The 144,179-nt window shown below is 44.6% G+C and overlaps 1 non-coding gene across 1 annotated transcript; it reads left to right on the top strand.

Annotated features, from left to right (window-relative positions):
- The first annotated feature begins 120,617 nt into the window (after positions 1–120,617).
- Trnas-cga (transfer RNA serine (anticodon CGA)) lies at positions 120,618–120,692 on the top strand. The gene has a single exon. It is a non-coding gene; the product is annotated as a tRNA-Ser (tRNA).
- The last annotated feature ends 23,487 nt before the right edge of the window (positions 120,693–144,179 follow it).

Genomic DNA, 144,179 nt, shown 5'->3' with positions numbered 1-144,179 from the left:
ATTCTACAAATTCAAGATTTCGCAAGTCCATTATTTGAATATTACACCCATCAAAAAAAGTTTTGCCTCAGCCCGGTTCCCAGAACTCCTGAAGATAGACGTTGACTGTGGATATGGTATCACAGCCACAGTGTCTTTAACTGCTCAGAGATGTCACTATACCAGCCCAAAGATGTAAACAACCATGCATGAGCATCGCCTATTAGACGGAGGGGGTCCGACAGCCGACCAGTTCCAGTCATTCCACCAGGAAGGAGGTACACGGCTCGTGTTGTTTGTAGTTCAACCATGCCTAGACGATCAATACCGTGATTCGATCGCGTCGGCATTGTTACTTTGTGCCAGGAACGGCTCTCAACAACGGAAGTGTCCAGGCGTATAGGAGTCAACCAAAGGGATGTTGTTCGGACGTGGAGAAGATACAGAGAGACAGGAACTGTCGATGACATGCCTCGCCCAAGGGCTACTGCTGCGGTGGGTGACCGCTACCTACGGAATGTGGCTCGGAGGAACCCTGACAGCAACGCCACCATGTTGAATAATGCTTTTCGTGCAGCCACAGGACGTCGTGTTACGACTCAAACTGTGCGTAATAGGCTCCATGATGCCCAGCTCCACTCCCGACGTCCATAGCGAGGTCTATCTTTGCTGCCATGAGACAATGCAGCGCGGTACAGATGGGCACAACAACATGCCGAATGGACCGCTGAGGTTTGGCACCACGTTGTCTTCACCGATGAGTGTCGCATATACCTTCAACAAGACAATCGTCGGAGACGTGTTTGGAGGCAACCCGATCAGGCTGAACGCCTTAGACACACTGTCCAGCAAGTGTAGCAAGGTGGAGGTTCCCTGCTGTTTTGTGATGGCATTACGCAGGGCCGATGTACGCCGCTGGTGGTAATGGAAGGCTGTACGATATGTGAATACCATGCTCCGACCGATAGTGCAACCATATCGGTAGCATATTGGCGAGGCATTCTTCTTCAAGGACGACAATTCGCGCCCCCATGGTGCACATCTTGTGAATGACTTCCTTCAGGATAACGACCCTATCGAACATGCCTCGGATAGATCGAAAAGGGCTGTTTATGGACGACATGGCCCACCAGGCACTCTCAGTTATCTACGCCTAATCGCTGTTGTGGAGTTCGACAATCTGGACCAACAGTGCCTTGATGAACTTGTGGATAGTATGCCACGACAAATACAGGTATCTACCAATCCAAGAAGACGTGCTACTGGGTATTAGAGGTACCAGTCTGTACAGCAATCTGAACCATCACCTCTGAAGGTCTCGCTGTATGATGGTACAACAGGCAATGTGTGGATTTTATGAACAATAAAAAGAGCGGAAGTGATGTTTATGTTGATCTCTATCCCAATTTTCCGTACAGGTTATGGAACTCTCGGAACCGAGGTCATGCAAAACTTCCCTTGATGTTTGTACATATCTGTGTGTTATCAGGATTTATCTCCTTTACGTAGTGGATGGTATCGATCCTAACCTCCATTTGAGTGGCAGCAGTTACATGCATCTGTCATAACATCTCCACCAATCGACGCTTAAAACCATAGAATTTGCTCTTATTAATGGTGTGAAAGTAATAATTCGTAAACAGTTTTTTCGTAAATAAAGCGATATTTCGCTAATAACTTCCATTTGCCCTCAAAAGTAAATTTCATTAAGTAAGGTAAATTAGCTTAAAAGATATGTACATTGAATTATGTAAAGCAAGTGTATTCAAATAGCTTTCATTTTTAATCATTTATTATAAAATCCGTTTTTTGAAAGTCTTTTAATAAAACTTTTTAACCGTATATGTTTACTGTCACAATGGCGAAAGTGAATTGCCGGAAAATCGTCTGGAATGAAAATCAGTTTGAGGAATACGGCGTCATTTTCATATGAAGAGTTGCAATACTATGTTAAAGACTTCGGGAGATGCAGTTATTGTCACTGCCGATAAACAATATTTGCAAAAGAGAGGCTTATCTTGAAATTTCAAATTTATTTGACGGTGTTAATCCAGAGATTGGAAAATCACTCAGCCGGCCGCTGTGGCCGAGCGGATCTAGGCGCTTCAGTCCGTAACCGCGCTGCTGCTACGGTCGCAGGTTCGAATCCTGCCTCAGGCATGGATGTGTGTGATGTCCTTAGGTTAGTTAGGTTTAAGTAGTTATAAGTCTAGGGGACTAATGACCTTAGATGTTAAGTCCCATAGTGCTTGGAGCCATTTGATTTTTGAAAAAAAAAAAAAAAAACAGACAAGAGGGACGTTCACACATGGGTGTGACTGATACATCGCTCTTCTCTTGGTCTCGTCATACACTGCCTAGTTTGCATCTTAATGCTTCTTTTAAGAGGCTACTTGCACGCGTAATCGCCAGAAGAAGCCATTCTGACCAAAGCAATATCTGTACCAACCCCGTTATTTCCATTGTGTGCACCGGGCCTTTTTAAGGGTCAGTTTATCCGAAAGAGAGAGCTGCAGTAGAAACAGTGTAGATATAGATGTTACAGCTACTAGTATAACAAAACACTGCAGCCTTAACAAACCTAGGGATATTCTTCTATGAAGGCACCAAAAACTTTATCAATGACGAAGTTGAACGTGTAGTGTTCATTGAGTAAAGTGACAATGTAGATTAAGTTTCAGCAGTCTTCTTGTGTATATCAGGCTATCACATGGAAATAATTAACACAGAACAGATGTATCTTGACAGATAAAAGTTAATATTATATTATAATAGTACCACTAAAAGGAAAGGGAGCCGGTCGATGTGGCCGAGCGGTTCTAGGCGCTTCAGTCTGGAACCGCGCAACCGCTACGGTCGCAGGTTCGAATCCTGCCTCGGACATGGATATGTGTGATGTCCTTAGGTTAGTTAGGTTTAAGTAGTTCTAAGTTCTAGTGGACTGATGACCTCAGATGTTAAGTCCCATAGTGCTCAGAGCCATTTGAGCCAGGAGAAGGGGGTGGCTATACAGGGCAGTCAGAAACAGTCTGAAAAACTTCTAAGGGTTTTGCAGGGTAGGTTGGTCTTAGAAATAGTTGTTAAGAAATAATCAATACGTAGTGCCGTTTCCGAGTTAATTAACACTGAAGTCGACTAATCAGGCTGTCGCGCGCGCATTCAAGGGTCCCGCCAGACAGGGTGTTCGCTAAACATTGTCTTCGTTTGGTTTCCTAAAACCGAAGTAGAGAGCGATACAAAAATTGTACATAGGTCGATAGTAAGGGGCGAACCTGAGGCAGACGCTGAGGAGTCTCGTGCGCTTTCATCTGCGCTATGAGAGCCACTGACACTATTTTTATCTGGCAGACCACTTGCATTCACGTGCTCAACGGCCTGATTGCCTAACTTCAGTGCTAATTAAGAACGAAATGGCGCAACGTTTCTTCTCAGCGCAAACCACCCTGTAACACTATTTCGAGCTTTTTAGATTGTTTCTGACCTCCCTGTAAGTACAACAAAAAGTTAAACCTCAAGTCCTTCAGGTAGCCGAAAGCTTTCTGAACAGCTTTCTTTGTCAGAGTTATGGATTAGGGAACGTACAAGTTTGTAGTAGTGAAATTTTAGAGACCACCGGTGGGAAGTAACTTAAGCTTCACAAGGTTTTTAGAAACATAATTAATCAGATCATGCAGACTTAATTGGAAAATCGTTGTTTCTGGGGAAGGTAACTTTGATTTTCTGTTAGATAATACTGACCGCGGGAATCTAGGGTTGTTGATGTCCTGCTTTGGATATTTTCCTCAGTAAAATACTGTGCGAGGATTAATGGACATAGACCAACAGCTGTTGACTGTACAACAAATGGTCAGTGGTTTACTGAGCACAATAGTGAAATGTGCACAATAAAACTCACTGACCAGTTAGATACAGATCATAGAAGAAGAGCATTGTTTCGACGAATTGTAAACGATGACTCGAGCACAGTTTTTGGAGAGGAATTACTGGAATGACGCTGGAAGAATTTTATAAAACACACAGTGTTGATGGAACATTTAATTCCTTCGTAAACATATTTCTGCAGCAATTTGAGCCCTCTTTTTCCCTAAAACAAACAGAGGGTAAATTGAATAGAAGGAAGAATAACGGGTAGAGAATGGTTCTGAGCACTATGGGACTTAACATCTGTGGTCATCAGTCCCCTAGAACTTACAACTACTTAAACCTAACGAACCTAAGGACATCACACACATCCATGCCCGAGGCAGGATTCGAACCTGCGACTGTAGCGGTGGCGCGGTTCCAGACTGTAGCGCCTAGATAATGGGTAGAGAACCCCTGAGATTGAAGTACGTTATGCTAGGAGAGAGATGTAGACGTCATTGTGAGTCATTATATCTAGCTCTTTATATCAATAAGATAAGAGGTTTAACCAATATCAAGAAAGAAGTTTTGGTAGCATTATAGCTTTGTGAACCTGCACGCTACTCAGCATTTAAATAAAAAAGCCAAGAAGCCGACCTTTCTCCGTTCCCAGTCCGTCCCGAGGAGGGAAAATTGAAACTGACTCTATAAGTTTGTGATACAACTCGAAGTTTATTAATCGTTTCTCTTACATAGCGTAAAGTTGGCGGGGCCACGATTTGTTGGGGTTCGAGCGGGCGAAAAGCAAAACACAGAGAAAGAGAGCACGGCCCCGAGGTAAGGGAGACAATGGTGGAGAGAAAAAGACGACGGAGAAAAATTGCAGGTGCTCCGGGGAGCCGAACGCTGCTGCTCTTGAAGCTCATTTCAAGTTGGTAATTGTCTTTGCTCTCGGCCGGCGAGGGCGGGAGATGGGAAGTTGCGGCGGCCAGCCGGCCGGCTTCGCTTTGCCTCTCGCTCGTCCGCGAGAGCAGCCGGCGGCTCCTTCGGCGAGCGCGCCGGGAAGAAAGCGAGGACGGCGCTGTGCGGGCCGCTTGTTGACACGCCGGCTCTGACGTCAGGGCGCCGGCGAGAGCCGCGCGCAGCAAACTTTGAAGCATCCTCGAGTCCTCGGCGAGGGCGCGCCGGCGCCGGCGCGCGGTGCTGCGCTGCGCAGAGGCCGCGATATTGAAGACGCGCAACACGCGGCGACATTGTCCGCCGGCCGCTCTCCGGCCTCAATATAGCGGCGCTGATTAACTCGGCTGCGCCACTCGTATGAGGGCCCGAGAGGGCGACACGCGCGCAAAGGGCCGCCTGACCAAAGGAGTGCCGGGTCAGCAGGAGAGAGAACCAAAAGGGCCTCCGTTCACGGCAAAATAGAGCTCTGTTTCACCACGAGACAGTAGCTGCCTTCTAATCAGAAGTGATACCTACTTTTCTAATGGAGTGAAATGTTGAAGTCGGCCGCTGTGGCCGAACGATTCTAGGCGCTTCAGTCTGGAACCGAGTGACCGCTATGGTCCCTGGTTAAAAATGGCTCTGAGCACTATGGGACTTAACATCGATGGTCATCAGTCCCCTAGAACTTAGAACTACTTAAACCTAACTAACCTAAGGACAGCACACAACACCCAGCCATCACGAGGCAGAGAAAATCCCTGACCCCGCCGGGAATCGAACCCGGGAACCCGGGCGTGGGAAGCGAGAACGCTACCGCACGACCACGAGATGCGGGCTATGGTCCCTGGTTCGAATCCTGCCTCGGGCATGGGTGTGTGTGATGTCCTTACGTTAGTTAGGTTTCAGTAGTTCTAATTTCTAAGGGACTAATGACATCAGATGTTAAAACCCATAGCGCTCAGAGCCATTTGAACCATTTGAAATGTTGAACTCTTAATCGTCTTCGCATCCATCTGTAGTTCATTTGACAACACAATGTAGTTTCCCAAATCCACAACTTCGGTGCATAACCTCCAGTTGTAGTCTGTTGTTGTGCAGGGTTGCAAGTCCCCAATTCCATTACATGACTGCGTGGTGAAAATTAATGCCTTCCAATGATTTATTCTGTTCTCAATATCGACAGATGTACAAGGGGCGCTCAGTAAGTAATGCGACATCTTATTTTTCTCAAAGCAGGTTGGTTTTATCCATGATTTCAATACATCATATGATTCCTCGCTCTTTTGGCTACACATTATCCTATTTTTGAACGTAGTATCCGTTGAATGCGACGGCCTCTTGCCATCCTTCCGGGATGGTCCGTATAGCCTCATGCTACGACTCGACTTCGGAGCCAAAGTCATGCTACATCGACAACCTCCTCACATTCAAGCACTGCATCCCACAGAGTGATCCTTCATTGGGCCGAACCGATGGAAGTCTGAAGGTGCGAGTTCTTCAGTACACAAAGGGTAGAACACTACTCTTCAGAGTTGAGTAGTGCACTATGATGAAGGACATCAGACAGAATAACCACATCAGAGTTCCGGCCTTGAACGTTTTCTTTGGAGGAGAAATGGCGTGGCTCCACGCTTGGATTGCAATTCTTTTTCAGGTTCGAAGTGATGAACCCATTTTTTATCTCCTGTGACGATATTCGACAAAAAGTCGTCACGATCAGCCTCTAACGCCGAAAGCAATTCCGCAAAGCGGCTGGGAACCCAGCGGGCACACGCCTTTGAGTGCCTCAAATGGTGGACGAGTGTATCAGCTCTATCAACAGAGACTTCTAGTACAGCAGCGAGCTGTTTCATTTTGATCTTGCTATGATGACAGACGCCTCGACCAAGGACTCACGGTGCTTTTGTTCACTGCCTGATTTGCAGGGGTCTATGAATATCTCCGATGCTCTGGTTTTCCGCGTAAAGAAACTCGTTGACACATTTCTGCATGTAGAGTTTGAAGGCTACGTATAGCGTCGCCACCTTTTGGAACTTCATGAAACTAGGCGCTGAAACTGGAATATTCCACAACGTCCCACAACAAATTCCGAATTTTTTCAAGCGAAATCTGCCGAGAAAAAAATATGTTGCATTACTTATGAACGACCCTCGTATAACATATGAAACTCATTACTCAGTCGATTTTCTCTCTTCTTTAAACCCAAGTTCCAACCCTCTGCCACTAGAGGCCTCCCAATTATAGAGTATAACATGGCGATGTGTAAAGTAATTCGCCGGCCGGTGTGGCAGAACAGTGCTCAGAGCCATTTGAACCATATTTGTAAAGTAATTATTCGATGTGCGAGAAACAGAGTGTACTAATCGAATTTGTAACCGCAGAAAACGTCTCACGAATTAGAAGAGTTCGCCTACACGTGGAGCACCCCTTCCTTTAGCACAACAATGAACATCACACACGAGCTCTGTGACATCTTCAGAGTCCGATATGTATGGTTCACTGCCGTCGATCATCCTCGGTACAGACCCGATTTAGCACTATCAGATTTTCGTCAGTTTTCAAAACTTAAACAATACGTGCGAGAATTTTACTTTCCTAGTAATAAACGGTGCAAGCAGAGGTGAGGCTGTGGTTCCATCAACAGAGTCAAACAATATACGTGACGATATCAACAAACTGGTATATTGTTGGGATAAATTCAGTCGTCGTCAGGGTGGCTACGTAGACATGAAGAATAAATCTGCAGAATATTAATAACGTTTCTTTTACCTAAGTAGCTTTAAGAGTTTTCACGTAAGAAATTTCGGTGGCATTACTTTTCACAACGACCTCACACATTATGCATGATCTGGGCTTCTCATGATCCTAACATCTCTCAAGGAGTGTGACATGTCCTTTACCACTCAGATTATTTGGTATACATAGGGTGGTTCTAGATGAACTCTCGCTACTTGAGAGGGCCCGCATGGAAAACGAGTGATCGTAAGACAATGTAATTTTGTACAAATATTTGTGAGGATATGCGGAGCAGAAACAATAAACAAAGCATTGAAAGAAACACTTTTCTATTTCCACATGGAAGGGTAACATTTGTTAAATGCGTATCGTGTGCACGTGACAGGTTACAAACGTTGCTCATTGTGACGACCATCTGCATCCGCGACAGCCTGGAACTGCAGCAGAGACTGCTCTACTGTTACCTGGAACATCTCGTGCGGGGTGTTGGCTACCTCCATAGCTTTACACATCTTCATCCTCCACTGTGTGTTAGTGTCCCGATGAGAAAACCTGTTCTTCAGTTAACAGTCGGAAACCACAAGGGCTCAAATCGGATGATCTTAGAGGCCGCGCAGTTTGAAATGATCGACCAATGATTCGGTTATCTCCTAATGTGCTGTGGAGCAACCGAGAGACCTCACGAGCAATTTGAGGTGGAGCTCCACCGTCTGACAAAACAGTTGACTCCCAAAGCACCTCTCTCCCGTAGAGCAGGGATCACCTGTTGGCGAAGGAGATGACAGTAACGTGTGCCGTCCACGCTGCATGTCCTTGCTTCTTGGCGTCCTTGGTCCTCCCTGCTTCACCGTATCTACAGGGTGGTCCACTGATCGTGACCGGGCCAAATATCTCACTAAATAAGCGTCAAACGAAAAAAATACAAAGAACGAAACTTGTCTAGCTTGAAGGGGGAAACCAGATGGCGTTATGGTTGGTCGACTAGATAGCGCTGCCATAGGTCAAACGGATATCAACTGATATTTTTAAAAAATTGGAACCCCCATTTTTTATTACATATTCGTGTAGCGCGTAAAGAAATCTACATCTACATCTATACTCCGCGAGCCACCTTACGGTGTGTGGCGGAGGGTACTTATTGTACCACTATCTGATCCCCCCTTCCCTGTTCCATTCACGAATTGTGCGTGGGAAGAACGACTGCTTGTAAGTCTCCGTATTTGCTCTAATTTCTCGGATCTTTTCGTTGTGATCATTACGCGAGATATATGTGGGCGGTAGTAATATGTTGCCCATCTCTTCCCGGAATGTGCTCTCTCGTAATTTCGATAATAAACCTCTCCGTATTGCGTAACGCCTTTCTTGAAGTGTCCGCCACTGGTGCTTGTTCAGCATCTCCGTAACGCTCTCGCGCTGACTAAATGTCCCCATGACGAATCGCGCTGCTTTTCGCTGGATCATGTCTATCTCTTCTATTAATCCAACCTGGTAAGGGTCCCATACTGATGAGCAATACTCAAGAATCGGACGAACAAGCGTTTTGTAAGCTACTTCTTTCGTCGATGAGTCACATTTTCTTAGAATTCTTCCTATGAATCTCAACCTGGCGCCTGCTTTTCCCACTATTTGTTTTATGTGATCATTCCACTTCAGATCGCTCCGGATAGTAACTCCTAAGTATTTTACGGTCGTTACCGCTTCCAATGATTTACCACCTATGGCATAATCGTACTGGAATGGATTTCTGCCCCTATGTATGCGCATTATATTACATTTATCTAAGTTTAGGGAAAGCTGCCAGCTGTCGCACCATTCATTAATCCTCTGCAGGTCTTCCTGGAGTACGTACGAGTCTTCTGATGTTGCTACTTTCTTGTAGACAACCGTGTCATCTGCAAATAGCCTCACGGAGCTACCGATGTTGTCAACTAAGTCATTTATGTATATTGTAAACAATAAAGGTCCTATCACGCTTCCTTGCGGTACTCCCGAAATTACCTCTACATCTGCAGATTTTGAACCGTTAAGAATGACATGTTGTGTTCTTTCTTCTAGGAAATCCTGAATCCAATCACAAACCTGGTCCGATATTCCGTAAGCTCGTATTTTTTTCACTAAACGTAAGTGCGGAACCGTATCAAATGCCTTCCTGAAGTCCAGGAATACGGCATCAATCTGCTCGCCAGTGTCTACGGCACTGTGAATTTCTTGGACAAATAGGGCGAGCTGAGTTTCACATGATCTCTGTTTGCGGAATCCATGTTGGTTATGATGAAGGAGATTTGTATTATCTAAGAACGTCATAATACGAGAACATAAAACATGTTCCATTATTCTACAACAGATTGACGTAAGCGAAATAGGCCTATAATTATTCGCATCTGATTTATGACCCTTCTTGAAAATGGGAACGACCTGCGCTTTCTTCCAGTCGCTAGGTACTTTACGTTCTTCCAGAGATCTACGATAAATTGCTGATAGAAAGGAGGCAAGTTCTTTAGCATAATCACTGTAGAATCTTACGGGTATCTCGTCTGGTCCGGATGCTTTTCCGCTACTAAGTGATAGCAGTTGTTTTTCAATTCCGATATCGTTTATTTCAATATTTTCCATTTTGGCGTCCGTGCGACGGCTGAAGTCAGGGACCGTGTTACGATTTTCCGCAGTGAAACAGTTTCGGAACACTGAATTCAGTATTTCTGCCTTTCTTCGGTCGTCCTCTGTTTCGGTGCCATCGTGGTCAACGAGTGACTGAATAGGGGATTTAGATCCGCTTACCGATTTTACATATGACCAAAACTTTTTAGGTTTCTTGTTTAGATTGTTTGCCAATGTTTTATGTTCGAATTCGTTGAATGCTTCTCTCATTGCTCTCTTTACGCTCTTTTTCGCTTCGTTCAGCTTTTCCTTATCAGCTATGATTCGACTACTCTTAAACCTATGATGAAGCTTTCTTTGTTTCCGTAGTACCTTTCGTACATGATTGTTATACCACGGTGGATCTTTCCCCTCGCTTTGGACCTTAGTCGGTACGAACTTATCTAAGGCGTACTGGACGATGTTTCTGAATTTTTTCCATTTTTGTTCCACATCCTCTTCCTCAGAAATGAACGTTTGATGGTGGTCACTCAGATATTCTGCGATTTGTGCCCTATCACTCTTGTTAAGCAAATATATTTTCCTTCCTTTCTTGGCATTTCTTATTACACTTGTAGTCATTGATGCAACCACTGACTTATGATCACTGATACCCTCTTCTACATTCACGGAGTCGAAAAGTTCCGGTCTATTTGTTGCTATGAGGTCTAAAACGTTAGCTTCACGAGTTGGTTCTCTAACTATCTGCTCGAAGTAATTCTCGGACAAGGCAGTCAGGATAATGTCACAAGAGTCTCTGTCCCTGGCTCCAGTTCTGATTGTGTGACTATCTCATTCTATACCTGGTAGATTGAAGTCTCCCCCTATTACAATAGTATGATCACGAAACTTCTTCACGACGTTCTGCAGGTTCTCTCTGAGGCGCTCAACTACTACGGTTGCTGATGCAGGTGGTCTATAGAAGCATCCGACTATCATATCTGACCCACCTTTGATACTTAACTTAACCCAGATTATTTCACATTCGCATTCGCTAATAACTTCACTGGATATTATTGAATTCTTTACTGCTATAAATACTCCTCCACCATTGGCGTTTATCCTATCCTTGCGGTATATATTCCATTCTGTGTCTAGGATTTCGTTACTGTTCACTTCCGGTTTTAACCAACTTTCCGTTCCTAATACTATATGCGCACTATTTCCTTCAATAAGCGATACTAATTCAGGAACCTTGCCCTGGATACTCCTGCAGTTTACCAATATTACGTTAACTTTTCCTGTTTTTGGTCTCTGAGGACGGACGTTCTTTATCAACGATGCTGATGTTCTCTCTGGTAAGCCGTCAGGTATTTTATCGTTTCGCCCAAGGGGGGGGGGGGGGGTCCCTCTAACCTAAAAAACCCCCGTGTGCACGCCACACGTACTCTGCTACCCTAGTAGCTGCTTCCGGTGTGTAGTGCACGCCTGACCTGTCTAGGGGGGCCCTACAGTTCTCCACCCAATAACGGAGGTCGATGAATTTGCAACCATTATAGTCGCAGAGTCGTCTGAGCCTCTGGTTTAGACCCTCCACACGGCTCCAAACCAGAGGACCGCGATCGACTCTGGGCACTATGCTGCAGATATTAAGCTCAGCTTGCACTCCGCGTGCGATGCTGGTTGTCTTCACCAAATCGGCGAGCCGCCGGAAGGAACCAAGGATGGCCTCAGAACCCAAGCGGCAGGCGTCATTCGTTCCGACATGTGCTACTATCTGCAGCCGGTCACACCCAGTGCGTTCAATAGCTGCCGGAAGGGCCTCCTCCACATTACGGACGAGACCCCCCGGCAAGCACACCGAGTGCACACTGGCATTCTTCCCCGACCTACCCGCCATTTTCCTGAGGGGCTCCATAACCCGCCTAACGTTGGAGCTCCCTATAACTAATAGGCCCGCCCTCTGTGACTGTCGGGACCTTGCCGGAGAATCGGCCACTGGCCCAACAGGCGAGGCATCCTGTGGTGGCTCGGAAACGATGTCATCACCACTAGGAAGCACCCCGTACCTGTTGGAAAGGGGTAATGCAGCTGCCACGCGGCCAGATCCCACCTTCGCCTTTCGGCCAGGCACGCGCGAGCCCACCACTGTCCGCCATTCACCCTGGAGTGATGGCTGACCGGTAAGATGCTCACTACCGGAAGACGCAGCGACATCAGGGGTTCCATGTGATTTCAAGGCCACCGAAGTAGGCATAGGTCTCACCACAGTTGCCCCAACGCCACTACGAGCCGACGCCTGCGCCTCGAGCTCGATGAGCCTAACAGACAAAGCCTCCACCTGCCCCCGAAGAGTGGCCAATTCTCCTTGCGTCCGCTCACAACAACCACAGTCCCTACACATGACTATGTTTACCCTACTCTATACGGTGACAAATTCCCAAGATAATCTTCTGATGAGCTACTCTGATAATCAAGAAACACTCACTGAAATACGAGACGCGAAAACTACGCTAGGTTTTCCCAGAAAAACTATTTAAAAGCTAAGCGCAGCAAATAAGTACAAAATAAATTTCTCTCCTAACGATCAAGAACTGTTAGTTTCTATGCAGAGCAGATAGACACAAATAGAATCCCTTCCTTAGTGGAAGGTCGTAAACAAAATGCAAAATAAACGCTTTATACAAACAGTACTCGCTGCTGCTGGTGCTCTCGCTCTGGCTGTCACAAGACAACTGCTGATTCAAGTGACTAGTGGCTAACGGCCGCGAAACAAACAAAAGACGGTTTTAGGGCGCTTTCTGTTCTAAACGATCAAGAAAACACTAAGAAATCTAACACGAAAACTACGTAAAGTTTTATCAAGAACTGTTAGTTACTATGCAGAGCAGATAAACACTAATAGAATCCCTTCCTTAGTGGAAGGTCGTAAACAAAATGCAAAATAAACGCTTTATACAAACAGTACTCGCTGCTGCTGGTGCTCTCGCTCTGGCTGTCACAAGACAACAAATACGTAAAGAAATATGAATGTTTTAGTTGGACCCCATTTTTCGCTTTGTGATAGATTGCGGTGTAATAGTCACAAACATATGGCTCACAACTTTAGACGAACAGTTGGTAACAGGTAGGTTTTTTAAATTAAAATTCAGAACGTAGGTACGTTTGAACATTTTATTTCGGTTGTTCCAAAGTGATACATGTACCTTTGCGAATTTATCATTTATGAGAACGCATGCTGTTACAGCATGATTACCTGTAAATACCACATTAATGCAATAAATGCTCAAAAGGATGTCCGTCAACCTCAGTGCATTTGGCAATACGTGTAACGACATTTCTCTCAACAGCGAGTAGTACGTCTTTCGTAACGTTCGCACATGCATTGACAATGCGCTGACGCATGTTGTCAGGCGTTGTCGGTGGATCACGATAGCAAATATCCTTAAACTTTCCCCACAAAAAGAAATCCGGGGACGTCAGATCCGGTGAACGTGCGGGCCATGGTATTATGGTGCTTCGACGACCAATCCACCTGTCATGAAATATGCTATTCAATACCGCTTCAACCGTACGCGAGCTATGTGCCGGACATCCATCATATTGGAAGTACATCACCATTCTGTCATGCAGTGAAACATCTTGTAGTAACATCGGTAGAACATTACGTAGGAAATCACCATACATTACACCATTTGGATAGCCATCGATAAAATGGGGGCCAATTATCCTTCCTCCCATAATGCCGCACCATACATTAACCCGCCAAGGTCGCTGATGTTCCACTTGTCGCAGCCATCGTGGATTTTCCGTTGCCCAATGGTGCCTATTATGACGGTTTACGTTACCGCTGTTGGTGAATGACGCTTCGTCGCTAAATAGAACGCATGCAAAAAATCTGTCATCGTCCCGTAATTTCACTTGTGCCCAGGGGCAAAACTGTTCACGACGTTCAAAGTCGTCACCATGCAATTCCTGGTGCACAGAAATATGGTACTAGTGGTTGACGTTCCACATGTGGCTGAACACTTCCTGTTTCCTTAAATAACGTAACTATCCGGCGAACGGTTCGGACACTTGGATGATGTCGTCCAGGATACCGAGCAGCATACATAGTACACGTTCCGTTGAGCATTTTGATGACAATAGCCATACATCAACACGAATCGACCTTTTCCGGAATTGGTAAACGGTCCATTTCAACACGGGTAATGTATCACGAAGCAAATACCGTCCGCACTGGCGGAATGTTACGTGATACCACGTACTTATACGTTTGTGACCGTTACAGCTCCATCCATCACAAAGCGAAAAAAGTGGTCCAACCAGAACATTCTTATATCTTTACGTACTACACGAATATGTAATAAAAATGGGGGTTCCTATTTAAAAACCGTAGTTGATATCCGTTTGACCTATGGCAGCGCCATCTAGTAGTCCAACCATAGAACCATCTGGTTTCCCCCTAGAAGCTAGACGAGTTTCCTTCCTTGTAGTTTTTTCGTTTGCTGCTTATTTCGCGAGATATTTGGCCCGGTCACTATCAATGGACCACTCTGTATACCTGTACCTAACACCGAGTCATGACAGTAACACTACGAATAACGCAAATCCTGCAGGCCACGGCCTGAACATCATTCCTATAAAGTTGGCTACCTATACGGTAAGTAATTTCCCGTCTACACTCACTCAAGTAACAAAAGTTTAATTATAATCACCTAGTACAATGCACACATACGACGTCGTGAAGACATGGCGAAAAAAGTACTGCACCATTGAAAGCTTAATAATAAAGTGATAACCATATTCCTGTTTGCAGATGATCAGATAATCTTAGCAGACTCGCAACATGAGGTGCAGAGAGCAATTTAGTCTTCCCACTAGGTAGCAAACGATTATAATATGACAGTGTGTAAGGAGCATTTAAGAACAAAAATAATTCTTGATGACAAACTGCAAGAATTATATACTTATATGAAGGGCTTATACAGGGTGTTACAAAAAGGTACGGCCAAACTTTCAGGAAACATTCCTCAAACACAAAGAAAGAAGATATGTTATGTGGACATGTGTCCGGAAACGCTTACTTTCCATTTTAGAGCTCATTTTATTACTTCTCTTCAAATCACATTAATCATGGAATGGAAACACACAGCAACAGAACGTACCAGCGTGACTTCAAACACTTTGTTACAGGAAATGTTCAAAATGTCCTCCGTTAGCGAGGATACATGCAATCACCCTCCGTCGCATGTAATCCCCTGATGCGCTGATGCAGCCCTGGAGAATGGCGTATTGTATCACAGCCGTCCACAATACGAGCACGAAGAGTCTCTACATTTGGTACCGGGGTTGCGTAGACAAGAGCTTTCAAATGCCCCCATAAATTAAAGTCAAGACGGTTGAGGTCAGGAGAGCGTGGAGGACATGGAATTGGTCCGCCTCTACCAATCCATCGGTCACCGAATCTGTTGTTGAGAAGCGTACGAACACTTCGACTGAAATGTGCGGGAGCTCCATCGTGCATGAACCACATGTTGTGTCGTACTTGTAAAGGCACATCTTCTAGCAGCACAGGTAGAGTATCCCGTATGAAATCATGGCGGTGAATCGAGGAAGTACAGTACATACTGACGAAACTAAAATGAGCTCTAACATGGAAATTAAGCGTTTCCGGACACATGTCCACATATCTTTTCTTTATTTGTGTGTGAGAAACGTTTCCTGAAAGTTTGGCCGTACCTTTTTGTAACACCCTGTATATTACATACAATCTTCAAGAATACGAACTGCAAAATTTTTAACAGTTGATTTTATAAATGGCAGTCTCCTCAAAAAAGTTAGGGATATGACACTACCAAAATAGTATGATATGATGACAGTCACAGTTCACATGTGTGGGTCAGAGACTTCGACACCAACCGCTAGTCAACGGAGGAGCACTGAAGCAGCAGAGATGATACTCTTGAGACTACTATCTGGTTACAAGCTCAATGACTGGATGAAGAATAATGAAATCAGGAGTGAACTGGTCATCAAAATCATACTTCAGAAAATAGAGGAGTACAGAAAGGAATGGCGTGGCACATTTAAAGAATCTGATGAGCTAATAACTGAAGCGCTATACAAATATTCAGCTGAAGGGAAAAGGGATATTGGCCTTGCTAGGAAGAAACGCAAAAGTCAGCCGCAGTCTTCTAGAAACTGGAACAGGCAATGCCTAAATCAGAACTAGATAGGACGACAGTGGTGGTCTCAACCTTATAAATAACAAACGAAAATTTCGAAAATATTTATTTTTTATTGTTTTGTAAAAACAATAAAGCGACTAGAATGCTACGAAAGATTGCGTTCCCTAAGTGTTCCCAATTTCACCTTAGGCAAAAACAGTACAGCACCCTCTTGGAAGCATATACACATTATAGTCTCTCTGTCTTCTTGCTTCACCTCTGCCAAGGCTGTCCTCCCCACCGCTGATACTGCTCAAGAGGACTCACTCAGCTCAGGCTGCCGCGTTTCATTTAGTGGCTAGCAACGTCACTCCCACTGCGTCAGATAAACGCTACGCCAGAATTATGACGTGTCTTGTGAACCAAATTAAACATCACGTAAACTGAAGTTACATTGGTGACTAAACATACAGATAATTTAGTGCACACAAGTGACACTATGACTCCCTCAAAAATTGCCGGTTCTGATCGCAGGCAAAACATCTTTATATCAAATTGATTAAAATGAGTGGAAAGGCTAAAAACGCAAGGAAAAAATAAAAATCGTTAGTGAAATATCAAAATAAAAGTCAAACGGAGTATTACCGTAATGCATAGCAAACGGTCCAGTTCGATCAGACGATTACGAAACTGAAATCGGATTTTGTGTAGGCAAAGTACGAGGTGCATTCAAGTTCTAAGGCCTCCGTTTTTTTTTCTAATTAACTACTCACCCGAAATCGTTGAAACTGGCGTTACTTCTCGACGTAATCGCCCTGCAGACGTACACATTTTCACAACGCTGACGCCATGATTCCATGGCAGCGGCGAAGGCTTCTTTAGGAGTCTGTTTTGACCACTGGAAAATCGCTGAGGCAACAGCAGCACGGCTGGTGAATGTGCGGCCACGGAGAGGGTCTTTCGTTGTTGGAAAAAGCCAAAAGTCACTAGGAGCCAGGTCAGGTGAGTAGGGAGCATGAGGAATCACTTTAAAGTTGTTATCACGAAGAAACTGTTGCGTAACGTTAGCTCGATGTGCGGGTGCGTTGTCTTGGTGAAACAGCACACGCGCAGCCCTTCCCGGACGTATTTGTTGCAGTGCAGGAAGGAATTTATTCTTCAAAACATTTTCGTAGGATGCACCGGTTACCGTAGTGCCCTTTGGAACGCAATAGGTAAGGATTACGCCCTCGTTGTCCCAGAACATGGACACCATCATTTTTTCAGCACTGGCGGTTACCCGAAATTTTTTTGGTGGCGGTGAATCTGTGTGCTTCCATTGAGCTGACTGGCGCTTTGTTTCTGGATTGAAAAATGGCATCCACGTCTCATCCATTGTCACAACCGACGAAAAGGAAGTCCCATTGATGCTGTCGTTGCGCGTCAACATTGCTTGGCAACATGCCACACGGGCAGCCATGTGGTCGTCCGTCAGCATTCGTGGCACCCACCTGGATGACACTTTTCGCATTTTCAGGTCGTCATTCGGGATTGTGTGCACAGAACCCACAGAAATGCCAGCTCTGGAGGCGATCTGTTCAACAGTCATTCGGCGATCCCCCAAAACAATTCTCTCCACTTTCTTGATCATGTCGTCAGACCGGCTTGTGCGAGCCTGAGGTTGTTTCGGTTTGTTGTCACACGATGTTCTGCCTTCATTAAACTGTCGCACCCACGAACGCGCTTTCGACACATCCATAACTCCATCACCACATGTCTCCTTCAACTGTCGATGAATTTCAATTGGTTTCACACCACGCAAATTCAGAAAACGAATGATTGCACGCTGTTCAAGTAAGGAAAACGTCGCCATTTTAAGTATTTAAAACAGTTCTCATTCTCGCCGCTGGCGGTAAAATTCCATCTGCCGTACGGTGCTGCCATCTCTGGGACGTATTGACATTGAACGCGGCTTCATTTTAAAACAATGCGCATGTTTCTATCTCTTTCCAATCCGGAGAAAAAAAATCGGAGGCCTTAGAACTTGAATGCACCTCGTATTACGAAAGTTACAGATATTTCAGTTAAATACATTACTACTTAACTGAAATATCTGTAACTTTCGTAATACTGTCTTGTAAGTAAAATAAGTTGTCAGAATCGAGTATTCTGATACGCTGCTTAGACTGAAATACACTGCCGGACAAAAATATAACGCCCTCAAGGACAAGTTCACGTTATTGACAACTGAGGTTGTAACACCATTATCGATTGTAAGTAGGTTATACTATGTAACTAAATGTGTGACTATGAAGTGGCTGTTCTTTACTAATGAAGGTCATTGATTTGTGAGAAGAGAGTCAAAGTTTGTAATATATGTATTGTAAAAGCTAAAGGGTGTTTAAAAATAGTGAAATTTCATAATATATGCCTGTTCACAAAACAGAATTTATATATTGGAAGCTGGTTCATGCTTAGGGAATTTGTATTCAAATGGCTCTAAGTACTACGGGGCTTAACATCTGAGGTCATCAGTCCCCTAGACTTACAACTATTAAACCTAACTAATCTAAGGACATCACACACTTCCATGCCCGAGGCAGGATTCGAACCTGCGACCGTAGCAGCAGCGCGATTCCCGACTGAAGCGCCTAGAACCGTTCGTCCACAGCATCCGGCGGAATTTGTATTGCAAAGTATAAAACCTGTAGGGAACCCCCTCCTCTACGGAAGTGGCCTGACGCACAGTAAAATGTGGTTTTGACGTTGGATCTGGGCGGCTACTTGGTGGGAACGCTAGACAGTCAGTGGCTAGCAGTTGTACGGTAAACATCAAGGGTGCCATGTGAGGCATTTGGAAGCAGTTTTATATGGAAATTTGCCTCAGATGTGGTTTCGGCTGTTGCATGGTGCTCTTGGTATTATGGAATGGCTCTACAACGAGAAAAATCCGTCGCCAAGAAGAAATTGTAAAGAGCACTCAACATGAAGAGTGTGAGACGAGTTAGTAGCCACGTTGCTTGCCACCACTATTGTGCCACTGCTCCACCAACTTGAGACACACAGTTATGCATTATAGCATAGATCATTAAATTTGTGTGAGTGTGTTTTCAATAATAGTTCAAGTGCTATAAATCTGTGTTTGAACCCTGACGTTATCCTAATCATGAACCTATGCAGGATATCATTCCAAGTGTGCAGAAATCCGAGTATCAAGTTTCTAAATAAATAATGATTATGTTTTGGGTTCAATGTGCAAAGGTTCAGTACCAAAAGGTGAAATGTTTCTATCTAAAATACCTGCTTCTCAGGGGATGAAAAAGGCACAGAAATTGAACTTACATGAAACGTAATTTAACATTGATTATTAACATGAACTATTTTGTGGGGCTAATTGAGCTTTGTGTTTGAGTAATTTCCTTTAAGGGAGGAAAATATAAACTATTCGAAGTGAGATTAGGAATCAATATTAGTGAACTGCACTTTGGTTCTGAAATAATCTCAGAGTTTGCCTGGAGAGACAGTGATAGTTTTTGTGTTCTCACCATATTCTTCTCTTATAAGAAAGATAATTGGGATTTTCGTTGCTAATAAAAGATATCTGTGGCATTGCTAAAAATGAGAGTATAAGAAGTGTTTATATAGTATTATTCAATTGCATTTGTGGTATGTATATGTTAGTTGAGTCAGAACTCTTTTCATGCCCAACTTTAGTCCAATGTGTCCTGTAGAAACATCTCAGTGTTGAGTTGATTAATGGTTGCAATAGTAAATATTATTATTATTATGAGTGAAATACCATTTATCTTCCTATGATAACTGATTTGTGGAAATGGTAACTACTGCTATCCATAATGTAATTCGTCCTGTAGTCGTATGTAGTATCCAGTGCACTATTCAAAAAGAGTATTAATGAAAGTCACTTTTGTAAATCATTTCAATTTCCTTGAAAATAATGTTTCAATTTAATATGCCTAATTAGGCTGGCGACCGTTTATTGTTTCATTCACGTGAACTTCACTACTTTCATTATCTCCAAAACAAAGTCTGTTTAGTTTTTCTATTAATTTCCATAAGTACGAAATTACTGTCAAACACCCTCTGTCCATTAGGTAAACACACGGTCAAACAACTAAAATTCCTCCCAGAGCGTAACGCTAGTTTCTGTGAGCGTTATACTTGGCGCAAACTTGCAAAATAGTGTTATAGGGTGACAGGTGGTTCATTATTTTAGGAGTATATCGTAACAAATTCAGACGAAATGAAATACACACGCCACAGTAAATGGTGTCCCGACAGCCGCATCAATACACAGTGTATGCCCCGCCCCCTCCTCCGGCGACAACGCAGACGGGGCTTATCACAGGCAAACAATAAAAAGGTGCCTACTGCGTTCCAGCGATGGATTGTCCCTAGCATCTTACGCCTTTCTTTTGCAAATTCGGAAGTAGTTCTTGCAGGTCCTGGAGAACGAGTAAGTTACCGATTCATGATGTCCCATACGTGTTCTGTTGGAAAGGGATGTGGTGATCTTGCTGGCCAGGGCAGTTGTTGTGCCTTACGAAGAGCACGTTGCGGTGTAGAGGTCATATGTGAACGAGCACTGTCCTACTGGAAAAGCATATCTCTTCCCCATCAAATGATAGTAGCGCTGGGATAACATCCTGTGTCTTGTAGCGATGACTGGTCTCTTTACTGTCCAGACACACCAAATGTAGCTGCCAGTTGTAACTGACTACCACCCGCGCCTTGAAGACTGGGATGGGATCTGTGTGTCTTGGACGAATACATCCTGCCACAGGCTGCTCACCAGGTCTACTCCATACACGTGTACGTCCATCATTCGCATGCAGGCAAGACTTACTGCAAGACAATAGAGGGCCATTCCATTCTACAGTAATCTCTTTCATGAGACAGAGCAGCTATGCTTGGCGATGTCGTGGGGTCACTGGTAGTCTGACCTGAGGCACACGTGTTGGTAATCCTGCTGCAAACATCAAGTTCCTAATGGCCCCTGACGCAACAGCAAGTGCAACATGTGCATGTACTTCGTTCCAGGATGATGTTCTGCCGACCACCGTTACTCGCACAAAGCATCGCTCATGACGTGCCTCTGTACTAGCCGGACGTTCAGATTACTTGGTCTACAGGTATGTGAATGTTCCGCAGACCACTGATAAAAGCCGAGAGATACGATCGACACGTTGTTACCAACATGTGCAGCATTCCATCGATACGTCCAGCAAGCTTCCCACAGACCTACAATGCGACCCCGTCCAAACGGCTGAAGTTGTTCGACAGGGGTACGTACACGTCGGTGGGGCATGGTTGTGAACTAGACTGTTGCAAACATTGTTCACCAGTGAGCTGCTGCCTGCAGAGTCAAAACAGACCTCCTGGATGCGCCTGATCGCCGATGACAGAGACAAATGCATCAACAGTATGCACGTGTTATACTCTGGTGCCACCGAACGCAGTGTTCGAAGGTGTTGCGCCTTTTTCTGGCAATGTACATCAACTGTTTCAAAAGGCCTTTCTAAGCAAGTATCAACATCAAGATCAGCAATTGTCTTGTGACCACTATTGTAGCTTCGTTCATGGGCCCTCCTTTGAGTGGTTTCCGTCGCATATCAGTATATAATGATGAGATCCTCTGTTGGTATGTGTTATGAACTGTTAAAGAAAGGAAAGTCACTTCAAAGGTGCTAAATGGCTCTGAGCACTATGGGACTCAACATCTTAGGTCATAAGTCCCCTAGAACTTAGAACTACTTAAACCTAACTAACCTAAGGACATCACACACACCCATGCCCGAGGCAGGATTCGAACCTGCGACCGAAGGTGCTAAAAAAAGAAGGTAAAGGTACTGCCTATTTTTCTGACACGGTGTAGATAACGAATATTTTCAATTTGGCTAAGGTCAGATTTACTACCGACAAAAATAGAAATTAAATCCAGGCCAAAATGGTCGACGACCTGCTAATCGCACTGCGTGTGAAGACGCAGGCTCGACTTTCAAAAGGTAGAGAACAGACGATAGGACGGTTATGGCTCTCGATCGTTAAATGGCCAAAAATGCGTTTAGTACATACACTTAAAACAGGGAAGTGATATACAGGCCATTTCATAAGAGTCGAGCACCTTTCGAAATAAATTGGTTAATAAACGTTTGCGTAAAGGTTACAGGTAACGCACTTACGTCTGCGTCGTGCCTCAGCCAAGAGAGGAAAAACGAAACAAATTAATTCTACAATATGTAAATAAATTATGTATTTGCAAAAGAAACATTAGTATTATGTACTACTTTTACAGAGATCAACTTTTAAGAAGTCTTTGCATTATACACTGAGGTGAGAAAAGTCGTGAGATAGCACCTAGTAACGTGTCGGACCTCCTTCTCCACGGTGTGGTGCAGCAGCTCGACGTGGCGTCGATTCAGCAGATTGTTGGAAATCCCTTGTAGAAATTTTGAGCCATGCTGCATCTGTAGCTGCCTATAATTGCGTAAGTATCGTCAGTGTAGGATTTTGGGCACGAACTGCTCTCTCTCTATTATGTCCCATATAATGTTCGATCGGATTCATGTCGGACGATGTGGATGGTCAAATGATTCGCCCAAATTGTCGAGACTCCAGTTCAAACCAGTCGCGAACAACTGTGGCACGGTGATATGGCGCCATATTATCCATAAAATTCCATCGGTGAATGCCTGCAGATGGTCTCCTAATAACCATTACCAGTCAATGACAGGTTCACTTAGATCGGAAGACTCAGTCTGTTCCATGTAAACACAGCACAAGCCATTATGGAGCCAGTGCCAGATTGCACAGTGTCTTGTTGACAACGTGGGTCCACGGCTTCGTGGGATCTGAGCCACACTCGAGCCCTAGGATCAGATCTTACCAGCTGAAATCGGTACTGACCAGTCGTCTAGGGTCCAACCGATATGGTCAAAAATGCGAGAGAGGCGCTGCAGGCGATGTCGTGCTGTTAGCAAAAGCACTCGCGTCGGTCATCTGCTGCCATAGATCATTAATGTCCAAGTCCGCTACATTCTTCTAACGCCTACGTTCACCGTACGTCCCACATTGATTTCTGCGGTTATTTCACGCAGAGTAGCTTTCCTGTTAGCACTGGCAACTCTGCACAAATGATCCTGCTCTCGGTCATTAAGTAAAGGCCATCGGCCACTGCGTTGTTCGTGGTGAGAGATAATGCCTGACATCTGGTATTCTCTGCACGCTCTAGACACTGTGGATCTCGGAACACTGGATTCCATTACGATTTACGTAATGAAATATCCCATGCGTCTAGCCTGCAACTGTCGTTCCGCGTTCAAAGTCTGTTGACTCCTGTCTTATGGCCGTAATCGCGTAGTAAATTTGTTCACGTGAATCACCAGAGTACAAATGACAACGCCGTCAGCGCCATGTCCTTTTACACCTTGTGTACACGATACTAACTGTACATGCGCATGTTGCCATCCCATGACTTCTGTGACCTCAGTGTGTGTCTGTAATTCTTCGTAGAGTATCTTACTGTGGAAAATAATCAAAACCTGGAAGCGACAATCGTATGTGCCCTCGGGCAGTATTATCTAACAGTCAACGTCAAATCTTCCACAAATAATGAATTTTCATTTAAGTCCGCGTATCTTTACGAAGCTTAAGCTAATTCCCTCCAGTGACCTACCTCTCAAATAGTTATTGAAAAAGTGTTCGTTGACCGGAAGGATTTTTTTGATTTATTTATACAGGCTGGTCAGAAAGAGTCTGAAAAGGTTTTAAGTGTATTTTAGGGTAGGGTGTACTGGGTAATAATTGCGAACAAAAAGACAGAATAACTCACGCCGTTTCCCAGTTAGTTAATTACGACTGAAGTCAGCCAATGAGGCGGTAGCGCGTGCGCACTCAAGCGGCACGCCAGATGCAGTTATTGTCATCTGTTCTCACGGCGTTGACGACAGCACACGAGACTGATCCATTTTGGCTCGGGTTTGGTCCTTGCTGCCGCCCCATTTCCAGTTTTTTATATCGCTCTGAACTTGGGTTTTGGAAACCAAACGAAGAACACGTTTGGCGGCACCATCTCTGGCGGACCGCTTGAATTTGCGCGAGAAACGGCCTGATAGGCTAACTTCAGTGCTGATTAAATCGGAAACGGCGCTGCGTAATGTATCTTTTCTTAACAGTAATTTGTTAGAACGATCTACCCCACTCCTCTTTCCTTATTTTGGTTCTACAGTAGTGTGATATTGGCTTGTATCTTTCAAGATTATTCTGTTCTACAACGTTTTTCAGTAGTTTCCATGTGATTCATATACATAACAAGTCCGCTGAAATTTCATCTACAGTGTTGCTTTCCTCAACTGACATGAGAAGTGTTTTGACGTTGGCTATAAATGTATTTACGTCACTTTGTCCAAGCTGAAGCGATTTGTTGTACTAGGAGCCGCATCACTTGTAACTGCATTCATTCTGCAGCCTTGTTTTCCCAATGTATTGATCCTTAAGAACGTCTAGTGAACACACTACAGGTCATTGGGATAGAATTGATACTGATTTGGTCAGATTAGGTGCTTCTGGCAATTACGCATGCTTGTAGCCTCTTAAAAGAAGCTTTCAGATGCAAACCAAACAAACTGCATATGTTGCGATCGATTGAAAACCGATTCATCAGTCACACCCGCGTATGAACGACTCTCTTCTCTGAGTGATTATACAAGCTCTGCATTAATGCTTTCCACAGAATGCTTTATCCAATGCTTATCATGTCGCTCAAAGTGTGACACGATCTTCACACTAGAGAGAAGAACTTTCTCAACAAGATACCAGATCCATCCTCAGTTGTATAACGGAGATTACGGTCAAAATTCTTACCTACCACCCCTATTACTGTTACATTATCTTCTATTCTAACGCTACGGTCGGAGGTTCGAATCCTGCCTCGGGCATGGATGTGTGTGATGTCCTTAGGTTAGTTAGGTTTAAGTAGTTCTAAGTTCTAGGGGACTGATGACGTCAGATGTTAAGTCCCATAGTGCTCAGAGCCATTTGAACCATTTTCTTTTCTAATACAGGGTGATTCAAAAAGAATACCACAACTTTAGGAATTTAAAACTCTGCAACGACAAAAGGCAGAGCTAAGCACTATCTGTCGGCGAATTAAGGGAGATATAAAGTTTCATTTAGTTGTACATTTGTTCGCTTGAGGCGCTGTTGACTAGGCGTCAGCGTCAGTTGATGCTAAGATGGCGACAGATGTTTAGTGATGAAGCAACTTTCCACACTAACGGGAAAGTCAACCGTCACAATGTCTGTATATGGGGCACTGAGAATCCGCGGGAAACAACTCAGTATGAACGTGACTCGCCTAAGGTGAACGTTTTCTGTGCCATTTCAGCCAATAAAGTTTTTGGACCCTTTTTCTTAGAAGGTGCTACTGTAACTGGACTACAGTATCTGGAGATGTTAGAGAATTGGCTGTTCCCTCAGCTCGAACAAGAAGCACAACAATTCATATTTCAGCAGGATGGAGCGCCACCACATTGGCACTTATCTGTCCGTAACTACCTGAACGTCAACTACCCGAGGCGATGGATCGGCCGCCAGGCAGCCCGCGACAGAGCACTTCATCACTGGCCTCCAAGAAGCCCTGATCTTACCCCCTGCGATTTTTTCTTATGGGGGTATGTTAAGGATATGGTGTTTCGGCCACTTCTCCCAGCCACCATTGATGATTTGAAACGAGAAATAACAGCAGCTATCCAAACTGTTACGCCTGATATGCTACAGAGAGTGTGGAACGAGTTGGAGTATCGGGTTGATATTGCTCGAGTGTCTGGAGGGGGCCATATTGAACATCTCTGAACTTGTTTTTGAGTGAAAAAAAACCTTTTTAAATACTCTTTGTAATGATGTATAACAGAAGGTTATATTATGTTTCTTTCATTAAATACACATTTTTAATGTTGTGGTATTCTTTTTGAATCACCCTGTATTTTTTCCAATCATAGGTGACGTCACTCAGCTCTGTATTTAGCTTAAAAATACTAGTAAACTCGTAGCGACTTTCGAAAGAGTTCAGAACCAGTTTTGACATATCCCTCCCTCGTAATGACTTCCGAAAGACTTCTGAACCAGTTCTGACATACCTCTCACATGACTACTACCTGAAAATAAGCCTTTTTTGTCTTCTTGAGACTTACCTTCCTACACTTTGCTTGCATCTTATGCCTTGAACAGTCAGATCGCTTCGAAACATTTTGGGATAAGATGTCTGTACATCGAGCTGACAAAAGTGATGGGGTTCCTCCTAACATCGTGGCGGACTTCCTTTTGTCCGGAGTAGTGCAGCGACTCGACAAGGCATGGCTTCAACAAGTAGCTGAAGTCCCATGCGAAAATATTCAGCCAGTCTGCCTCTAAGCCGTCCATAATTGCGAAAGCGTTGCCGGTACAGGATTTTGGGCACGCAATGGCCTCTCGATTGTGTCCCATTATTGTTCGATGGAATTCATGTTGAGCGATCTACATGACCAAATCATTTGGTCGAACTGCTCACAATGTTCTGCTAACCAATCACGGGCAACTGTGACCCACTGACGTGGCGCACTGTCGTCCATAATATTCCATTCTTGTTTGGGCACATGAAGTCCACGAATGGCTGAAATGGTTTTCAAATAGCCGAACATTACCATTTCCAATCAATAATCGGTTTGGTTTAACCAGAAGACCCAGTCCATTCCATGTAATCACAGCCCACACAATTACATACACACCACCGGCTTGCAACGTGCCTTGCTGACAACTTGGTTCCATGGCTTCAAGGGGTTTGCTCCACGCTCCAACCGTACCATAAGCTCTTATCAACTGAAATGGCGACTCATTTGACCTGGCCACGGTTTTTCAGCCGTCTAGTCAACCGACATGATCACGAGCCCAGAAGTAGAACTGAAGCGATGACACGCCTTTAGCAAAATCATTCACTTTCGTCGTCTGCTGCCATAGGCTATTAACGCCATTTATACGTTCATCTTACGTCACACTTTGATTTCTATGGTTATTTAATGCCGTGTTGTTTGTCTGTTATGACGGACAACTCTAAGCAAACGCCGCTGCTCTCGGTCGTTAAGTGACGCCCATCGTCCACTGCGTCGTCTATAGTGAGAAGTAAAGGGGTAATTCCTTAATTTTGCTGTTCCTAGCACACTCTTGACACGGTCGATCTCGGAATATTGAATTCTCTAACGATTTCCGAGATGGCATGTGTCACGTGTCAGCTGCAACTACCATTCTGCCTTTAAAACATATTACACTACTAGCCATTAAAATTGCTACACCACGAACATGACGTGTAACAGACTCGAAATGTAACCGACAGGAAGAAGATGCTGTGATATGCAAATGATTAGCCTTTCAGAGCATTCACACAGGGTTAGCGCCGGTGGCGACACCTACAACGTCCTGACATGAGGAAAGTTTTCAACCGATTTCTCATACACAAACAGCAGTTGACCGGAGTTGCCTGGTGAAACGTTGTTGTGATGCCTCGTGTAAGGAGGAGAAATGCGTACCATCACGTTTCCGACTTTGATAAAGGTCAGATCGTAGCCTATCGCGATTGCGGTTTATCGTATCGCGACATTGCTGCTCGCGTTGGTCGAGCTCCAATGACTGATAACAGAATATGGAATCGGTGGGTTGAGGAGGGTAACACGGAACGCCGTGCTGGATCCCAACGGCCTCGTATCACTAGCAGTCGAGATGACAGGCCTCTTATCCGCATGGCTGTAACGGATCGTGCAGCCACGTCTCGATCCCTGAGTCAACAGATGGGGATGTTTGCAAGACAACAACCATCTGCACGAACAGTTCGACGACGTTTGCAGTAGCATGGAATATCAGCTCGGGGACCATAGCTGCGGTTACCCTTGAAGCTGCATCACAGACAGGAGCGCCTGTGATGGTGTACTCAACGACGAACCTGGGTGCACGAATGTCAAAACGTATTTTTTTCGGATGAATCCAGGTTCTGTTTACAGCATCAAGATGGTCGCATGCGTGTTTGGCGACATCGCGGTGAACGCACATTGGAAGCGTGTATTCGTCATCGCCATACTGGCGTATCACCCGGCGTGATGGTATGGGGAGCCATTGGTTACACGTCTCAGTCACCTGTTGTTCGCATTGACGGCACTTTGAATAGTGGACGTTACATTTCAGATGTGTTACGACCCGTGGTTCTACCCTTCATTCGATCGCTGCCAAATCCTACATTTCAGCAGGATAATGCACGACCGCATGCTGCAGGTCCTGTACCGTCCTTTCTGGATACAGAAAATGTTCGACTGCTGCCCTGGCCAGTACATTCTCCAGATCTCTCACCAATTGTAAACGTCTGGTCAATGGTGAGCGAGCAACTGGCTCGTCACAATACGCCAGTCACTACTCTTGATGAACTGTGGTTACGTGTTGAAGCAGCATGGGCAGCTGTACCTGTACACGCCATCCAAGCTCTGTTTGATTCAATGCCCAGGCGTATCATGGGCGTTATTACGGCCAGAGGTGGTTGTTCTGGGTACTGATTTCTCAGGATCTATGCACCCAAATTGCGGGAAAATGTAATCACATGTCCGTTCTAGTGTAATATATTTGTCCAATGAATACCTGTTTATCATCTGCATTTCTTCTTTGTGTAGCAATTTTCATGGCCAGTAGTACAATTCCCTTCGACAGACATAATCATGTCGGAAAAGTTTCTATATTAATCAGCTGAGTTCAAATGACAGCTACGCCGACGCACTGCTCTTTTCTACCTTGTGTACGCAATACTACCGCCATTTGTATATTTGCATATCGGTGTCCACTGACATTAGGTTATTATCCGTTGATGGTCACACGCAGAATTCAGTGCGGCAAAGTCTGAGGGACATTGTATTAGACTATACAGACACGGAGCAATACAGACGTTGTCAACCTGTATTTCATGCCACAGCAAGGCGAAACGACGAGGCTAAGAAAATCTACCCTGCGCGGTTCACAGGAATGTAAGCGAGCGTGTGACGTAACCGCTGCGACACATGAATGTGTGGGTCTAGGATGCGTGCACGGTGGGCCAAAGTGGTAAAGGTGATCGCTCCTGTTTAGCGGCAAATTGTATTTCGAGTCCCGGTTCGGTACAGATTTTCATCTATCACTAAATCACTTGTACAGCTCGTGTATTTCCGATTCATGATTTGCGAATACATTTCGTTAACACAAAAAATTCTTTCTACATTTCTCCTAAACCGTTTGGAACAATCAACTGACCATCCGTTTAGTGACTACCAAGCAGGATTCTGATAAGGCCGATGGTTTGCTGCACAGAAATGGATTCTGAAAACTATTTTAAGGATCCGTCGATATACCATCACAACTGACCCTCTACGCATTTTAGGAAATCGTATAATCTCTCGACAGAAATACTACATTTTCCACTCTATAATAGCTCAGAATGGACGAGAAGTCCAAAGAATTAACCTACCAGTCTCTAATGAATAAACACAAAGAAGTTTAGTTCCTTACTTAAATCTGAGCGTTTTGAGATACGTGCAGCAGTTAGAACTGGTGCTGCTTTAGTTGTGGTAGAACAGGATAACAAACATCTGTAATTATCGCTTTGAGAAAAGAAGAAATTTAATGTGCTACAGACAAACTACGCAAGACAACTGCAAAGATGGCTTCTAGAAATCTGACGAGCGAAATCATTTACATAGAAATATGCACCAAAAGAGTAGGTATGTTCTACTGAAAGTGGAATATTGGAAGAAACCATCTTCATTTACTTCCCATTCTCATTCCACAACATCGTCTTCTAGTTTTCCCCCCTTATACAGTGTCATTCAGCTGCACCTATCGCTAGGTTTTATGCAACCCACAATGCCTTCCAAAACTACACGTGAGATTTTCATATTCTCTCTCTCGCTATGCACAAACTATCAGCCCTATAGAAAAAATGAGCGAGGCCTTTCCGAAGGAAATTTATTTTCGTTAAATTTTGTACTGGGATACGCAATCTCTGGAGGCCACAGTTTTCGAGTTATTCCAGAAAAACGCATTTGAAGGTCACTTTTGTATCTTTTTTGAATAATTCGAAAACCACGGCCTCTAGCGACAACGTATCTCAGTACAAAATTTCAATGCATTAAATTTCTCACAAAAAGTCCTAATTCCTTTCTTCTGTAGGACTAATAGTTCGCGCTTAGCGAGCGAGAGAATATTAAAATCTTGCGGGTGGTTTTTGGAGGGGTTGTGTGCTGAATAAGACCTACAGGTATGAGCAGCTGACTCACCCTGTTTATTCCTTGCACCTTTCAGCCTTCCCTTCATCTGAGCTCTTCATACAGAAATCGCTGCTCGGCGTAAACTTGCCATTAACAAACAGTGTACAGACAAAAGTTTTCATGCGTCAGAAGACATTCCATCCTGCGCGCAAGGCCTTCCACAGATATCCGCACCTTTCGGAGAAGGTAACCATGAGATGCAGCCATCCGTCTTCCGAGGAGAGCCGATAGTGCTCGTCCACCGCTGATCGATGAAACAACAATAATGACAGATTGTGTGGTCCGAGGCTCGCGGCCCTGATTGATGGCGTCCGAGCAGAGACGGCCGCTGACGGCCGATCCCAAAGCCGCGGAATAATGAGGCCGAGATTAATGGCACCCCAGGCGGCGATTCCGACGTTCGCGGGGGATTCGCCGCTACGTCATAAAGCGGACGCCGCCGGCGCGTTACTGCGGAGGAGTGGGCGGAAGAGCGAGGTCTCACAGGGACGCCGGTAGGGGAGTGCCTACCGGCTCTCTTAGACCATCAGTTACCGCCGGGTCTCTGCCGCTCGCTGTGAGCAACACTCAGCGATTACAAGCCAGTGGACGATATCATGAGGCTGTAAGCACATTCTCACATGACAGTCACATATCACTGAGCGATATTCGTTCTTCCACTCATTCCTTGGCTATTTTTAAGGCCAGTTCACTCAGAAAGGTCTCACGTTATATTGTTAAGAAACGAACGGGCTCAGATGTTAGTCCGTTGGTCTGGCTTGAGCACCAGAGGTCAGTCACAGAGACCCCAGAGAAGGTACACTCATGCTCATAATTTAAAGATAATTTCAGAATGTGGTGCTACGCAACGTGGCACTACACAGAACTGGCGCTAATGGCATAGGCACATCGGGAACATTCACGACCCAGATCTGTCCATCCACGGTATTGGTGATAAGTTAAGAAAACCGTCCCAAAACACATGTGCTACAAAGCGAAACTGTTTCCTGCGCATGTACTCCGTCATCAGTATGGGATATGATCACCATGCACACGTGCACAGGTCGCACGACGGGTTGGCATACTATGGATCAGGTGGTCGGGCAGCTGCTGTGGTATAGTCTCCCATTCTTGCACCAGTGCCTGTCGGAGCTCTTGAAGTGTCGGAGGGGTTTGAAGACGTACAGCGATACGTCGACCGAGAGCATCCCAGACGTGCTCGATGGGGTCTGGAGAACAGGCGGACCACTCCATTTGCCTGATATCTTCTGTTTCAAGGTACTCCTCCACGATGGCAGCTCGGTGGTGCCGGGCGTTATCATCCATCAGGAGGAAGGTGGAACCCACTGAACCTCTGAAAAGTCGGACATACTGGTGCAAAATGACATCCCGATGCACCTGACCTGTTACAATTCCTCTGTCAAAGAAATGCAGGGGTGTACGTGCTGCAATCATAATCTCACCCCACACCATCAAACCACGACCTCCATACAGGTCTTTTCAAGGATATTAAGGGGTTGGTATCCGGTTCCTGGTTCACACCAGATGAAAACCCGGCGAGAATCATTGTTCAGACTATACCTGAACTCGTCCGTGAACATAACCTTCGACCACTGTTCCAATGACCATGTACTGCGTTCTTGACACCAGGCTTTACGGGCTCTCCTGTGACCAGGGGTCAGTGGAATGCACCTTGCAAATCTCCGGGCGAATAAACCATGTCTGTTCAGTCGTCTGTAGACTGTGTGTCTGGAGACAACTGTTCCAGCGGCTGCGGTAAGGTCCCGAGTGAGGCTACCTGCAGTACTCCGTGACCGTCTGCGGGCACTAACGGTGAGATATCGGTCTTCTTGTGGTGTTGTACACTGTGGACGTCCCCTACTTGTAGCACCTGGATACGTTTCCTGTCTACTGGAATCGTTGCCATAATCGTGAGATCACACTTTGTGACACACGGAGGGCCCGTGCTACGACCTGCTATGTTTGACCAGTCTCCAGTCGTCCTTGTATTCTACCCCTCATAAAGCCATCAGTAAGTGTTCTTTGAGCCATTTTCAACAAAAAATGGTTCAAATGGCTCTGAGCACTATGGGACTCAACATCTTAGGTCATAAGTCCCCTAGAACTTAGAACTACTTAAACCTAACTAACCTAAGGACATCACACACACCCATGCCCGAGGCAGGATTCGAACCTGCCACCGTAGCAGTCCCGCGGTTCCGGACTGCAGCCCCAGAACCGCACGGCCACCACGGCCGGCCATTTTCAACAGACAGTCACCGTTTACACGTCAGAAAACGTCTGCACACTTACTCGCTGCACCGTACTCTGGCGTGCACTAATACACGTCTGCGTATGTGGACTGCTGCCATCGCCACCGTGCGATGACCGCAGGTCAAATGCACCGCAGGGCATACCCCGAAGTGATTTAAACCCGCAAACCGCCCACCATACCATTGTTTCACCATGTATCAGCATTCTCCTTAATTTATGAGCATGAGTGTAGTTGAGTCCCCCGGGCACTGCTGTTCACATAAGCAGTTTCAGTAGGCTACTGGTCCACGCTACTGCCGCTAACCCACTACCAATCTCTAAAGTATAACTGTGCGTGACGAACTCACTTTGCTGGTTGCAGATCTAAGAGCGACCCGCCACGGTGCTGTTGGGCTCCGTGAAAAGTTCGTTGTACTACCCTCCAGAACCTGTTACCCAATCAATTGGATCTTGCCCGCTACTGTGCTTGGCTGCGAATGGCTCCACCAATAAGTGCAACATGGCTAACAGCCCATACCAATGTCTTCCATATTAAGATACACTCTGTAAGCCAATAATGGGAAATATCTGCACGGTTCCTTTGTATTCACATAAATAAAGCGATATGTTTGCTGGTCACTGTGGCAATGGGTGGGTGTCACCCTTTCCACAGAGTTTTTCAAAAGTGGGAAGTTTGGGTTAGAGAATATAATTTTGGGCAGCTGCCTTCCTGCGGTCTAGAGAGAGACTTGTGGTTCTGGTGCAGATTGGTGCGCACGTTTCCCGAATTTTGAGTAAGTGTCACTTGTCGTGTTAGCGCTATCCACTTTTTAAGCAGCTAACAATTGCTATGAAACTTGAATTGCCTAATTAATTGTATTGTTTTGTGGTTCTTTGATTCGTTTACTTTTGATATGCAAGCTGCACAGTTTAGGGAAGCTTGTGGTGTTTTCCAGGCAGTCTTCCATATGGACGGGGTATCTCTTCAGAGTGTTGGCAGGGTATTTGTGATTAAATTGAGCTTAAGGCGACTTCGTGGACGCTGGGATGGAGCAATTTTTCTAGTGAACAATACTAGAATTTAAGGTCATTTGTTGGAAACTACTCTCTGTCATTTTGATGGGGCAGCTGTCGAGTGAGTTCTTTATACAAATAAATGATTTATTAAACTCATACTTGATCTGACTCTCAGAACTAAACTGCAAACAGCGAGGTCTTCGGTCCCATCGGATTAGGAATTAGGAAAGGTAAATCTTGGAAGACTGGAGTGTACTCGGCAGAGTCCTCAAGAATATTTGGAAGATAGAGCAACGTGGAGCAAAGGAGAACGCTGAAATAAACCGAACGAGCTGGTGCAGTGTTTAGCACCGTGGAGTCGCATTCGAAAGGACGACGGTTCAAACACGCGTCCGGTCATCCTGATTTAGGTTTACCGTGACTTCCCTAAATCGCTTCAGGCAAATGACAGGATGGTTCCTTTGAAAAGTCACCGCTGAGTCCCTTTCCCGTCCTTCCCTAAACCGATGGGACTCTTTGGTCCACTTGTAACGCCGGAAATGCATATCCTCCTATTTCCATCTATTGTGCCACAAATTTTTTCTTTATTTTGTTACCTGAAGATATGACATTTCTGTGCCGTTATATATTGTAATTGTTTTACAATTTGTATATATATATATTTATGCATTTATCTCGATGTACAATTGGTTTGTTTTGTAAATATTATTTGTATTTTTACGCTGGGCCTTGCCTAGGGAAAACTATGCTATGGAATGATTACATCGACAGGTCGTGTGGAGAACCAAAGTGTTTAGGATCTTTGGTAGTGTTAACTCTGCCGCGTGGAGCGCGGGCAGAGCAGAGTCTGGCTGGAGTCTGGTGGTGGAGAAGTGTGTTGAGTGACGCTCCCGCGATTTGTCGCGCTTTCAGGGTTTGGCAGCATGTAATTGCGCTCGACTTGCTATGATAGTTTCTGGCACGGTGTCGCGGACGGGAAACATTAGCTGGCACACATCAAGAGCCCGTTTCGCCTGGTGACCGTGTCGAGAAGAAGACGCGCCAACATCCGGCTTCTGCAACAGCTACGGCCGACAATAAGTGATTGTCGCCACCTCCTCGATCGACGACTGCAAACCTTCAATCAACCAACAAGGAAGACTGAAAGCCTGTAAAGTTTTAGAACTGTATGGCGGACCTCAGCTTTTCAAACTGTTCCATTTGCATCACTAAAATACAGCAACTTAGCATGAACCGTTGTTGCTTATTGTCCCAACTGCATTACCAAGCAGGGTCCCTTCCTGTTCCGAAATGAACCCGAGTGTCGTTGAAATTGAAACGCCAGCATTAAACTAATATCATTACATTTCACTGCTTTAATTTCAAAGTTCAGTTAAAGTATTCATAGCTGGCTACAAACCCAAACGTGCCGATGACCATAGCTTGAAGTTACTCGATTCGCGGGCTGTCTAACATGTATCACTCACAACTTGTAACATGGCATAAGACCAGTGATCCTAGAAGGATCCTAAATAATAGAGATTCTCGGCGAGTATTACGCCTTTTAAATAAGATGAATTGGTCCAGTTTCTGACAGCAGGTCTATCTCATCCAGTTTACAAGCGAATATTACGAAGGGAGCTACATTAGGTGGGCATGTGCAGTCGGAAACCTCGCATAAGGCCACTGCTCACTGCGGTACATGAAGACAAACGTCTTCATTGGGCTAAACAATACAGAAAGTGGGTATCGACTGTCTGGAGGCATGTAGCCTAGTCCGACCAGTCGCAGTTTTAGCTACTCTCAAATGACTCGTGACGGCCCTATGAGGCATTTAACCCTCTGTATGTGAAGGGTTCAGGCAGTTGGTGTTTCCATAAGGTTTTGAAAGGACTTTTCGTCCTGTGTCTTGGGTCGAGGAAGTTTATTTCAGCGATTGGTAGGTTGATTTGGGGGAGTGTGTAACCTCGCCATCACTTATCGACCTTAATGACAGTGAAAAATTAGACCGCGTGCCTAGTTTTCCCCAGGCCAGCCTCAGCGTAAAAATACAAATAATATTTACAAAACAAACCAATTATGCATCGACATATATATATATATATATATATATATATATATATATATATATATATATATATATATAGTACAACAGATGGAAATCGGAGGATATGCATTTCCGGCGTTACAAGCTTTATGTCATACACTTTGAAAATGACAAGTATTTAACTTACATGACGTTAACGATTTCTATATAATGTTCACGGTGAACACTAGTTCTTTTTAGACTGCATTCGAAGCGGTTCTGATTGTAGCCTGAACATCATAAATAAATTGGTACCAGTAACTCGCATACCTTTACCTGGACTTCGTGTCCTCACCGACAAATTTTTCTATCAGAAATTAATGAAAATCTAATAGAAATCGCCAGTCTGGAAAATATCATATAAGATAGAACGTAATACAACAGCAGTACATAAATACGAAAGTGTTGAGACGTCGTCCTGGCAACATATGTGATGGACTCTACACCCGAACAGATTCTGTGAACAGATGAGTCGCTGTCTAAACTAGCCTGCAAATCTCTTAGCAAAAAATGCAATATATTCATTTCAAGCACTCAGTCCTAGGATCACTCACAAGGAGAAACGACAACATCACTCAGGTTGAACACTTTCAGTAAGTTATTCGTGTCATGTTTACGGCAATACTAACAGTGACAGAGCTACTAACAAAATCTGCGTAGAAACATTTCGTAATACTGTATGAATTCATCCGGAGTACCTACAACTGAAAGCCCGTTAAACCAAAGCCTCACATCGCCACTACAAGAGTTTCCCTCCCAGGAACACTATACGCTGCAGAGATATCATGGTTAAGTATCTATGTCAATGCGATCGAAAAAATGGATTGATATGGATTGCGGAAAGTGTTCTGCCTCAATATCCCGGACCGAAAGTGCATACAAAAGAACTAGGAAAAACACTATTTTCTCGTCGAAACATTTAGTTCCATTGCGCAGCAAAGATGTCTAAAATTTTACGTACATACTGCTCTGCGAATGACTCACCAACTAACCAAGAACGCCAAAACCACCTCACGGAAGACTCTGTTGAGCTTTTGGCAAGCTGCAAACTCTGTATACAGGCAGAAGACCAACTTTCATAATTTCTCGTCCAAACAACTCTCTCTCCTGTGAGACTGCTACAGCTGTCGCCGCATCCCACATCTTATCGCCGTCGTTTCTCTCTTCCCATGCTTCACCGTCTTCTAATTCTCTTTTTCTCTTGGCCTCCTTTACCTAATCTAACCAGACAGCCTTCGCTCTTCGCATCTCCTTCTTCCTGAGGACGGTACACGAGGTCCTCTTTCGCCATCTGTTATCATATTGTATGTCGGTACTTGGCGAGCTGCCGTTCTTCTGTCTGTGTTGCTTTCTTGAGTCCGAGTCATTTCCCTAATAGTACTTGTTACGTGGTCTCTCTGAGATTATCTAGACAATTTTCTGATATAGTGAATTTCGGAAACGATCAGTTTGTTTTTATTTTTTCCAACAAGCTCGATGCAGTCACATCCTTAGGTCGCCATGGGCCCTATAGTGCTTTTTCAGAACACCTTCTTTACTTTCCAAGTTATCTCAGAAGACCGTAACAGAAGGTTTTGCATATGGATTGCTGCTTTCCCATAGGCTACTCGTTGCTGTTTCTCAAAATTACTCTTTTCTCCTTCCGACAGGATGCTACGCGATCAACGAGAACTAAGACAGAAGTAAGAGTAAAGATGCTATAGCGTAAGTGCGATTGGCTGCAGTACGTATTGGGAGATGAAGAAGCTTGCACAGGATAGAGTAGCATGGAGAGCTCCATCAAACCAGTCTCAGGACTGAAGACCACAACAACAACAAGTGCGATAGATCGAATTATCGTAGTAAAGTAACTGATTCGCTGCGTGTATCCAAACAGCTTCGGTGAGACATGTCTCTCGTTCACCTATAGTCCGAAGAGCTAGCCAAGATATTCCTGTCATCCTACGTCATGTTCGTATGAAGATGCACGACTCTTAGGACGTGACATATTAGTGTGTTAATGGAACGAGACGAAAAGCAGACGCGTTTCTACATGCTCGCAGTGAACATGGTAGCGCCTCACGAGTTCACCTACCGAATAACGTGGCGTGGTGGTTAGCACACTGGAGTCGTATTCGGAAGCACGACGATTCAAATCCGCATCCAGCCAACCATATGTAGGCTTTCCTTTCCTTCCCTAAATCGCTCTGGGAAAATGCCGGGACGATCTGAAATGGAACGGCCGATTTCCTTCCCCATCTTTGACGGAACCAATCCGACTTGTGACGCGTCACTATTGACGTCGTTGCCGATAGCACGCTAAACGCTGACCTTGCAATTTTTTCGAATTAACCGAGCTTTAAACAAACAATGATAAACAATGCAAGACACATGGGCCACAGCGTGTCGCATATTACACCAGAATTGGCGTTTTAATAGTGAACAATGTCTAGAATGGATGCTTGTTCACTGAAAGGAAATACTTGTAGACGCAAGACATCCACAACTTTTCGTGAATGGACGTCGCGTCGTCAGACGCATACAGAGCAACGACGGTGGACTATGGGGCATGAGTAACCCGTATCTGCCGGGACTGTAGGGAGATTAATATGCCGGATAGACTTCTGCAGCCGATGACCGAGTCGTGTTCCTTTTCCTTCCCATGATTCTTGACCACTTAGTACAGTATGCACGTTGTTTGTATTCAGTAACACCCAAAGAGTTCTATCTAGCTCTCGCAGTGTCCACAATCTTTACAGTACCGGTTTCGCTGTGATCAGTGTCGTACTGAATTCTTCCCCATGAATACACCAAAATTTAGTTGGAAACATAGTATACGGCAGTAATATTGACACGCAGTTTTCAACGTTAACTACTTTCATCCTTCCTAACCAGAACTCTCTTTCGTAAATGGCTCCTTGTCGCCATATTTTTATCTCTATTACCATTTAACATTTTTCTTCTCATCACGTATCCCCTACTTACCTCATTCTCTGCTTCAATCACATATTTCATATTCACTCCTATTCCACATAACGCCATTCCTCTGATTCTGAACCACTCGAAGTTTATACTCCCCCCACTCGTCTCAGACGACTTAATGAGATTAAAAATGTAAGCGCTTACGAATGCATAACTCTTCATGGTCAACACTAAAATGTCCAACGAACGTCCGTACGGCTACCAAACAACTTGGATCCAGGTAGATATGGTATATATACACTTTAAACCTTCGCTTTTGGCACAACCTCCGTTCTAAAACAATCGAATCTGTAGCCAGAATCGGAGTTGCAGTTTCAATCGCAAGCTCCCAATTTTCGGAATCAGAAGTGAGTTTCTGCTGCATCCCCAGAACACAAAAGCGGAGGCTACAGGCTAGTTGGAAGTTGACTGCTGTCAAGATTTAGCTCCTGCCGGTACAGGCAGAGCAACGAGATGGCTCTGAACTGCTCCGCAGAGAGGGGCACGGAGATAAGTTGAGAAGTTCCCGGAAGCTCAGCCGCTGCAGACCTGGAACGTACTTTCGCCGGCTCGGGCACGTTCCCCGGGGTGGTGCAGCTGTCATTACTGTTAAACATGCCGCCCGGCCGTTTCTTCCGTTTATTTAACTGCGCCCCCGGCAAGGGGTTAGGCCCGCAGTGCACCACCCCCGGCTCCGACGTTTTAATTTTTAAGCCCGGCGCGAGTCTCAACAGGTCCCCAGCGGGCCGAGATGTTCGCGAATTCCTCCCTGCCCCTCCACCTGGCCGCCCGCTCCTTCCTTCTTCGGTAACGCTGCCTTCCGCCTCCTGTCGTCTCCAGAGGCCTGTATTCCAGCTGCGCCTGCACCAGGCACTGGATTTTGCGCCCTAATTAGCTAACGCTGTCTCTCGACGATCCGCCACGAAAAACACGCTAAAAGTAATTGGCGTCACCAGGGGACGAGCGTGAACGTATAGCTGCAGGATGGGCTGATATTCTGTTACACTGCCTGCGTCTGCCAACAAAAATAAAGATGTTTTCACATAAAAAAAAGCTACACGGGAGGGGTACCAGCACCCTCCTCGTGAATGTGAATCACGATACATCATTTTGATTGGTTTCTGGATCATTTCCCTTTCTCTCAACGGAAAGACATCTTCAGACGTGAAACTATCTTCGGGCGTGTACCAAGGGAGTATTAAACGAGGGCTACTCTTATTTTTTTTACCTATGATTGCTCGCTAAATTAAACCACGGTGTAAAATCAAGTGAAGCTTTGCACACATCCGATGCACGTTCTCTAGTATGCCCGTCTATTGCATCAGGTCGCATTTTTCCATTCTGCAACTGTCATTCGTTTCCTTCTTCATGACAGTTCTCGGCTGCATACTGCTGGAGCAACGTAGGTGCCCCTCCAACTTTATTTGATGGGAAGTGTTTGATCTCCCGCCACACAGGCCAGACTTGGTTCCCCCAGATTTTCATCTCTTCGCTCATATGAACAGCTGGCTATTAGGATAGAATTTTGGCACAAACAACAAGGTCCGGACCAGCATACGGAACTGGCTGAAAACTGTGACGAGCGTACTGGAAAGTTTGTACTACGCTACGGCAAATGTCTGGGTCGGAGTGGCGACTATGTAGAGAAGTAGCAAGGTGTAGCTAAATGTTGCAAATTCACTGTTCCCTTCACCGTTCGCTTGACGAAACATCCGTACCCAAAGACTGGAAAGTTGAACAGGTCACACCAACATTCATCGTTAACGTCGATATGCAGCAGGATTTTACAACATATATTATGTTTGAACATAATGAATTACCTCGAAGAAAACGGTGTATTGACACACAGTCAACATGGGTTTAGAAAGCATCGTTCCTGTGAAACACAACTAGCTCTTTATTCACATGAAGTGCTGAGTGCTATTGACAATGGATTTCAGATTCTATATTTCTGGATTTCCAGAAGGCTTTTGACACTGTACCACAGAAGTGGCTCGTAGTGAAATTGCGTGCTTATGGAATATTGTCTCAGTTATGTGACTGGATCTGTTATTTGCTGTCAGAAAGGTCACAGTTGGTAGTAATTAACGGAAAGTCATCGAGTAAAACAGAAGTGGTTTCTGGCGTTCCTCAAGGTAGTGTTATAGGTCCTTTGCTGTTCCTTATCGATATAAACGATTTGGGAGACAACCTGAGCAGCCGTATTCGGTTGTTTGCAGATGATGCTATCGTTTATCGACTAATAAAGTCATCAGAAGATCAAAATAAACTGCAAAACGATTTAGAAGAAGTATCGCAATGGTGCGAAAAGTGACAGTTGACCTAAAATAACGAAAATTGTGAGATCATCCACATGATTGCTAAAAGGAACGCGTTAAACTTCGGTTACACGATAAATCAGTGTAATCTAAAAGCCGTAAATTCAACTAAATACCTAGGTATTACAATTACGAATAATTTAAATTGGAAGTAACACACGCAAAATGTTGCGGGGAAGGCTAACCAAAGACTGCGTTTTAGTGGCAGGACACTTAGAAAATGTAACAGACCCACTAAGGAGACTGCCTACACTACGCTTGTCCGTGCACTTTTAGAATACTGTTGTGCGGTGTGGGATCCTTATCAGATAGGACTGACTGAGTACATCGAAAAAGTTCAAAGAAGGGCAGCACGTTTTGTACCATCGCGAAATATGGGAGAGAGTGTCACAGAAATGATACAGGGTTTGGGATGGACATCATTAAAAGAAAGGCGTTTTTCGTTGCGACGGAATCTTCTCACGAAATTCCAATCACCAACTTAAGTTAACCTATTTTCTAGAAAGTAATTTATTACATTCTAGAAGATAGGTTAACTTACCTATCTTCTAGAAAGTAATTTATTACAGTCTAGAAGATAGGTTAACTCCCATCAAAAAACTTCGTCATCAACATCGTTTGGTTGCAGATGACAAGCTACCCGTAGTAATTAACACAAAAGTGATCCAGAAAGTTCATGCACACCAAATGTAAAGGTATTTACAAAAAGAAATGATGTGTTGTCTGAAGTAAAATGCACATAATTTTATAATCATTTAACAAAATGTTCATATTACAGAATAAATAAAAAAAACGTAAACCGACTAAATAGCACAATGGTGCCGAAACATGTTAGGGTACTGAGAGAAACGGTGTTTTGAATATCTGGCGGACCTCACATACAAAAATAATTTCTTATGTATGTCCGTGATACTCTCCTGCTAACTGAGTAAATCTGAGACGAATCTCGTAGTGGTCTTTAAATTTTTTTATTGTTCTCCGTTAATCCAACAAAGTAAAGGTATCGGACTCACAAACACTGCTCAATAATTGGCAGAACGTAGGTACCGTAACCGACCTCTTTCGTACGTGAGCTACACTTCCAGAGGATACGTGCGCTAGTTATGAGCCAAACATTTGCCTTCTCCAGCGTCATATTTATGCACCAGTTCCAGACAGAAACTCTTAGATATTTGAAGGTTGTGACTGATTATAGTCACTGATCTGTGGCAGCTAGTGCAAGAAATCTACGATCTTTTCGTCTGCGTAAGTGCTTTACATCATTTTTACTTGTGTTTATTAGAGTCAGCTGTCATTCTTTTCACTAGTAGCTGGTCGTCTGCAAATCTCTTTGCATTTCGTTACAACTTTCTGACTACGCCACCTCCCTGTACACAACTGCCTCGTCCCAAACGTGGTCAGCCAGATCATTTGTACTAAGACTGTTGATATATTTAAAAATATCGGCAATCCGATGTATCGATATTTAAAAACTGTCGTCGTACAGCTTCGATTATCGATAGAAAGTATCGATGTATGGATTTACAGAAGGAAAAATATCGACGTACTGGTGTATAAAAAATATCGGATGAACTGTGTAAATATACTGCCGGGTTTCGAGCTGTATATTTAAGTACTTATTTATTATTAGACATTCTGTACATCAACAAGCTTGCAGCCTACCTATCTGCCTTAAAGAAAGAGCTGAAAGGGAAGGATGCACGGTCGGGGGTGGCTATAAACACTTTGGTAGCAATGGTAACTGCATGTAAGTGGCTCAAGAAAGGGTGTCCGGTAGGTTCTTCATTCAGTTTCGTTACATATCGAATTTGTCTGGAACACTTCATTTAGAGTTCCCTGCTTTTTCATTTCTGCCAGCGCCAGCGACCTGGCAGAGGTAGTGTCAAAATTACTTGGTAAAGTTAACCGTTGCAGTTTTTGTTGGTAACGCCGAGCGTTGATTACGTCAACATTTCTTCTCACAGGTCTCCACCCAACGCAAAGACAAATGTTGCCATTTAGATACTGGTTCATCATTTTCAGCAACTGTTTTTGAACAATGCTGATGTGAAGAAATAGCACTCTAGCTGGGTTAATTTTTTTATTTTGAATTTTTTTAAAACTCAACTGGTGTCCTATATCTTTACTTTGGAAATCTTACTCCATACACACCGTCGTACTCCAGTGCGATGGAACTGCTTCTTAGTGCCATCTGTACTTGCTTCACACAGTTAACGAGAAAGACTAGACGTAATGAAAGCTCAAGCTATTTTTCACACAGTGAAAGTAAAATTACGCTCTACTACAATTTCGAAAGGATATTTTCCAATATTTATCAAAAATTGCGAAAAAAATTAACATGGCATAAAAATATTGACCCTCGATGATGCCATTTCGATATAAAGATATCGATATTAGTGATGAAACAACGCAACTACATATCGATAATTTTTGAAGTAAATATCGAAAATTCAATATTTGTTCAACAGACCTAAATTGTACGTATCGTAAAGAGTAGTAGCTTATCATTTTTTTTGTTATTTTTTTTTGTTTTTGGTCATCAGTCCACTGACTGGTTTGATGCGGCCCGCCACGAATTCCTTTCCTGTGCTAACCTCTTCATCTCAGAGTAGCACTTGCAACCTACGTCCTCAATTATTTGCTTGACGTATTCCAATCTCTGTCTTCCTCTACAGTTTTTGCCCTCTACAGCTCCATCTAGTACCATGGAAGTCATCCCCTCATGTCTTAGCAGATGTCCTATCATCCTGTCCCTTCTCCTTATCAGTGTTTTCCACATATTCCTTTCCTCTCCGATTCTGCGTAGAACCTCCTCATTCTTTACCTTATCAGTCCACATAATTTTCAACATTCGTCTATAGCACCACATCTCAAATGCTTCGATTCTCTTCTGTTCCGGTTTTCCCACAGTCCATGTTTCACTACCATACAATTCTGTACTCCAGACGTGCATCCTCAGAAATTTCTTCCTCAAATTAAGGCCGGTATTTGATATTAGTAGACTTCTCTTGGCCAGAAATGCATTATTTGCCATAGCGAGTCTGCTTTCGATGTCCTGCTCGATCCGTCCGTCATTGGTTATTTTACTGCCTAGGTAGCAGAATTCTTTAACTTCATTGACTTCGTGACCATCAATCCTGATGTTAAGTTTCTCGCTGTCCTCATTTCTACTACTTCTCATTACCTTCGTCTTTCTTCGATTTACTCTCAAACCATACTGTGTACTCAGTAGACTGTTCATTCCGTTCAGCAGATCATTTAATTCTTCTTCACTTTCACTCAGGATAGCAATGTCATCAGCGAATCGTATCATTGATATCCTTTCACCTTGTATTTTAATTCCACTCCTGAACCTTTCTTTTATTTCCATCATTGCTTCCTCGATGTACAGATTGAAGAGTAGGGGCGAAAGGCTACAGCCTTGTCTTACACCCTTCTTAATACGAGCACTTCGTTCTTGATCGTCCACTCTTATTATTCCCTCTTGGTTGTTGTACATATTGTATATGACCCGTCTCTCCCTATAGCTTACCCCTACTTTTTTCAGAATGTCGAACAGCTTGCACTATTTTCTGTTGGTTCAAAATGGCTCTGAGCACTATGGGACTCAACTGCTGAGGTCATTAGTCCCCTAGAACTTAGAACTAGTTAAACCTAACTAACCTAAGGACATCACAAACATCCATGCCCGAGGCAGGATTCGAACCTGCGACCGTAGCGGTCTTGCGGTTCCAGACTGCAGCGCCTTTAACCGCACGGCCACTTCGGCCGGCATTTTATGTTGTCGAACGCTTTTTCCAGGTCGACAAATCTTATGAAAGTGTCTTGAATTTTCTTTAGCCTTGCTTCCATTATTAGCCGTAACGTCAGAATTGCCTCTCTCGTCCCTTTACTTTTCCTAAATCCAAACTGATCGTCACCTAGCGCATTCTCAATTTTCTTTTTCATTCTTCTGTATATTATTCTTGTAAGCAGCTTCGATGCATGAGCTGTTAAGCTGATTGTGCGATAATTCTCGCACTTGTCAGCTCTTGCCGTCTTCGGAATTGTGTGGATGATGCTTTTCCGAAAGTCAGATGGTATGTCGCCAGACTCATATATTCTACACACCAACGTGAATAGTCGTTTTGTTGCCACTTCCCCCAATGATTTTAGAAATTCTGATGGAATGTTATCTATCCCTTCTGCCTTATTTGACTGTAAGTCCACCAAAGCACTTTTAAATTCCGATTCTCATCCTGGATCCCCTATCTCTTCTAAATGGACTCCTGTTTCTTCTTCTATCACATCAGACAAATCTTCACCCTCATAGAGGCTTTCAGTGTATTCTTTCCACCTATCTGCTCTCTCCTCTGCATTTAACAGTGGAATTCCCGTTGCACTCTTAATGTTACGACCGTTGCTTTTAATGTCACCAAAGGTTGTTTTGACTTTCCTGTATGCTGAGTCTGTCCTTCCGACAATCATATCTTTTTCGATGTCTTCACCTTTTTCCTGCAGCCATTTCGTCTTAGCTTCCCTGCACTTCCTATTTATTTCATTCCTCAGCGACTTGTATTTCTGTATTCCTGATTTTCCCGGAACATGTTTGTACTTCCTCCTTTCATCAATCAATTGAAGTATTTCTTCTGTTACCCATGGTTTCTTCGCAGCTACCTTCTTTGTACCTATGTTTTCCTTCCCAACTTCTGTGATGGTCCTTTTTATCATACTACTATTATAAATATATACTTCTGACTTTGCCCTCACGCTCATGCATATGAGAGAACATTGGACTCGCTGTAGACTTTCTGTATCGGAAAGAACTTCGTTGATCATTAGGGATGGTTACTTATCGACTTCATGTATGCTACACACTTTGAAACAGAAACACGACAATTGCGAGTAGGACTCGCTCTCTGATGGTTCTGTAAAAACTTATTTCGTATGTGGGTAGTTCATACAGAGGCTTTGATGAGGGCGTTTGCGAACATCAGAATATGCGACATAAATGGCCGTGACTTTTGACTGCATTGACTTGGAAACTTGCACTTTTTACACCGCCAGGAGATCGTAGACCTTAGTACCAGACATAAATTTGAACTGTTTATCTCGACGCGTTCCTGAGAAAAGGGGTCTTAACAGACGACCGTATAGTTTGATTGAACTGAATTAGAAGCAAATTTTTTTTACAGCGCCAGGCGACAGTAGACCCTAGTATTTGACATAAATTTCAACTTGATATCGTCTTAACACACGGACAACAAACTGATTCTGTAACGATTCCGGTTTTACCGATTGGTGTACAGTACCCTAAAAACTAAGAACATATGTTTTTACTGTGCGGGATCCTCAGCTTAGTTGATACATCTTGATAACTTTCTTTAAAAAATTTTGGTAAAATCTTCTACAGAACTTTTCGAAACAACATTAACTGTTGGTAATCATTTATTCCAAGGCTATACACTCTAAACCAGAAAAAGAGGGACTGAAATACTGACATAGATAGTTTACCATTGAGGCACTGGAATAGTGCTGTCTCCCAACGTTCACATGGCACTTATCATTAGCACTGCCGTTTAAAATGGCTGGTGAATAATTCTGAAGGTGAAAATGCAACATTAGTGATTGGAGGCCGTGTAAGTAAAAGCTGCAAGTCGCGTTTGTAGACTTGAGAAAGGACATAGCATAAGAAAGTCGCGAAGGTATCGGGAAACTAACTTATGGTAAAGTAAGGGAATGATGGTACACCAGTGTTGCAAAACCCGTGAAAACAGCACAGTGCCACATGTAGTGAGCACGGCTACGCCTGCAGAAGGAAGGTCGTAGCACAGAGTGAAGGTGTAGACAGGACAAGTACTGAAGGAAGCTGACATTGGGCAGTGCGCTGCGATGGGGCAAGTGAGAAGTAGCGGAAATGTCGATGTCCTATCATCCTGTCCCTTCTTCTTGTCAGTGTTTTCTATTCCTTTCCTCGCCGATTCTGCGGAGAACTACATCTCAAATGCATCGATTCTCTTCAGTTACGTATATCCTACTCTCCTATTTTTCGTAGAATTTCTAACATCTTGCTCCATTTTAGACCGTCGAGTGCTTTTCTAGGTCAAGAAATACTGTGAACCCGTCTTGATTATTTTTCAGTCTTGCTTCCACTATAAACAGCAACGATAGAACTGCCTATATGGTAGTTTTACCTTCCCTGAACCGCACCATACAGCATCCAATGACGCCTTTGGCTGAGGAGAAAAGCTTGTTTCCAACACGTACTGGAAAATAGGCGACTCCATGGGATACTTCTTTAAACGGACAACCTAAAGACCGTCTCATATCTGCTGGCTGGACGTAGCACCCTTCCGCCGGAATACAAGAAACGGACTCTGACGTTCCTAATCGCTAAGAGCACGACCCCACTACGCGACACTAGATGATATGTGACAAGATGCCCAAGAAGGTTTCCGTTATTACGTTAGAAATAGTGCTACTCATTTGCTTGTTACGTGCAGCTGGCGTTTTTAGTGTCATTTTCTGAAGATTTTTTGTTTTCTGTTCAGGCTTGACTGATTTTGTTTTCTTATAGGGTGATTAGAGACCAAGCCTGTTCCTTGTCTAGTCATTTACCTTAGCTTCTCCGTTCAGCCGTTGTCCTGTTTCTGCTCATCTTGGAAACCCGTGAAGTCGTTAACCAGTGATCTTTGGTTGGTTAGAGATGTGTTGCTGATTCATTACAATGCTCTTGCGGTCCTTCCCCACTTCCTTGAACCATCTATTGGAGACATCAGTTCCATTGTTGAGGACATCTTTGTCTGTCGGGCTGCATCCATCCAGAACACTTGTCTCTAGAACTATAGTCGTCGTCTTCTTATTGACTTCATTCGCCGTTCATTGTCCCTTTATAGATCTTGTATTTCTTCCAGTCTCTATGTCGTCTGTTCTCACAGGACCAATTTTTATCTGGAGCAACTTATGCTCAAATTTCTGCGATTCTTTCGGGACAGTCTTTCTTTATACTCTTAAGCAGCCATACATTGAACCCATGGTATAGGGGTAGCGTCTCTGATTACTACTCAAAACGTCTTCGGTTCCGGGTTCGAACACGCCACCTCTTAACTTCTGATTAATAATCTGCATTCGCTGCCGAAGACTTACGGCATATGAAGTCACCCTCATTCTATGAACGACCTTGTGAGAGGGGGCGGAGGAGAGGACAGAGGTTTAGGGGATTCTCTTGTCATAGGGGTGGGAAACTGCCCTTAAAGGCGGAAGAATCAGGAATGATCAACGGCATGAGGATGCAGAAGGCAATGGAAAGCACTGCATTAAAGACACATATCGTGTATCAACAGGACATGTGGCCTGTAATTGAAAAAGTGTCATCATGATCTCTCCATTGGCCAAATTTGGAAATTTGCGGTAACGAATACGGGACCAAACTGCTGACGTCATCTGTCCGTAGGCTTATTCACTACTTAATCTAATTTAAACTAGCTTACGCTAATGACAACACACACACCCATGCCACAGGGAGGAAACGAACCTCCAACGGGGGGAGCAGTGCGAACCGTGACAAGGCGCCTCAGACTGCACGGCTACCCCACACGCCCATTGAAAAATTGGCAAAAGATACTCCCATTCGAATGTCCGGAAAGATAAAGCTCTAAGAGTCGAGGTGTGGAATTTCAGAAGCTTGAACGTAGTAGGGGAGCTAGAAAATCTGGAAAGGGAAATACAAAGACTCAACCTAGATACAGCAGGGGTCAGCGAGGTGGAATGGAAAGAAGATAGTCAGATGAGTATAGGGTAATATCAACAGCAGAAAATGATATAACGGGAGTAGGAGTAGTTATAAATAGGAAGGTAGGCAACACAGTGTTTTACTGTTAACAATTCAGTGACAGCGTTGTTCTTATAAGAATCGACAGCAGACCAACATCCACAAAAGGAGTCCAGATATACAGGCCGACGTCGCAAGCTGAAGAAGGCGACACAGAGAAAGTGTTTTTTTTGTTTGTTTTTTGTTTTTGGTCATCAGTCTACTGACTGGTTTGATGCGGCCCGCCACGAATTCCTTTCCTGTGCTAACCTCTTCATCTCAGAGTACGAGAAAGTGTATGAGGGTATTAAAAGGTTAATTCAATACGTAAAGGCAGATGAAAATCTAATAGTTATGGGGGATTGGGACGCAGATATAGGGTGAGCAATAGAAGAATAGGTTACAAGAGAATATGGTCTTAGAACAAGGAATGAGAGAGGATAGAGGCTAATTGAGTTCTGTAATAAATTTCAGATAATAAGAGCGAATACTCAGTTCAAGAATGACAAGAGGAGGAGGTACACTGGGAATAGGCCGGATGATATGGGAAGATTTCAGTTAGATTACATCGTGGTTAGGAAGAGATTCCGAAATCAGATACTGGATTGTAAGGCGTACCTTGGAGCAGATACAGACTCAGACCACAATGTAGTACTGATGAAGAGTAAACTGAAGTTTAAAAGATTAGTCAGGAAGAATCAGTACTCAAAGAAGTGTGATACGGAAGTAGTAAGGAATGACAATACGCTTGAAGTTCTCTAAGGCTTTAGATACAGCAATAAGGAATAGCTCAATAGGCAGTACAGTTGAAGAGGAATGGAAATCTCTGAAGATAGTAATCACGGAAGTTGGGGAGAAAAACATAGGTACAAAGAAGGTAACTGCGAAGAAAAAATGATGGATGACAGAAAAGCTAAAGACACAAGAGAGGCAATTCTGACGTTGTGGTTGGAAACAGCAGGACTAAAGGAAAATCAAGACACGTTCATAGTATTTGTCGACCTGGGAAAAGAGTTCGACAATGTAAAACGGTGCAAGATGTTCGAAATTCTGAGAGAAATAGGGGTAAGCAGAAGGGGGAGACGGGTAATATGCAATATGTACAAGGGCGAAGAGGGGATAATAAGAATGGACGGCCAAGAATGAAGTGCTCGGATTAAATTGGGTGTAAGTCAAGGAAAATTTTAGAAGTTTGTGGTAAGATATTACGGGACCAAACTGCTGAGGACATCGGTCCCTAAGCTTACACACTACTTAATCTAATTTAAACTAACTTACGCTAAGGACGACACACACTTCCATGCCCTAGGGGAGACTCGAACCACCAACGGTGGAGCCGCGCGAACCGTGACAGGACGACTGAGACTGCACGGCTACCCGGAAAGGTAAAGACAAGGAAGTAGTCTTTCACCCCTGTTGTTCGTTCTGTACATCGAAGAAGCAACGATGGTAATAAAACTTCAGGAGTAGAATAGCGATTCAAGGCGAAAGGATATGAATGATACGATTCGCTGAGGACATTTCTATCCTGAGCGGAAGTGAAGAAGAATTACGTGATCTGTTGAACTAAATGAACAGTGTAATGAGTACAGAATATGGACTGAGAGTAAATCGGAGAAAGACGAAAGTGGTGAGAAGTAGCAGAGATGAAAACAGCGAGAACCCTGATGTTAACATCACGATTGACGGTCACGAAGCAGATGAAGTTAAGGAATTCTGCTACCTAGGCAGCAAAATAATCAATTGGAGAGGAACGAAATATATGGAAAACAGTGACAAGGAAAAGGGACAGGATGATAGGACGTATGTTAAGACATCAGGGAATGACTACCATGGTACTAGAGGGAGCTGTAGAGGGCAAAAGCTAAAGAGAAAGACAGAGATTGGAATATATCTAGCAAATAGTTGAGGTGGTAAGTTGCAAGTGCTGCGTGGAGATGAAGATGTTGACACAGGAGAGGAATTTTCTGCGGGCCACATCAAAGTGGGAAGACTGATGACTCAAAAAAAAAAAAAAAGCGTTCATTGCATACAGGCATTCGGTTTTGATGACTGTGTGTATCTAAGTGCTTCGATTTATCTTTCATTGCGACTGTCTTTCCCTTCCAATGGACGTCTTACGACAAAGAGCGGCCAACTTCTCTCTCCTACTGTCGTTTGTTTATTTTTGGCTAGATTTTTTTCTGCTTTTCACCAAGGTATCTAAAATAACAAACTTTTTTGTTTTACCGTACTCTGCTGTTAAGTGATGAGGCGCTACTAACATTGTTTTAATTCCGATGGTAATTTGTCTTCATATAATGTTCCCTTTAAAAAAATGGAAAAGTGACCAGATTGTTATAAATTCACAATGTGGCATCTTCTCTGATTTTTCGAGATACGTATCTGGGACGATGAGTGTGTTGTATCACACACACACGTTCCTCCGAAACACAACTAGGTTCCCTCGGATCAGATAATCAGCCCCTCAGGTGTCGTCCCATTTATGGACACTAGCCGTAACTGTGAAGCCCAAAATCTGGTATTTCTCACGTATGCGTCGCGTGACGTCCATCCGCTTCGAGTATCGGAGTGGTACCGTTACCAGTTACCATACTTCCTCTTTAAGGCAACCATCCTCTGACAGCAGTCCAGAATCATTACTCGGTGCATTTAAGTTTGGTCGTATGCCAGCATAGAATGCCAATTGACACACACACACACACTCCAATATTTTAAAGCAGAATCCTGTTTCTCATAGTCATCAGCTCAAAAGGTAAATCTGTTATGTTTTGGGTATAACGTATTCAGGTCGATTATTTCACAATCTTCCCCAAAAATGAGAGGCAGCAACTTCACAACAGATTTGGAAAGAATGTATACCCATAAATATTGAAATGTCCATTTCCGTCCACTGAAATTTCGTATATCTTTTTGCTTTCAAGACGTATGAATTAGCTACAATTTTCATTGGGAATGGACAACTGTAATTGGTAAGGGTGCTCGCGTTTCTGAGAGATTGCAGAAGGTAAGGCAAGGGCTGACAGCTGGGAGCCACCGTGACGTGGTGATGGATGCCCTGACAGATTTAGAACCGCAGACTGCAGCCGTTTCGCCAAAACTTGCCATTAAGCTAAACGGAACAGTTTACCAAAATAGCAGTTTGCCGCAACGAGCGCAGAAAATCGTTGATACTTACGGTTGGTGTTCCCACCCGTTCTGCAACGATGATCATTAACTCGGGGCTAATGACGGGTTCCAGTGGCAGTCCGGAGGCGCTCGTCGGTAGGGGGTCGGCTCACCTACCTGCATGTCAGCCATCTACTTCACTGTACCGTGGATGCCCTGGGCGCCTTCAACGTGCGGTGCCAGTGGTTCAACTTCTCTTAAACTGAGCGTGTAGCATGGTCGTCATCATCATTTTTCGGTTAATACCATTATTACTTGTGATCCCTTCTTACACGCTAACAAAGCGTAGGCAGAGGAATGTATCTGTTCTTGGACTGAATTATACAGGGTGTCCTAAACTTAAGGATTCAAAATTATTGAGACTCTAGAGCATTCTTAACTCAGTACTTCAAAATTAATGTATCCATAATACTGGTGCTAGAACTCCGTGGGAGGGGATTAAATTACTTACAAAAAGGTACGGCCAAACTTTCAGGAAACATTCCTCACACTCAAATAAAGAAAAGATCTTATGTGGACATGTGTCCGGAAACGCTTAATTTCCATGTTAGAGCTCATTTTAGTTTCGTCAGTATGTACTGTACTTCCTCGATTTACCGCCAGTTGGCCCAATTGAAGGAAGGTAATGTTGACTTCGGTGCTTGTGTTGACATGCGACTCATTGCTCTACAGGACTAGCATCAAGCACATCAGTACGTAGAATCAACAGGTTAGTGTTCATCACGAACGTGGTTTTGCAGTTAGTGCAATGTTTACAAATGCGGAGTTGGCAGATGCCCATTTGATGTATGGATTAGCACGGGGCAATAGCCGTGGCGCGGTACGTTTGTATCGAGACAGATTTCCAGAACGAAGGTGTCCCGACAGGAAGACGTTCGAAGCAATTGATCGGCGTCTTAGGGAGTACGGAACATTCCAGCGTATGACTCGCGACTGGGGAAGACCTAGAACGACGAGGACACCTGCAATGGACGAGGCAATTCTTTGTGCAGTTGACGATAACCCTAATGTCAGCGTCTGACAAGTTGCTGCTGTACAAGGTAACGTTGACCACGTCACTGTAAGGAGTGTGCTACGGGAGAACCAGTTGTTTCCGTACCGTGTACAGCGTCTGCAGGCACTATCAGCAGCTGATTGGCCTCCACGGGCACACTTCTGCGAATGGTTCATCCAGCAATGTGTCAATCTTCATTTCAGTGCAAATGTTCTCTTTCCGGATGAGGCTTCATTCCAACGTGATCAAATTGTAAATTTTCACAATCGACATGTGTGGGCTGACGAGAATCCGCACGCAATTGTGCAATCACGTAATCATCACAGATTTTCTGTGAACGTTTGGGCAGGCATTGTTGGTGATGTCTTGATTGGGCCCCATGTTCTTCCACCTACGCTCAATGGAGCACGTTGTCATGATTTCATACGGGATACTCTACCTGTGCTGCTAGAACATGTGCCTTTACAAGTACGACACAACATGTGGTTCACGCATGATGGTGCTCCTGCACTTTTCAGTCGAAGTGTTCGTATGCTTCTCAACAACAGATTCGGTGACAGATGGATTGGTAGAGGCGGACCAATTCCATGGCCTCCACGCTCTCCTGACCTCAACCCTCTTGACTTTCATTTATGGGGGCATTTGAAAGCTCTTGTCTACGCAACCCCGGTACGAAATGTAGAGACTCTTCGTGCTCCTATTGTGGACGGCTGTGATACAATACGCCATTCTCCAGGGCTGCATCAGCGCATCAGGGATTCCATGCGACGGAGGGTGGATGCATGTATCCTCGCTAACGGAGGACATTTTGAACATTTCCTGTAACAAAGTGTTTGAAGTCACGCTGGTACGTTCTGTTGCTGTGTGTTTCCATTCTATGATTAATGTGATTTGAAGAGAAGTAATAAAATGAGCTCTAACATGGAAAGTAAGCATTTCCGGACTCATGTCCACATAACATATCTTCTTTCTTTGTGTGTGAGGAATGTTTCCTGAAAGTTTGGCCGTACCTTTTTATAACACCCTGTATACAGCGACCAATGACATTTTATACAGCTTTCTTTAGGCCAAGAAACAATTTCGGTTTTTCACTATAATACTTTTACATCTCCACCTGTACATCTTTTTGTCACTCCGTGTTGAAGACTGCTGACTACCTGTCCATAATACGTTGTCCAGTCACTTTAATGTGACCACTTGTCGAAACCCTAAATAAACACATCTTGCAGCGCCGACCACTGCGAATCGTGCAGGAAGAGGCTCAGTGAGGTTCTGGAAGGAGGCTACAGGGGTGTGGAGCCACGCCGACCTCAGCGCCGTGATCCGCTGCGCCAGGTTTCTCGGTTGAGGATCCACGGGGCAAACATCCCCATCTAGATGGTCCCACAGGTTCTCGGTTGGGTTTCAATCCAGAGTGTTTGTTGGCCAGGGATGTAGGATACACTCATGCTGGTGCTCCGTGAGCCACGCACATACATTGCGGGCTGTGTGACGCGTTGCATTGTCCTGCTGGTAGATGTCATAGTACTGAGGAAAAGCAACTACATGTAGCGTTGAATATCGTCCCCAAGGATAGTTGCATACTTGATGTATTGCACCTCCCCCCCACCCGCCCCCTCCCCCCCAGAATGACGAGATCACTCGGGGGATGCGACGAAAACATTCGATACACCATGACACACCGCCCTAGTTTCCTTTCAGACGTTTCTAGACTTATACGCAACGATCATATAACGTGATGTAAGCGTCCTGTCATATCGCTGGTTTGGTTGCGGAGTATCTATGCGGGCAGCGCGTTTGCAGAGTCGAGTGCTGGACACGGAACTCTTATGTTGTGTTGTGGGTAGCTCTGCCTGTGAGAGGCATTGTTAGTATGGAAGCTGAAGTGTTGCTACAAGTGCTATTACAGTAAAGTGATAGAATATGCAGGTGATTCAGAGGAAAGTGCGTCAAGATATAATTAAAATGGGCAGTGCCACCGATAACGTGTTTATGTGTCCTCTTGTTGCGTGTCGTGCCGTACAGTATCAATCATCGGCGCCGTGTTCGGTCTCCCGGAATGAATTAACGTTAATCAGTAACATTTAGTTACCACGAAAGATTGCAATCATGTGCCAGTGTCTTGTAGTGAGCATGAGAAAGTGCATTCGGTCATCGCGTTTCCGCATCATCAACAATCAGCCGCGCTGCGGCGGTTACGCGCACGCTCGTACAGTTGAGAACTGTGAACTGTAAATTAACTTTATGAGCAGTGAAACTTCCTGGCAGATTAAAACCGTGTGCCCGACCGACACTCGAACTCGGGACCTTTGCCTTTCGCGGGCATGTGCTCTACCATCTGAGCTACCGAAGCACGACTCACGCCCGGTCTCACAGCTTTACTTCTGCCAGTATCTCGTCTCCTACCTTCCAAACTTTACAGAAGCTCTCCCGCGAACCTTGCGGAACTAGCACTCCTGAAAGAAAGGATACTGCGGAGACATGGCTTAGCCACAGCCTGGAGGATGTTTCCAGAATGAGATTTTCACTCTGCAGCGGAGTGTGCGCTGATATGAAACTTCCTGGCAGATTAAAACCGTGTGCCCGACCGACACTCGAACTCGGGACCTTTGCCTTTCGCGGGCATGTGCTCTACCATCTGAGCTACCGAAGCACGACTCACGCCCGGTCTCACAGCTTTACTTCTGCCAGTATCTCGTCTCCTACCTTCCAAACTTTACAGAAGCTCTCCCGCGAACCTTGCAGAACTAGCACTCCTGAAAGAAAGGATACTGCGGAGACATGACTTAGCCACAGCCTGGGGGATGTTTCCAGAATGAGATTTTCACAAAGGTGTACAAAAATTAGCCGGTTTCTGTATTTCTTCAACTAATGAGTACTTCGACATGAAGCTCTATTTTTGGAAAAGGAATATTTATTTTGATATTAGAAGTTTTAGCAACAGCTGAGGCCAACAGTAGCTGTTCTAACTGACGACCGCCAGTCCCAATGCAAGCACAGAATACTAGGGAAATGCAATCAGTCTACAAAGGGGTTTACTTACAAAACACTCGTGCAACCCATTCTACAATATTATTGAAGTGTGTGGAACCCGTTCTAAATGGGAATGACCGGGGGTATTGAACGTATACAGAGATGGGCTGCACGAATGGTCAAAGGTTTGTCTGACCTATGGGAGGTCGTCACTGAACTGTAGAGAAAGTCAACTGTCAGGCGCATGAAGATAGACAGAAACTATGGCGGGAGATACTACATAAAAAGATTCAGAATCTGCCATTAAGTGTGGAATCTAGGAATATGATACAACGCCATAGGGATCGCGAAGACAAGATTAAACTAATTACAGCGTCCACTGAGAGGTTTATACATTTCTCAAAGGAAGTGAGTTAATCGGTTTCGCTTCCTTGGGGATTATCAGGTTACATCACAACAAAAATTGTCATACTTACAGCATGTTATATATTGCACATTTCGGTGTGGCGGTACAGCAACATGTGATGGCATCCCTAATAAGAAATTTGTGCACCCCTTGTCTAAATAGACACAATTACCCAGACGTAAGTTCACTCGTAAAATGAAAAAAGTGCTACTTTAAACGGGTTGTCACTGTGAAAGGATGGAGCACATTAAGATACTACTAAAAATAGTGTAAACGGAAAACAAAATTTTAGTGGAACGAAAATCCACTTCAGTTGTAAGTAATTTGTCTTTTTTATTATATGACCGAGTTCGGAAGCTTAAAGTTCTCATCAACAGGTGGGTGCCATTAAAAAGTTAAAAAAAGGCGTGACCGTGTAGCGGTTGGGATAGTCAATCACGGAGGATCAAAAATACACCAGACAGCGCAAGGGAACGTAGCTATAGCAACCGGGACGCCCGCCCTAACAGCCAACAATGGATTGACAAGTAAGTTTTTATTCCAGTAAAATGTTCCTCAGTTGCGAATGTTCCTTGGTTAAACGTTTTGAAAGCACAGTCGGTGTCGTCTGCGACTTAAGATTAAATGGAATGCAACATGATGAACTTAACGATGCACCCGATAGACCAAAGGAAATGTAGCCGATGAAATTACGAACTTAAATTGGATGTTGTACTACTACTTGGCATGATTGCGATTTATCTTTATAAGGGAGATAGCGGTAAACTCTCTTTATCCTGTCAGGGCTTCCCAACGTTAACGTGTACAGCGTAGTCGAAAAATCTTGGCAGCGTGCTGGTCCGCCCACATCCTCCATACAGTCCCGATCTCTCTCTCTCTCTCTCTCTCTTTCTCTCTCTCTCCCTATGTGGCTTTTTTCTTTTATTTTGATTGCTACAGAAAGACGGCCGTGCCCGACGACTTGATTTGGATCGGGAGATGCATGACCGTCTCTTCTCGCAATGGTATAAATGTGTTAACAGTGTCTGAAATTACTTTTGAAGTAATAAACAGTTTACTTAGTTTTTGCATCTGTAGCAAATGATATGTGACATTTTGAAAAAGCGCCTCCAAGCATACGCAAATTAATGTAAATTCGCAGTAGATACCCACCCTCGACCTGAATTATTAATTACGGTGAGGGTATGGAATTGATATTAAATGTACGAGAGGTTATCAGTTTACGGAGTCATGTAAAACAGATTTGCCTGGTAGTTGGGAATAAGTGGATGTTTGGAAGCACATTGGGCGACACGGACGGAGCCGAGCGCCGGAAGAGTCAGGGATCCTGCTCAGCTCTTCTGAGAAAAGACAACAAGGGGGAACGTTCACTGAGGTGTCCGGATCCAGTAAACGCCTTTATGTCTCCCAACGGCGCCGCTGCGCAGATACGAGGGCAGTTCAATAAGTAATGCAACACATTTTTTTTCTGAAACAGGGGTTTTTTATTCAGCATTGAAATACACCAGGTTATTCCCCAATCTTTTAGCTACACAACACTATTTTTCAACGTAATCTCCATTCAATGCTACGGCCTTACGCCACCTTGAAATGACGGCCTGTATGCCTGCACGGTACCATTCCACTGGTCGATGTCGGAGCCAACGTCGTACTGCATCAATAACTTCTTCATCATCCGCGTAGTGCCTCCCACGGATTGCATCCTTCATTGGGCCAAACATATGGAAATCCGACGGTGCGAGATCGGGGCTGTAGGGTGCATGAGGAAGAACAGTCCACTGAAGTTTTGTGAGCTCCTCTCGGGTGCGAAGACTTGTGTGAGGTCTTGCGTTGTCATGAAGAAGGAGAAGTTCGTTCTGATTTTTGTGCCTACGAACACGCTGAAGTCGTTTCTTCAATTTCTGAAGAGTAGCACAATACACTTCAGAGTTGATCGTTTGACCATGGGGAAGGACATCGAACAGAATAACCCCTTCAGCGTCCCAGAAGACTGTAACCATGACTTCACTGGCTGAGGGTATGGCTTTAAACTTTTTCTTGGTAGGGGAGTGGCGCCACTCCATTGATTGCCGTTTTGTTTCAGGTTCGAAGTGATGAACCCATGTTTCATCGCCTGTAACAATCTTTGACAAGAAATTGTCACCCTCAGCCACATGACGAGCAAGCAATTCCGCACAGATGGTTCTCCTTTGCTCTTTATGGTGTTCGGTTAGACAACGAGGGACCCAGCGGGAACAAACCTTTGAATATCCCAACTGGTGAACAATTGTGACAGTACTACCAACAGAGATGTCAAGTTGAGCACTTAGTTGTTTGATGGTGATCCGTCGATCATCTCGAACGAGTGTGTTCGCACGCTCCGCCATTGCAGGAGTCACAGCTGTGCACGGCCGGCCCGCACGCGGGAGATCAGACAGTCTTGCTTGACCTTGCGGCGATGATGACACACGCTTTGCCAAACGACTCACCGTGCTTTTGTCCACTGCCAGATCACCGTAGACACTCTGCAAGCGCCTATGAATATCTGAGATGCCCTGGTTTTCCGCCAAAAGAAACTCGATCACTGCCCGTTGTTTGCAACGCACATCCGTTACAGACGCCATTTTAACAGCTCCGTACAGCGCTACCACCTGTCGGAAGTCAATGAAACTATACGAGACGAAGCGGGAATGTTTGAAAATATTCCACAAGAAATTTTCGGTTTTTTTCAACCAAAATTGGCCGAGAAAAAAAATGTGTTGCATTACTTATTGAAATGCCCTCGTAGACAACAGTCAGGACGTCCTGCGGCCTTCACTCTAGCAAACGTTTTATGAGTTGGAGTGAGGAAGGATGTTGGCGAGGCTGCTATTGTCCGCTGAACGAGGGAAAGCCGACTTCGGGGCGGGTGCTGGAAATCGGTGTCATGCAAGTGAAAAGAGGACTTATAGCAAGACTTTTGAAAATCGTAAGAAGCCGTCTCTTGCATAGCTCTAAGAAGAGATTTTGTTTAAGGGCGTAAGAGCTAAGAACATTGGTTCACTTCAACTTTTTCCAGAGTGACAGAGACTATGACAGAGCCGAAGCGTAGCTCTCATTGGCTAGGGAGAAATTTAGGAATAGCGACGAATGCCTTTTTTCAAAAGAGTGTGCTAGAAAGAAGTGCTGGTTAACCAAGTGAAAAATAGACCAACGAAGGGGACCTGCGCTTTCTGACAAGTATTTTTACCGGTCAGAACTCAGAAGATTCAGAGCCCTGCCAATCAAATCAAGCCCGCTGTCAGACACTCTCGCACAGAATGAGAAAACAGATCGATTGACACAACTACTGTTCGCAGACAGACATCACTTCGTAGCTGCTCCGGTGATTCGTTAGGAGACTTATGAATTATTCCGCCAGCCAACACCTAGCCGCTGGAGAGGGCCACTGGATCTGTCACTAATTGCAGTTGCACTTCTTCAGTCAGCAACAGCTACACTATGGTGAGATCGAGCCACTACTGCGTGAGGTGCAGAGAACTCCATGTCAGTTTATAAATGCAAACTCAAAGCATCACTCTCACCTTTGCCCTCCAAAATCATGAACAGTTGGCTTCCAGAATCTGCAACAAGTCTGAAGAAGTTCCTTCTGAAACCTATTTCCTTCAGTATCTCTAATCTATGCTAACCATTTTCACCATGTTGTTGTTGGTGTTATGGTCTTCAGTCCTGAGACTGGTTTGATGCAGCTCTCCATGCTACTCTATCCTGTGCAAGCTTCTTCATCTTCCAGTACCTACTGCAACCTACATCCTTCTGATTCTGCTTAGTGTATTCATCTCTTGGTCTCCCTCTACGATTTTTACCCTCCACGCTGCCCTCCAATGCTAAATTTGTGATCCCTTGATGCTTCAAAACATGTCCTACCAACCGATCCCTTCTTCTAGTCAAGTTGTGCTACAAACTTCTCTTCTCCCCAATCCTATTCAATACCTCCTCATTAGTTACGAGATCTGCCCACCTTATCTTCAGCATTCTTCTGTAGCACCACATTTCGAAAGCTCCTATTCTCTTCTTGTCCAAACTAGTTATCGTCCATGTTCCACTTTCACACATGGCTACACTCTATACAAATACTTCCAGAAACGACTTCCTGACACTTAAATCTATACTCGATGTTAACAAATTTCTCTTCTTCAGAAACGCTTTCCTTCCCATTGCCTGTCTCCATTTTATATCCTCTCTACTTCGACCATCAACAGTTATTTTGCTCCCTAAATAGCAAAACTCCTTTACTACTTTAAGTGTCTCATTTCCTAATCTAATTCCCTCAGCATCACCTGATTTAATTTGACTACATTCCATTAACCTCGTTTTGCTTTTGTTGATGTTCTTCTTATATCCTCCTTTCAAGACACTATCCATTCCGTTCAACTGCTCTTCCAAGTCCTTTGCTGTCTCTGACAGAATTACAATGTCATCAGCGAACCTCAAAGTTTTTACTTCTTCTCCATGAATTTTAATACCTACTCCGAATTTTTCTTTTGTTTCCTTTACTGCTTGCTCAATATACAGATTGAATAACATCTGGGAGAGGCTACAACCCTGTCTCACTCCTTTCCCAACCACTGCTTCCCTTTTATGCCCCTCGACCCTTATAACTGCCATCTGGTTTCTGTACAAATTGTAAATAGCCTTTCGCTCCCTGTATTTTACCCCTGCCACCTTCAGAATTTGAAAGAGAGTATTCCAGTTAACATTGTCAAAAGCTTTCTCTAAGTCTACAAATGCTAGAAACTTAGGTTTGCCTTTTCTTAATCTTTCTTCTAAGATAAGTCGTAAGGTTAGTATTGCCTCACGTGTTCCAACATTTCTACGGAATCCAAACTGATCTTCCCCGAGGTCCGCTTCTACCAGTTTTTCCATTCGTCTGTAAAGAATTCGCGTTAGTATTTTGCAGCTGTGACTTTTTAAACTGATAGTTCGGTAATTTTCACATCTGTCAACACCTGTTTTCTTTGGGATTGGAATTATTATATTCTTCTTGAAGTCTGAGGGTATTACGCCTGTCTCATACATCTTGCTCACCAGATGGTAGAGTTTTGTCATGAATGGCTCTCCAAAGGCCATCAGTAGTTCTAATGGAATGTTCTCTACTCCCGGGGCCTTGTTTCGACTCAGGTCTTTCAGTGCTCTGTTAAACTCTTCACGCAGTATCTTATCTCCCATTTCGTCTTCATCTACATCCTCTTCCATTTCCATAATATTGTCCTCAAGTACATCGCCCTTGTATAAACCCTCTATATACTCCTTCCACCTTTCTGCCTTCCCTTCTTTGCTTAGAACTGGGTTGCCATCTGAGCTCTTGATATTCATACAAGTGGTTCTCTTCTTCACCATAATAACTTTTTATTTACACGAGTTGTTATCAGTTTTCACCCTGACCCTCATGTCACGTTTATCAGATTTGCATTTGTGCAGGTTTACAGTGTTTATTGAGAAGTTGACACAGATTTCCTGTATTATTATGTACAATGAATTAACTGTCAATGAGAATATGAATATCATTTTGTTCGAATTGTAATTATCTAACTTTGATATGTAAGTAAATTAGCTGTAATCGGTGTTCCACAGCGGCTGGACATCTCCTTTCCTCACAAACTGAACGCACTTCACTGCCAGTGCTGACAGAGAAAGGAACTGCCGAAAGATCATTGCTAGACAAAGTGCCTCGTTACACAGTACGTTACATTTAGCTCTTAACTGATACATTTTGATGAATGACTGTCAGATTGCCCACTCCTGGCTGCGTTACTCAGTCCGCACCTTAAAGTAGAGTAAACGGCGTAATGTATCGCATTTTCATGTTAAAAGAGTAATTTAGATTGGCGTTTATCTCGTAATAAATATGCAATCAAATGGTTCAAATGGCTCTGAGCACTATGGGACTTAACATCTATGGTCATCAGTCCCGTAGAACTTAGAACTACTTAAACGTAACTAACCTAAGGACAGCACACAACACCCAGTCATCACGAGTGCAACATTACGTATGATGACTGTCATTACAAGTAAGCGGTGGAATGATTTAAGTCATACTGCTGGAACAGTATGGCTTATGGAATCACGTTCGTTAGCTTTCTAAACTCACAAACATATTATCACCTTTCGGCGTAATCTGGACCTCAGCCTAGACTACAGATCAGGTTGTGACTGCAAAGTTCATGACACAAAACAGTAGATTTGATATTAAAATAAACACTCACAGTGTTCTATTATACCGTTAGAACCACGTTTCCGTTACGTCAAATGACGTGTGCTCAGACTGCCTTATAAAACCTAACCACGCATGCCCCATCCTGATTTAGGTGTTTGGGGAAATAAAGTTCCGCTGACAACTCTGACAGCCACAGATCCGTGCACGTTTGTCTTCACAACCCTAGGTGTTCTGATGGGACAGAAATCCATTCAGAAATTAGTGCAGAGTCAAGGAAGACGGTCATTGTCAAATGTCAAACAGGCAAAGAAAAATTACCCCACAACACGATGCTGCTGCTCTTACAGCAGCTTGGCTTCCATTTTCCCAAAAGGACCTCGAGAGGTTATTTTCACACTTTAGCGAAGTGATGATGGATCATCGAAGTAATCTCTCGGGAAAGAACCTACTTCTTATCATAACGCTTCCTTTTGAAAACTTTTTGACAGTGTTTGGTCTATAATTGATTGCATTTAACGGGTTTAATGCAACTATTTTTGTATTCTAACAATGAAGATGAATATAATGTTTTCTGTTAATAAATAAAATATCATTTATTATTATATTTTCATTATCAACGTACTGGAAAAAAAATAAGAAAAACGTTTGTTTTTTTACTGACGGAACGTAAGCGGAACTATTTGCAATGGACTTGTGCCAGATGAATTAAAATCATCTTCACGCTTTAGAATAAACTGATGAGGGCAATTGTATTTCTCGTACAAATATTAACTGCGAATTATCTCACTAGTGACACCAACGAAACATTGCGACAGTAGTATACTTGACGAACAATTAATAACATTTTAAATTATAACTCACCCAGATGAGTTAAATATCTCGAGGGTGTGAGCTGTCGTACTGAATATGTGATCAAAATTTGAAAAAAATAAAATAATAGTCACGCAAAAATTTGGTAACAACACCTACTTTGCGATATAAACACAGAGTAGAAAGCAAGATTGTCGCAGGATGATCGTACTGACGGCCAGGGACCGAACACTATAACAAAACACAATCATTTTACGTACATGATATAACGTAAATTACTATCTTCAGTATATCCATGGTGGATGAAGAGCTGCTACTGTGATTTAAGTTGGCATTTATCTGGTAATAAATACGCAACCAGTCGCTTTTTTACGATATATTCCACCATGTACATATTTTCGAGGCACTGCAGGGTCATCATCAGATGGAGAGTTGTAATACTTCCATTTGACGAAAAGCCTGCAGTGTCTCGAATACACGTTCATGGCTGAATAAAAGGGATTGATTGCATATTTAGTCCGCAGCTCGTGGTCGTGCGGTAGCGTTCTCGCTTCCCGCACCAGGGTTCCCGGGTTAGATTCCCGGCGGGGTCAGGGATTTTCTCTGCCTCGTGATGGCTAGGTGTTGTGTGATGTCCTTAGGTTAGTTAGGTTTAAGTAGTTCTAGGTTCTAGGGGACTGATGACCATAGATTTTAATTCCCATTGTGCTCAGAGCCATTTCAACCATTTGATTGCATATTTATTACGAGATAAACGCCAATCTAAATTACTCTTTTAACATGAAAATGCGGTACATTACGGCGTTTACTCTACTTTAAGGTGAGGACTGAGCAACGCAGCCAGGAGTGGGCAATCTGACAGTCATTCATCAAAATGTATCAGTTAAGAGCTAAATGTAACGTACTGTGTAACGAGGCACTTTGTCTAGCAATGATCTTTCGGCAGTGCCTTTCTCTGTCAGCACTGGCAGTGATATCGTTCGTCGATTAAACTACTGTTGGTAGCCAATGAGCGGTCATCTCACTGTGGCTGCAGCTCTGCAGATTTCTCCATCGCGCACATAAAGCCATTGAGAACGTCTAATTTGTCAAACTACTGGTTGCATGAAGATACAGGGGTTGGACAAAAATATAAAAATATGGAAACACTGCGAAAATTGCGTGCTGCAACATAAATGCAGATGCTAGCCAAGCCTGCAGGTTGATAGTAGATACGTCCTATTAAAAAAGAAAAAAAAATGTTTTGCGAATCCTCATCAAACACAGAACAAAAGTGATTTTTCGCCTATTTCTTTTTTTTTTGGGGGGGGGGGGGAAGTAGCTGAAATTCTTTTGGCGAACAATTTATATAGCAGAGATACAAGTCGTCGAATCCGGAGCTTTCTTTAACAAACGTGCGAAGACGTCGGCGCAGTGCAGCTCACAATGATACATCGACTTTCAAGCGTGGATCTAACATGTAGCCACAAATTCAGCTTCTGCATATGTGTACTTATCTGCCGCCGATAAACGTCTCTGGCGCTCGTGCAGCTTTGGCCGCGTGCGCTACAGCAGCATCCGCGGATACGGGAGAAGGGAACAGCGTGGCAGCTGTCACCTCACCGTGGAGATGGACGGACAGCAGATCGTCGAAATATTAGAAGAAGAAGTGGAATTTATGACGCTGCACATCTGAAATTCAATGGAACAGTCACTGTGCCGCGAACACACGAAGATTCAAAGGAAGTTTCTCGCACAAGAGTTACTGACGTGGAGAACTGCATCAAACCAGACTTCGGACGGAAGAAAGTGTTAAAAGGTGTGTGAAATCTTATGGGACTTAACTGCTAAGGTCATCAGTCCCTAAGCTTACACACTACTTAACCTAAATTATCCTAAGGACAAACACACACACCCCTGCCCGAAGGAGGACTCGAACCTCCGCCGGGACCAGCCGCACCGTCCATGACTGCAGCACCTCAGACCGCTCGGCTAATCGGACGGAAGACCACAATAACTGCCTGATATACAACACACCCTCTGCCACATTATGTACTGGTGCTTGTGGAATACAGGTGTAACCGTAGATATATATCTTGGTACAAAGTTCCGCACTACCTAATATAAAAAATACGAGCGTCTAGAATTTCAGACAAGCCATATGACTGGGCTGAAGAGTTCCTAGCAAACAGGAAATACCAGTCAGATCTATAAAATACAGGACGTCCATAAACTTTTACCCTGATAACAACACAATGTAACTCTCTATCGGATATAGTAAGGAAAATATGCGTTTTACTGGATATGCATCTGTTAATTAAGTTTTGAACCTTACATAAACGTTTATTACGGGTAATACACTTCAAAATTTAAATCACTGCAACATATCTATCCCTAGTAACACGCAAAATATCAAGCTGGTATTCAACCTCCTGCCACACATTCTGCAGTACATTTGGTGTCATTGTGTCAGTGACATCTCCGATGCGTTGTCACAATGTCACAATATCAGGAACTGCTGCTTTGTATCCGGCCGTTGCGGCCGAGCGGTTCTAGGCGCTTGAGTCCGGAACCGCGCGACCGCTACTGTCGCAGGTTCGAATCCTGCGTCGGGCCTGGATGTGTGTCATGTCCTTAGGTTAGATGGGTTTAAGTAGTTCAAGTTCTATGGGACTGATGACCTCAGATGTTAAGGCTCATAGTGCACAGAGCCATTTTGCAGCTTTGTACATAATTTATTTCACATACCCCAAAAGAAAGAAATCTGTGGGGCTAATATGAAGTGATCTCTCGGATCCGGCCACACATTAATACGTTCTCGTACGACATTAGGATTTTTCTGAACCCCAGATCGGGGCATCATGGTGGTTAGGTGAGCCACAAACATGAAATGTTTCGTCATCGGAAAAACACACGCGATTCAATAAATCTCATCGTCATTCAAATGGTTCAGCATGTCCACTGCAAAATGTTCACGTTTTGTTCATGTTTGGGAGATCCTCTGAATGTAATAAAAAAAAGGTTCGAATGGCTCTGAGCACTATGCGACTTAACTTCTGAGGTCATCAGTCGCCTAGAACTTAGAACTAACTAAACCTAACTAACCTAAGGACATCACACACATCCATGCCAGAGGCAGGATTCGAACCTGCGACCGTAGCGGTCGCTCGGCTCCAGACTGTAGCGCCTAGAACCGCACGCCCACTCCGGCCCGCCTCTGAATGTAATACCTGAACAATTTGGATCTTGTACGCATACAGTTTACGACTTTTGCGAACTACTTTATTCAGTGTAATCTTTGGTACTTGAAGCTCCCGTGGAGCTTGTGTAATCGATTTCTATGGCGACCTCGTGAATGTGATTTGAACTGTCTGGACAGTCTCCTCAGACACAGATCATCTGCCGCTGTTTGGCCGTTTCTGACTGTTGCTAAAAAGTTTCTACCCATGATCTGATTAATTTGTCATGACTTACTTTCTTTCCACGAAATTTCGCTGCACAGTAATCGGTGATTTAGTTGCTGCTAGCCATCCAAAGTACTGACCTTTTTCCAGGTGGGAGGCAGCAGAGGAGGGGGGGGGGGGGGGGCAGCAGAGAGGATGTAGCTCAAAGCTCATACTGCGCTGTTTCTGGCGAAAGTATTGAATGAGAAACAGCTGTACAGAAATTTTTTGAGTTCCCTAGTAAACTTGGAACAAAAGCAAACAAAAAAACGTTACCATAATAAATATAATTATCATTTAATATCCAAATCAGGGTAATCATCTATGGACCCGCTGTATTTATGAGTACGCATACGGCAGATTTAAAGTAGACAGACCACCTAACACTTATCGCAGGTAATGCAGATGCCAGCCTCAGTTATACTGAAAGAATCATTAGGAAACGTAGGCCACCAAGCAACAGGTCGCTTGCAGAACCCTCGTTCTACCAATACTTCAATGCTGCTTATCATTCTGTGATCCGTATTACACTGAAGAGCAAAAGAAACTGTTACACCTGCCTAATACAGTGTAGGGCTCCCGCAAGTACGCAGAAGTGCTGCAGCACGACGTGGCATGGACTCGACTAATGTCTGAAGTAGTGCAGGAGGGAACTGACACCATAGATCCTGCGGGGCTCTCCATAAATTCGTAAGAGTACGAGGGGATGGAGGAGTCTTCTAAACAGCACGTTGCAAGGCATCCGAGATATGGTAAATATGTCCACGTCTGAGGTGTTTGGTGGCCAGCGTAAGTGTTTCAACTCTGAAAAGTGTTCCTGGAGCCACTCTGTAGCAATTTTGGACGTTTGGGGTGTCGCATCGTCCTGCTGGAATTGCCCAAGTCCGTCGGAATGCACAATGGACATAGATGGATGCAAGTCATAAAGCAGGGTGTTTACGTACGTGTCAACTGTCAGAGTCGTTCCATATCACTCCAAATGCACAGGCCCCACAAAATGAAAGAGCCTCCACCAGCTAGAACAGTGCCCTGCTGACATGTAGGGTCCATGGATTCACGAGGCTGTCCCTATACCCGTACATGTCCATCCGCTCGACACAATTTGAAGCGAGACTCGTTCGACCAGGCAACATGTTTCCGGTCATCAACATTTCAATGTCCTTGTTGACGGGCCCAGGTGAGGCGTAAAGACTCGTGTCGCGCAGTCATCAAGGGTACACGGGAGGGCCTTCGGCGCCGAATCCCCATATCGATGACGTTTCGTTGAATGTTTCGCACACTGACACTTGTTGATGGCCCAGCACTGAAATCTGCAGAAATTTTCGGTAGGTTGCACTTGTCTCACGTTGAACTATTCTCTTCAGTCGTCATTGGTCCCGTTCTTGCAGGATCTTCTTCCGGCGGCAGCGATGTCGGAGACTTGATTTTTACCGGATTTCTGATATTCACGGTGCACTCGTGAAATAGTTGTACGGGAAAACGCCCACTTTAACGCTGCCTCGGAGGTGCTGTGTTCCATCGGTCGTGCGCCGACTATAACACCACGTTCAAACTCACTTAAATCTTGATAACCTGCCATTGTAGCAGCAGTAACCGATGCCAGACACTTGTCTTATATGTGCGTTGCCGATCTCAGCGCCATATTGTGCCTGTTTACATATCTTTGTATTTGAATACGCATGCGTATACCAGTTTCTTTGGTGCTTCAGTCTATATAGGACTGATGGAGGAAATAGAGAAGATCCGAAGGAGGGCAGCGCATTTCATTGTAGGTTCATTTAGGTAGCGCGAAAGCGCCATGGAGATCATCAGGTAACTTCAGCAGTAGACACTGCAAGAGAGTCGCTCTACAACACGACGTGCTTTACTGTTACAGTTCTGTGAGCGTACATTCCTGGGAGTGGCAACGAATAAGTTGCTTTCCCCTATGTATATCTCGCGAAAAGACCACAAAGGGAAAGTTAGGTTCGAGCTCACAATGAGGTTTACCAGCTATCGTTCTTCCCGCAAGAACCGATTGCAACCGGGACAGGAAAAGAGGAATGTGAGAATGGTAAACAAAGTATCCTCGACAACGCAGCATCAAGTTGCTTGTGGGATATAAATATAATGAGTGTATGGGAAGTAATGTGCTATAAAACGTACACAATGTTTTGAAAGTATAATGTTTTGTTGTACAAACACATTATGTGACTTTTCGCACTTATGTATGAAAAATTACATCCTCCAAGCCGGCGCGGCAACGAGCAATGCATTCATGGAAGTTCTCGATGACGCAGTCATAAACATCTGGTGGGATACCGTTAATAACCCTTCTAATTTCATCCTTCAATTGGTGTACTGTTTGTGGTTTGTTCACGTACTCTTTTGATTTCACAAATCCCCACAGAAAAGAGTCAGACTCCATGACCTGGCAGGCTATTCCTGGTTGCCTTACAAGGAGAACATTTTTTGAGGAAACCTTTCATTCAGCAGAGAAATCGTTTCACGGGATGCGTGACACGTCGTACCATCTTGTTGAAACCAGAATTTGTCATTTTCATCAATAAGAGAGTAAAAGCAATCAGGAAACGTTCCTCGTTGACAGTGACGGCAACTGCCTCATCATTTTCAAAAAAGTATAGGCCGATCACCGCTCCTGCCCAGAACTCACACCACATAATAGTGCGTTGTTGATGTATCTCGTCTTCCACAGTCACTCGCGGATTTTCGTTACCTTAAATTCTGCAGTTCTGCTTAATGACGTACCCCCTGAGGTGGAAGTGCGCCTCATCTGACAAAATTATTCTTTTTCTGAAGTTCTCGTCTTCGCTTGTCGATGTAAGAACCAGTCAGCATATCGATGTCTCTTTCCATGATCTGCAGTCTTCAATAGTTGTGTAAGTTGAATCTTGTGCGCAACCAAATTCAGATCTTTTGAAAAATTTCATGCAGTGAAATTGGTGATAAATTCAATTGTTGAGCTCGTCGACGTTCCGATTTTCTGAGGCTTACGGTCATATTATCACGTACGACAACAATGTTTTCCTATGTTCGAACACAGAGCGATATGAAGTGGGACAAGCATGTAATGGCAGTTGTGGCGAAGGTGGATAGTCATCTTCGGTTCATTGGTAGAATTTTGGGAAGATGTGGTTTATCTGTAAAGGAGACCGCTTATAAAACACTAATACGACCTGTTCTTGAGTACTGCTCGAGCGTTTGAGATCCCTATCAGGTCGGATCGAGGGAAGACATAGAAGCAATTCAGAGGCGGGCTGCTAGATTTGTTACTGGTAGGTTTGATCATCACGCGAGTGTAACGGAAATGCTTCAGGAACTCGGGTGGGAGTCTCTAGAGGAAAGGAGGCGTTCTTTTGGTGAATCGCTACTGAGGAAATTTAGAGAACCAGCATTTCAGGCTGACTGCAGTACAATTTTACTGCCGCCAACTTACATTTCGCGGAAAGACCACAAAGATAAGATAAGAGAGATTAGGGTTCGTACAGAGGGATATAGGCAAACATTTTTCCCTCGTTCTGTTTGGGAGTGGAACAGGGAGAGATGATGCTAGTTGTGGTACGAGGTACCCTCCGCCACGCACCGTATGGTGGATTGCGGAGTATGTATGTATATGTAGATGTAGAACGTTGTCGTCCTGCTTTCTTAACGTTTTAAAGAGAAACCGTGATATCAGACTTCCGGATCAACTTCAGAACTGATGATTCGGTTAAGCAGCATTACCTCCTGGTGTCACACGCAACTCACGATAGGCTGCCATGAGATTTTCACTGTTTCTGTAATAACTTTTTATCACTAGGACACTTCGCTCAGTTTTCATATGCTTTATGATGAAAATAAACATCAAACGGCAATTCTCATCACGCAAATGCTATCAGTCTACTAATGGGAAGGATCGCAGATCAAAAACATGAAAAAACGACGGTTGCCCATCTTCATATAACAAAATGGAGCAAAATTCAAATTCGCCCTTACTTCCTGGACACCCGTTAGATGTGCGTGTTCAAGTTGTTATAATTTTCATCCCCCGATCTTCTTGTGGTTGCATATGACTTCAACTGTAAAGCAGTTTGTAGAATCAAAGTAGCCCCCAATCTAACACCGATTTCACTCTGTACAAAATTATGTCTACGAAAGGCATTTAATTTATAAGAACACAACTGCCGCGACCTGCCTCGGCCGGCGTTCATAAACCATGGAGAGATATACTCGGAGGGGGCGCATTAGCATTTAAATACCGCGCCGGGCGCCACCTGCTCCCGCCGGGCCATTTGGTGAGCTCCCGTCCGTAATGAGTACCGTAACTCCTGCGAGAAGAATGGGGACCTCCGTAAAAAGCCGACAGAGTCGCCATTAAGAGATTGGCCGATAGTCAGGGACAACGCTTTGCGCGGCAAGCAGACATCACCGTAACTCAGAATTCAGTTGTCACTCCGGAAGCGACCTATTAAAAGTTCATTTGCGCCACGTTTACGTGAAATAATTTATGTTAAATATTTCCTCGCGATGTGATTACGAGATGCAGATTACCCGGGGGCACTACAAAATGGGACTGCGCTCCCCGTGTTTTGATACTGGTCGCCGTGTAGATGCCGCCCGTTAACCGCGGGGACACGATTCCCGTGCACAGAAAAACGTCTCCAGCCGGGCTTCGTGCCAGCCGCACAGGATACGACGCGAGCCAGATAATCTCCCCTTTAGCTCTCGGTCTGCGGAGGTCACCTTGCTGATTACGGTCAGCAGCGACGTTATAAGCGGAAATGCTTACGGAGTACGATGAGTTAGCCGAGTAGTGAGGAATGTACGAGGGCAGTTCAATAAGTATGTTTTATTCAGCATTGAAATACACCAGGTTATTCCCCAATCTTTTAGCTACACAACACTATTTTTCAACGTAATCTCCATTCAATCCTACGGCCTTACGCCACCTTGAAATGAGGGCCTGTATGCCTGCACGGTACCATTCCACTGGTCGATGTCGGAGCAAACGTCGTACTGCATCAATAACTTCTTCATCATCCGCGTAGTGCGTCCCACGGATTGCGTCCTTCATTGGGCCAAACATATGGAAATCCGACGGTGCGAGATCGGGGCTGTAGGGTGCATGAGGAAGAACAGTCCACTGGAGTTTTGTGAGCTCCTCTCGGGTGCGAAGACTTGTGTGAGGTCTTGCGTTGTCATGAAGAAGGAGAAGTTCGTTCTGATTTTTGTGCCTACGAACACGCTGAAGTCGTTTCTTCAATTTCTGAAGAGTAGCACAATACACTTCAGAGTTGATCGTTTGACCATGGGGAAGGACGAACAGAATAACCCCTTCAGCGTCCCAGAAGACTGTAACCATGACTTTACCGGCTGAGGGTATGGCTTTAAACTTTTTCTTGGTAGGGGAGTGGGTGTGGCGCCACTCCATTGATTGCCGTTTTGTTTCAGGTTCGAAGTGATGAACCCATGTTTCATCGCCTGTAACAATCTTTGACAAGAAATTGTCACCCTCAGCCACATGACGAGCAAGCAATTCCGCACAGATGGTTCTCCTTTGCTCTTTATGGTGTTCGGTTAGACAACGAGGGACCCAGCGGGAACAAACCTTTGAATATCCCAACTGGTGAACAATTGTGACAGCACTACCAACAGCGATGTCAAGTTGAGCACTGAGTTGTTTGATGGTGATCCGTCGATCATCTCGAACGAGTGTGTTCGCACGCTCCGCCATTGCAGGAGTCACAGCTGTTCACGGCCGGCCCGCACGCGGGAGATCAGACACTCTTGCTTGACCTTGCGGCGATGATGACACACGCTTTGCCCAACGACTCACCGTGCTTTTGTCCACTGCCAGATCACCGTAGACATTCTGCAAGCGCCTATGAATATCTGAGATGCCCTGGTTTTCCGCCAAAAGAAACTCGATCACTGCCCGTTGTTTGCAACGCACATCCGTTACAGACGCCATTTTAACAGCTCCGTACAGCGCTGCCACCTGTCGGAAGTCAATGAAACTATACGAAACGAAGCGGGAATGTTTGAAAATATTCCACAAGAAATTCCACGTTTTTTCAACCAAAATTGGCCGAGAAAAAAAATGTGTTGCATTACTTATTGAACTGCCCTCGTAGATTGCAGACCGCTTCGGAAACGAATGGGACTTTCGGTTCATTTGTACCGCTCTGTGGAAAAGGCTGAGTGGTCTATGACGTTGGCAGTATTATGGATCTACTCATTCACCGCGAATAACAGGCGTGTGTCTCACAAACGACGCCATTATGATGATAAGCACTTAACTGTTCTTACCTAAACAGGGGGAGAGCAGATATCGTAAAATGCTTCCAAAATTATGTGTATCCTGGTAGCAAAACCAAGATAAGCGAAAGTCAGAAATAATCAAAAGTTTTCCTCAATGTATTTCCAAAAAATGGTTCAATTGGCTCTGAGCACTATGGGACATAACATTCGTGGTCATCAGTCCCCTAGAACTGAGAACTACTTAAACCTAACTAACCTAAGGACATCACACACATCCATGCCCGAGGCAGGATTCGAACCTGCGACCGTAGCAGTCGCGCGGTTCCGGACTGAGCGCCTAGAACCGCGAGACCACCGCGACCGGCAATGTATTTCCACTTCATCATACTAAACGCTACGTTTTTCGGTTGCAGTCGCTGCATTCCACTTATAACTCTGTATGATATGGATGTCCGGCTCCTGCCTCTTGATTATCTTCTCGGGATTTGTTCTACTAGGATATTTTTTATGAAGCTGTTATGCCGAATAACGTAACCAATAAATTTAGTTTTCCTTCTGTGTATCATATTAATAAATATCTTTTTCTCTCCAATTTCTTTCCTCATTCGTTCACCAGAAATTTTTTCAGTCCAGGATGTTTTCGTGGTTCTTCTCCATATCCACAACTCTACTGCTTCTGATTTTTTCTTCTACTGCGTTCCAACAGCCCACTCTCCAAAACCATATCGCCTAATGAGCCGGACAAATCGCCTGACAAATTTCTTTCTTGCTTCTGTATTGAGGCGATTCTTTGTTAATATCTTACTCTTACTTCTGAATGCTTGTTTAGTCACTGTAATTCTTCTTTCAGTGCCAATTATCCTTCTGTTTCTTCTGTTACATGCGCTATTTATAGCAGATATTTCCATTTACTAGCGGTTTAAGTAAAAATACTTAGTCTATTACAAAAACACCACTGAGAAACAGCTAGTAATTTCAATGAAATGTAAAGAAAATATGATCCACATTACTCTCCATTAAATATAGGAAAGTTAAATTTGAGGTAAGCTGAAAGAGGTTCTTCTCGACAGCTTCTTCTGTTACATACCAGAATTTTATTTACTATCGAGTAAACAAGTGTTACGTACTCGCTTGTGCAGTCAGGATAAATACTGTTTCCTCTAAAGTGAACTCATTTGTGTACGGTCTGCACGTAGAAATATTTAAACACCATTTATGTTAGTATTTTGTAAACTGACTCTTAACATGTCATTATGAGCTCTTGCGCAAAGTGACCCACGGAAAGTAAGGTAACTAACGTGGGTCTAGAAGCAGCGAAACCCCGGCAATTGTCACAAAACGTAGATATGTCAGTCTTTCAGCCAACATGTAGGCTCGTCCTGCTACGAAGAATTTTGTGTTAACCGCGTTTTGCACACGTTATGAGTACTACACGTGCTCCGTCCTATTACGACCGAAAGGAAACAAAAGTAATTAGTCAATCAGGCGAATTGTTTTAGCCGAGCACCGAACAGTGGATTAGGCATACGTATCACAACAATAATATTGTAAACTGAGATTCATAAAAAAATAGGTTGTACGTAGACATATGTTCTCGTATCCAGCTGAGGCTCACAAACAGAAACAGTAACAAAATACATTGCAGAGATTACCTCAAATAAGTCCAAATAATGAATACTGTTATCATTATTTTTCGTGTGTTTTGACCTGTTTGAATATCAGACGCGATACAATGAGATGACAAAAGTCATGTTATTGTAGTGTTCTTCAGTCCAGAGACTGGTTTGATGCAGCTCTCCATGCTACTCTATCCTGTGCAAGCTCCTTCATCTCCCAGTACCTACTGCAACCTACATCATTTTGAATCTGTTTAGTGTATTCGTCTCTTGGACTCCCTCTACGATTTTTAACCTCCAAGCTGCCCTCCAATACTAAATTGGTGATCCCTTGATGCCTCAGAATATGTCCTACCAACCGATCCCTTCTTCTAGTCAAGTTGTGCCACAAGTTTCTCTTCTCCTCACTTCTATTCAGTACCTCCTCATTAGTTATGTGATCTACCCATCTAACCATCAGCATTTTTCTGTAGCACCACATTTCGAAGCTTCTGTTCTCTTCTTGTCTAAAATACTTATTGTCCATGTTTCACTTCCATGCATGGCTATACTCCATACAAATACACTCCTGGAAATGGAAAAAAGAACACCTTGACACCGGTGTGTCAGACCCACCATACTTGCTCCGGACACTGCGAGAGGGCTGTACAAGCAATGATCACACGCACGGCACAGCGGACACACCAGGAACCGCGGTGTTGGCCGTCGAATGGCGCTAGCTGCGCAGCATTTGTGCACCGCCGCCGTCAGTGTCAGCCAGTTTGCCGTGGCATACGGAGCTCCATCGCAGTCTTTAACACTGGTAGCATGCCGCGACAGCGTGGACGTGAACCGTATGTACAGTTGACGGACTTTGAGCGAGGGCGTATAGTGGGCATGCGGGAGGCCGGGTGGCCGTACCGCCGAATTGCTCAACACGTGGGGCGTGAGGTCTCCACAGTACATCGATGTTGTCGCCAGTGGTCGGCGGAAGGTGCACGTGCCCGTCGACCTGGGACCGGACCGCAGCGACGCACGGATGCACGCCAAGACCGTAGGATCCTACGCAGTGCCGTAGGGAACCGCACCGCCACTTCCCAGCAAATTAGGGACACTGTTGCTCCTGGGGTATCGGCGAGGACCATTCGCAACCGTCTCCATGAAGCTGGGCTACGGTCCCGCACACCGTTAGGCCGTCTTCCGCTCACGCCCCAACATCGTGCAGCCCGCCTCCAGTCGTGTCGCGACAGGCGTGAATGGAGGGACGAATGGAGACGTGTCGTCTTCAGCGATGAGAGTCGCTTCTGCCTTGGTGCCAATGATGGTCGTATGCGTGTTTGGCGCCGTGCAGGTGAGCGCCACAATCAGGACTGCATACGACCGAGGCACACAGGGCCAACACCCGGCATCATGGTGTGGGGAGCGATCTCCTACACTGGCCGTACACCAGTTGCTGTTCCAACAGGACAATGCACGTCCGCATGTATCCCGTGCCACCCAACGTGCTCTAGAAGGTGTAAGTCAACTACCCTGGCCAGCAAGATTCCCGGATCTGTCCCCCATTGAGCATGTTTGGGACTGGATGAAGCGTCGTCTCACGCGGTCTGCACGTCCAGCACGAACGCTGGTCCAACTGAGGCGCCAGGTTTAAAATGGCATGGCAAGCCGTTCCACAGGACTACATCCAGCATCTCTACGATCGTCTCCATGGGAGAATAGCAGCCTGCATTGCTGCGAAAGGTGGATATACACTGTACTAGTGCCGACATTGTGCATGCTCTGTTGCCTGTGTCTATGTGCCTGTGGTTCTGTCAGTGTGATCATGTGATGTATCTGACCCCAGGAATGTGTCAATAAAGTTTCCCCTTCCTGGGACAATGAATTCACGGTGTTCGTATTTCAATTTCCAGGAGTGTACTTCCAGAAACGACTTCGTGACCCATAAATCTATTCTCGATGTTAACAAATTTCTCTTTTTCAGAAACGCTTTCCTTGTCATTGCCAGTCTACATTTTATATCCTCTCTACTTCGACCATCATCAGTTATTTTGCTCTCCAAATAACCAAACTCATTTGACAAAAGTCATAAGACAGCGATATGCACACACAAAGTTTGCAGTGGTATCGTGTACAAAAGGTATAACAGGGCAGGGCGGAGCTGTTATTTATGCTCAGGTGATTCATGCGAAAAGATTTCGAAGAGGTTATAGCCGCACAACGGATATTAACAGACACTGAACGTGGAATGGTAGTTGGAGATAGATGCATTGGACACTCCATTTCGAAAATCCGCAGAGAATTGAATATTCCTATATCAACTGCTCCAAGACTGTACCGACAATACCAAATTTCAGGCATTACCTCTCACCGAGGACAACAATGCGACCGACGGCCTCCATTTAGCGAGCAAGAGCAGCATCTTTTGCATAGAGTTGTCAGTACTAAAAGACAAGCAACACTGCGTGAAATAACAGCACAAATCAATGTGGCACGTTAGACGAGAGTATCCGTTAGGACAGTGCGGCGAAATCTGGCATTAATGGGCTACGTCAGCAGACGAACGACGCAAGTGCCTTTGCTAACAGCACGACATTGCCCACAGCGCCTCTTCTGGGCTCGTGACCACATCAGTTGGACCCTAGATGACTAAAACCGTGACCTCATCAGATGAGACCCTATTTCAGTTGGCATGAGCTGATGGTAGGGTTTGAGTGTGGCACGGACCCTTCGAAGCTATGAACCCAAGTTGTCAATAAGGCAATGTGCAAGCTGGTGGTGGCTCCATATTGGAGTCGGCTGTCTTCACATGGAATTGACTGGGTCCTCTGGAGCAGCTGAATGGACCATTGACAGAAAATGGTAATGTCCAGCTAGTTGGAGGCCATTTGTAGCCATTCATAGACTTCATGTTCCCAAACAACGGATGGAGCTTTTATGGATGACAATGCACCTTGTCAGCGGACCACGATTGTTCGCTATTGGTTTTGGAGAACATTGTGGGCTATTCGAGGGAATGGTTTGGGTGTCCAGATCACCAGAGATTAATCGCAGTGAATATTTATAGGTCATAATCGAGATTTCAGCTTGTGCAAAAAATAGTGCACCGGCAACACTTTCGCAATAACGGATTGCTGTAGAGGCAGCATAGCTCAATATTTATTCAAGGGACTTCCAAAGACTTGTTAAGTACATTCCACTTCGAGATGCTGCATTACCGGAAAAAAGACGTCCAACACGATATTAGGTGGTATCCCATGACTTTTATCACCTCATTGTACTTAGTAATTAGTTTAATATTGGATGTAGCTACTTGTGGTAATGAAACCTGAGGTGTCTGTTTATGCCAGATGTGTTCCACATCGTGCTCTCAGAAGTATCAGCGTTCTTATAAGTATACTTTGTAGCTATCTTGCGTAAGATTTTACCGGTACGTACACTTTTAAGATTTCTAGGTTTGAGATTGTCGTACAGTATGCGCATTTTTAAATATTTTTATGGGTTACTATTTATGATTCTTTAGTAATGCTGTGATTTGCTCTTCCAATTTCGTTGTTCTTTTCTTATACAAATCGTCTATTATTCGGTCAGGGTGTATCATTCCTACGTAATGCAGCAGCAACGTCTTCGCCAGATGTTGCCTTGCAAGGCGCTATTCTATTTTTCCTGATGATGACAAACTTTTACATGTCTCAGATTAGTGTTGCATGTAGTGATGATTGTAGTAGGCATTGGAGGTGGTCGAAGGGGATTAGAAAGGTAAGGGAACTGGAAGATGGGAATCAGGAAGAAACGAGGATTAATGATTATGTGGCTGCATTCATTTTACTTTATTCAAAACTGTTTTTAGCGGTTATTAGTTACTATTTGTTTGCTGTGATTACTTTGATGTATTATACTCGTAGAGATAGTATACATCCGTTGCTCCCTTTGATTATGTCTGTGCTTGTGTTATTTTGTCTCATTAGGCATTCACCAAATGTTTATAAACTGTTTCAAGTATCTAATTCTTAATGCGCTTCTTATATCTGATAATAAATTTTCTGAAAGTACATATGAATTTAGAGAGAGCACAAATTCGAACTGTCGTGTTCCCATTCAGAAACGCTCTAATGGAGAGTGGAACTCAACAAAAAACTTACTACAGATGGCAAAGCAGTCTGTTCTTCTTTATACTCGAAAGCTCCAGAAATATGGAACAGTTTTAAAGGAAATAATTCTAATAAACTCACTATAAGGATATTTTTCGCCCATATAGGCCAATCAACATGTGACAAGAAGAGTTCTTGGCGTATCTACGAGTAATGGCGGTGACGTATAAATGCAACTTATGCCTGAACTTAGTCTCCTCGTCCGATAAAGAAGGAAACGAAAGAGAGAAGAAACAGTGAAATTCGTCTTGTCGACGGGGAGGTCATTCGAGACGTTATGAATTGGGCAGGAAATATGTCTTGAAGATACCATTGTGGTTTTCACCTTGTAACTTACCTCCCACGTTCCCTATAACACTGCTGATCAGAAATAGACATTTTGCTAGTGAACCGTGATTATGGTGTCGTATGGATACAGCGGGCAAAGACAAACCGCAGAGAGCAAGAGTTTAGTCATTTCGCTACCGGATCAGTATTTTAGTTCTTCAGGCGATGGCCTTTGCTGTCGACACCGCTGTCATGCTACAGACTGATAAAGTGTTGCTTCTGATACGAATGCGAGTATCTTTAATAAATGAAAAGTAGGATAGCCATCAAGGTGAGTTTATGGAAAATAACCACTGTCAACTTGACAGAAATGCATTTCGGATAATAACTAACGTAATGAACTCTAAAATACAAAATTTTTATCATGGTTACGCGGAGACATAGGCTGGCTCTTGTCTAGGCGCCAACTGACTGACTTGTCACGCTAAACAGACTTCTACGGAATACGATAATGTGTTGCACTTCTTTGTACACTCTCGGATGACTTTGTCTCAGGAATTTATTTATGAAAAATCGATGTTTATTGCATAAGAACTCGTCACAGTTTCGCCCAGTGACTGATAGACTCTCCTGCTATTTTCTATAGTGTGTTTCAGAGTTCCTACCATAGGTTTCTAGGTGTTACAGAGGGAACTTGAAAGATAACGTTCGATAAGAAGCCTGTGTCCTGAAATGTGATATCTGGACATGAAGTAAGTTTGAATATCGGATCATTTTCGAATGTTCCGCTTCACGGTATGTCGCAAACTAAGAAGTGTACGCCTTCATCGGTAGCCCTGTCGTAATTATGACATTACATGTTACTTTTGTTCGCGGCTGCGAGAAACAGATGGGTTGTTTATGGTGCTCCATGGATGCGCACCAGGGTTTGTGGGTTGTGTGGTTCAAATGGCTCTGAGCACTATGGGACTTAACTTCTGAGGTCATCAGTCCCCTAGAACTCAGAACTATTTAAACCTAACCAACCTAAGGACGTCACACACATCCATGCCCGAGGCAGGATTCGAACCTGCGACCGTAGCGGTCGCGCGGTTCCAGACTGAAGCGCCTAGCTCAGCCACCAGCGGCCGGCTACACAAAGAAAGTTAGGAGACACTTGGATACGTATGGCAGAAGAACGGTACATCTTGTTCCACAAATCATGTCTATTTCATTACCTATCCTCACTTGCATTTTTACTGTGGGATTCCATTTGCTAACAATCGCCCAAAGCTCTGAGAGAGAACTTATATCGATTATGTGGTTTCTGCCTGTCTGGATACCGTTCCTGAAACAGACGTAGTGCGCGTTGCATCGGTAGGGGTAGCTGAAACACACTACAAATGTGTGGTTCAAGCTGCCTCCAGATGTGGGAACCTCTCGCACGATCCTATAGGTCTGTAAGTTACTGCTCTAGACGACACCGTAACGTAAGAGTCTTGTGACGAAGAACGTCAGAACCTAAAGTGAAGTAGGAAAATCGTGGGAAAGAGCTAAAGCACGGGTGTTGAATGGGAGCTTCAGCTCCGCTCATTCCGAAAGTGAGTCCACAGTCTTCAGCCCCACCCACCCCTCCCCGTAAATGAACCGTATCGGAACTCTAGGAACAACGTTTTATTCGTGTTACACACGATTTCGCCTGTAAGCGCGGCCTACAGCGTCTGCAGATGACCCTAGCGATACGTACACAAAACAACTCTCAAGTGCTACGAAAGGTAAACGGTGGGCTATCTACCACCACGGGTCCCGGCGACGGCGCCCAGGTGTTGTCAGAGGCTCCAAAAAGAATCCGGGGGCTTTCTATCGGGGGCCCGCTAATAATATTTGTGTACGCAGCCAGGATCTCGGAGCACAGTGAATTCGATGGCCGATAGCGGACCACAATTGCGGGCGTGCCGCTAACTCGCGGTCCCGGCTGACCCCTGGGCGCCCGTGACAAACCGGAGCCGCATAATCCGCCGAGGAATGCCGACCGCGCCGCCGCCATTAGTCAACCCCGTGATTAGGGCGCGGGCTTCACCTCGCCTCGCCTCGCCCGGCCTCCAGAAACAAATTGCCGCCGGCCGCGCTCTGTGTGCTGCGGGCGAACCTCGCAGGCCGGGCGCGTGCCGACACGAGCTGCTCCGTGTCGCCGCTGATTGCGAGCACCGGCGCCCGCTCTCGCCCAGCTCAACACAGCGTGTAAGGTGCCTCTTACGTGAGGAATACATTTTTACCAGTTTTAATAAATTATTGTCTATTATTGATGTATTCACGATAGTTAGGAAGTGCTGTAGTCCGTAGCCGGCCGTGAGTTGGAGAGCATTTCCCACGCTGGCTGGCTAGGTGACGAAGCGACCGTATGTCGCGCATAGTGGGGTGGGGCTCGGCACTGGACCGTAGCAACAAGGGTCAGCCTGGGAAATATACATGACGGGAAGTACCGCCATCTTGGCGCCAAAGTCACCGGTTTTGTTTATTTGTTGTTGTTGTGGTCTTCAGTCCTGAGACTGGTTTGATGCAGCTCTCGGCGCTAGTCTATCCTGTGCAAGCTTCTTCATCTCCCAGTACCTACTGCAACCTACATCCTTCTGAATCTGCTTAGTGTACTCATCTCTTGGTCTCCCTCTACGATTTTTGCCCTTCACGCTGCCCTCCAATACTAAACTGGTGATCCCTTGATGCCTCAGAATATGTCCTACCAACCGATCCCTTCTTCTGGTCAAGTTGTGCCACAAACTTCTCTTCTCCCCAATCCTACTCAATACTTCCTCGTTAGTTATGTGATCTACCCATCTAATCTTCAGCATACTTCTGTAGCACCACATTTCGAAAGCTTCTATTCTCTTCTTGTCCAAACTAGTTATCGTCCATGTTTCGCTTCCATACAGGGCTACACTCCATACAAATACTTTCAGAAACAACTTCCTAACACTTAAATCTATACTCGATGTCAACAAATTTCTCTTCTTCAGAAACGCTTTCCTTGCCATTGCCAGTCTACATTTTATATCCTCTCTACTTCGACCATCATCAGTTATTTTGCACCCCAAATAGCAAAACTCATTTACTACTTTAAGTGTCTCATTTCCTAATCTAATTCCCTCAGCATCACCTGACTTAATTCGACTACATTCCATTATCCTTGTTTTGCTTTTGTTGATGTTCATCTTATATCCTCCTTTCAAGAGACTATCCATTCCGTTCAACCGCTCTTCCAAGTTCTTTGCTGTCGCTGATAGAATCACAATGTCATCGGCGAACCTCAAAGTTTTTCTTTCTTCTCCATGGATTTTAATACATACTCCGAATTTTTCTTTAGTTTCCTTCACTGCTTGCTCAATATAGAGATTGAATATCATCGGGGAGAGGCTACAACCCTGTCTCACTCCCTTCCCAACCACTGCTTCCCTTTCATACTCCTCGACTCTTATAACTGCCATCTGGTTTCTGTACAAATTGTAAATAGCTTTTCGCTCCCTGTATTTTACCCCTGCCTCCTTCAGAATTTGAAAGAGAGTATTCCAGTCAACATAGTAAAAAGCTTTTTCTAAGTCTACAAATGCTAGAAACGTAGGTTTGTCTTTCCTTAATCTAGCTTCTAAGATAAGTCGTAGGGTCAGTATTGCCTCACGTGTTCCGATATTTCTACGGAATCCAAACTGATCTTCCCTGAGGTCGGCTTCTACTAGTTTTTCGATTCGTCTGTAAAGAATTCGCGTTAGTATTTTGCAGCCGTGACTTATTAAACTGATAGTTCGGTAATTTTCACATCTGTCAACACCTGCTTTCTTTAGGATTGGAATTATTATATTCTCCTAGAAGTCTGAGGGTATTACGCCTGTCTCATACATCTTGCTCACCAGATGGTAGAGTTTTGTCAGGACTGGCTCTCCCAAGGCTGTCAGTAGTTCTAATGGAATGTTGTCCACTCCCGGGGCCTTGTTTCGACTTAGGTCTTTCAGTGCTCTGTCAAACTCTTCAGGCAGTATCATATCTCCCATTTCATCTTCATCTTCATCCTCTTCCATCTCCATAATATTGTCCTCAAGTACATCGCCCTTATATAGACCATCTATATACTCATTCCACCTTTCTGCTTTCCCTTCTTTGCCGGCCGCGGTGGTCTCGCGGTTCTAGGCGGGCAGTCCGGAACCGTGCGACTGCTACGGTCGCAGGTTCGAATCCTGTCTCGGGCATGGATGTGTGTGATGTCCTTAGGTTAGTTAGGTTTAAGTAGTTCTAAGTTCTAGGGGACTTATGACCACAGCAGTTGAGTCCCATAGTGCTCAGAGCCATTTTTTCCCTTCTTCGCTTAGAACTGGGTTTCCATCTGAGCTCTTGATATTCATACAAGTGGTTCTCTTTTCTTCAAAGGTCTCTTTAATTTTCCTGTAGGCAGTATCTATCTTAACCCTAGTGAGATAAGCCTCTACATCCTTACATTTGTCGTCTAGCCATCCCTGCCTAGCCCTTTTGCACTTCCTGTCGATCTCATTTTTGAGACGTTTGTATTCCTTTTTGCCTGCTTCATTTACTGCATTTTTATATTTTCTCTTTTCATCAATTAAATTCAATATCTCTCCTGTTACCCAAGGATTTCCACCAGCCCTCGTTTGTTTATTTATATTTAATAATTAAAGTCATTTATGACAACATGTATACTAGGAGGAGCCTCTGGATGTTTAAAACTATTTAGCATAATTTTGAGTCGTTAAAATTCACACGCGTTCATTAACAAATGCATATCTTAGTAAGTAAGAACTTGATCGGAAATCCACGGACGATGACGAAAGTAATAAGAGATACGGACTGCGCGCCAAAGTCAGCAGTCGGCGTTGAGAGCTCTTCCTGTCTTGTTCGATGGTAGCCATGCTCTCGGTTACGAGTAGTTTGTGACATGAGTGTTTCATTATTGATCTAACAGGAATAAAAATGATATTGGGGTATTCTGAATGTTAATTTCGAGTAAATAGATACCTCAAAGTTAAACGACAACAATTTCAGATAGTTAGCTTCCACCGACAGAGACATCAAATGCGCCAATGAAGAATCTGCACGGGACGACATTTACGAGAGCTGCACCGCGCACAGGTAGGAGGAAATCCGACGACACGACCCACCAAGGCGGATCAAGGAAGGTCCGACTAACACTCGCAAATTCCGGTTGGAAATGCTGACCAGTTATACTGTACGTCACATATACCACCTGTGGTGTCACCGCCAGACACCACACTTGCTAGGTGGTAGCTTAAATCGTCCGCGGTCCATTAGTACATGTCGGACCCGCGTGTCGCCACTGTCAGGATCGCAGACCGAGCGCCACCACAAGGCAGGTCTCGAGAGACTGACTAGCTCTCGCCCCAGTTGTACGGACGACATTGCTAGCGACTACACGTACGAAGCCTTTCTCTCATTTGCCGAGAGACAGTTAGAATAGGCTTCAGCTAAGTCCATGGCTACGGCCTAGCAAGGCGCCATTAACCATATCTGGAGAGAGTTTCACTTGTATTATCAAGAGCAATGTACAACAAGAAATTAAAGTTAAGTATACGAGAAGCTCCGTTCTTTTCTTTGTAGCATTCATAAAGTATCCTGTTTCAGACTTAACGCAAGACGGCGTGAGTTGACGCGTGCCCTTTCGGCTACTTCTCAGTGTGGCGTAGCTAGCTTGTTACGCCACAACACCACCCTCTACGGACTCGCGGCTAAGCTGAGTAATAACAGTAACAGTTTAGAAACGAGGGGATCTCACAAGCGCCACCTACATTAGGAAGGCCTGCGCACTGCCTGCGAACAGCATGATGAGAATAACTGCAGTAGTCATAACAGCAGCAAACCACTAGTTTTACGTAGTACTGTGTATACGTGAATATTACACAGTGTGACTCTTTTAGAATGTATTTAAATGTTATTTATGTTATGCACAGCTTAAATTCGTGTTAGTAACAGTCAAAATGCGCCGCAGACGTTGTGTGACTGGTTGTAAGGGAAATTACCCAAAAGGGCCGGAAGTGGGAGTTTTTGTATTTTCGAAGGAAGAGCAATTGATAAATAAATGGAAATGGGATATTCAAAAATGGCTCTGATCACTATGGGACTTAACATCTGTGGTCATCAGTTCCCTAGAACTTAGAACTACTTAAACCTAACTAACCTAGGGACATCACACACATCCATGCTCGAGGCAGGATTCGAACCTGCGACAGTAGCGGTCACGCGGTTCCAGACTGAAGCGCCTATAACCGGACGCCGACACCGGCCGGCGAAATGGGATATTAAAAGGAAAACTTAATTATCATCAAAACAGAAAAGGTAAGTCATTTAAGTTCATTTATGGTTATATTGTAGTATGAAGTTAATAAGGTGCAGCACAACCTTGAATTTACACATAAATTAGCGCTTACTATGTGACTGTTGACAACACAGCATTGTTGTTATCGTTAAAACTGAACTCTGCGCGTAAGCGTGCCCACTTCTCTAGATAAATCCTGTATGGTGATTTAATCCCTGAGTGTACGCAATTCTGATTTCCAACGAGTGTTTTAATACGTTGTCGTTGAATTCACGGAAGTTTCAGGAGAGTAAACGCCAATTTCTTGTTTGGTTAAGCGTGTATAGTTATACCAGCGAATTTTTACGTACAACGTATGATTTTACTTGCTGGTTCTCCGCGTAAGTGAAGCCTGATTGGGGACAAGAGCGTATCACTGTGTGGTTTGGCACGCTCCACGTAACGTGCGTAGAGAAAGTGTTTTGTCATAAACTTAGAGCGCTGCATATATTGATGTTATTACTATATCACCTGAGCTGCTAGTAGAAATTTAACAAGGTATGGTTACCAGGTGCTGGGTTAATGATTCAGCAGACCAACGACAACGTTCACTAATCTCAGTTGAAAGGGAGGCAGAAAGAGTAGAAGTTTTCATCTTGTCGCCAAGTAATTAGAGAAAGAGGTCTATTTTGCTTGTTTCAGAGTAATATGCCTACTTTTTGAATAATGTGACTTGGGAAAGAACAAGTGACGTCAATGAAAGGCCGGACACCGGGGTCGCTGAGGTAACTCCGATAACAGTCGTAAATTTCTAATGGAAACGGCTGCAAAATATAATAATCAGCATTTACAAATATTTAATTTTCTAAAAAAAGTACTGTTTTGTACTAATCCCTTACTAATATTGCAAGCTTCCAACTTTAAACTGTAATCACGACTATAATAAAAATGGCTAAGATAGTGTTAATCAGAACACCGGGACTGGTTGCGGTCTAAATAACAGTAGATTTATTGTTAACATCACAATTACAAAAAAAAAAAAAAATAGTTGCCAAAGAAAGGGCACACAAACATTTTTATTTGACAAACGCTTTCAGTAGTATGCGGTCTATGGTTAATTAATTGATCAGCTGAGAATCAACACACGACACTAACCAGAACATTAATCGCTTTACTTGACTTCATACGTGTGAATCCGCCTGGTATGGCCCAAAAACTACGCTACAATCAAGCATCTGTACTCTACTATTCCATAAAGAAAAATATGGGTCCAAAGAACAGGGTGCTGAGAAGCGTATATTAGAGCCCTACGCCATAGAAGTAAATACTTCATCCTCCTGCTGGTCAGGGCGGCACACCACGATGCGCTAGGCGACTCAAGTCATGGACGGCAGCAATCCGTTACTAATGGCACGCGCTCGAAAAATTTAAGTACATGGTCTCACGTTCGGCTAATTCGGAGTGCAGGTGCTTCCCTATAAGCCTCTGAAACCCCGTTGGATTCCAGCGTGCAGGTGGCCCGTTTGCCGATCTGCCATGCCACGACAATGGGTGACGGAATATGCAAATGCTTAGACGGCCGACTCAAAACAAGTAAGTACACCCACGCATCACCTCTAACGTTTCAGATGGTGACTGGCACAGGCTCCAAGTGCCACACTAACAATGGACATAAGTCTCACCGTTTAGCTAAAGACCTGCAGTTCTTTACTAGCGAAACGCCAGTACAAGAGTGTGCTGTTTTCTTTCTCTCAGCTTTCCTCGCCGGCTCGTTGGACTAGCACATTTACATCTTAGACTAGTCCCACTTTAGCCCAAGCCAATTATGAGCTGGAGCACGGCACTCGAAGCTGGGGGACCGCCCCTTGCTCTGTATTCATAGATTTGACCAAGCAGCGACTTTAAAAATTAATTGGGAGAAAAGATTCAGCGTCGCGGCCTCTTTCCCACTCGTTTATGCCGTATGTTTCCTAAAACCATGACCTGGATGGAACCAGAGCCCTCCATAAAAAGATCGCTATCTCACCTCTTGCGTCCATTTCGAGCTTTCCAAAGAATGGCCATAAACTCCCTAACATCCTTGTGATTCACAAATATGTTTGGTACCAGAGTCTGGACGTCTGGGCGCCACTGACCTGTCCCACAGAAATTCGCAGAAACACACAGTCGTCTCATCGGCTTCCTGCCTAACACGGGCCCATCCTCTCCCTTACTGCCGGTCATCAATGCTCTGACTAGGAGTGGTGACTCCTCAGCACTACTACCTGGACTTGGCCGCTGACTGACTGGAGCCACCCAACGTGTCTGCACAATGAGACCGAGGAACTGGGCAGTCTGCAACGTTTTCACCCAGGATCTGCCGAAAAAACTCTCCCTTCGGCCCTCGGACGCCGTACGCTTTTACTGCAATAGTTTAAATCGGCACCCTCTTCCTTTGAGCGCAGGTAAAGTTTACCGCTATTCATTCACCAGAGCACACAAGCAAGAGCATTTAGTACTACCAACCATTACATCACAAGAATGAAGTCGGATCGTATCCAGGTATAGCAACCAAGTAATAAAGAGATCAACTTCCCTAAGAACATTACCGTATCGGCAGTGAGAGAACCTTGCAATCCCTCAATATTAGTTCCTCATTATTAAGATCTGGACTTTCAGTGTCAAAATATAACAAGTTTCAGCGTGCTACTGTATGACATATAAGACTGATTTTATTAATTCATGTCACCATAAATATAATATTTAGCCACAAGAAAGCGTTTCTAAAAGTGGCTACCAATATAAACTGCTCTTTGATGGACAAGACTTGTTTGACTTCTCTTGGTACGTGGCCGCTCAGTTGATAAGCCTTCTTAACCAACGTGGTGTTGGCTCAACACAGCATATTACACCTTGCTGAGCTGACATCCAGCCATCACTAGCTGCTGCTAAGCCCATCAGCAGAGAATGAATTTAAGTATGCATTTTTCCTAGGGTAGAGTCAATTTGAACAAAATCATATTCTCTCCTCAATTCTTGAATATATTTCAAGCCCAAATAAAATAAACTTACCGGGGACAGGAGAACTTCTGCCCATTAATCAGCGCGGATGTAGAAAGTACTGCTCCTGCTGAACCTAGCTTACCCTTTTCCCACAAGATATCCTGCGAACCATAGAAGAATGGCACCAGGCAGATTCCATATTCCTAGCTTTGCAGCAAGCGTTTGGCTCGGTGCCCACTGCGACTGTTACCGAACGTACGAGCGTACAGACTAGTTTTCCAGATAGGTGCGTGGCTCGTAGACTACTTAAGTAATAGAACCCATACAATAATGCAGCGTCTGTGTTGTTGAAAAGTTTTATGCAATGTTCCTTCGGACGACAACGCATCCACTACAATGTAGTATTTATCAGCCGATACCTGGCAGCGATCTCCAGCTACAGTGTACTCCCAGCCCCCTTCTCTCCCCTCTGTACAGGAAGTACAGTAAGGGTATGGGCGCATGTTGTGACGCATGAACGACGAAATATAGAAATCTGGGTCTGGCCATGAATCGTGATCGGGTAGCCAAAGCAGTTAAGGCGACCGCTCATGTAAGGCAGGAAAACCGGCTTCGAGTCCCAGTCCGGCACAAACTTCCATTGCGATCATTCCATTATTCAGCTGAAGGTTGTCCGTATTAGCAAGTGCGAATACATTTCATATAATAGAACCCAGCATATTGTCCTTGATGGCGAGTGGTAATCAGAGACGAGGGTGTCATCAAGTGTGCAACAGGCAAGTGCGAAAGGAACGTTCTTGTTTTCTGTCTAAACAAGTGATTTGACAGATACGGTGAACAACAATCTTTGACAGTTTCCTATTGACTCTGTGGAATACGGTAAAGTATTGTCGTTGAGTGTCTGTAGGGGGATACGGGGTGACCTGTATAGAATTTATATTCAATGTGATGAATGACTCCTGCATTAAATGTAGAAAAATGTAAGTTAATATTGGTGATTAGGAAAAAGAATCCTGTAACATTCGAAGACAGTGTTAGTGGTATGCTTTTTGACACAGTTACATGGAGTACATATCTAGGCGAAATACTGCAAAGCGATATACAACGGAATGAGCACATAAGGATGATTGTAATGAAGGAGACTGTATATAGAACACTTGAGTATTGCTCGAGTGCTGATTGGAGATATACATAGAAGCAATTCAGAGATATGCTAAAAAAAAAAAAAAATGGCTGAGCACTCTGGGACTTAACATCTATGGTCATCAGTCCCCTAGAACTTAGAACTATTTAAAAGTAACTAACCTAAGGACATCACACAACACCCAGTCATCACGAGGCAGAGAAAATCCCTGACCCCGCCGGGAATCGAACTCGGGAAACCGGGCGCGGGAAGCGAGAACGCTACCGCACGACCACGAGCTGCGGACTCAGAGACATGCTGCTAGATTACTTAGCGGCAGGTCGCATCAACATGCGAATATTACAGAGATACTTCGTGAACTCAAACGCGTCTGTGTAAAGATCTATGCGCGAAGTATATTACTACCACCGTCATACCTTAGCAAAATCTCTGGCAGAGAAAGCGAGAAAATTGTGATTCTATATAAAATCGTAAGTGGGTCTAAGGTTTCCATCCAGTCACTTGCTGACCAGTCTGATAGGCAGATGAAGGTAGGGAAACGAAAGTAGAAGTCTTCAATTTCACGTTCGAGAGATCGTTTACACAGTAGAATCGTACAATGTACCGCCGTTTGACCATCGAACAGACTCCCGTACGGAAGACTTAGTAATAACCATACCTGGTGTAGAGAAACAACTGAAGGAGTTGAAAGCAAATAACTCACCAGGTCCGGATAGAATCCTGTTCGGTTTTTCAGAGAATACTCTGCGGCATTGGCCCCTCATCTAGCTTTCATTTATCGCATATCTTTCCCCCAGCGCAAAGTCTCAAGCGACTGGAAAAAAGAGCAGGTGACTCCTGTGTGTAAGAACGGCAAAAGAACGGACCCTCAAAATTGCAGACCAATATTCCTAACATAGATACGCTGCAGAATCCTTGAACATATTCTCGACTCTAATATAATAAATTTTCTTGAGAGAAGCTTATGTCGACGAATCAGCATGGCTTTGGAGAGCTTCCCTCGTGTGAAACGCAGCCTGCCCTTTTCTGACATGATATACCACGAACTGTGCATGATGGGCAACAGACAGATTCTGTATTTCTAGATTTCTGTAAAGCGTTTGACACGGTGCCCCGTAGCAGGCTGTTGAAGAAAGTAAGTGCAAAATGGCTCAAACGGCTCTGAGCACTATGGGACTTAACTTCTAAGGTCATCAGTCCCCTAGAACTTAGAACTAATTAAACCAAACTAACCTAAGGACATCACACACGTCCATGCCCGAGGCAGGATTCGAACCTGCGATAGTAGCGGTCGCGCGGTTCCAGACTGTAGCGCCTAGAACCGCTCGGCCACCATGGCCGACAGGTACGTGCATATGGAAAAGGTTCGCAGATATGTGAATGGCTATAGTTATAGAACCCAGTGGGTTATCTGCTATGGAGAGTGTTCATAAGAGGCAAGGGTGTCATCAGGAGTGCCCCTGGGAAATGTGATAGCACCGCCGTTATCCTCTACACACACAAATGTTTTGGCGGACAGGTTGGGCAGCAATATGCTGTTGTTTGCTGATGATGCTATGGTGTACGGTGAGGTGTCGTCGTTGAGTGACTTTAAGAGGATACTAGTTGACTTAGACAAAATGTGTAATTGTGGTGATGAATGGCAGGTAGCTGTAAATGTAAAAAATACGAGGGCAGTTCAATAAGTAATGCAACACATTTTTTTTCTGAAACAGGGGTTGTTTTATTCAGCATTGAAATACACCAGGTTATTGCCCAATGTTTTAGCTACACAACACTATTTTTCAACGTAATCTCCATTCAATGCTACGGCCTTACGCCACCTTGAAATGAGGGCCTGTATGCCTGCACGGTACCATTCCACTGGTCGATGTCGGAGCCAACGTCGTACTGTATCAATAACTTCTTCATCATCCGAGTAGCGCGTCCCACGGATTGCGTCCTTCATTGGGCCAAACATATGGAAATCCGACGGTGTGAGATCGGGGCTGTAGGGTGCATGAGGAAGAACAGTCCACTGAAGTTTTGTGAGCTCCTCTCGGGTGCGAAGACTTGTGTGAGGTCTTGCGTTGTCATGAAGAAGGAGAAGTTCGTTCTGATTTTTGTGCCTACGAACACGCTGAAGTCGTTTCTTCAATTTCTGAAGAGTAGCACAATACACTTCAGAGTTGATCGTTTGACCATGGGGAAGGACATCGATCAGAATAACCCCTTCAGCGTCCCAGAAGACTGTAACCATGACTTTACCGGCTGAGGGTATGGCTTTAAACTTTTTCTTGGTAGGGGAGTGGGTGTGGCACCACTCCATTGATTGCCGTTTTGTTTCAGGTTCGAAGTGATGAACCCATGTTTCATCGCCTGTAACAATCTTTGACAAGAAATTGTCACCTTCAGCCACATGACGAACAAGCAATTCCGCACAGATGGTTCTCCTTTGCTCTTTATGGTGTTCGGTTAGACAACGAGGGACCCAGCGGGAACAAACCTTTGAATATCCCAACTGGTGAACAATTGTGACAGTACTACCAACAGAGATGTCAAGTTGAGCACTGAGTTGTTTGATGGTGATCCGTCGATCATCTCGAACGAGTGTGTTCGCACGCTCTGCCATTGCAGGAGTCACAGCTGTGCACGGCCGGCCCGCACGCGGGAGATCAAACAGTCTTGCTTGACCTTGCGGCGATGATGACACACGCTTTGCCCAACGACTCACCGTGCTTTTGTCCACTGCCAGATCACCGTAGACATTCTGCAAGCGCCTATGAATATCTGAGATGCCCTGGTTTTCCGCCAAAAGAAACTCGATCACTGCCCGTTGTTTGCAACGCACATCTGTTACAGACGCCATTTTAACAGCTCCGTAAAGCGCTGCCACCTGTCGGAAGTCAATGAAACTATACGAGACGAAGCGGGAATGTTTGAAAATATTCCACAAGAAATTTCCGGTTTTTTCAACCAAAATTGGCCGAGAAAAAAATGTGTTGCATTACTTACTGAACTGCCCTCGTATAAGTTAATGCGGATGAGTCGGAAAAACATTCCAGTAATTTTCGGATGCAGCATTAGTAGTGACCTGCTGGACACAGTCACATCGTTTAAGTATCTGGGCTTACGTTGCAAAGCAACGAGCATGTGAGGATTGTAGCAGTAAAGGCGATTGGTCGATTTCAGTTTATTGGGAGATTTCTAGGAAAATGTGGTTCATCTGTAGAGGAGACCGCATATAGGACAGTAGTGGGGCCTATTCTTGAGTACTGATCGAGTGTTTTTGATTTGTACCAGGTCGGATTAAAGGACGAGATTGAAGCTATTCAAAGGCAGGCTACTAGATTTGTTACCGGTAGGTTCGAATGACACGCGAGTGTTAGGGAGGCACTTCGGGAGCTCAAATGGAAATCCGTGGAAGGAAGGCAAAGTTCTTTTCAAGGAACACTATTGAGAAAATTCAGAGAATAGGCGTTTGAAGCTGACAGCTGAACGATTCTGTTGCCTCCAGCATACGATACGCGTAGGACCACGAAGATAAGATGCGAGAAATTAGGGCTCACACAGAGGAATATGGACAGTCGTGTTTCCCTCGTTCTGTTTGAGAGTGAAAGAGGGAAGGAAACGACTGGTAATGGTATGGGGTTTCCTCCGCCACTCCCCGTAAGGTGGATTACGAAGTGTCGACGTAGATGTAGAATCGCTGGAGGGCAGGTGGAGGTCCTTTCGAGGAACAATATTGATAAAATTTGAAGAACGGGCATTTGCAACTGACTAAACAACGATGTCACTGCCGCCAGTGCGTATTTCGCATAAAAATCACAGAGATAAGATAACAGAAATTCGTCTGGTATGTAAGAATCGATTAATCTCGTTTTTTGGTAGATCAGCTTCATAACTGCGAATGAAAAGCACTAAGTAGTGGATGCTTTACGGCGGTAATTTACTTTTTAACTAATTTTGGGCTTATACGGCCTTTATCAAACTTAAAATTGACTATCACGGACAAGTAAGGAACGATACTGATGCACAGCATTGTCAAAGATTTACGGCATCGAGAGTGAAGTGCAAACACAGAGTAAATATTATCTTTGGTAGTACAATGGTAACGTATGTTCCACGACCGTTTTTCCAGAAATAGCCACGTAGCATGTGTAGATTCGTAATAAAAAGCCGATCTGATCAGAATATTTAGTCGACGCCAAGGAATGCGATGAAGAGCAGCACTAGTGATTTTTAGTAACCGTCCAACGTAACCTTACTGTGTTTTTACCATTGACTCGGATTTGCCTGCCTTGCAGAAGCCAGAGAACGTTGAAACCATTCTCGATGATGCAGGAACAGTAAAAGTCAGCTGTCACTCTTAGATCCAATTTGCAGACCTCCCGCGGGAGAGGCAAGGGTCAATAGCCAACAGCCAGGCAGTTCTTTGAGACGTCACCCTTGGGCTCCTAAAGCATGGTGGACATGCAGATAGGGCCCCCTGTGTCATGAGCTCCCAACGCCAACATTCTGCATCTCGCGAAGAAAGAAAAGTTTTAGCACATACCACTATTATGCACAAAAGCAGGAGGCAGAGCTTTTCACCACACAGTACAGGAATTCACAGGCAAATATCACGAAAATGGAATGGGGACTCGCCGACATGAGACACCGCTGAAAACAAATGCCTCTGCAGCATAATAATTGCAAGGACTGGATAATTAATATAAACCGAGAAGCTTGTGTGTGCCGACCTGGACCGCCTCACTGGTCGCAGAGGCGAGAGAGAATGAAACGATCCTTTTTGTGCAAAATAGCAGGAGAAAAGTTATTGGTTAACCAAACAGAGAAGTGCCCAGGAAAGGGGACTTTCAGGTACGAAGGAGCATTTATATTTGTTCGTGCTCGGAAGATCCTGAGTCCAGCCAATGTGAATTCAGTAAGAGACACAAAACACAACAGTGGGTGGTTTTCTTGTGGTAAACATTCTAGCAGAAATAATCTTGCCCTTCATCTTCTCTTTCACTGTCAACTTCATCTGAGGCTCTGTCTGGATTTAGTTGCCGCCGAGTGCTGCCACCAGAGCTGATGTGTCGAGGGACTTAGAGAAATTTGGGGCTGATTTGTACTTTGCTATTGGCAGATTGTTGGTGCTGCCATTGACTTATTTTGCAGCCACTTCATCTTCCACCTACAATACTCTGCAGAGATTGAGCTGCAACCAAGAGGGATGGGTAGGGAAACTATAAGCCTTTTATAACATTTCGATCACTTCAAGCTTCAATTTGAAGACTTGTACTTCGAATCAGTGAACAGTGATCTTTCAGCTGCAACCACAGATGTAACGTATCCCCTTCCATGGTACTATATGTTTTCAATTATGATCACAACTATCACTGGGCAATTCAAGATTGCAGTTAATTCACTTGTGTCATTATTATTTTTTTCCCCTAGACCCCTATGACAGATATCACAAGGCCTTATTATATTAATGTTACCACCGTTTGTCATTTGTTTTGTCAATAATTTTATCGGAACAAATCAAAGTAATTGTGATTCATGTCTCATTTACTAATCATAAGTTTCCTGATTCAGTAGTTCTGCGGGGCCTGCCAGGCTTACAATTAATTTAAATCCAGGCCATATTCACTTAGCTGAAAATACTACAACTATGCAGTGAAACCACACCAACTGTCTATTAGTTTCATAGAGAAGAGATTCGCTCAGTATTTGAAAGATTTTACAGCAAATTTCCTTCGTCAAACAAAACACTAATTCATCAATTATCCATGTATGACAACCGTGATCAGCAGAAGCAAAACTGTTGACACGTTAATAACACGAAATAGGGCTGAAATACAGTACCTAAAACGTTGTGATCATATTTGCATGTTTGTTACAGGTCAAACATTATCGTGAATAATATTTAGTTACTTTTGCTACAATAATGCAATCTGTCCAATACTTGTGTGTAAGAATTGTTGTAAACAAACCATTGTATAAAATTTAATTTTAAAATAGTTACCGCAGGGAAGAAACTTGTGTCCATGTTGTTTACAGGGTCATTTTGTTAAATGAGGACAGATAGCAAGGTATGATCACTAGGAGGATAATGAGGAGAACTGATCATACGGAGATATGGCCAAAAATTCATTCCAAGGGAAGTACACCCACTTGGAAATGAAAGGTGTTTCACTGCTTAGGTTTCAGTGACTGAAAGCACAAATGAGAACACACAAGTGGGAATGTTCTGCCTGCACTAGTGTTTTAGCTCCGCACTCAAGAGAGCAGTGAGCTGGAGCACCGTGATTTAGTAGCCACACATTACCCTTTGTAACAACAAAGTCATGTCTTCCAGCGCGGGAAGCAGCGTCACCCACGGAAGTGGAGATATGCCTCGCCTACGAGACGTTGTGTGAGGATGACTGGCCCCACGAGGTGGTCGCCAATAATGTCTGCCTGCACATTGAGGGTGAACCGGTGCTGATGGTTCGCTGCCATCATTCAGTACACTTCATGTTTTGTACATGAGAAAGGTATGTGTAGTGGTATGCCGCCTTGGTAACTGAAAGTGGTATTGGAAATCGATTCGGTAAACATAGTTTTAACCCTCATTTGTATTTGTGCTGAATTTTTGAGATACTCCGATGACCCACAGCATTATGCTCACCGTCCACCATCAGACTGAATGCCGCATGTGGCGATGCGGAAGCATGATGCGATACTAAAAGCGCATAAGCGGAACAGAGGTGATAGGCTAATCATTATAGCAATGACACGAGCCGCAAATTGGGAAATGCACTGAAATAGACGACACTGACAACTGTTATGGTTCATCGTCTAGGAACACCTCGGAAACGGTGAGGTTGGACCACAAGTGGGTGTGCTACTGTCGTGAGCACCTACGAAAAGTGGTTGAGGGCTGGTGAAACCACGAGAAGACGACATGGTGTTGAACGTTCATGAATGACCACAGAACGTAGAGATCGGAGACTTGCCCACTCTGTAATGTAGGTCGGTGGGGGCAGTAGTACGCTAAGGGGGACGTTCACCTCGGCTTCCAGGAGACCACTGGTAATAAACGGAGGCACCATGACACCTGCAGACTACGTGAACATCGTTGCGGATTACCTGCGTCCCCTCATACTTGATGTCTTCCCCGACGCTGTGACGTATACCAATAGAAAAACTGTCTGTGCAACAAGGCCAGAATCGTGCTACAGTGGCCTGAAGAGCGTGATTGTGGACTCACGTAGAAATCTCGGCAATGAAATTCGCCTGGTCTGAACACGATGAACGGGATTCAGCTACGTATACGGAAATTACTTATCCGTAATTTACGGGAACTGCAGGAACTGTGCATAGACATATGATGCCAAGTGTCTCGATAAACCTGCCATGCACTTTTGAGATCCATGTGTTCCTGAACTGCAGCTTTATTACGTTCCAAAGGTGGACCAACAAGCCAATATGAGGGTGGTAATAATATTTAGACCATCAATCTATAAGTACAGGCTTACAGTGAGAGAGACTTGTGCAGTTACCAACAGACGCATTAAGCGTATTGAAGTCAGCAGTACTGTTGTGATATTAAGCTAAATTGTTATGTGTAGTTAAAATTAACGTAAGTGTAACTAAGCATATGTTTCTATTGGAACTGCCACACTCGATGAGACCTGACCGCAACATATGAGTACTAAAGGAACCGTACTATTCCCAGCCAACTTCCTCTCGTCTACGTGCCAACTGCTGCGTTTAGAGGATGACCTAGATACGTGCATATACTCACGCGGCAGTCGTAACCGCCAGGCTACACATGTTTTATGCTATTCTGCCCTCACATTAATGCTGAACTACTGCTGGCGTCCTTTTTAATCCGAGCACTTCATTCTTGGACTTCCAATTCCCACTTGGTTTTTGTACATACTGTATATTATCCATTTTCCCTGTATATTACCCCTATTATTCTCAGAATAACGAACATCTTGCACCACTTTACGTTGTCGAACGCTCTTTACAGATATACAAGTCCTACGAACGTGTCTTGAATTTTCTTCAGTCTTGCTTCCATTATCAACCGCAAAGTGCCTCTATGGCTCCTTTACCTTTCCCAAAACCAAACCGATCGTCATCTAACTGATCTTCAATTTTCCTTTTCCATTCTTTTGTATACTGTTCTTGTCTACATCTTGGATGGATGAACTGTTAAGCTGATTGTGCGATAATTCTTTCCATCGTCGGAATGTGTAGATGATGTTTTTTTGATGGTATATCGCTAGTCTCATACATTCGACACACCATCTAACGGTAAGTTATGAATTTATAGAAAACTTCGTCCTATGTTGTACTATGGAGGAAGGTGATCATTGGGGAGTGAAAAAACGAAGAAAAGCAGCAACAGCAAAAGAACGACAAATGTCCTTGGCTGAGAGAAATTCGGAGACTCACCAGTAAAGTGCGAATTAGTCACAGTGATTCCGCAGTAAATGTATAAGGGACACTGGAGCTTTATAAGCCACCAAACAATTCTGTGGAGACTAAATTTTCTGAATTACGTTATTTGTCTCATTGGAGCTATTTCCGGGGCTACAGCCAATTACGAATCCGTAAGTGGGGTTCGACGCCTGCTCAATACTAGGAATTTTGTCTGTCATTTATTACTTCTTTCACCTCTCCCAATGTTAAATAATCCGCGTTGCACTTTGTTTGAAATATACTTACCCCTGTAACGCGCTGGGTACGTCAGTTCAAATGTCAGAGGAAGGCAAGATGGTTCAAATGGCTCTGAGCTCTATCGGACTTAACATCTGAGGTCATCACTCCCCTAGAACTTAGAACTGCTTAAACGTAACTAACCTAAGGACACCACACATGTCCATGCCCGAGACAGGATTCGAACCTGCGGCCATAGCGGTCGCGCGGTTCCATACTGTAGTGCTTAGAACCGCTCGGCCACTCCGGCCGGCCGTTTATCAGCAGCCAGCAATTTCGAGTTATTGAGTTTTTTTTCTTTTTTTTTTTTCTTTTTTTTTTTTTAGTTCGCCTTCGCTGACTGGAGATCTCGAGTCAGACACTGTTCGGATTTGGGATGCACTAGTTACCGTGCAGCAGATTTGCAATGCACACTGGATAATCAACTTTTTTACATTTATTTATCTTCATTGATGGTCTGCTTCTAAGTCAACTAAATGAACCGTATTTTTATACATTACATTTTGAAACAGGCTATATGAAAAATAAATTTAATTCTGTTGTTATTTCCGCTGTGCTCCAAAGCCAATGTGGGAAGTTGCTTACATTTCTGGCGAATACCAGTGGGTGTGACATTCCGTAAATTCTGGGAACACCTATTTTTATTTTGTTTTGTAATTCTTTTTTTTTTTTATTCTATGACTACGTGCCAGGACCTTAAACGCATTTCAGTAGTAATGTGTCCGTTTCTCCTCTCGCTTGTAGCACTTTTTTCAGATTCTCCCGTAATTGGAAAGTCAGCCCACAGGCTCCGGAGGGGCCGTCACTACCAATCGACTACCGCGCTATCACCCCTGCCAATGGTGTCACTGGATGCGGTATCGAGAAGCGTAGAGCCAGCACACAACTCTCCCCGTCATTGTCAGTTTTCGTGACCCGGAGCAGCCAATACTCAGCCAAGTAGCCCCTCGAATGGCATCGCGAGGCTAAGTTCAGCCCATTCCTGTCCACCCACCAAGGGAAAATCTGTGACAGTGGCGGAGATCGAACCGGTGACCTCCGCGTGGCACTCACAAGGGAACCTCCCCATCGCACCCCCCTCAGATTTAGTTATAAGTTGGCACATGGACAGGCCTTGAAAAACTGAACACAGATCAATCGAGAAAACAGGAAGAAGTTGTGTGGAACTATGAAAAAAAAAATAATCAAAATATACAAACTGAGTAGTCCATGCGCAAGATAGGCAACATCAAGGAGAATGTGAGCTTACGAGCGCCGTGGTCCCGTGGTTAGCGTGAGCAGCTGCGAAACGAGAGATCCTTGGTTCAAGTCCTCTCTCGAGCGAAAAGTTTAATTTTTTATTTTCAGACAATTATCAAAGTTCAGGCACTCACACATAATCTACTTCGCCCTCCAAAATTCCAGGACATGTACAGATTTGCTTGGACATAGGCAGTATTTGACGGTCTACACACGGAAAAATTTGAAAACGTAAAAAACATATGTTTTGACAGAGCACAGGGAAAACTGTGCGACTGTGAAACTGTTGCATTCATTTGTTGCAGTTTATGTGACAAACTTTTATGTTTTCATCACTTTTTTGGGAGTGATTATCACATCCACAAGAAAACCTAAATCGGGCAAGGTACAAGAATCTTTTTACCCATTCGCCAAGTGTGCAAGTTATGTGGGTCGACAACATATTCCTGTCATGTGACGCACATACCGTCACCAGTGTCGTATAGAATATATCAGACGTGTTTTCCTGTGGAGGAATCGGTTGACCTATGACCTTGCGATCAAATGTTTTCGGTTCCTATTGGAGAGGCACGTCCTTTTGTCTACTAATCGCGCGGTTTTGCGGTGCGGTAACAAAACACAGACACTAAACTTATTACAGTGGACAGAGACGTCAATGAATGAACGGACAGATCATAACTTTGCGAAAATAAAGTAAGTAAAATTTTGACTCGAAGGGAGACTTGAACCATGGACCTCTCGTTCCGCAGCTGCTCACTCTAACCACAGGACCACGGCGCTTCTTAGCTCAGATTCTCCTTGATGTTGCCTATGTTCCTCATGGACTACTCAGTTTGTGTATTTTGCTTATTTTTTCATAGTTCCATACAACTTCTTCCTGTTTTCTCGATTGATCTGTGTTCAGTTTTTCAAGGCCTATCCACTGTGTCAATTTATAACTAAATCTGAGGAGGGTGCGATGGGGAGGTTCCCTTGTCAGTTGCATTGACCACTCAGCTACGTAGGCGGACCTTAATTTAAAAGATTATGATTCATTTAAATTTCGTGTGAATCGGTTGTCTCTGCTACAAGTGATGTATAAAGCGGTGAGGTTGGCTTCAGCGTTTACTGACCTCGCAGCGGGTTGTATTGACGTTGCAGGGTTGACGACAGGGCAGCAGGTAAGTAAAACCAGGTGATCAGCCGAAGCAGAATCACAGTAGCAGTGAGAGAATAACAACAAGTTTACTTACCATACTCGTTAGAACAGTCGTAGGCGTCGTCTTGCTGCAGTCAGAGGCCAGCGGAGTGCGCTGGCCCCGGGTGGAGGTGTCCGCTTCGCTCATCATGCAACAGCAGCAGTCGGTCGGTAACCCAGCAAAGGGCCTGTGGTGCGGCCGGCGCAGATGGGCTCCCGAACAGGATACAGTGTCAACAGACTGTAGACTTAAGCCTGTAGTATCAGAGTGCGTTCACACAGCATAGGTGGCGGCTCGGCTGTACATCAGGTGCTTCTGGTGGCTGAGTGAAGCTGCGAATCGTGGACCCTAGGAAGGTCCCATGGAGCCTGTTGAAGCCAGCCAGCAGCCTCCCTCTGCAAAGCACTAGCTCAGCTCCTGGCAGCGTCAGGACTAGGCGCAACCCATACTCACACCTACATCCACGTGATTACTCTGCAATTCACAGTTAAGTGCCTGGCAGAGTGTTCGTCAAGACACGTTGAAGCTACTTCGCTGTCATTCCACTCTGGAACAGTGCACGGGGAAGACGAACTCTTAAATCGTTTGACGCGAGCTATAATTTCTCTTATTTTATTAATATGATCATTTCTTCCTTTGTAGGTGGGCACCAATGAAATATTTTCACACTCTGGGGAGATAACTGTTGATGGCAATTTCGTGAGAAGGGTCCTCCGCAGCCTTTGTTTTAATGACTGCCACGCCAGTTCATTTATCACATTCGTGGCACTCTCTCTTCTTTCGCCACAATAGAAAACTAGAGGCCCTTCTTTGAACGTTTTCGATGTCCTCCGTCAAACCTATGTGATGTAGAACCTACACTGCACAGGAAACATCCAGAAGAGCATGGACAAGCGTAGTGTTAGCGGTCCCTTTAATAGACTAGTTACATTTTTAAATGTTCTGCCAATAAATGACTGTCTCTGGTTTACTTTCCCCGCTACATTCTCTATGTGTTAGTTACAATTTACGTTATTCGAATTTGTAATCCCTAAGTATTTAGTTTAGTTTACAGCCTTCAGATTTACGTGATTTATAGTGTCACGTAAATTCAGCGGATTCCTTCTAGTACTAATGCGGATGACTTCACACTTTTCATTATTTGGAGTAAATTGCCACATTTTGCACCATACACGTATCTTGTCTAAATCGTTTTACAATTGATTTTGATGGGCCCATGACTTTACATTTGCAAACAAGCTAAGAGGTCTGCTGAAATGGTTCAAATGGCTCTGAGCACTATGGGACTTAACTTCTGAGGTCATCAGTCCCCTAGAACTTAGAACTACTTAAACCTAACCAACCGAAGGACATCACACACATCCATGTCCGAGGCAGGATTCGAACCTGCGACCGTAGCGGTCCCGCAGTTCCGGACTGTAGCGCTTAGAACCGCTCGGCCACTCTGGCCGGCAGGTCTGCTCAGATTGTCTCCTAAATCGTTTATGTAGATCAGGAACAGCAGAGGCCCTTCTTCCTTGGGGAACGCCAGATGTTGCTTCCATTTTACTCGATGACTTTCTGTCAGTTACTACGAACTGTGGCTTTTCTGGCTGGAATCACTAATACAGTCGCACATCTGAGACGATATTCCATGGCCACGCAATTCGATTAAACATCGCTTGTGTGGAACGGTGTTAAAAGCCTTCTGGAAATATTAAAATATGCAATCAATTTGACGTCCGCTGTCAATAGCACTCATTACTTCGTGAGAATAAAGAGGTGGCTGTGTTTTCTGAATCCGTGTTGGCTATTTGTCAATAAATCGTTTTCTTCAAGGTAATTCTTAATATGTTCAAAAATCATAATGCAAATCGATACTCGTATTTCCTTTGTCGAGTATTGGTGTGACTTGTGCAATTTACCATTCTTTGGGTACGGATGTTTCTTCGAGCGAGGGGATTGTATGTGATCATTAAGAATGGAGCTATTGTATCAACATACTCTGAAAGGAACCTGACTCTTCTACAGTCTGGATCGGAAGCCTCGTCGATCTTCCGTATTTTGAGCTGCTTCGCTACACCAAGGATATCTACCTCTGGGCTACTCATGGTGGCAGTTACTCTTGGTTGGGGTTCTGGAATATATACTTATTCTTCTTTTGTGAAGGAATTTCGGAAAACTGTATTTGGTAACTTCGCTTTAGTTGCACTGTCATCAAATACATCACCATTGCAATCGCGCAGCAGATTTTGTGTTTTCTGCCAGATTTCGAGCCAGTTTAGTTGTGGAAACTACTGAAAGCATCTGGCAACCAATTTCGCTCTAAATTTCGAGCTTCTGTAAAATTTCGCCGAAATGGGGATTTTGTGTTCTTTTAAATTTGGCATGGTTTTCTCGTCGCCTCTGCAACAGTGCTCCTATCTCTTTTGTGTGCCATTGGGGAGCAGGTTGTGGAGACGGCGTCCAGTAGCAGTAAGGCTGATGGCCCACATCAAGCCGGCGACTCGCGTGGAGTTCTTCCCGGTGCTGGCTGCGGACTGTGACAGATGCTGAATGGCTGGAGCGGGCAGTGTTTGTCTCCGTCACGTCCTGTTGTGACAGACATGATTTTCGATCTCGTAGAGCACAGAAGCGGCGCAACGGTGGGCTCGGACACAGGTCACCACTGCGATGATGCGGCCATCACACTATGATGAGTCAACCATGTTCCAGGTTCGGTACTACACCAGAGTATCTAGGAATAACACTAGACGGACCTCTAGCTTACAAACAGCATCTATCAAACGTACGTGCTAAAGTTAAAACAAGAAAGTACATTCTTCGGGAACTTGCTGGGTACCCCATGGGGAGTTTATGCTCTCGTTTTAAGATCCAAAGCCTTAGACCTATCATATTGTGTTGGAGGATACTACTTTCTGTTCGACATGGTCCAGCAGTGGTCTCGCTAAGAAGATACAACTCACTCAGGAAATTCGAATAAAAAAAGGATGCACACTGTATGGAGTACAAACACTTTTTATGGCTTCCAATTCTCAGCAGTATCCCACCTCCAGTGCTAGGAAGGTCAGAAGATCTGAACGCCTGGGGCAACATTCAGAAGAATCAAGAACCCTATCATATTGTGTTCGTCAATACTGAGCCGTAGTTGTGTCCGGCTCTTCGAAAAGCGCTCCAGGCGGAGTGCTTTCGCTTCGCGTCTAATGTTTGGCGCGCTGTTTGGATCGCTACCGCCCTCTGGCGGGAGGTGGAGCAAGTGTACGGTCGCGTGACGATCGGGGAGTACGTACTGGGCTGTGACGGAGAGGGGTGGTGGCCCGAGCGGGACCCTGCCGTTGGGGGTCGTCAACTGCTCGCCACGTGCTTTGGCCGACCTCTTGGCTGTCAGGGGCTAAGTCTGCCTTACCCGCATGTACGTGGCTTATGAAGCCTAGAAGCCGTAGTGCAGGAGATCAGCGTGTGGGACCGTATGTCTTCTTATCGGCCGTTGAAACCACTGGCAGCGTTTCGCTCTGACGAGCATTTGGAAGTGCGACGTGTTCCCGGCGCTGGGGTGGAGTGTGAGAAGTTGAGTACTGCTTTTATGTAACAGAGTTAGGTTTTCAAGTTCTAGTGAAGTGTATGAGTATCTTCACCAGTGGTTTTGTTGGGGTCGCCCCACCACAGTTTTCGTTTGCCTGTCCGCGGGAATGTGGTAGTTGCTTCTTGGTCGGGCCGTTTTTATTCACACCTCGATTGGGTGATTTAGGGTTGATGTCGCGGGTCTCTGTGGTTCGGAGTCTGTGCAGGCACCGCCCTTCCTACATCTTCTGGTTTCGAGTAACTCGGGAAGGCGGCGGCTTGTAATGGAAGTTTTGGGGCTGATCTGCTGTGGCCCTGTAGACCACCAATAAATATCCCGCCTATTGTGATCTGGGCCCCTTTACACGTGTCACTCCCTCACCGAGCTAAGGAATTTTTTTTTTATTATTTTTGCTTAGTACATGCTACTTAAAGTTTTTTTTAATTGTTCCCTTAATGATATAACAAGTTTAAAATCTTCTTATTGTTAACGTCAAACCTTGCAATATCCTTACATAGAGCTATTTTTAAAAGAGTTGTTTTACTGTTGTCTTATATATATAAGTTTAACATCTTATTATTGGGAAGTTATTAACATCATACCTTGCAATCTCCTTTTCATAAAGAAAATTTGTCAGCTATTGGAAATTGTTTTTGAAATTGTTTTTTTTTTTGAATGCCAGACTTAACAATTTATTATTCAGAAAGTCTTTAAAATAAAAAGGTATCTTTAGCAGTATGTGTTATTTCACCAGCACCTCCTGGCTCCTACTTCCACGATAACGTTTTTGGAATAACAAAAAAAAAAAAAAATGGTTCAAATGGCTCTGAGCACTATGGGACTTAACATCTATGGTCATCAGTCCCCTAGAACTTAGAACTACTTAAACCTATCTAACCTAAGGACATCACACAACACCCAGCCATCACGAGGCAGAGAAAATCCCTGACCCCGCCGGGAATCGAACCCGGGAACCCGGGCGTGGGAAGCGAGAACGCTACCGCACGACCACGAGATGCGGGCTTGGAATAATATGTGTACTTGAGTTGTTGTTTGTGAACCGCCCTATTTGACGGTTCAAATTCTACTTACTGTTCGACATGGTCCAGCAATGGTCTCGCGTCCAACTCATTCAGAAAATTCGAGTAATCACATGATGTACACTGTATGGACTACAAACACTTTTTATGGCTTCCAGTTCTGAGAAGTGTCCCACCTCCAGCGCTAGAAAGCTCAGAAGATCTGCAGAACGCCTGGGGCAACATTTAGAAGAATCCACAGCCACCTACTCATCGACATATTGTACAAGGAGAACACGAATGCTTTAAATCAAGGAAATCACTGCGGTGCACGGCAAACAATCTTGTTGGGCTCTCTTTCAGTGTCAGCCATTAATTGAAAATCCAATGGAAGCAGTTGTCAGTAGACAACAAACATCTAACTGAGAAGCTTTCCATGCGAATAAAGGATTCGATCTCTTCAGACGTCAACGGTGGATCGCGAACCGGATTGAAAATGGGCAAGACAGATATGTTTGGACAACGTACAAGTAGGGATGCGCTAGTTCTGCGAATTTTGACTGTAGCGTCTTCCTGCAATTTATCCACCATATCGTTACTGACTGTCCTCTTCGAATGTGCACAGGAATAATTACGGAAATTCACCATGCATGGGATGAAGCGATGGAATGGATCAGGGCACTAGATCTAGAGATGTAAGATTGTAAGAGCTTGCGATTGTGCACATTTCTCCACAAACGTTGTACATATGTATTTGTGCGTGGAATGGAAAGAACTAAGTTAAACGGAAGAGAAGCAAATTAGTGGCGCTGTTGAGCCCTCGGAGAATAGGACGCCAGCTGCGGCTGCCCTGCCCTGCCCCCGAGAAACTTTACCACCTACCGACTCGCCGACGAACCGGAGCCGCGATATTAATGGAACATTTCCACGTAATCTTGTCCGGCGCATTTTTCACTCGGGGGCGGCCGGTGTTGAAAAGCGGTTCCCTGTGTTTCGCTGAAACCTGTTCGCCGCGGGGGGCGACACAGCGGGGCCAGGTCCCCGGCTCCCTTTGTCCGCAGCCGCCGCGCCGCACCGCGCCAGTCTAAACTGCTGGCGCCTTCATCTCGCCCTCTTTTGTCTTCCGCGCTATTGGCGACGGACTCATAAAGCCAGAGGTAAGAACCCCACCCATCCCAGAGCCTGGCGGTACGGACTACTCCGCGCCACGACTTCGTCTGACGCCAGATACCACTTCGTTCAGACGCCCCTGCTTGCACAAACATAGCGGTCGAAAAATTTAGTCACGCCAAGAAGACATCACGCTATCGTAGTGTAACACCTCGTCTAGCTTTGATACATTGACTAAATTCGCCGAGCGAGCGAGTTTACAGCTTTCTTCAGGTATGCCACACCCGGATGAAATTTTTTAAGGGGTACCTTCGGTACAGCGAATTACTTAATAAAGGCAAGTCCTGCGATCCTGATATTATACAAGTTAGGCTCCCTTTTGAGTATGATGGTGAAAGAAGTCGATGTATAGCAATCACATACAACCACTAGCTAGACGAACCATACCTATTTAAAGATTACAACGTTGCACAGATCACACCAATACACAAGATAGGAAACAGAAGTAATTCGCTGAATAACAGATCCACTGGTTGTTTCCCACGACTGCCCTAGCACATCAGTAGCTTTGTTATGAAAAGTTGTGACGATTAACTCAGCTACTGGAAATGCAATAACGTCAGGTGCCCGGTTACCCTCACGTGTCTGCCTCTTGGGGTAATCACTGCTCGTGATGCACTCCCCGGTCCACCATTCCCCCCACCCACGCTTCCCCGACCTTCAGAACTTGCGCACCGCACGATCACCGCGGGAGGACACAGTGTTTGCACGATCGTTGGCAAGCGTTGTTCATTACCAAACAAATGTAGTAACGTGGTTTGTGCTCAGTGATGTAAAAAAAAACTTGTTCCATTTCCTACTTCACCATCTTAGGGGCTGAATTTTTTTTCGAAAAGTAGCCTTCGTTCTGCGTCGGGGGTTCAAGCTACCTCCGTACCAAGTTTCATTCTAATCGGCTGAGCGGTTAAGTCATGAAAATGTAACAGGCAGAGCTGCTCTCGCATTTAAATGGTTCAAATGGCTCTGAGCACTATGGGACTCAACTGCTGCGGTCATTAGTCCCCTAGAACTTAGAACTAGTTAAACCTAACTAACCCAAGGACATCACAAACATCCATGCCCGAGGCAGGATTCGAACCTGCGACCGTAGCGGTCTTGCGGTTCCAGACTGCAGCGCCTTTAACCGCACGGCCACTTCGGCCGGCGCTCTCGCATTTGATGGTATTAGTATGGAAATGGGGATTATACACAGTGAGGATTGTGTAAACATATTCGCTATGTTCGGTCGTATTACGTAAAATGTATCAACGAATAAAAGCATTTTCACAAAAAGGTAACGTTCAAAAGTGAAAGGGTAAATAGCTTCCTCAAAGAGTAATTATTTTCCGTAATTCGGGTTATATTCCTTACATCAATAAATATCCTTTGTTACATACTTTCTAAAGTAGCCTATGTTTTTCCTCGGCGTTCAAGCTATCTCCATATCAAGTTTAATCGAAATCGGTCCAGCGGTTTAATTGTGGGAGCGCTACAGAGTTACTTTCGTGTTTATAATATTTTATAATATCAGTGTGGATATCAGTGGTATCGGTTTGCAATGGGTGTATGATTACATACTTCGAAGAATGCAGTCAGTTGACATAACCAGAAAATGTCGTTCTTGAGGAACACAACTGGCTTTTCATTTTCACAAAGTAATGAGTGCTCTCGACAGTGGATCTCAGGTTGATTCCATATTTCCAGGTTTCCAGAAGGCTTTGGCCACCGTTCCTTACAAGCAGGTTCTAATCATATACACAGTTAATTATGGAATATTGTCTCAGGTGTGCCAATAGATTCCTGATATCATGGCGGAAAGGTCACTGTTGGTAGTAATCGGCGATGAGTAATCTAATGAAAGGGAAATAGTATCTGAGGTTTCCCAAGACTATGTTACTGGCTTTCTGTCGTTGTTGATCTGTATAGGCGATTGAGAAGCCCTCTTAGATTGTTTGCAGATGGTGGTGTCGTGTACCGTCTATCAAAGGCATCTCAAAGATCGAAACGAATTGCAAAATGATGCGGACAAAATCACACCTGTTGGTAAAGTGGGCCTAAACTGTATAGTGCGATGTCTTGAGCATGTATACTAAAACATCTGTTAAATTTCGGTTACATCGTAAATGACCCAATTTTAAAGTATATCAATCCAACTGAATACCAAGGGATTACATTTGCTAACAATTTAGATTCGAAGCATCCTGCAAAAATGCTATGAAGAATGTGAACCAGAGACTGCGTTTTATTGACAGAATACTTAGTAGTAGTAAATTACGGAGACTGCCGGCATTACGATGCACGGAATGGGATCCTTACCGGGTAATGCGCGTGTGTAAAGGAAGGCCCATACAAGATGTTAGTGCAACTGATCCTAGAACGCTGCCCTACCACTTGGGATCCTTATGAGGATAAAGCAATAAACACAAAGTCCATGCCACCCCCCACCCGCTCCCGCCCCCTATTCCCCGCTCAGTACACGAATGAAAACATACCTGATAAAAAAGTGAAGCATCCAGAAGGAATGGTTAGATGTCAGTGCAACTCCGTACACGTACACAATTGACGGGTACGTACTATCTATTTTCAAAAATATCCGGAACGTTCATAACTTCGCGCCAGAGGTGTGTTGGAGTTAAAAAAAAAATGGTTCTGAGCACTATGGGACTTAACATCTGAGGTCATCAGTGCCCTAGAATTTAGAACTACTTAAACCCAATCAACCTAAGGACATCACACACATCCATGCCCGAGGCAGGATTCGAACCTGCGACCGTAGCGGTCGCGCGGTTCCAGACTAAAGCGCCTATAACCGCTAGGCCACCCCGGCCGGCTGTGTTGGAGTGAAATGCGTTGAGCATACGTGCAGACGCCTATCTTTAATTTGTAACTGCCGGAAGTCTCATTGTTGTGTGACAGTTATTGTTCAGTGCTGTACTGAGCAGAACGTTACGTCTCACGAATTTCGAGATAGCAGAGTAAGAGCAGCAAAGTGTCTGCAATAAATTTTGCTTGAAACTCAAGAAAACCTTTACAGAGACACATCAAATGATGCAGGAAGGCTACGCTGATGAGTGATGAGTGCTTAAGCCGTACTCGGCATTACGAATGTTCCACACGGTTTAAAAGTGTCTGGACGGAAGTTACTCTCGTTCAGGATGCCATTCGACGTCTACGGACGATGCTTATATCTGGATCGTCAACGAAACTGTGCTGGCCAATCGAAGACCGACTGTCTGGAAGGTGGTAGAAGCATGTATCATTTCAGTTGGATCATGTCATGAAGTCCTGACACAGCATCTTGGACTGCATGGTGTTGTCCCCCAAGTACGTCACACAACTCATGCGTGAAAACCAGAAAGGCCCTCGCCTCGCAATCTGTGAAGAGCTTTTGGATCGCGCAAATGAGAACCACATTTTCCTTAAGATAATCATTACTGGTGATGAGACGTGGTTCCACGGGTATGATGTTGAACCAAAGTTCAGTCTTCACACCGGATCGGGAAATGTTCTCCGAGACCGAAAAAAGCTCACCAGGTCAGGTCAAATGTCAAAGCCATGCTCATAGTTTTCCTTGACTTCGAAGGTTTAGTTCATCATGAACTCGTACCCCTGGGACGAACTATTAGTTGATAGTACTATAGGGGCGTGTTGCGACGCCTGCGAGACGGAATAGGCCTGAAATGTGGCGAGACAATTCACGGCTTTCGAGTCACGATAGCGCACCTGCACATTCATTCCTGTTGGTGCGTGACTATTACGCAAAAATCGAAATCACTGTGCTGTCTCATCCTCCGTACTCTCCTGACCTGGTGCCTGCGACCATTTTTTACTTCCAGAGGTGAAAATCCAGTGGAAAGGACCGAAGATTTGGAACGACAGACGAGATAAAAGAAAATGCTTAGACGGGGCTTCGCCCTGTCCAGCAAGAGGCGTACCAAGACTGCTTCCGGAATGGAAACGGCGTTGGGGCGGTGTGTCAGTTGTGGAGGAGAGGATTTCGAAGGAGACCATGCATAATATGTAAAATGTAAGCGTAGAAAATTTTTGTAGAAAAAGTTACGGAATTTTTTGATCAGTCCTCTAAATGATTCGCTGAGACAGGGAGAACGGCAGCAGCAGTGCTCTACTATTGTTCGAGTTCAGTCTTGTTAACAGGTGTGGCAGGGTACGCAAGGTTTTCAACAGCATCTTATGTCGAGTGAGCACTAAGAAAGATGAGGAAACATCACGTAATCAGCACTGACAGAGTTCGAAAGAGGCCTCATTGTGTCTCTTATTTGGCTGGCTGGTCAAGTTGTGTAACAACCAGATTCTTGGAGGAGTCGTGCGTGACAGTGGCCCGATGTTGGAAAGCTTGGGAATTTGGTGCAGGCATACTCGTAGTGAAAATTCAGGTCGACCATGTCTGAGCACAACGGGGGATGATCACCGCGTTGTGTACGAAGCACGTAGTAACTTCTTCACATGTGCGCCTACCATCGGAGAACAAGTAATGGACTGCCTGGAACATTCAGTCATCCCGCACCGTGAGACAGAGGCTAGCAGCAGTCGGACCAGGGAACTGCTGTCTCATGAGTAGGCACCACAACACAAACGGCTGTCTTTGGAGTTGTGCCGTGACCAGGAAGCATCTACTACTGATAAATGGCGTCACATTGGGTTGAGTCATGAATTACGCTTCAGCACAGCCACCCATGACCATCGTAGGAGAGTATAGCGGTGACTTGGGGAGAGGTCCAACCCTTCCAATGTTTTGGAGAGGTACAGCGCCATGATGCAGATAGCCATGGGGTATCGCTGCAAGTCACAGCTGATAGTGACTGAGGCAACTCTGAGAGCGCAGCGGTACGTCACGGATATCCGTCTTCACGTGTTACCTCTCATGTGACACTATCGAGGTGCCGTTTCTCAAGAGAGCAGTGCTCGTTCAGTCATGACACACGGCGCTGTGAACTGCCTGCGTGGTGTCGAGGTACTCTCGCGACCAGTAGGAAGTTCACATCTGTCCCTGATAGGACCAGGTCGGACGTCAATTCCGTCCCAGCGCCAGTATCCACGATATCGAGGACCAGCTTGCCTCAGGGCAGGAAACAACAGCTGTGTGACACTGTTCCGAACCGAATCAGTCCCTATGGATGTAACGTCAACTTGATAAGTGGTTTCATACTGCCCAATTCGTTCAATTTGATTCAGTCTGTAATAACCAAGATTTCATCACTTAACCCCTCAACTCGTGATGTGTGTGTGTGTGTGTGTGTGTGTGTGTGTCCGCGAAAGGCAAAGGTCCTGAGTTCGAGTCTCGGTCCGGCACACAGTTTTAGTCTGCCAAGAAGATTCAAGATGGAAGCCTTTTGAGATCGGATGCGACAGTAACAGATTTATTAAAGGAGAATTCAATTTTCCACATTGGCCGTATTATGAGCACACCTTTTTATTTCACACTATCATCTGAAATATATAAAACAGCCCACCGGTTACAACAGAATTTTCTTTTACGAAGTTTCGGCACCGAGTATGAGTGTCTTCATCAGAAAACTCATGATTACATGTAGTGACTGAGGAACGAATTTAAGAGCAGTAATGCTCTCGTCACACAAAGTACTTCATTTAGACGTTAATATTAAAACCTTGGCTATATGGAGTAGCGCGGTACCCGTTATTGAGCGCTGCGAGAGAGAAGAGTATTTTTATGTGGTCTTAATGTATTAACGTTTACACGAAGTATTTTGTATTGCGAGAGCGTTTCTGCTCTTAAATTCGGTAATCATCTACCACATGTAATAATGAATTTTCTGACGAAGACTCCCAAACACGGTGTCGAAACCTGGTAAAAGTAAAACTTTGTTGCAACCTGTTTGCTGTTTTATACCTGTCATACTGCTGTAGAGTTGTTGACACACAGCCATGTTAAAACTGTTCACTCTATCAGCTGATTTCATTGATGCGTCACACTCAGTTGCTTACTCATATCCTCTTAATGTCATTCGTTCACCCCTTCTGTATAAGTGACGGGCTTACATTATACACACCGACACAGCGCGACAATGTAAAATTACTAGAAAACGGATAAGTATTTGAAAACGGCACGTATTGAAAATCAGCTGACTAGGTGAAATAAATGAGACGAGTTTCTTTTTTTCTATTTGTTTTCCACAGTAGCAGAGCTACTACAAGGTACTCCCTGCTGCAGTGTCAATATATTCGCCTATCCGTGCCAAGATTGGCAGTTTTGCAGAAGTTCGAAAGATAGCACGTACTTCAATGCGAGATGCTTATAATAATTTCCACAACGAAACTCTGTCTCGGAATCTGGCAGAAAACACAAAGTGATTCTGGTCATATAAAAACACACCAGTGGCAAAACGCAATCAATACCTTCACTGCACGATAACAACGGTGAAGTCACTGATGACAGTACCAGTAAAGCAGAGTTATTAAACACGATTTCCGAAAGAAGACGATGCAAATATTCCTGAATTCCAATCAAGAACAACTGCCAAGATGAGAAACGTAGAAGTAGATATCCTCGGTGTAGTAAAGTAGCCAAAATCACTAAATAAAGGCAAGGCCTCCGGTCCAGATTGTATACCAGTCAGTTTCCTTTCAGAGAATGCTGATACAGTAGCTCAATATTTATCAATTATATACGAACGCTCGCTCACAGAAAGAACGGACCTAAAGATTGGAAAGTTGTTGAAGTCACACCAATACCCAAGAAGGGAAATAGGAGTAATCCACTGAATTACAGGCCCATATCACTAATATCGATTTGCAATTGGGTTTACGAACATATACTGTGTTCGAACATTATACATTACCTCGAAGACACGAATTAATGAGACGTAGTCAGCGCGGATTCAGAAAACATAGTTCTTGTGAAACGCAATTCTCTCTTTGTACTCATGAAGTAATGAGTGATTCAATATTTTTAGATTTCCGGAACGCTTTCGACACCGTTCCCCACAAGCGTCTTCTAACCGAACTGGGTGCCTGTGGAATATCGCCTGAGTTGTGCGACTGGATTAGTGTTTCCTGTCGGAAAGGTCACAGTTCGTAGTAATAGACGGAAAGTCATCGAGTAAAACAAAAGTAATACCCTGCCTTCCCCAAGGAAGTATTATAGGTCCTTTATTGTTCCTGATCTATATTAACGACATAGAAGACAATCTGAGTAACTCCTCTTAGATTATTTGCAGATGATGCTGTCATTTACCGTCGTGCAAAGTCATCCGATGACCAAAACGAATTGCAAAATGATTTACATAAGATATCTGTATGGTGTGGAAAAAGACAGTTAAAACTGAATAAAGGAAAGTGTGAAGTTATTCACATGAGTACTAAAAGAAATCCGATAAATTTCGATTACCCGATAACTCACAAAAATCTTAAATTCAACTAAATACTTAGGAATTACAATTGAAAGTAGCATAAAATGGAACGATCACATAGATAATACTGTGGGTAGAGCAAACCAAAGACTGCGATTCACTGCCAGAACACTTAGAAGGTGCAACAGGTCTACTAAAGAGACTGGAGTACTGCTGTGCGGTGTTGGATCCGCATCAGCTGGGACTGGCGGATTACATCGAAAAAGTTCCGAGAAGGGACGGTCGTTTTGTATTGTCGCGAAGCTTTCCGGGCGGGAAGGAGCGCGTGGTTCCCGGCACGAATCCGCCCGGCGGATTTGTGTCGAGTTCCGGTGAAACGGCCAGTCTGTGGAGGTTTTTAGGCGATTTTCCATCTGCCTCGGCGAATGCGGTCTGGTTCCCCTTATTCCGCCTCAGTTACGCTATGTCGTCGTTTGCTGCGCAAACAAGTTCTCCACGTACGCGTACACCACCGTTACTCTACCACGTAAACATTGAGGTTACACTCGTCTGGTGTGAGACGTTCCCTGGGGGGTCCACCGGGGGTCGAACCGCCAATAACCCTGGGTCCGGTATGGGGCGGCGGAGTGGTGAAGTGGACTACGGTAGTCTTCAAGGGGTTGTCGACCACTGCGGCTGCGGCGGGGATGGAGCCTCTCCATCGTTTCTAGGTCCCCGGTTCACATACAATACAATACATAAAATTATCGCGAAATGGTGGAGACAGTGTCACAGACATGACACGTGAATTGGAGTGGCAATCACTAAAACTAAGGCGTTTTTCGTTGCGACGAGTTCTTCTCGTGAAATTTCAATAACTAGTTTTCTCCTCCGATGGCGAAAACATTCTTTGGGCACCCACCTACATAGGTCGAAATGATCATCACGATAAAATAAAATTAGGGCTAGCATAAAAAAATTTAAGTGCTCGTTTTCCCGCACGCCGTTCGAGAGTGGAACGGTAGAGAGAGAGCTTGAAGGTGGCCATTGACGTCGGTTTGCCGTAGGGTTTTGGAGAATATATTGTATTCAAACATTATGAATCACCTCGAAGGGAACGATCTATTGATACGTAATCAGCATGGTTTTAGAAAACATCGTTCTTGTGCAACGCAGCTAGCTCTTTATTCGCACGAAGTAATGGCCGCTATCCACAGGGGATCTCAAGTTGATTCCGTATTTCTAGATTTCCGGAAAGCTTTTGACACCGTTCCTCACAAGCGACTTCTAATTAAGCTGCGGGACTATGGGGTATCGTCTCAGTTGTGCGACTGGATTCGTGATTTCCTGTCAGGAAGGTCGCAGTTCGTAGTAATAGACGGCAAATCATCGAGTAAAATTGAAGTGATATCATGTGTTCCCCAGGGAAGCGTCCTGGGACCTCTGCTGTTCCTGATCTATATAAATGACCTGGTTGACAATCTGAGCAGTTCTCTTAGGTTGTTCGCAGATGATGCTGTAATTTACCGTCTAGTAAGGTCATCCGAAGACCAGTAACAGTTGCAAAGCGATTTAGAAAAGATTGCTGTATGGTGTGGCAGGTGGCAGTTGACGCTAAATAACGAAAAGTGTGAGGTGATCCACATGAGTTCCAAAAGAAATCCGTTGGAATTCAATTACTCGATAAATAGTACAATTCTCAAGGCTGTCAATTCAACTAAGTACCCTTCAGTTGGAAAGACCACACAGATAATATTGTGGGGAAGGCGAGCCAAAGGTTGCGTTTCACTGGCAGGACACTTAGAAGATGCAACAAGTCCACTAAAGACACAGCTTACACTGCATTCGTTCGTCCTCTGCTAGAATATTGCTGCGCGGTGTGGGATCCTTACCAGGTGGGATTGACGGAGGACATCGAAAGGGTGCAAAAAAAGGGCAGCTCGTTTTGTATCATCACATAATAGGGGAGAGAGTGTGGCAGATATGATACGCGATTTGGGATGGAAGTCATTAAAGCACAGACGTTTCTCTTCGCGGCGAGATCTATTTACGAAATTTAAGTCACCAACTTTCTCTTCCGAATGCGAAAATATTTTGTTGAGTCCAACCTACATAGGTAGGAATGATCATCAAAATAAAATAAGAGAAATCAGAGCTCGAACAGAAAGGTTTAGGTGTTCGTTTTTCCCTCGCGCTGTTCGGGAGTGGAATGGTAGAGAGATAGTATGATTGTGGTTCGATGAACCCTCTGCCCAGCACTTAAATGTGAATTACAGAGTAATCATGTAGATGTAGATGTCGATGTAGATTTAACCCTCTGCCAGGCACTTTATTGTAAACAGAGAGTAATCACGTAGATATAGTTGTAGGTAAACACCCCAGAATGGCAATGCATAGTATTTCAGACCTGTCCACGTACACGCAGACACACGTGAGATACAATAAATACCGTACCAATTCGCTGACAGATGAAAACTTGCTGCCGGAGCGCGGATCTCAGCTACTGTGATATGCCGAGCGCAGTGGAGGGGGATGGGAGGGAGGGGGAATACTTGTGCAAGTTGTATGAAAGAGACCAACCATCCGGGCGACCCTTCATATCTGCTTTTGAGTTGCGTCATAAGCGTGCCCCCTGGCGCTTACGTGGAAGAGGCCCGGTCGCTTTGTCGCTGCCTGTCAATAGAGAACATCTTCGTTTTCATTCCGCCGCGATCCGCCGACAAAGAAATGATAGGCAATAATTCTCCCGGCCGGCTGGCGTAGGCCCCCCCGGTGGCACCGCGAATCGAGCCATAAGGACGGCTTTTGTGGCGGCGGGACGGCGGTCCGCGTTGTCTGTCATAACGAGGGCCGAGGGCCGGGCGCGGCAAGCGGTGCGTGAGCTGCCGCACCGCGCCTCCTGCTGCCCCTACCTGCGCGCGTGTGTAGGCGGCGGCCGGCGCCGGTCCCATATGCTCGTCCCGGTCTTTGAGGCGTCCATCATCCGCAGATTCGCGGCCCGTCAAAACTGCCGAACAATGCGGCCGCCGGCGCTAGTTTAGTGTAACTCGAGTTTTTATCATTGTCTGGCGCTCGGCTCGGTCTCTTCGGCTCGAGCGGCAGCCAGCCTCTCTGGGGGAAGGAACAGATTTTCGAGTGCTTCCACATGATACAGTTTATTCAGATATTTATAAACATGTTCCTACTGGGCCCCCCACAATCGCCTTTCAGTAGCACGAAAGAAGGTCTGTTGTTCTGCGTGCTTTCTTGTTCTTGGGTCCCGACTACAGTGCCTCTTACTCCCTCAAAGATACGACAGATGTGGACTCGCTGTTCCGTAATGTAAAACTGAAATTCACCCAACAATATGTCCTTCATATACAATACTGCTTCACATCTGGTGCTTTGTTGGGCGCTGCAAGTCCCTCTGTGTCATATCACGGGTACACTTCTTTGTAACCAAGAAGCACTGCATCGGGGCGAAATGGGAAGAGCGAGAGGAAGAACAGAATCAGGGCACAAGTATGTACATCCACTGCACGTATGAGTGGACGTCGCCGGCCAGTGTGGCCAAGCGGTTCTAGGCGCTTCAGTCTGGAACCGCGCGACCGCTACGGTCGCAGGTTCGAATCCTGCCTCGGACATGGATGTGTGTGATGTTCTTAGGTTAGTTAGGTTTAAGTAGTTCTAGGTTCTAGCGGACTGATGACCTCTGATGTTAAGTCCGATAGTGCTCAGAGCCATTTGAACCATGTGACTGAAAGTCGAATTTTATAACTTCTCCTAGATTCCGAAATCAAACCATTTATAAATTCTTTATAGGCATAAACAAGACTGTGGACACGTTTACAAATTAATGGTATTGCTATTAACCGTGAAACACTGATAAAAATTAAGCTGTGTCATCCAATAATACGCACCATCTCTTAAAAAAAGCAAGAACAGCGCTTAAAAAGGTACGTTTATGTAAAAACAATAAATAGCAGTTACAACTCTAGAATTCTTATGTTTCTATCAATGTTGTGTTACTTTATCCTCTATTACTTCTGTTAATTCATGAAAATTTTCACTGTTTACATTTCCATCGACTGCCCCAGTTCATTATAATGTTTTTTTCCCTTCCTAGTTTGGAGAAATTCTACAACTTGGAGTTTGCCTTAACAAGTCGGAAAAACCTCTCTAAAGGCTACACACGGTTCGAGCTGATTCTTCATTCTTTTCTTCTAGTTATTGCATAATGCAGCTACTTGCACCATTCACAATGGAAGTTATAGAGAATATTCCAGGAACGAATTAGTGTACGCCAATATGTGGTAGACAGTACGGATCCTCCTAAAGGGGGAAAAGGAAGCATGTCGAGAAAGGCTATACGCTGTTTTATTTATTTATTTATTGACAAATTATGGCCTGCTACCTGATGTTATAAAACATTTCGTACACCCCACAGATTTCGTTCTTCGTCTTTTTGGTACTTTTCTTTTCTTTTGTTTTTCTACAACATTTTACAAAGAATAATACTTTTAAAATAACAATAATTTAAGGCTGCAATGTAAATAAAATTGTCTTGTTTTTTAAGAAGAATATGAAAGGATAACGGAGGAGAGATTTGTTAGTGCCATCACCGATTGTGATTGGCGGTGAATCCCTCGGAATGGCTTCTTTTGTTGTTGACCGCCAATCACTACAAAAAAGTTTGGTTAACAGTAGAGAAAGAGTATTGCTGATCCTATGTATTGCTAATCCTGTGTGTTAACTTTAGGTGACCATCCGTGTACAGCATTTGTAGCTTTCTTGGCCAGATTGCCAGCACCTTGTTTATTGTTCCATCTCGTCTTCCTCCTCCTGTTTCTCTTACGTGTCACTGTTTTTGTTGTCGCTAGCAGTGTTACTGTCCATTCTTTGGAGATTGTTGTTACGTTACATACAGGCATGTCAGTTATGTCGTCCCCGCAGCTAGTCTTCATGTCTTGTTTTTGAAATACTGTTTGTCAATACGTTTAGTTGTGCCTATTGCTTTTTCTCTCTTATTGCTCTGAATATGTCTATGTCTGTTTCTGTACAGTGTAAGTGTGGTCCATGTCTATTGTTCGCGTTTTGCCGGCAGGAAAGGACAGTGTATTGTCCGGAACCTTTGTCCCCGCATGTGCATGTAAGTGCCTGTCTCAGTTTCATGCGGTTTAAATGCGTGGGGTGAAGCTATTACCAACACTGCCGATAATTTTTATACAAGGGGTGATCAACAAGTTTCCGTTAGAGACCACTGCGGGAGCGTATATCCAATGTAGCGCGACTCCGATGACGGTATGTAAGAACCGACGTGTAGGCAAGGGATTAGTATGACGTTTATGTCTTTCTGACGTGCGTGCGGCAAATGCCGCAACGAGAACTACAGCGACGTTATTACTTAATACGCCCAAACATAACCAACGTGCTGATACTCTTTTATCGGCTACCGAAGGACAAATAGCGATAGACATCCATCGGAGAATGAAGAATGTGTATAGGACAGCATGTGCGCTGAAAACCACTGCTGCGGAACAGTGCATCAAGTTTCATGATAACGCACGTCCCCATATCGTAAATGTTGTAACTCACAAGTTACGGCCGCGCGGTCTCGGGCGTCTTGCACGGTTCGCGCAGCCCCCCCCCCCCCCCCCCCTCTGGAGAATTGAGTTCTCCATCGCTCCATCGGGCATGGGGATGTGGTTTGTTATCCTCAGCTTAAGTTAGTTTAAGTTAGGTTCAGTAGTGTGTAAGTTTAGGGACGATGACCTCAGCAATTTGGTCTCATAAGATCTTACCACAAATTACTAAAAATTTCACAATCTCAAGTGGGAGACACTCGAGCGTCCGCCCTATTGTCCTGATCCCTCCCCGTGCGATTATCATTCCTTCAGTCCCTTAAACAAGGCCTTGAAGGGTCGATGACTCCTGCCGGACGAGGATGGGCAGCAGGCAGTTGCGGACTTTGTCACGCAGCAGGACAGACACGGTGTTTCACAAATGGTTGCATTCAAGCCGGTGCGCAAGTGGGATGGTTGTCTTAGTTCAAATTGCTCTGAGCACTATGGGACTCTTAGAACTACTTAAACCCAACTAACCTAAGAACATCACACACATCCATGCCCGAGGTGGGATTCGAACCTGCGACCGTAGCGGTGGCGCGATTCCAGACTATAGCGCCTAGAACCGCTCGGCCACCTCGGCCGGCTGATTATCTTACTGCTCACTATGATTCTACCTGGTTAGCATATATATTCTGGACCGTGAAGTCTTCAAAGAGATCCTTTTTAATCTCCCTTTATATCCCAGAATGAGATTTTCACTCTGCAGCGGAGTGTGCGCTGATATGAAACTTCCTGGCAGATTAAAACTGTGTGCCCGACCGAGACTCGAACTCGGGACCTTTGCCTTTCGCGGGCAAGTGCTCTACCAACTGAACTACCGAAGCACGACTCACGCCCGGTACTCACAGCTTTACTTCTGCCAGTACCTCGTCTCCTACCTTCCAAACTTTACAGAAGTGAAAATCTCATTCTGGAAACATCCCCCAGGCTGTGGCTAAGCCATGTCTGCGCAATATCCTTTCTTTCAGGAGTGCTAGTTCTGCAAGGTTCGCAGGAGAGCTTCTGTAAAGTTTGGAAGGTAGGAGACGAGGTACTGGCAGAAGTAAAGCTGTGAGTACCGGGCGTGAGTCGTGCTTCGGTAGCTCAGTTGGTAGAGCACTTGCCCGCGAAAGGCAAAGGTCCCGAGTTCGAGTCTCGGTCGGGCACACAGTTTTAATCCGCCAGGAAGTTTCATATCAGCGCACACTCCGCTGCAGAGTGAAAATCTCATTCTGGAATCATCCCCCAGGCTGTGGCTAAGCCATGTCTCCGCAATATCATTTCTTTCAGGAGTGCTAGTTCTGCAAGGTTCGCAGGAGAGCTTCTGTAAAGTTTGGAAGGTAGGAGACGAGGTACTGGCAGAAGTAAAGCTGTGAGTACCGGGCGTGAGTCGTGCTTCGGTAGCTCAGTTGGTAGAGCACTTGCCCGCGAAAGGCAAAGGTCCCGAGTTCGAGTCTCGGCCGGGCACACAGTTTTAATCTGCCAGGAAGTTCCCTTTATATCTTTCTCTCCCTGTTTGAATGATTATGCACATATTCGGAAAATTTATAGAAAGATTATCAACGCTACATCCGTCGGCATAAGCAACAACTGCTGCAATCGAATCGGGTACCACACATTAGGCAGTCGCTGTCAGTGCTACATAAAACAACACTTCTCCAGGGGGCTAAACGGCCGGCCGAAGTGGCCGCGCGGTTCTGGCGCTGCAGTCTGGAACCGCGAGACCGCTACGGTCGCAGGTTCGAATCCTGCCTCGGGCATGGATGTGTGTGATGTCCTTAGGTTAGTTAGGTTTAACTAGTTCTAAGTTCTAGGGGACTAATGACCTCAGCAGTTGAGTCCCATAGTGCTCAGAGCCATTTGAACCATTTTTGGGGCTAAACGGCACAAAAACTGGACGGTAGTTGACTGGAGGCGTGTAGTGTGGTTCTCCGTTTTAGGATTTTAGCTCCATGCGAATTATGCAAGGCGAGGAAGCTGCCGACTGTACGACAATGTTTTTGAACCGGTTTTTGTGAAGGAAGAATTTCAGGCAGCAGGTGGCTCTGTGATGCTTTGAGGATGACGCCCACGGGGAAGACAGGCCGTGGCGCGCACGTCACATCACGTGACACCGTAGGTCTTACGAGTGCCAGCAGCAGCGAGTAGCTGTTTCAGACGAGTTTAATAATTCCTGACTGCGCATTCAAGCCGCCCTTGTGGCCGAGCGGTTCTAGGCGCCTCAGTCCGGAACCGCGAAGCTGCTGCGGTCGCAGGTTCGAATCCTGCCTCGGGCATGGATGTGTGTGTTGTCTTTAGTTTGGTTAGGTTTTTAAAGTTCTAAGTTCTAGGGGTCTGATGACCTCAGATGTTAAGTCCCATAGTGCTCAGAGCCATTTGATTGTTTTCTGAACTGGAGGCTCTCGATACCACACGACAAAGTTAAGATCTTTAGTGGATACCTTCTCAATTACATACGGAATTCTCGTGGGCCTTGCACGGAGGCAAGCGGTCGCGAAATGTGGCGGACAAGTAGAATAGTGGGACGTCACAACTTCGTTTCGGGGCTCCTATCTCTAGTGGGCCCGTTTGGGGATGTATTTCGTGTAATGTATTGGGGCTACTCATTTAGGTTTCGTGTGAGTGTCAAGCAGTGGTTTCGGTCAACATTGTTGAAGAATAAGGGTTTCCTTTCTTTCACATTTTCGTCGTGAGTACACTATGGACACACCGGCCCTCCAAAACGACAACGGTGTTGTTTACAGTGCAATGCCCTAGTCTGACGAACACTCAATAATATTATAGCACCTTGACTGGCCCGTTAAACCATCCGAATTTAATCCCACCCAAAATATCTGGGACTGTTTATAAAGAAAGCTGACGAAGCAAAGCTATCAACATGCTCACATTCGATCCATCTACATATGGCATATATGAAGAAATTTATGGACTATCTTACTTGCTGAACTGAAGCAATTACGAAGCCTACAGGCAGCCTACACGGTACTAGCGTGACGTCGCGCCAGAGGAACACATTTTTTGTTCGTTTTCTCAGAAGAGAAATTAGTTTCATTTTATCTATTGATAGAGGAAAGAACAACTGTTTCAGAAAAGCTAATATCATTACTAAGCCGGCCGGGGTGGCCGAGCGGTTCTAGGCGCTTCAGTCTGGAACCGCGCGACCGCTACGGTCGCAGGTTCGAATCCTACCTCGGGCATGGATGTGTGTGGTGTCCTCAGGTTAGTTGGGTTTGCGTAGTTCTAAGTTCTAGGGGACTGATGACCTCAACAGTTAAGTCCCATAGTGCTCAGAGCCATTTGAACCATTTTTTATCATTACTAACTTTCAAACCAAAGAAAACGTGGGGAACAGGTTATGACATAAGCCTCGGAAAAAGTATGACAAATACAGAGACTCTGGAGCATGTAAAATGAACTACAACCACTGTGAAAAATTTTTATGTTAAAAAAAACCAGGAGGAGCTGATGATAAGATTTTCAGAACACTCCTACGATGGAGGCTATAGCGCAATGACTACATGCTTACAAACGCAGAAACATACGTTAGGCTGCATAAGTGAAAGCATGATAGGTAGCATAGTTCATCAAAAGGCTATGCCTTAAATATATTGGAATATCTTTATAATTTCACCCATAAAAACAGAGCTCCACAAAAAGTTTCGAACGAACAGAGCAAATTAAGTCTTAGTTGGTTTTCTGAAATGTTTCAGGATCAGCTGGAGTGACATGTGACGAAAGAACGTGCTCTGCTGCTGTTGACTGGTCCTCCTCGCCTCGCATCTGCATCTGGGAGCAAGTTGGAGCTGCCTCCCAAAATATTTTAATTTAGGTATCAGCTTGTTGTTTGCAAGCCGTTTTAGAAGTCTTCAAATTTTAGTACACTAATTGACCAAATGTCAGCTCATAATCTATAATTTTTATATGTCGGACATGCGTAATTTTAAGAACTTTTATAATTACAACAGCATGTCATGGCAAATTATATTTAATAGTAAGGTTTTATGCGGTTGATAAATAGATGTGACAGTAAAGCAGATTCAATGAATACTAGTTGTCTTACTTAGATGAACTCCATATGAAACTACTGCTGCCATATGGAAAGTTAACTTTTATAATGTACCCATTTAAATCGCGTTCCTTAAATTAATAAATAATAAAGAAAAGGAAATCATCGTCCCCCGCTGTATATATATATATATATATATATATATATATATATATATATATATATATATATATATATCCAGGTTTCACAAGTTTGGCAACTGAATTAAAAAATGAAGTATATATTTTTTTTTCCTTTTGCAACCTTACACTGTCTAACAAATATCTCTCGTTCCTACGTTCTGTTAATCTTGAAACAAATTGACAAAAGTATTAGCTTGTTGCTGTGCTCGCTCGCTCGACTTGGCTGAAACGGGGAGCAGCAAGAGACAAATCGCACTTCATACCTTTAAGGTACTCCAAGGCTCCGAAATGGAGGAAAGAAATCGTAAGAGATCGTATTAGAACGTCTTGTATATCACCCCCTTCTTATCTCCAGCCCCATCCCTATGGTTAATATGTGTATTTTACTCTCACAGTACTTTTACACAAAAGGTAAGCCACGTACATGCCAAAATTGCTTGAATTTGCTCCAGACAATCCTGAGTTACGCTTCTGGGTCACACCGCTTTCATACCACCTCACCCCTAAGGAAGATACGCGGATCCTACTCACACTGTGCTTCTTTAGAGAGATTGAGTGGTAAGTCTGCCAGGGTTGGTTAAAATCGATCAAGTGCTTTAGGTGGACACGTGTAACATTCATAGGCACACATTTTTATAAAGAATATAGATTACAGATCTGATGATAGCAGCGGCCGAAGCGGCGAAATAAATGAAAGTATATGTTAAGCGATCTGGACGGTTTAATTCACAATATTTTAATTTACTCCTTTTCTTTCTTTTTATACAGATCATCAGGTGAAGCCTTGCTAACAGGGCAAAACCAGATATAACACCATCAAAGGATCAGTTTTCACTCTTGTGACTGGTTAGATGCGGCCCGCTACGAATTGCTCTCCTGTGCAAACCTCTTCATCTCAGAGTAGCACTTGCAACCTTCGTCCTCAAATATTTGGTGGCTATATTCAAATATCTGTTGCTCTCTACAGCTCCCTCTAATACCATGGAAGTCATTTCCTGATCGTTTAAGAGATGACCTATCATCCTATCCCTTCTCATTGTGTGTTTTACAAATATTTCTTTCCTCTGCGCAGAACCTCTTCATTCATTACCTTATCAGTGCACCTAATTTTCAACATTGTAGCATCACATCTCAAATTCTTTGATTCTTTTCTTTTCCTGTTTTCCCACTCTCCATGTTCCACTACCATGCAATGCTGTGCTGCAAACTTAAATTCTCAGAGATTTCTTCACCACGTTAAGCCCTATGTTTGATACTAGCAGACTTCTCTTGTCCAGGAATACCCTTTTTGCCAGTGCTAGTCTGCTTTAGATATACTCCTTGCTCCGTCCGTCATTCGTTATTTATGCTGCGTAGGTACAAGAATTCCTTAACTTCATCTACTTCCTGACCATCCAGCTTGATGTTAGGTTTCTCGCTGTTTTCACTTCTGCTACTTCTCATTACTTTCGTCTTTCTTCGATTTACTTTCAGTCCATATTCTGTACTTGTTAGACTTTTCATTCCATTCAGTGTATCATGTTATTCCTGTTCACTTTCACTCAGGAAAGCAACGTCATCAGCGAAGCGTATCACTAATATCCTTTCACCTTGTATTTTAATTCCACTCCTGAACCTTTCTTTTATTTCCATCATTGCTTCTCCGGCGTACAGACTGAACAGTAGGGTCTAAAGACTACATCCCTGTCTTACGCCACTTTAATTCGAGCACTTCGTTCTTGGTCGTCCACTCTTGTTATTCCCTCTCGGCTCTTGTACATATTGTATACCCGTCTCTCCTCATAGCTTATCCCCATTTTTCTCAGAATTTCGAATATCTTTCACCATTTTACATAGCTGAAAGCTTTTTTCTAGGTCGACAAATGCTATGAACGTGTTCGGATTCTTCTTTAGTCTTACACCCATTACCAACCGCAACGTTAGGCCTCTCTGGTGCCTTTAACTTTCCTGAAGCCAAACCGATCTTCATCTAACACATCCTCAATTTGAAAATAAAAATTTAAAAAAATGCTTGCGAGACGCGAAACGATCGCTGTTTATCTTTGAGGCTGAATTTCAAGCATCTGGAAATGCAACTTTGCAGGCGCTTCCTCGTCGTAACGCTGTGGAACGACGCATTCAGTTCCCCGTCAAGGGTCCTTGTAGACCCGGGAGGTCGAGATTGCATCGCTTGACACATAGCTGCGGTGTGTCCCTCCCTTCACGGCAGCCAAATCGAGCGGAGTCTGGGGGCCGCGCACGGGGGCCACTTGCAGCTCGACTGCGCGGCACTTGTCTGTCACACGGCAGAATGACAGCCGGCAGAGAGCGCCTTTGTGTCGCGGCGGTCCCCCACTGCTGAAAGCAACAAGTGGCCCGCGAAATGTCAACCGCCTCGCGCTCCCCTGCTCTGTTTCACCGCCGGCAGGAGGGGAGGAAAAGGAAGAAAAGGAGGGAAAAAAGGCGCAGGAGGAAAGGGCGGCCAAGAGAGCAGCGGCAGGAGCAGGGGCGGTTGTCACAGATAACGAGGGTGGCCCGTGTCACACGGGGGCGGCCCGCTCGCCCTCTGCGACCTGTCTGTTCTCCCCTACCGCCCCCGCCTCCCTGAGATGAGAGACCACCAAACAAGATTGCCTCTTTCAAGCAGCTCTGCTCAATAGGCTAGGTAACTGTTGACTCTTCCTACCAGATTAAACTGTATACCGCACGAGGATTCTAACCCGGACCCTTGGCTTTCAGGATCATCATCAACATGTATACACCGGAAGTCACGTTACAGTGCATGGAGAAGTGCGCATTGTACCAAAATCATTGATTGTCTACGAGGGCAAATGCACTATTCTACAAGCGTTTGTACTTCCCCTAATTCCTGTTATCTTACTATCATGATTCCTCGCGATATACAGGGTGCGTAAAAAAAATTTATATACACTTTGAACTGTCATAGACAATTTATTTCCCGTTCTACAAGGTTAAATATCTGTGAGAAAGTAATGTTATGTTTCTTCAACAGGTGGCAGCAGTGGAAAGGAAGTAACTGCAACATGGCGGATGTGCGTTTGAGCTTTGAAGCGTGGAAGCAGATAATTAAGTGGCACTGGAAGTTTGAGAATGTAGCTGCGGTCCGAAGACAGTGGAGAAGTGAGTATGGTACAGAACCACCTTCAAGGTTAACAATTACTCGTCTACGAGACAAATTCGAAATTCATGGAACAGTGTGTGATGTGCATAAAGGTCGATCAGGGCGACCTCGTACAGCTACAAATGATGATTCCACAGCTGCGGTCTTGGAACTGTTTCAGCGTTCGCCTCAAAAATCTTCTAGGCAAGCGGCACGTGAGAGTAATGTAAGTGCTAGTAGTGTGCTACGCATTCTGAAGAAAGGCAATTTTCGTGTGTACATTCTAAGGCTGGTGGAACAGCTAAATGACGACGATCCAGATCGAAGGTTAGAATTTTGTGAATGGGTTCAGGAGATGGTGAGACGTGAACCGGGATTTATGGGTAGCATAATTTGGTGGGATGAAGCCCAGTTCAAACTCAATGGAACTGTCAATAGGCACAATTGTGTGTACTGGGCTGAAGATAATCCTCACATTACAGTTGAAAAGGCTGTGAATTTGCCTGGTGTAAATGTGTGGTGTGGTTTGTGTGCAAGGGGACTCATTGGGCCTTTCCGCTTCGAAGGTACTGTTACTGGAGAAACGTACCTAACAATGCTTGCTGACTCCATATTCCCTGTCATTAGTGCATTATACGGTAATGATGAGTTTTATTTCCAACAAGATGGCGCCCCGACGCACTATCATAGGGACATACGAGCATACCTGGATCACAATGTGCCAGGCCAGTGGATGGGACGCAGGGGACCAATCGAGTTTCCTGCACGCTCTCCAGACCTCACGCCACTGGATTTCTTCGTATGGGGCACAGTAAAAGATGAGGTGCACAAACGTAAACCACGTAACCTGGACACACTTTGGAATGAGATTCAGGCAGTGTGCGCAGAAATCTCATTCGACACATTGGTACGATGTACGGAATCAGTGGTGACTCGTACTCAGAAATGTATTGATGCTGAAGGCCAGCAGTTTGAACATTAATAACATTTGCAAAGTACATTTATTATTCCAATTGGACTTTAAGCTCTCCATTTACAGAAATTTAACATTGTAGAACGGGAAATAAATTTTCTATGACGCTTCAAAGTGTGTATACATTTTTTGACGCACCCTGTATATATTGAAGCGCCAAAGTAACTGTTATAGAAATGTAGGCATGCATATTCAAATACACAGATATGTAAACAGGTAGAATACGGCGCTGTGATGGGCAACGCCTATATAAGACAACGAGTGTCTGGCGCATCTGTTAGATCGCTTACTGCTGCTACAATGGCAGGTTATCTAGATTTAAGTGAGTTTGAACGTGGTACTACAGTCGGCGCATGAGCGATGGGACGCAGAAACTCCGAGACAGCGGTAAAGTGGGCATTTTCACGTGCGACCGTTTCACGAGTGTGCCGTTAATATCAGGAATCCGGTTAAACATCGAATCTCCAACATCGCCGCCGCCGGAAAAAGATCCTGCAAGGACGGGACCAACGACGACTGAAGAGCATCGTTCAACGTGACAGAAGAGCAACCCTTCCTGAAACTGCTGCAGATTTCAGTGCTGGGCCATCAACAAGTGTCAGCGTGCGAAACATTCCACGAAACATCATCGTTATGGGCTTTCGGAGCCGACTGCACGAAACAAAGCTTTACGCCTGTCTTGGGCCCGCCACCACCGACATTGCACTGATGATGACGGGAAACATGTTGCCTGGTCGGATGAGTCTCTTCTCAGTTTGTATCCAGCAGTTGGACCTTTACGAGTATGGAGGCAACCTCATGAATCCATGGAACCTGCATGTGAGCAGCGGACTGCTCAAGCTGGTGGAGGCTCTGTAATGGTGTGGGGCGTGTGCAGTTGGAGTGATATGGCACCCCTGATACGTCTAGATACGACTCTGACAGGTGACACGTAAGTAAGCATACTGTCTGATCACCTGCATTCATTCATGTCCATTGTGCATTCTGATGCACTTTGGCAATTCCAGCAGGACAACGCACACTCCACAGAGTGACTCCGGGAACACTCTCCTTAATTTAAACAGTTCCACTGGCCACCAAACTCCACTGGCGTGAACATTATTGAGCATATCTGGGATGCCTTGCAACGTGCTGTTCAGAAGATGTCTCTACCCCCTCGTACTCTTAAAGGTTTATGGACAGCGCTGCAGCATTCATGGTGTCAGGTCCCTTCAGCACTACTTCAGACATTAGTCGAGTCAATGCCACGTGGTGCTGCGGCCGTTCTGCGTCTTCGTGGAGGCCCTACTCGATATTAGGCATTTGTACCAGTTTGTTTGGCTCTTTAGTGTGTGTGTGTGTGTGTGTGTGTGTGTGTGTGTGTGTGTGTGTGTGTGTGTGTGTGTGTGTGTGCGTTTGGAGCTCGGGGAGAATGACTACTTACATACCTTAACGTGCACTGAAATTTGTGTAATCTTGTCTTCACGATGCCTACGGAAGTGATACATGTACTGACGCCTCTTTGATAAGGACTCCAAACACTGGAATAATAGCTTAAAATTGGTCATACTAGCGTCTCTTGTGCGATTTCCTTTGTAGATACCTTTTTGTTTCCCACACCTCGAAGGAAATCTGAGTCGTCTATTCGTTTTCCCTGAGTGATTTTACATGACCGCCCCATTTCAAATTGCTTCTTAATATCACGCTAAAATACACTCCTGGAAATGGAAAAAAGAACACATTGACACCGGTGTGTCAGACCCACCATACTTGCTCCGGACACTGCGAGAGGGCTGTACAAGCAATGATAACACGCACGGCACAGCGGACACAGCAGGAACCGCGGTGTTGGCCGTCGAATGGCGCTAGCTGCGCAGCATTTGTGCACCGCCGCCGTCAGTGTCAGCCAGTTTGCCGTGGCATACGGAGCTCCATCGCAGTCTTTAACACTGGTAGCATGCCGCGACAGCGTGGACGTGAACCGTATGTGCAGTTGACGGACTTTGAGCGAGGGCGTATAGTGGGCATGCGGGAGGCCGGGTGGACGTACCGCCGAATTGCTCAACACGTGGGGCGTGAGGTCTCCACAGTACATCGATGTTGTCGCCAGTGGTCGGCGGAAGGTGCACGTGCCCGTCGACCTGGGACCGGACCGCAGCGACGCACGGATGCACGCCAAGACCGTAGGATCCTACGCAGTGCCGTAGGGGACCGCACCGCCACTTCCCAGCAAATTAGGGACACTGTTGCTCCTGGGGTATCGGCGAGGACCATTCGCAACCGTCTCCACGAAGCTGGGCTACGGTCCCGCACACCGTTAGGCCGTCTTCCGCTCACGCCCCAACATCGTGCAGCCCGCCTCCAGTGGTGTCGCGACAGGCGTGAATGGAGGGACGAATGGAGACGTGTCGTCTTCAGCGATGAGAGTCGCTTCTGCCTTGGTGCCAATGATGGTCGTATGCGTGTTTGGCGCCGTGCAGGTGAGCGCCACAATCAGGACTGCATACGACCGAGGCACACAGGGCCAACACCCGGCATCATGGTGTGGGGAGCGATCTCCTACAGTGGCCGTACACCACTGGTGATCGTCGAGGGGACACTGAATAGTGCACGGTACATCCAAACCGTCATCGAACCCATCGTTCTACCATTCCTAGACCGGCAAGGGAACTTGCTGTTCCAACAGGACAATGCACGTCCGCATGTATCCCGTGCCACCCAACGTGCTCTAGAAGGTGTAAGTCAACTACCCTGGCCAGCAAGATCTCCGGATCTGTCCCCCATTGAGCATGTTTGGGACTGGATGAAGCGTCGTCTCACGCGGTCTGCACGTCCAGCACGAACGCTGGTCCAACTGAGGCGCCAGGTGGAAATGGCATGGCAAGCCGTTCCACAGGACTACATCCAGCATCTCTACGATCGTCTCCATGGGAGAATAGCAGCCTGCATTGCTGCGAAAGGTGGATATACACTGTACTAGTGCCGACATTGTGCATGCTCTGTTGCCTGTGTCTATGTGCCTGTGGTTCTGTCAGTGTGATCATGTGATGTATCTGACCCCAGGAATGTGTCAGTAAAGTTTCCCCTTCCTGGGACAATGAATTCACGGTGTTCTTATTTCAATTTCCAGGAGTGTACTTATGATGTGTGAAACGTTCGAGTGTTTCGCCGCTGATCTCATAGTTAGAGTGAGATGTGCAGCTCATGGGATAGTTGCTGTGTGAGCGTGACGCGCTGGGGCTCGGGAGTGGGAAGTGCTGTCTGCCTACCTCACTTAGGTGCTGATCACAGAAACGATATGAAAACTGGCGTAACCTATACATTGCCTTAACCCAGCAAATACAAATCACAGAAACTGGAAGTTCTCTGCGATTCCAAAACCACTGAAAAAGTTAATGAGAGGAATTCTCATCAGTCGTTTGTCATTTAAATTAATCAAATTTCCTGAACCACGAATTTTCTTCCGTGTAGAGGCACATCCGTTACAATGGAAAACCGTCACAACAAATGCTCATTTCGGTTATGCAACATAAAACTCTCATAATTCTTTATTGTTTGTCGCTTGACGTAAGTTGTTTTAGGACTAAAGAAAACTAGGAAAACAAATCAGTTCTTTTAAATAATAGATTTACTTACCTAAAATTTGTTCACAACTAAAGTGAATAATTTCTCGAAAATAAACCAATAACAGTGTAAGTGGGCTGCTTCTGTGTTGGCAGCGCTGTATAGCGCTTTGAATTGGATTTGTCACTGCGCTTTCTTTGTAACAGACTCTGTGGCTGCCGGAAGAGATGCACTTCCGTCACGTTGAACAATTCTTTTCAGTCGTCGCTGCTCTCGTTCTTACAGGATCTTTTTCCGGCAGCAGCGATGTCGGAGATTTGATGCTTTATCGGATTCCTTACATTCACATTACACCTATGAAATGGTGTACGGGAAAATCCCCACTCATCGCAACCTCAGAAGCGCTGATCGCTCGTGCGCCGACTACAAACCACTTTCAAACTCACCTACACCCTCATAACCTCCCACTGTAGCAGCAGTAACCGATGTAACAGGTGCGCCAGACACTTGTTGTCTTGCATAGGTGTTGCTGATCGCAGCGCCGTATTCTGGCTGTTTACATACCTCTATATTTGAATATGCATGCGCCGACCGGTGTGGCCGAGCGGTTCTAGGTGCTTCAGTCTGGAACCGCACTGTTGCTACGGTCGCAGATTCGAATCCTGCCTCGGGCATGGATGTGTGTGATGTCCTTAGGCTAGTTAGGTTTAAATAGTTCTAAGTTCTAGGGGACTGATGACCTCAGAAGTTAAGTCCCATAGTGCTCAGAGTTATTTGAACCATCTAAATATGCATGCCCATACGATGTACTCTGGCGCTTCATTGTATAAAACTTTCTTATAAAGTTTGCTGAGTAACAGTACCTCCTAAGTGTACGAATGTCTGTCGTGAGTCAGATTAGACGACTACGACGGGTGCTCGTATCCGGATGACCGTCACGTTCGCAGGTGGCCCGCAGGTTTTCGACTCCCGGCCGCCCTTCAGCACTGGGAGCGGCGAGCCTTCCAGAGCGCGAGAACCGCGCGCGTTCTGGCCCTCGGCGAGGCGCCGCCGTCTGTCCCAGCCGCCGCCACATGGGACCGTCGGCTGCCCGCCTGTCGCTCCCCCAGCCCAAACACGGTCCGCAGGAGCCCGTAAAAACGTCACCAGCGGCGCGGCGGCCGTGTCAAATCCTCGACACACAGCCCATTAAGCGCTTCTGGGAAGAGCCGCGCGGCACCACTTCAAACGCAGCGAGACCAAATTAAATTCCCCCACCTGACACGCGCGTGTCACATTATTAAACGATCAAAATTCTGGGTAACGGGGGTCCATTGACACGGCGCCGGGGACGTGCCCCCGGACAATGGCTTCTCCGGAAAAACGGCGCTGCCCGCGGCGCGGAGCGGCAGCGCACCGCTCTTCCACGGGCGGCGTCCTCCACTCTTCTTCTTGCGGCGCGCCGGCGAACGGTCCCGCCGCCTCCTACTCCTCGTGTCAATTGGAAATTGGATCTGGCAGCAGCCTCGGAGCAGAGAGCATCCCGCCCGCTATTTTTCTGCGGCCAGTGTTTGTTAACAAGAATGAGACGGCGAGTTCGGCCGCAGGAGCGCCGCGACGGGGGCCGCGGCGGAGAATGGAACTGCGCTGAGCCATTACTGGCGGTTCGTGGGAAGCTCGAGGGGCGTTCAGTTGCTCCTGGAAGCCGCCGGTGATTGGCGCCGGTGCCCAAGTACGTACCAGGTTACGACACGCTAACGAGAATCCGACCCAACTTTATTTCCTCTCATTAGCTGACGCTTTTTGTCATTGTTGTTATCCATACACGCCGCATTAAACAGACTGACTGCTGTTACAGAGTGTTAGCCCGTGTAGCGGGCCGATGGCTCAGTGCCAGAGTGCCAGACTATAAATTCAGATGGCGCGTGTTTCGTCGTCTGTCACTCCTAGGATGTCTACCTGTCACTTAACGCTTCTTTCGCCTTTGCCAGTGTTTGTTAATGTCAAACGAAAATTACTCACAAGGGAACCTCCCCATCGCACCCCCCTCAGAGGTAGTTATAAGTTGGCACAGTGGATAGGCCTTGAAAAACTGAACACTGATCGATCGAGAAAACAGGAAGAAGTTGTGTGGAACTATGAAAAAATAAGCAAAATATACAAACTGAGTAGTCCATGTGCAAGATATGCAATATCAAGGAAATTGTGAGCTCAGGAGCGCCGTGGTCCAGTGGTTAGCGTAACGAGCTCCGGAATGAGAGGTCCTTGGTTCAAGTCTTCCCTCGAGTTAAAAATTTAACGTTTTGTTTTCAGTTTATGTGACAAACTCTTATGTTTTCATCACTTTTTTGGGAGTCATTATCACATCCACAAGAAAACCTAAATCGGGCAAGGTAGAAGAATCATTTTACCCATTCGCCAAGTGTACTAGTTAGGTGGGTCGACAACATATTCCTGTCATGTGACGCACATGCTGTCACCAGTGTCGTATATAATATATCAGACGTGTTTTCCTATGGAGGAATCGGTTGACCAATGACCTTCCGATCAAATGTTTTCGGTTCCCATTGGAGAGGCACGTCCTTTCGTCAACTAATCGCACGGTTTTGCGGTGCGGTCGCAAAATACAGACACTAAACTTATTACAGTGAACAGAGACGTCAATGAACGAACGGACAGGTCATAACTTTGCGAAAATAAAGAAAGTAAAATTTTCAGTCGAGGGTAGATTTGAACCAAAGACATCTCGTTCCGCAGCTGCTCACGCTAACCACGGGACCACGGCGCTCCTGAGCTCACATTTTCCTTAATATTGCCTATCTTAGGCATGAACTACTCAGTATGTATATTTTGTTTATTTTTTCATAGTTCCACAGAACTTCTTCCTGTTTTCTCGATTGATCTGTGTTCAGTTTTTCAAGGCCTATCCACTGTGCCAACTTATAACTAAATCTGAGGGGGGTGCGATGCAGATGTTCCCTTGTCAGTGGTTGAGTCCACGTTAAACTGCAGATGTCTCTGTAGATGGCTACGTAAGTTGGTTAAGAGGTCGCACGAAGGAAACGGCACATCACCTCCACTGTGTAAGCCGGCCGGAGTGGCCGAGCGGTTAAAGGCGCTACAGTCTGGAACCGCACCACCGCTACGGTCGCAAGTTCAAATCCTGCCTCGGGCATGGATGTGTGTGATGTCCTTAGGTTAGTTAGGTTTAAGAAGTTCTAGGGGACTTATGACCACAGCAGTTGAGTCCCATAGTGCTCAGAGCCATTTTTGAACCTCCACTGTGGTGTTCACAGAACTTCCATATATTTTCAGGTTTTCGACACCGTTTGCCACAACCGACTTCTAGACAGTTGCGTTTCCTGTCCGGCAGGTCACAGGTTGTAGTAATCTAGTGGATCAGAAGTCATATCTATCGTTCCCCAAGTAAGCATCATAGTCCCTCCCCTAATCTTAATTTATCTATATGCATTACTGAATTAAAGTCTGCCGTTCCGTGTTTCTGTTTGCACGTGGAGGATATTCTCAGTAACTACTGTAGGGATCTTGATGCTGTTTTCTTTAATAGACTGATTCACGAGGATGGTTTGTGCGTATTATTAATAGTTACAGCAATTATAAGTGACTATGTAATGTATGTAACGTTACCTGTTCTACATTTAATTGGCGTTTGCAGTGACATCTCGAAGTAGCGGAAAAAGGAATCAAGTAAACAGACACCCAAAATTACAGAGATCACCGAAGCTTGACCAAAATCTGTAAACGTCTGTAGACGCAACTCCCGTCCAAAGGCGCTGGTAGCCCATCGGTAGCGCGCGACATCCGTTTAATGCTCTGTCAGTATGGACTGGCATATCGTCAGCGCACGGCTCTCCCAGACGGTACCAATAACTCAAGAAGCTCACTAGTTCTCTTCGCGAGGCTAAATGCACGCCCTTCGAGTTCTTCCACGAAGGAAACATCCCTGGCACTACTGGGATTCGAACCTAGATCATACGCATGGTAGTCAGTCGCGGTGACGCAGACGAACATATGTATCTATGCACACCACAAATTGAAGCCCCCTCTGTGTTAATCTGTCTCTAAGTGAAGTGTAATGTCATGAACGAATGTAGGGATTTTGATACGGTTTCAACTGATAAACAGACTGATTCAAGATGAATGCTTGCGTGTGTGAGTTATTACCGTTACACCAACCAAGTCGTCCGCTCATAGATACTTGTTGCTACACGTTCGGAGCTGGGGGCAGGTCACCAGTATAAGTTTCAGGGTGGTCATAAACGGTACAAAAGCTTATAAAGGTGTTGCAGGGTGGATTGTGCTGAGAAATAATTGTTAACAAAAGTGTTTGATGCGATACAGTGGAGCTATTGTACCCACTTCAACTGTAAGCCCTATATAATATCACATCAAAGGTTTTAGGAAGTCTGTCATTGTGATACATCACATACCACTGTGATGGTATGCTAATTGTGAATAAATTCAAATACATAAAGGATCGAAATTCCTTTACAGGCTCTGAGCGCTGTGGGACTTAACATCTGAGGTCATCAGTGCCCTAGAACTTAGAACTACTTAAACCTAACTAACCTAAGGACATCAGACAACACCCAGTCATCACGAGGCAGAGAATCCTTTACAGGAACGGAATATTAAACAAGAAAGAGAAGTCGCAATATATGAAAATGATGAGCCTCTTCCACCCAGCCAAGAGGCTACTACTCCCCAGTGTATTTCAGTGTCAAGATCAAAAGTATTTCTCATAACTAAACGTTTTTCGCCCCTTTCCACCCACATACCCCTCGAAAAAACTATGTAGCACATTGTTGGCACCTCATCTAGAGGAGCTGGTTGTTTAATATCTTCCTCGTACCATGAAGCACTTGCGTTTTTCCTTTTGTATGTACGGATCACCTGAAAAGAAACCGAGAAAACGTGTTCTCCAGAATTTCGCAGTAAATTATGTTAAACTAATAATTTGACAGAGGAGAAATATCCTCACGAGTACGGGGTGGTATCGCCCCATGTGCAGACATTTCGAAAGACACGGCAAATCAGACCTTTGTGACGAAAGCCAGCAAAGTTGATACACACACTGCATAACATGCGTTCTTATACAAGCAACTGTAAGGGTTTAAAATTTCAAATTATTGTACACCTTAATATGTTAGGCCGAACCGGACAATAACCCTGGGTTCGGTATGGGGCGGCGGAGGGGTGAAGTGGATTGCGGTAGTCGTCGTGGGGTTGTGGACCACTGCGGCTGCGGCGGGGACGGAGCCTCTCCGTCGTTTCTAGGTCCCCGGTTAACATACAATACAATACAATCATACAGTTGGAGAAAAGTGGAATGAGGCCTATGGAACGTAAACTCCAGCTCACTGCGACGCCACAACATTTTCAAACGACGCTGCTCGAGGTGCGTAGAGCGTTTTATCTAATACACACATCAAAAAAAGTTTTGTATCACCTCGGTTCCCAAAACTCCTGAAGATAAACGTTGACTGTGGATATTGTACCATAGACACAGTCCCTTCGACTGTTCAGAGATGTCGCTAGACCCGCCCAAAGATGTAAACAACCTTGCATGAGCAGCGCCTATTAGTCGGAGGGGGTCCGACAGCCGATCAGTTCCAGTCAATCCACCAGGAAAGATGTACACGGCTCGTGTTGTCTATTGTTCACCCATGCCTAGACGGTCAATAACGCGGTTCAATCGCGTTCGCATTGTTACTTTGTGCCAGGAAGGGCTCTCAACAAGAGAAGTGTCCAGGCGGCACAGAGTGATGCAAAGCGACGTTGTTCGGACATGGAGGAGATACAGAGAGACAGAAACTGTCGATTACATGCCTCGCTCAGGCCGCCCAAGGGCTGCTACTGCGGTGGATGACTGATACGTGGCTCGGAGGAACACTGACAGCAACGCCACCATGTTGAATAACGCTTTCCGTGCAGCTACAGGACGTCGAGTTACAGCTCAAACTGTGCGCAATAGGTTGCATGATGCGCAACTTCTCCCGACATCCATGGCGAGGTTCATCTTCGCAACTACAAAACCATGCAGCACGGTACTGGAGGACCCAACAACATGCCGAATGGACCTCTCAGGATTGGCATCACGTTCTCTTCACCGATGAGTATCGCATATGCCTTTAACCAGACAATCGTCGGATACTTGTTTGGAGGCAAGCCGGTCAGGCTGAACGCCTTAGACGCACCGTTTAGCGGTTGCAGCAAGGAGGAAGTTCTCTGCTGTTTTGAGGTGGCGTTATGTGGGGCCGACGCACGCAGCTGGCGGTCAAGGAAGGTGCCGTAACTGCTGTACGATACGTGAATGCCATCCTCCTAGTGCAACCATATTTGCAGCACATTGACGAGGCATTCGTCTTCATGGACAACAATTCGCTCCCCCATCGTGCACATCTTGTGAATGACTTCCTTCAGGATAAAGACATCGCTCGACTAGAGTGGCCAGCATGTTCTCCTGACATGAACCCCATCGAACATGCCTGGGACAGATTGAAAAGTGCTGTTTATGGACGACGTGACCAACCAACCACTCTGAGATATCTACGCCGAATTGCCGTTTAGGAGAGGGACAGTCTGGACCAACAGTGTCTTGATGAACTTGTGTATAGTATGCCAAGACGAATACAGGCATGCATCAATTCAAGACGACGTGTTACTGGCTAGAGGTGCCGGTGTGTACAGCAATCCTTACCGCCACCTCTGAAGGTCTCGCTGTATTGTGGTACAACATGCAATGTGAGGTTTTCATGAGCAATAAAAAGGGCTGAAATGATGTTTATATTCCAATTTTCTGTACGGATCTCTCGGAACCGAGCTGATGCAAAACTTTTTTTTTTTTTGGTGTGTGTATTACATATCCATAGCAACGTGACAACGGTGTAATCCAGTGAGTCCCGTGTGCACTGAAGCTTCCTGTCTCCGTGTAGCGGTCTGCAAGTAGCGGGATGCCTCCAGCGCTTGATTAAACTGCCTGCCTCGCTGCCTCGCGTCGTCACGCAGGAGAACAACGGCGGTACAAAAGGCTCGTCGCTTTATAGACCTGTCGCGCTCCCCCCTCGCGGCGAGGCGTCAGACACTTTTTCCCCCGAAGTGCCGCGTCACCCGCGCCCGGCGTGCGACGTCGCTCCGGCGCTTGACGCGGCGTCGGCGTCGGCGTCGGCGCCGGCAGTCCAGGAGACGCGCCGCGCTGTCTGCCGGCGTCGCATTATTCATGAGGCGCCTCGTCCCGCGCCGTCGCCGTCGCCGGCGTCGCTGCGGGCGTCGGGACGGCGGCCGTCGCCCGTCAGAGCCCGGCATGCATTATTCTCCCGGCTCGCAGGGGAGCGGCCGACCGCGTCCCGCCGCGGCTATGCTAAATAAATCACTCCGCGGCGAGCGGCCGGGAGCCACTCTCGCAATTGGTGAGGCTGTTTCTCTAAACATAATTTAAGGTCCACTTCGAAGGCAGGTCGAGGGAACAGCGTGAGCGCGTCTCCGCCTCCCGCCGAGACGACTGCCGAAGTCCGAGCCCGGAATGTCCCTGCCAAAGGCCCCACTAGCTCGCCAGTGGCGTCGTGTTCTTCCCTTTCTGCTCGTTTTCTTTCTGCGTCTCGTTCTGCATATGCAGTCTACTATCGTACGCCCACAGTTCCATAAATACTCCACTGTGTTGTGTCCGCCGGAGGACACCTGCTACTGACATTCATTTCGCCTTATTTTTACTTCTCACACGAGAAAGACAAGTAATAATCACTGTGTGTCTGCTCCTTTCTCGATAAATAGGGTGTTCATAAATTAATTATATAAAAGTGATCTATAATTGTGAGAAGGGTAAATGACTTACAGAAATGTATGGTACTGTACTGAACGCAGTATATCTTCGTTTCATTCCCTCCTAACGCGCTTTTGTTATCAAGGCCACATATAGTATTGAAATCACTATCGGGACGAAGGGGAAACGTAAAACGAAGGTGAAAGGCATTCCTTCCTATGCTGTCCTTGATGGTTCTTGTGTTTTTACTGCTAGTATTTTGAATTTAGCCCTCTTCAATATTGATAAATTTGGTCTTGGCTGCCGGCCGAAGTGGCCGCGCGGTTCTGGCGCTGCAGTCTGGAACCGCGAGACCGCTACGGTCGCAGGTTCGAATCCTGCCTCGGGCATGGATGTGTGTGATGTCCTTAGGTTAGTTAGGTTTAACTAGTTCTAAGTTCTAGGGGACTAATGACCTCAGCAGTTGAGTCCCATAGTGCTCAGAGCCATTTTTTTGGTCTTGGCTGTGGATGGTTTACTGTCGTTTTTGCTCTCTGTGAAGTTTGTTTTTTAATCAGGTTTCCTTATTATTATTATTATTTACTTTATGGCCTTCATTGGACCATTGTAGTCAAAAATACAAAGTTCTAAACAAGTTGTTACACACGGATACAATTTGGTTCGACAATAACTTAATATGATATTTAGGTAATATAATTATTAGAGGCTATTCTTACATGAAAGGTGTTTTGCTCTTCTGTCTGCCCAGTATTTCTTCATTATTTCAGATATTTTCTTTCTTCCTTCATCTGAGACTGTGGTGTCACCGCCAGACACCACACTTGCTAGGTGGTAGCTTTAAATCGGCCGCGGTCCATTAGTACATGTCGGACCCGCGTGTCGCCACTGACAGTGATCGCAGACCGAGCGCCACCACACGGCAGGTCTCGAGAGATGGACTAGCACTCGCCCCAGTTGTACGGACGACGTAGCTAGCGATGCACACTGACGAAGCCTCGCTCGTTTGCAGAGCAGATAGTTAGAATAGCCTTCAGCTAAGTCAATGGCTACGACCTAGCAAGGCGCCATTAGCATTACATAGCTTGTATCTAAAGAGTCTCACTTGTATCGTCAAGCGCGATGTACCACAAGGATGGATTAAAGTTAAGTATTCCAGGAGCTACGTACTTTTCTTTATAGCATTCATTACGTATCCTGTTTCAGACCTATCTACTAGCCTGCGTGAGTTAACGCGTGCCTTTCGGCTACTTACGAGTGGCGTGGCTGTCTTGTTACGCCACAACAGAGACTACTCTTCCTGCACCCCTTTTATTGATTTTCATTTGTAGTCTCGTTTGCGGGTCTTGCAGTATTCTGGTTTTCTCTGTCTTGTTTTTTAGGTCATCTACTGTAATTTGAAGTTCTTTTATATCTTCCTTAATTTTTGTGATCCATTTAATGTCGCTCTTGCTATTCCACAATTTTTGTATTCTTTTTTTACTAATTCTGTTTTCTGGAGTTCTCATCAGATGTCCAAAGAATGAGATGCGTTTCTTCCTGATTGTGCTCATGACTGGTTCTATTTTCTTATATACTGTTTCATTTGATGCTATTCTCCAATGTCCATTTACTTTATACTGTTTATTTATACATGTCCTAATTATTCTTCTTTCTATTTTTAGTATTCTGTCAATTTCTGCTGTATTAGTTGTTTTGAAGATAGTTTCAGCTGCATACGTTATTTCTGGTTGTGTAACTGTTTTATAGTATTTTAATTTTGCATCTATAGATAGGCTTTTTTTGTTGTATGTAGTTTTGGTAATGAAATTTGCATGTTCAGTTTTTTATTCTAATTTGCCATGATGGCTTCTCATTTAGATTGTATGTTATTATTTCGCCTAAATGTTTAAATTTATCAACAATTTTGATTTCCTGTTCTCCTATTGTAATTATGTTTGCAAGTGGTGGATCAGTTAGCATAATCTCCGTTTTTTCAAATGATATTCTAAGGCCTACTTTGTCTGCTATTTCTTGTAGTGATTTCACTTGTTGCCTGGCTTCTTGAACGGTGTTGGCTAGGAGAGCAAGATCATTAGCGAATCCCAAGCAGTTTAAGCTAATATCATCTTTTGCATTTCCAATTCTTATCCTCTTTGGATTGTCCTTGTACCATTCTCTCATTATGTATTCCAGTGCACAGTTGAAAACTAATGGTGATAGGCAGTCACCTTGTCTTAAGCCTGTTTTTATGAGGAATGGTTCCGAAATTTCTCCTCTAAACTTCACTTTTGATTTGGTGTTGGTTAGAGTGAGTTGTATTATTTTAATTAGTTTTGGATGGAGTCCTAGATTTCTTAAAATTTTTAATATTGAAGGTCTGTGGAGACAGTCATATGCCTTCTTAAAATCTACAAATGTTATTGCCAGAGGTTTGTTCCGTTTCTTGTAGTATGCCATAATCAATTTTAAACTAATTATCTGCTCTGCACAGCTTCTCCATGGTCTGAAACCTCCCTGATATTCCCCTAACTCCTGTTCTAATTGCTCCTTGATTCTTTAATATAGGATCTTGGATATAATTTTATATGTGCAATCTAGGAGACAGATTCCTCTGTAGTTGTCTGGGTTGTGTAGTGTAACGACGTAAGTTTCTTATAAATGATTTTCTTTCGAAATATGACCATGTGTAGACTTCGTCACCTACGTCAGTTACAACCCACTTCAAAATTATTTATATTCTTTTTAAATTGTCTCAGAATGGTTCTTGAACGAAACTGTAAAACATCATTTGAGTCGTATGCGCAGAATTACGTCACTCGGGCCAATTGGTTTGCGTAAACTTTTTCAATTTAGATGTCGTTTGTTTCTCCTCAGAAATTATATTGATACACGTTATCTGATGTAATCGATGTCAGAACCACATTGAATAAACTTTTGAGATTCAAAGTCGCGATGAACGCTGTCAAAATTCAATAATCTTGTCAAATATATTATTAATTCATTCACATAATTCTTCATAAATAAATCCTCGGAACACGTATTTCAACTTTAGTAGCATCTACTAGTTTATTATCTTCCTACATACAGACGTGAACCTGAGCCCTGACGAGACAAAACTAACATTTTCAATAAGATTAAACTTCCTATGATATCATTGTTGTACAAAACATTACAAATTCTCATTTATTTGATTTTTAGAAGCACGACGCAACAACTCGGTTTCAGGATCTTCTGTTGCTCTTTGGCTGTCGACCCGCGACGTATAGTGGCCAGCAATTTTCTCTCTGGTCCCGGCAGCGAAGATGCTGTCTCCGTTCGTTGCGCCGCCCTCTCCGTACATGAAACATAAAAAAAAAAAAAATACAAAAACTTTAGACAATTCACAACCATTACAAATATTACAAAAAATACATAAACAAAACTAAATTAAACTTATATTCACCTGCAAACTGGGCTGACACTGGTGGATGGGTGACGCTTCAATTTCGTCCCACTACATACCCCACCCACAAGCTCAGTTTGTCAGGTTTTAACCGAAAATAAAACTTATTCTATATACAATATTTAACTGTTAATACATTTTCCTCACATTTCACGTAATCTAAAGTCCTTGCTCTTAGATAGTTAATCCTTTTACCACGATATTGTTGTGACTATTTGTCATTTATTCTTAATTGTGCTATTATGGTAATTCATAACCGAATATATGGGTATTACTCCTTTTCATTTAATAGTTGCTAGTAAATACTAATTTAGTACGTTCTTTAACGTTGTTACATTAGGACAGAGCGTTCAAATTGTGATAGATTAGTTTCAGTTTTATTCATTTACTAGAGTTATTCTTTCCAAAAATGTATATTACTAATGAGTTTCTCACAATAACTAATAGTACTATTTACTTTACGTCATTCTTTTCCCTAATGCCTTATTTATGCCTGAGATCAAGAAGAAATCAAGCAAAACCTTCTTTAGAATCTCGGCACGGCTTTCTTTACCTTCGGACGCCCTGTTGGGTAATGGCAATTTATTTAGGAGGAACAAGCGGGAGAGCCCCGTTTGGTGTGTTCTATATTAACACTATTATAAATCTCTAATAATGGCACTCTGCTATGTTCTCGTGAGTCATATAGCTCTGGACGCCCATGGTCCCCAAAATTATTAACCATCCCCTTTGGTTCCTACTATCCGAGTAAATATAAAAATATACAAAATTCCTTCTGACCTAATAACAAAATTTCTTCCATATAAATCGCCTTTTAGTTATCTTTCTCTTTTTGAAGTACCGGTAGATTATTATAGATCACTTGTTTAAACTTTCTGTTATTTCTTTAAAATAACACGTAACTATCACGAAAACTTCACATGAACAAACTATGAACGCCCTTCCGTAAGTAACATATACTAAATATTAACTTATTTAAGAATGAAGGGTTTCATTTCATCAACACAATATAATCCTTTAATTACACCTGATGAAGGTTCCATAAGAAGTAACGCTTTGGGATGTACAATCTTATGTACAACATATGGACCTTCAAAGATAAAGAAGAATTTTCTACATTCCTTATTGATCTTCGAACTTTTAGGATGAGATCGTACTAACACAAGATCTCCTATCTGAAATGAGGGTTCTATAGCATGTTGATTATAACTTTTAATTCTCCGTTCAGCATTTTTGGCAATATGTTCGCGAATTTTTTCGTTTGGATAGGCAATTCGTAGAGTAACATTTTTCTTTCCTTTATATAATACGGTAACCTACTATTTAGGACTCGTATTAGATGACTTTCAATAATTGGTTCTTCAATTAATTTAGCACGGTTAAAATGCCATTTGAAATAGTTCCTATAACCTCCCCACGGTTTAGAATATGGAGGAGGGTCTAACAACTCTAAAGTTAAGTGTTGTTGTTTTCCTCTTGACCAATAATTTTGTTTAAACTGCTTAACAAAATCATTCCAGTCCCTAAATTCAGTTATATGCAGTACTGACCATTCCACAGCTTCTGCTTCTAAATGTCCTATTACAAACTGAATCCGTTTTTCATTACTCCATTTAGGAGAAAATGAAGTTCCAAAAGCTTTTATAAAGATTATAGGTTGAAGTTCGCCTCCTGGTTTGAATACAGGAAATCGACTTGCTACATTTGAATTTGTCGTTATATCATCCAAACATTCTGCGATAGACATAGTTGGATTTTGTTTAGATTGCAGAGACGGAGTTGCATCGGATTGGCTTGCCGTGATTTCTTTATTTATATTGTTGTCGTCCGAGCTAGCGAACACGATGCGACTGTTGTCTCTAATTACGTTATTACTTCTACTACTTGAAATGTTTTCATTATTATCTAATTCCGATAACCGTTTAGTAATTTCCTGTGTTCGCATTTCTGTATTGGATACACGATTAGCTA

Source organism: Schistocerca nitens, chromosome 8 (genome assembly GCF_023898315.1).
Source record: "Schistocerca nitens isolate TAMUIC-IGC-003100 chromosome 8, iqSchNite1.1, whole genome shotgun sequence".
NCBI lineage: Eukaryota > Metazoa > Arthropoda > Insecta > Orthoptera > Acrididae > Schistocerca > Schistocerca nitens.
Note: the sequence above shows the minus strand (reverse complement) of the source record. Positions and strands in the feature narration are given on the sequence as shown.